The sequence below is a fragment of the Lepisma saccharinum genome, chromosome 16, assembly GCF_977018435.1.
Source record: "Lepisma saccharinum chromosome 16, izLepSacc3.1, whole genome shotgun sequence".
In the NCBI taxonomy this organism is placed as follows: Eukaryota; Metazoa; Arthropoda; class Insecta; order Zygentoma; family Lepismatidae; genus Lepisma; species Lepisma saccharinum.
In genome coordinates this window covers 20,209,361-20,353,138 of record NC_139244.1, presented here as the reverse complement: position 1 = coordinate 20,353,138, position 143,778 = coordinate 20,209,361, and the positions used below count along the sequence as shown (strand labels likewise).

The following is a 143,778-nucleotide window of genomic DNA, read 5'->3' as shown; positions in this document are numbered from 1 at the left end:
GTGGTCTCCGTATCATCATCATCATCTTATTTTTTTTTCATATATTTTCGCAAATTGTTATTACAGTTTGCAACACGAATATTATTAATTCGATTGTTGCACATCAAACTTACTAAATTAAATTTACATTGGTTGAGTGTTTATATGTGAGCTAGCGAGAACAGTTCAAGTCTGTCCTCTTGTTCAAGAAGCCTTCCAATGGTATAGATTTCTGGTCTGATAAACGCATTAAATGTATAGATGTATTACTCGATTCAGTAAAAAATGACAAAGAAATACAATGTTGGTAATAAATTTGGTACATACATGGATGGCATCCAGGCCCGTAGCCAGGCAGGGGCCAGGGGGGCTGAGCCCCCCTGCCAGGGCCACCAGTCCCTTTGACATTAGGTAAAACTATTTGTATTTTAATTTGTTTGAGGTGAAGAGTGTAAATGTAAACAGCAAATATTATTTTGTTCAGAACTTTGTTCGTTCATCTTGTTTATGAGCCGAAGTCTAAGCAGTGGCAAGTGTTTACAAGATTATCTAGACTTTAGAATGTTCTTTCATATGGGGCCTTCTTTATCTGTACATTCTCTGCGCCTGTTGCAGCTTCTCTTATGACAGAAATCTGTGACTTTGACGTCATCATCCACATTACTTCTACATCTGCCTCAAATGTCAACAGATCCAAAGTTTTGGGAACGTAGAAGTTTTTTATTGCTTCGGCCGGGGTACGGTAGTGCCTATGATTGAAGAGAATATTGTACATTTTAACTTGTATAAATATCTGTATGATCAAAAATACTATGAAGTGTGTAGTAAGGAATGATGTCAATAGCAGTCATTAGCGCTTCAAGAGATGTTTTAGAAGATACAGAAGAAAAAAAACTGCAGTATTTGTATGATATTTCTAAATCTTATATTTTAAATTAACTTAATGACCCCCGACACACATAATTTATCTTCATTTAATACTGTTAAACTTTTGAAATATGACTTGGTTTACAAAGCCCCCCCCCCCTGATAACCCATGAGCCCCTTCTGGAGATCAGTTCTAGCTACGGGCCTGATGGCATCAGAAGGGATGAGTAGGCAGAAAGGGTGCGATATTTTCTGATATAATACAGGGGCGGCTCAAGTTAAAATTTTCACCCGGGTAAGGTGGGGTTTTGCCCCCTCCCATCTTACTACCCTGGTCCTCCTACTTTCCATCTTCATCCAATAAAAAACAGACCATGTTATATATTTACGGATGTGTGTTTATTTAACACCTACATAATCACATGAAAATAACCGTAATTTCTTACCTTAAATTGCTACGTGATTTTGCGATATACTTAAGTCATTCAGCAGTAACTTCAATTATTTCTTGTCAGCAATAAATCCAACTCTTCTTTTTTTTAACAAATAGGCACGCATCCGGTGGAGGCACATAATGGTTCGGATCCCACTTTAAACTTAAATGGACTTCAAAATAAGCTCATGCTAACAAACAAATAGCCACGCTTATGCAATCAGAAGTAAGCTTTTGGCACTACTCGATGTGGACGCTCCGGTTTGGCGCCCCCTGAAAACCTCCTTGTTTCAAAGTGCTTCTGTTAGAAAACTAATGCAGCTGCTTGGGTCGATAAAAAAATGACAACTTTCAGTGTTACCACATTTGAATTGATTTTTCCTAATGAATATAGTAATATTGTAGGTACTTACATGTTTTTTTTTAAAAAATACTGTAGATCCAAAAGTTTTTCAGTAAAATCACACTGAAATAGAAGAATTGTAGAGGGACACGCTATAAAATACATTCAAATTTTCTACTCTAAACCTTTATCTTCCTACCAAATATGAAAAATAAAGAAAGTTAAATGCATATTGTTCTTGTTGTGTTTTAGATACTTTTCTTAGTACTTGCTAAATTAGTAACACAGTTACTTCATAAGTGACCATATGCTACCTCGTAGTTAATTTATAATGGTGAATTAATATTATTACATATATTTTAGCATCTTACTGGGAAACAACCAGCCCTCTATCCAATAAAAGTATTCTCTCAGTATCGTACATGGGAATTTCTTGAAAGGGGTGGCCAAGGTAGTGGGAAAATGTACTTCTATTTAGTATAGTTGACTCTAACGAAGTAATATAACACCATAAATATAACAGGAAACGTTACTGATTATCGTGGAGCAGATTTGTCTAGAATGAAGATTGTAACAAGATAAAAAACTGGATAACATTTATGTCTTAAGTAAAGATTGTGACAGAAGAATTTGAGGAAAATCTATATCTAGAATAAATATGACAAAATATTGGGAAAAAAATATTTGACACTTGTGTCTGCACCTGCTCTTTGATTCGTTGGTGTCGTATTATGATAAATTTACAAGTCAATTTCAAATTGTATAATTCATTACGTCATTGGAGCAAAACGGTTGGTCGTTATGAAAGCATGTGCTGATAACACAATTTAATTATTTCATTCTTTGTCCCCGTAGATTTATTTTATTAAGGGATTAAGGAGGATTTGTACAGAAAAAAGGTTGGTGTGTTGGTTTATTGTTAAGGATAACGCTTTTACCTCATTGTGCCTGTTGGGTAGACAGTATTGTTGTAGAGCAGTGATAGCTTCTAAATAAGATATTCAACCTCTTTTTAACATCCTCAAAAGTATAATTGGGTGTCTGTCATCTGCATAAAAATGTGAAGTAAATAATTGTATGGCTTGCTGTAAATATGCAGTATAAAGCAAGCCCGTACCCAGGGGGGGCAAGGGGGCCATGTCCTCCCTCGAGCCATGGAATATTTTGATGCAAACCTACAAAAATAACATTAATACTTTTCAAGATATTGCAAGAATTTAGATTTTCTTCTTGCATAAATGAATGGGTTGTCTCTGGAGAGAGGCAGACTCCAGAAGTCTTCAGTCTACTATATTTAGTAATTTTAGTTTTATAACCATTTATGCGAAGCTACTAAATGTTCCAATTTGGTCGGGACAGTTCGCCATATTTACTCCCTGTTTTGACCCTATCAAAATTTTCCGAGGGTAAAGAGTTTATGTTATAACAACAAAGATAAGCAATTAGTTTGGACTTCAAACATATTTACTAAGAATAACATCATAAACACATACAAAGAAGGAATAACAAAGAATTATGTCAGCCTGTGTGTGAATTTTGGATGCATCTCTTGTTCTCTCTCTCTCTTTAGGGCTGGTAACAGCATGGGGAAAAAAACGTATTTCTACAGTCATAAGATAAGATTTTAAAATTATATCAAATTGGACTAGTAAGAAATGGAGCCGTAGCTGCGAAGATGGTTGTCATTGTCACCCTAGGCCCCTGGAACATAGTTATTAGACCGACCTGTCATTTCTGCTACATTTCTCACCTCCTTTCGTCTGGAATAAAACATAGCACTTGCATGTTAATTTATTAGGAAACTAATGTCTTCTTAAAGTTTCTCATTTTTGTCCCTCCACCTAGTTATCTTTAATTTGCAATCGAATTTGAACAATAACACACACTGCTTCAGTGAATGTCCTTTTATGTATTAGCCACATTTCTTGAATGCTAAATTTAATTTTCATCGGATTCAACGGAAAAAAGTAAGTACATAAAATTTCCAAAATGTCTAAGTATGCCAGCTACATCTAGGAAGGAGGGGGGGGATGCAAATTCGGTGCAGGGGGTGCGAAAATCATTCTCATCCTGGGCGCTGACATCTCTAGCTACAACTCTGATAAGGAAATGTTTCCTTTCGAGAGACCATTATAAAAACATAACACAATAAAAGTTTGAAAATTTATTTATCATTTTTAATAAAAGCAATAATTAAATAATATCTAACACCTATTAAAAACATTTCACCTATCTTCTAATTTCTTGACATTTTTAACCAGTCGTTAAAGTAATTAATTTGCTAGTTTATAAATGTAGCAATTAATTTGTTTATATATGTTTATAAATATACATATATACATAAATAAATAAATAATGATATTAAATAATTATTTAATAACTGACACATATTTATATACATACATATTATATATGTATATATATAACCAAAGTTACGGGCTTGGCCTCCCCCCCTTTCAAAAAATCTTGGGTACGGGCCTGGTATAAAGGGTAAACAGAAAGGAGCTAATATCGATCCTTGTGGCACTCCTGCTTTTAGCATTATAGGCTGAGATAACGAGATGGTGATTTATGTAAAAACACATATGATCGAAACCAGTTTAATGTTGAAGCAGAAAACTTGTAATATTTAAGATTAGCTAATAATAAATCATGTGGCATCGTGTCAAAAGCCTAACTGAGATCCAGAAGTACTAAAATTGTGACATAGAATATCATCCACTACTTTAGCAAGCGCAGTGGCTGTGCTGTGGTTCTCACGGAATACAGATTGCAGCGGGGACAATAAATTATTTGTGTTAATATATGTCACTGTCTGTGAATGCACTATTTTTTCGACAACTTCAGATAGTACTGATAGGCCTAAAGTCATTGTAAAGTGGTAGAATTTCTTTCCAGATTTCAGGAAAGACGCCACTGGAAAGAGAGAAATTCTATTTGAAATTCTATGTGCGAGCCGTTGGCTGTACGCACTGCATGTTGATTCACATTGGTTATTCTTTTGACAAATGTTTGAAATTATGAAACAAAAACAAACATATACAAGAGAGAAATTAATGACATGCGTTAGCGGTACATATGGGAAAAGCAAGTTTGAGCTTTTTAGTACGATATCATCTGCTCCGAAGCTATTTGATCGTATGCTGTAATATGAACTTGAACTGTTCATAGAGAACGTGTCGTTGAGATTAGTTCATTCTTAACGGTTCGTCTGCATTATTCTTTCCCTTTTGCAACAAACGTGCCCTCCCCCCTTTCCACTCTCATGCCATCGCCTAGACAGCCAAGAGAATGCAAAGATCCTCGCCCGTCTAGTATGGGGGGATTACTCCCGTCACTAGGTTTGAATGGGGGAGACGGACAAAATAGGAGCTACCAGTCAACGGAGTCAATATTGACCCAAGACTTTCGCTCTCCCTCGTTGCCGGGAGATGGCGCTCTCTCCTCCTGGGGGTTGTGGTGGGTGGCAAGCAGGAATGGACGCTCAAGTGGTCGGCGATGAGATTCCAACCCCTTTCCCCCCTCTTCATTCTCCCAGGGAGAGGAGGGGAGGGGGTCTCATTTACATAACAAGAGCTAATTGCTACGAATGGTTCGCAGCGGCCACCTTGGAAATGATTGACTGAGATGTTCTTGGTTGGTGTCAGCCCAATTTCAATATTTATCGCTAGAGGGCGAGTCGCATGCAATGCCAAAAAATACAACAGCATTTTCGATACATTTGGCTCGAACTGTTCTTTAAAACAGAAAAGAAACAAGCAAAGTTTAAAAGGCATCTAGAAAAATAACACAAAGCATGTCAAAAACGTTATTCATTGAAGGTCGTTAATTTTAGATCTCTCGAGAAAAAATTATTACCCTTAAGTTTTATATTAATTGATGAAGGGGTGCTACAGATTCGGTTATAGTTCCTCGAATTCTCCACACTATTATCTTGTTATTTTGAGGGGCAAGAAAAGTTAATTCAAGGATTTAGTTGGCTTTAGAAAGTGGGTGCTCAACCAAAGTGGCCACTCTAGGACCATGATAAAATTTAAGTATAATTCCCGGTTTTCAAGACAAACTTTCCAAAAATTCAAGGCTACAAGCAGATGTTCTCTCTATTCCAGCCTTAGGTATTACTGCCTCTCAACCCCCCAAATATATTAATAACATTATAGGATCTGTGTGATTCCAATTCTATACCAAATTCAAATAATTCAATTCAATTAAACGGTATATATACTGTGTGTGTGTGTGTGTGTGTGTATATATATATATATATACAGGGTGTCGCAAAACTCTTTCAACAACGCTTGGTAGCTGGTAGATATCATAAAAACAAGTAACTTTTCCCTATAAAATTTACCTCGAAAGCGCTTAGTTTCTGTGCTATAAGCGCTTAAAGTCTATCCTGTACGTATGCAACCCAACACAGCAAACTCTTGCTCTGACATAACTAGCAGAGGCGCGTGGCAGGGTTGCCACTAGCGTTCCTCGTTAAGAGAGACGACTTAAAAACAACAACTTGGGAGTCTTGCTTGAGCAAAATCCAAAACATTAATGATACTTGCGATGTTGTAAGAAGGATTCACAGTATTTATAAACTGACCAAAACAAATAATGGGCAGACTGAAATTCAAGATTACTCATTCTAAAATATCTCCATAATTGATTGATTGATTTGGTTTATTTTAATTCGCTTTTCTGCGACCTCTGGCTAATCGCGAAGATGAGGATGATATGATGAAATAACAAATGACATCAATGTCTAGACCAGGATTTAAACCCGAGACACCTGGCGCCGTAGCGAGCTGTGCTAACCACATCACAACGGAGTGTTTCGTATATCATGCAATATCAACAATTGCAAGGGACACGTGATATAGTGGAAATTCACGAACGAACAAATGTAAGCATGATGTGTTTGCTGCCTCGTTTCGAACACGCAGACTGTAATGTAATTACAATTTATTTATTAGAAATAAAGTGAACTAGCGCTATTGCAAATCGAGTTCGTTATAAAAAGCAGGCTGAAAAGAAACAAAAATCACCGGCAGATGAATATTCTTGAGCCATTTCGGTGACTGAGTACGTTTAGTGATCAACACATGATCCCTCTCTACCGAATGTTCCGGACACGAGTTTCGACCTGGACAAAAATGTCACTGAATCTTATGTCCTCGTATTTACTATTTGCCCGAAAGTGTAGGAAAATTACGTACAATGAGACTAATATAAATTCACACGAATTATTCCGGAAATTCATCTAGATGTCAGAATCTCGTTGTTTGCTACAAAACGTTGTTTCCAGGGTGAACTAAAAGTTGACATTTTGGTGCCTTCCGAAAATATTACTCTTAAATTTCAATGTTGATATCAAGTTGCTACAATGAATGATAAATATGTACAATTTATGACGTGTACTCAATGGTTTCCTTTTGATTATTATTTTTTTCATGATAAGAATGCTAAGCAAAGACACAAAATGAGAAAACTAATTCGCACACATGAAAAGAGTGTAAATTACGAGGATTTCTCTTGATGTACCAATATCAAACGCTATCGTGAAGTGCAGAACAAACTAGTACAGGCAGTAAGTATGCACCGAACTTAATGTAATTCCTTTCAGTGAAATATTAATTTCTTCCTACAACTTCTTTAATAGAGCATTCAAGATTAACCAGTTTGAGTGGAGAGAAAGAGAGAGAGAGAGAGAGAGGGGGGAGAGAAAGTTTTTAATTCGCATGTTCCTAGTATTGCAAATAATCCTTGTAATTTTCTTGATACCAATTTTTGAAACACATAATTTTTCTTACATGCATATCAGTTGTCGGTAAAATTTATAGGTTGCCACTGTTTTCTAAAATAAGCTAGGGGTCTTGGGTTCGAATCCCGGCTTGGGCATGTATGTTTGTGAGTGTATATTCATCAATTTAATCATATCATCATCACCATCTTCGTATATTAGCCAAAAGTGGCACAAACAGCTAAGTAAAATAAAGCAAATCAATCAAGCAATGAATCAATCAATCATTAAATTAAAAGAGCCTCGCAATTATTTCTTTATGAGACAAACACGATTAGCAATAACGCTATTACAGATAGGAATAATTTTCAAATAAATTGTAATAACCCGGGTTCGAGTCCTGGTCGAGCCTGCATTTTTCGCTGAAAATTTCTACATTTCAGTCTGCGTGTTCGAAACGAGGCAGCAAACACATCATGCTTACATTTGTTCGTTCGTGGATTTCCCCTATATCACGTGTCCCTTGCAATTGTTGATATTGCATGATATACGAAACACTCCGTGGTGATGTGGTTAGCACAGCTCGCTACGGCGCCAGGTGTCTCGGGTTTAAATCCTGGTCTAGACATTGATGTCATTTGTTATTTCATCATATCATCCTCATCTTCGCGATTAGCCAAAGGTCGCAGAAAAGCGAAATAAAATAAACCAAATCAATCAATCAATTATGGAGATATTTTAGAATGAGTAATCTTGAATTTCAGTCTGCCCATTATTTGTTTTGGTCAGTTTATAAATACTGTGAATCCTTCTTACAACATCGCAAGTATCATTAATGTTTTGGATTTTGCTCAAGCAAGACTCCCAAGTTGTTGTTTTTAAGTCGTCTCTCTTAACGAGGAACGCTAGTGGCAACCCTGCCACGCGCCCCTGCCACGCGCCTCTGCTAGTTATGTCAGAGCAAGAGTTTGCTGTGTTGGGTTGCATACGTACAGGATAGACTTTAAGCGCTTGTAGCACAGAAACTAAGCACTTTCGAGGTAAATTTTATAGGGAAAAGTTACTTGTTTTTATGATATCTACCAGCTCCCAAGCGTTGTTGAAAGAGTTTTGCGACACCCTGTATATATATATATATAAATAATTTAAGAGTGTTTAAGTAACGTTACATTTGCCATTTCACATATTCAGGCTCGAAATACCTCTACAAACACAAGTCGTTATTGTTACGGGATAACATGTTATACTAATCTACGAAAAAATTTAATAGGCTATACGAGGATTTCAAACTCAAATTTAACTAATCAACTTCAAGATTATCTTGTACTAATCTTCAGCCTGTGTAATGTATTGTTCTGCAAAGGACACTAATTGATTGAATTCGGTTTTATTTTCCACGCAGCTTCTTTTTCCTTTCCTTCCTCGATAAAAATAAATGCTCAACTGTGAAAGACTGGCCTCATGGGCATTTATAAATGTGTATAAATTCAATGCGATTTGTATTAATAAAAGTTACAATTTTCCACGTCTACGGAGAAAAATTCACGCAGAATGCACGCATAATTCCCGGTGAGTAGCCACCCTGACTAGAAGGAATATATATATATATATATATATATATATATATATATATATATATATATATATATATATAAATAATTAGCGTATGCTTTGCCACACTCCCCAACAAAGACTCATATTTAAGAGCAAAACTATAAAAATTGAGGGTAGAAAGTGTGATCCACTGTTTCACCCCCATTATCTTTTTTCACTTTATATTTGAATTTCTGTTAATTGCATAGGCAAATTGCATGGACATTTTACAATAAAGACTTTTTTTTTATCCTAAATCTTCATTAAGAAAATTAGGAAATTTCACATATTAAAGTCTTAAATTTTATAAAATAACTTTGTATATGCTATAAGTTTCATTCACACTTAACGGCATATAAGTAGATCTTAATTTTTTCGTTCCCATAAAACTTTTTTCTTTTTAGACAGCAGTGGTTTCGTTTCTTGGAGAATAGCTATTCAGCTTCCAACTTAAAAACTATGGTATAATTAGTGGATTCACTAAAGGACCTGTGCAGAACCTCATGTTCTGTGCATCATACTCGCGCGTGGAGGGAAGGTGCAGGGTGGTTCAGGCTTACTTATGACCCGATGGCGGGGAAGGTGCACGAAGGCTATTGGTCGAAGGTTCTTATCCTGTGTAAACTGCTTGTCCTCTACTCCTCAGTTCATCATGCATTCTCATCGTCGCGATTAATCTAGTGTGTCAGAAAAGGCAACGTATAATAACCAAAAATAGAAATGGGAACTAGTAGAAGGCACCGAAATAAAAAGTAAATGGTTCCGAAGAGACTAAATAAACTGAGAAAAGGTCCCTCAAGGTTGCACAGACAACACATCCCCTTTCACCGAAAGAAGAAGAAGACCTTTTTTCAGCAGGTCCAAGTCAAGCAATGACGCAGCAAGATTTACCCAACCGAGAAATCAAAACTGTGGACTGTAATGGATCCGTTGATCCTACATGTCATCACCCCTTTGCCCCGCTTACAATGCTGAGGCAGGGACAGCCACCAACTGATGAACCCACAAAAATGGAAGACCAAAGCAAACAAAAGACAATCACGTGTTGTACAAATCGTCAAGGATGGCAGGCAAGAATGCTACTGGGAGTCTATCACGACTGTATGTTTTCGTTCTGTATCGCATAATTCACGACAAAGAATTACACAGAGAAGTGCATGTTCATTATGTCAATGTCATGGTTACTATGACAGATGCTAAGGAGATGTCCAAAAGAAGATTCCTTGTTCGATGTTTTTGTGTGCCTGAAATGAAAACTATTTCTTCTTTCTACAAAGACATTAATCACGTTTCCTTACCACTCCTGGCGTGTTTTTCTTTCTATGCCCCCGCAATACCCTCGTTTGTTCATCTCCTTCTTCACATTCGTGTGGTGAACGGAAACACGTCACCGTCAATGTTGCCAGATTGCTAATTCATTTGTTTTATCTAATTTACGATTATCACTAAATCTTGTATTGAAGGTACAGTGCGTTGTATGAGTATTACCAATCACATTGTCCATCTGTATGTTTAAGATACTTGTTTTTATGCAATGAGATTTTCAAGAACTGAAACAAGAGGCCAAGCTGCTGACAACCATTACACCTACATACGTAAAAAGAAAAAAAAACATGCCTTTAAAGCAAGCAGGATGCAATCAGTGACGTGCGTCTACGCGTAAACAACGATAGTCTACATTCTACACGTAGACTATTTTATACACGCAGATGACGTAATCTATGTAAACAACATGGCGAAAGGTGATAAATCAGCAAAGGGCGCCGTGGAAGTAAAACAAAATTACACTGCGTATCAGTTGCTGATGTGTGAGGAGAACTTTTCATGCTCTTCCTTCCAAATTCAAACAATTTCTCACCTAGGAAGAAACCTAATATAGGAAATATTCTAGTGTTTTATGGGGAAAAGACCACTCTTGCCTCACGACTGCCATCTGTTGTTGTTTTTTGCATACTATTTATCTTCTTCCATAGTTGATAATAGAAGATAAGAGAAATTTTGTTGTAAATATGATTCTTTTCATTTCGTTAGGAACCAATATAGTTGAAAATGTAACTTTCCTTTCATGAAACCTTTAAAAATGCACTTTAGATTATCTACGTAGTTAATGTAAACTACAACCCAATGTAATGTACGCGTAGACTACGTGTAGACAACGCATGTAGACGTAAACTTATAGTTTACTTCACATCACTGGATGCAATAGAAGAAAATAATGAAATTCCATGAACAATTTGCCGAACAATACTTGTGCATCCCACTCTATATTAGACACATTAAACGAAGAAAACAAAACATCGGATTCAAAGTAGAAACAATAGAATTAAGGAATTAACTGTATGCGGAAAAAAGTCCAGACAAGTGCGTAAGTAAAGTCACCAGCAATAAAAATGGGACACCTAGATCCTGAAATACTGGCTACCTTGCAATGCGTTATGTGCGTTGCTTAACTTTACAGCGATAGAAGAACTTCCTCGTGAAAAGTTGCTACTGAAGTCTGCTTATCGCCGTAAAATTTGTCAACACACATAATGCATTCAGGATTTAGGTGTCCCATTTTTATTGCCGGCGAGTGTACATTCGACACACATAATAACGTACCAGTTTATTTCTTTATACAGCATATTTTAGTTTCCAAATGATGAAATTCAAGTAACATTACTTGATTGTGTTGAAATTGTATTTTGTATTCTTTCGTGCATCTGGTGTTCCAATTATCGAAGCTGGCGTCCGCAATGCCATATCCTCTGCGGAAGCACATTGTGGTTGGGATCCCACTTTAAACTGTAGGCCAAGTCCCGATTAGCCTATCTGTGTATAAAGAGTACTTAAAAATATATCACAACACATTCCAAATTGGGTTTACAGAACGGGAAAATGAGTGCATGAATATCACGCTGTATAAATTATATTGATAAATTAAAATAAAGTACATGAACGTGGCGTTTGCTTGGTAATACTTATACATCCCATTGTACGTGCAATGGCAAGGCATTTTCCCACAATGCTTTCCTTGCCCGCGTAACACGCTGCTGGCCCTAGAACTTTCTCATAGATCTCTGTTTACTTTCACGATTGGCCACGGAAGAATCACATTGTCACCAACCTCCAAAAAAACAAGCTGCCAACTTGTACATGTGTGTGTGTGAGCCGAGAAGAGGAAAGGATTTCCTATTTTCACAGGTGTGCTTCTGTCCAGGGACATTCCACCCACCTACACGACGTCAACTTCAATTCTCCTCTCGCCAACAGGTCTTTGACAGCCCCTTGCTGCAAAGTAATGCTGTTGTGGGGTGTTCAGCTTCATTGGGGCTCCGCAGGAGGTCTCTGCTGATCCGATCACGCAGTTGACACAAGCGCTTTGCTGGCTAAAACGCCTGAATTCATTTTCTTTTATGCTCATCAGTTTAAGCCAGGCGATTAGCCTGTGAGAAGTGGAGGGCTCTTGTCACTGTTGCCAGCTTCTCAGCCAGGAAAATACTAGTAATCGCACCTAGATTCCACGCTTTAACTTTCCTGTGTTAAACGCATAATATCTACTGATGGGTAAAGGGGAAGGTGGAGGAGGAGATCCTCCCTTTTTTTGGAGTCTAAAGTAAATTAACCATCTCTTACAACACATCTAAGATTAACAGTATTTAATTCTGCGAATTAAAGGACCATAGTTATATTGATTGAATTAAAATTTTTAGGTGCGTCAGCACTTAGATTATTTACGCCGTCACATTATACGGATCAAGTCCCTTGCCATAGCTAAAATCAACACGTGTCTGTGAGGACTAAAATATCCTTACCTAGGTTAAAAACTGAGGCTGTAAAGGGGCACTTACCACATATAAGGACAAAACAAAGGACAGCACGTAGCCCTACAGATTATACTGGCGGTGGATCCAGACGCCAGAACCTCGTTGGCCTGCAAGATTCCAGCTACTGGGGTGTACTAAGTGGAAGTGAGGTTGACTGTTGGGAGCCTTCTGTGAACAATAACTTGCTTGTCGTCTATTTAAAGAAATATTTGGTTGAGAACAACTCAGGCACGTATCCAGAGGGGGGGCTTAGGGGGCTCGAGCCCCCCCGAAAGTTTTTGGTTTACATTAGATAAAATGAGTTTTTTGGTTTCTTGTGGTGTGAAATAAAAAAAATGTGACAATAATTTAAGGAGAGAAATAATTATCGAGGCAAGACGGAGAATGTTCTGTAACCCTGTTATTGATAATAGCACGTATCCAAGATGGGGCACAGGGGGCTCTTCATCTCCCCAGGAAATTTTTCAGTTTACGTTAGATAAAATTAGGTTATTGGCTACTTGAATAATGTGAAAATAATGTAAGGAGAGAAATAATTATCGAGGCAAGACGGAGCATGTTTTATACCCCTGTTATTGTTAACAACACGTATCCAAGATGGGGATGATGTGGCTCGAGCCCCCCCTCAGGAAATTTTTCAATTTACACTAGATAAAATTAGATTTTTGGCGTCTTGAATAATGTGAAGATAATAAATTTATAAATCTGAGAGAAATAATTATCGAGACAAAACGGAGAGTGTTATATAACCTTATTATTGTCAATAGCACATATCTAAGGTGGGAATCAGGAGGCTCGAGCCCCCCTTCAAGAATTTCCAGCATAAGAAAATTCATAAAATCACTTATGAAGCTGAGGGAAGGGAGGCAAAGAGTATAATAGACTACATAATTTACGCAAGAGCACTTCGATATGCCTTTATGGATGTAAAGGTAATTCGAGGTGCTGAATTGAGTACTGACCACAGACTGCTAATAGCTATAACAAGATTTAAGAGGAATAATAGAGAAAGAGATAGGAAGTTTGAAAAGATACAAGTAAAGCAGCTGGCAAAGGAAGAGAAGAGAAAACAGTATAAGGAACTAGTAGAAGAAAAATTGAGTGAATTGGAAATAAGAGGAATGGAAATTGACAGTATGTGGGAAAAATTTAAGGAAGTGATACTGTATGCAGCAATTGAAGTATGTGGCAAAGTTAGGGTGAATACAAAAAGGAAAAGAACTAATTGGTGGACGGATGAAGTAAAGAGGAAAGTGAAAGAGAAAAAGAAAGCATGGAAGAATTACCTAGAATTAAGATCAGTGGAACATAGGTTAATATATGTGCAAAAAAGAAATGAGAGTAAATTGGCTGTAGAGCAGGCAAAGCGAAAATCATGGGAGAAGTTTGGAAATGATATTGAATAAAGTTTTGTAGAACATAGAAAGCAGTTCTGGAATATGGTCAAAAGTCTGAAAGGAAAATGGGGAAAAGCAGCAAGAGCTATAAGAAATAAGGAAAATGGACTAGTCATAGGAAGGGAGAATGTGATGGAGGAATGGAGAAAATACTATGAAGAAAAGTTCAAGGATAGGACAAATGAGCAAGAACAAGATGAGGAGCAGGAACAGGAAGAGGATGAGAGAATAAGAAACAGAGAAGAGGAGGAGCATGTAGAAGAAGATATGATGATAACAGAGAATGAAGTGAGAGAAGTAATTAAACGGATACGAATTGGGAAAGCAGCAGGATGGGATGGAACAGCACCAGACATGGACGTCCGCAGGATTTTTTCCAGGGAGGGGCAAGGAAGGTATTTTTTTTCCAGGGGGGGCAAACAAGTCACATTTTCCCCCAAAAGAGTGTTGTTCCCTAAAAAAACATTGCTTAAATTTGAATTTATGGTGTTCATGCAATAATTAACACACATTATTGTGGCTAAAATGAAATTTTATGTGTGAAATACATAATTTTTGGTTGACTTTCATTTTCCAGGGGGGGGGGCACGGCCCCCCCTTGCCCCCCCTTCCGGACGCCCATGGTACCAGAACTTATAAAATATGGAGGACCAAGAATGGCTGAAATACTACTGAATATATTAAGGGAAGTATGGAGAACTAAGACTATACCAGAAGAGTGGAAAAGGAACATAATTGTGCCAGTACACAAGAAAGGGAGTAATAAGGAATGTGATAATTATAGAGCAATATGTCTATCATCAGTGGTATATAAGATGTATACGAATATATTGGAAAGGTAGGCTGAGAAAAATCATAGAGGGAAAACTTGAAGAGGAACAAGCTAGATTTAGACCTGGGAGACAGACTCAAGATCACATTTTTATATTAAGAACAATGATGGGGAAAATGCTGGATAAAAATAAAAGAATATACTTAGCATTTCTAGACTTGAAAGCGGCATTTGACTCGGTACCTAGAAAATATCTATGGGAGGCATTAGAAAGTAAGGAAGTACCTAAGGAACTTATTAAAGCAATAAGAAGTGTATATAAGGATGTAAAAGGAATAGTAAGAATAGAGGGAAACGAGTCTAAGGAATTTCAAATAGAAAAAGGAATTAAGCAGGGAGATAGTCTCAGTCCTTTACTTTTCATTAATGTAATGGATGAAATAACTAAAATTTGCAAAAGAAGAACCCCAAGAGTACAAATAGGATATTGGAATATGAGAGTAGTACAACTGCAAGTACTGCTATATGCTGATGATATAGTCTTAATTGCTAGCAGTGAAGAGAATTTACAGAGGAGCGTAATAGAATGGGGAGAAGAACTTGCGAGAAAAGGGATGAAGATTAATATTAAGAAAAGTAAAGTTATGCAGGTGGCAAAAGGAGAAAAAGATCATGAAATAGCAATTAGATATGGAAACGAGAACTTGGAAGAAGTAGATGAATATGAATATTTAGGAACCATCATAACAAGTGATGGTAGGTGTGATGAAGAAATCCTAAATAGGAAAAGAAAAGCAAATACAGTATATTATCAGTTCAGTAAAACAATAATGGGAAAGAAAGAAGTGGCAGTAAAGACAAAAATGCAGCTATACAAATCAGTATTGGTCCCTACATTAACATATGGAATGGAAAGTTTACCACTTCAAGATAAACATCTGAGTAAAATTCAGGCTAGTGAAATGAAATACCTGAGAAGAGCTGTTAATAAGACTAGGAGAGAGAAAGTGAGGAATGAAAGAATAAGAAGAGAAGTGGAACAGGAGTCGCTAGAGAAAATAATTGAAAAGAGACAGCTAAAGTGGTGGGGACATGTATTCAGAATGAATGAAGACAAAAAGGTAAAGCAAATTCTAGAAGTAAAGGTGCAAGGTAGGAGAGGTAAAGGAAGACCAAGGATAATGTTTGAAGACAGAATGGAAAAGATTGGAAGAGAAAGGAATAAGACAATAAATATGATGAAGAGAATGATGAGAAACAGACAGGAATGGAGGAGATGGATCGAGGCAACCAACCCTACGCTATGATGGCAGAAGGGGACTAGAGGAAGTAAGTAAGTATTGTCAATAGCACGTATCTAAGGTGGGAATCAGGTGGCTCGAGCCCCCCTTCAGAATTTTTTTCTGTTCACACTAGATGAAATTAGGATTTTGGCTTCTTGAATAATCTGATGATAATTTGGGGGAAATAATTATCAAGACAAGACGGAGAATGTTCTATAACCCTGTTATTGTTAATAACACGTATCCAAGGTGGGTTTGAGGTGGCTCGAGCACCCCCCGGAAATGTTTTATTTTACACTAGATAAAATTAGGTTTTTGGCTTTTTGAATAATGTGACGATGATTTAAGGAGATAGGCAATTATCGAGGCAAGACGGAGAATGTTCTATAAGCCTGTTGTTGATAATATTGCATGTAAACTTTTCTTGCGCTTTCGGTGTTGTCGCAGCGCACTTGAGCACTATGTAGAGATTTGTCAGCATTTGGAAGCTGCACAACAAAGGTAGCGCCACACGTAGGGCGATTCGTTGTAATTTCTAATCTCTGGAAGGCGGGAGAGGGTACATTCTTGAATGAGAGAAGGAGTCAACTACTGGCGATATTAACGAATCGTTTTATCTGCGGAACTTTCTAGAATATAATGAGGATATAAATACGCGGATTCAATTTTTCGGTTGATCTGTACAAAGAATCGGTTAATGAGATTTCAGAGGTAAGTGTGACAATTCATACAGTCGATTGGTGATCAGATCAGTCAGCATCCTCTGATTGCTTTATAAGATATAGTGATTCGAAAATGACGACAGAATTAAGCTGCATGGATCAGCTGAAAATCAAAGTTTTGAGTGATGATTTAGTTTTGACAGAATTAAATTTCGTATATGCAGTCCGAGAATTTCATGGTATAAAAAAATACTTTTCTTTAAGCCTACTGGGTTCGAAACACATTCAAACACTTATCTACCATAAAGAGACAGCCGAAAATTTTATGAATGTCGAGAAAAGAAAGCAGGAAGATGTTGCATATGTAGACATTTTAGGCAGAAATTGCAGGCTCTACCAGGACCCAAATAAGGGCTCTACCAACTGAGCCAGAGTCACCTAGCCATTCTTGACTTCAACCGATTTTTCGTTAAAATGTCTACATAGTACATGTCCTGCGTATATCAAATCGTAAGGTGTTGCCTGTATAGAGAACAAGCACAGAAAATATAGGAGAGAGAAGAAAACTGAGGAGTATTCCCACCGGTTGAGGAGATTTTTTTTCTGTGGTCAACAAGAGCTACTACTTCGAGGTGACAATGACAGTGGCCTAATAAGGGAGATTTCACACCGTGTCGCCTGAAGATTAGGTTTGTGCTGCCTTTTGTGTTGCTACGGTGTGAAACATTGCTGTTGATTGGCCCATTCCAATCGACATGTATCGCGTGTGCCTTCGGTCTGAAACCTTCCTAAGTCTTGAAAATCCAAGTCACAAGGATGAAAAACTAGGGCCTTGTTAAGGTTAGGTGTGAAGGCAGGCAGACGACAGCACCCTAAAGGATCATATCCAAACTTGCAGGAAGAAACGCATCTTACTTCAATCTCCAATACGGAATGATAAAAACTTCTGGTGAGTTGATTTTAAAAAATGTGTCCGAGATAAAGAGAGGTGTGCCCAGGATTTTTGGAAGGGAGAGGGGTTACGCATACTATTTTTAGTGGTCATTTTTCCCTGTTTTTGACGTTCCTCTTTTTTTCTAAAAAAAAAAGGAATACTGGGTCAAATGGGGTTATAACCTCACCAACCCTCCCTTGGGCACGTCACTGGAGCTAAATGAGTAAGCATTTGATCATACTGGGAGACGAAACATTAGATGTGTTGGGAACGGAAGGGTTTTCACTGTGCATTAATTGTTTCGTGATCCACCTGTATTCGAGAAGACTTCCTGTGTTTCGTGCCGATATATGACAAGACAGGGAAGGTGTGACAGGCATTTTTGAATACTTGTGAGTGCTAAGGCCTGAATCTGAACAATTTGGTGGGTTTCTTCTTTTATAAGAGCTGCAAACATGGGAGGACAAGACACGTTAGTGGTGTTCAGGCTCGAATCAGAGAGAAATATTCGAGAGCTCTCTGCGTCCAGTTCGCAGCCCACAATTTGAATCTCGCGTTGTCGAGTGAATTGGCCACCCCGTGCATGTGTAACAGCTTCGTAAAAACACTCAAAGACACCATAGATGTTTTGATTCCTGAGGGGAAGAAATGGACAAACACACCTACTGAGATGCTTCCGGCTAACGATGTTAATGCATGGAAATAGAGGAATCGAGTGGTAAAAAATGTTCCGATTTCACGTTCTGATTAAAATGACAGCCTTACAGTGGCTACGATTTAAGGGATAGTTGCTCACCATTTTTTTGCCTCAACATTATGGCCTCTTAATGTTAAGCCTTGTCTACCAAGAGAAAGTAAACTTTCCTTGCAACGTCCTCCGCACCCCCCCCCCCCCCCGTTTTGGAACCCAATTGCCACCACTGGTCTTGAACTTACAATTGTGAGGTTCGTACTATACCCCTTAAAAAAATGGCGTTGAGCCCCCCCCGAAAGGAATTCCTGGATACGTGCCTGGAACAACTATTTTCTTGGTTATTCCAAACAAACTTTTCTCTGCGTGTAGGATTGACCTATTCGCTAAAAGATGGCAGCACAGGCAGTGATGTGCGTCTACGCGTAAAGAACGATAGTCTACATTCTACACATAGACTATTTTATACACGTAGATTACGTAATCTATGTAAACAACATGGCGAAAGGCGAACTTAGCAAAGGGCGCCGTGGAATTAAAAGAAAATTATACTGCGTATCAGTTGCTGATGTGTGAGAAGAACTTTTCATACTCTTTCTTCCAAATTCGAACAATTTCTCACCTAGGAAGAAACCTAATATAGGAAATATTCTAGTGTTTTATGGGGGAAATACCACTTTTGCCTCACGACAGCCATCTGTTGTTGTTTTTTTGCATATTATTTATCTTCTTCCATAGTTGATAATAGAAGAGAAGAGAAATTTTGTTGCAAATAGGGTTCTTTTCATTTCGTTAGGAACCAATATAGTTGAAAATGTCACTTTCCTTTCATGAAACCATTGAAAATTAATTTTAATGCACTTTAGATTGTCTACGTAGTCTATGTAAACTACAACCCAATGTAATCTACGCGTAGATTACGTGTAGATAACGCATGCAGTGGCGTGCGGTGCTAAATCAGGCAGAGGAACAGGTGACATGCACTTGCCCCCTCCCCTCCCATACCTATCGTAATATAATACAGTAGACCAAGTAAAATTCAACCCTTGTTGAAATGAACCAAATAAACATACGAAACATATGCTAAAAAATTTCAGAAGTCACATACATGAAGCACGTTAAAATTATGAAAATACCAATGTTAAAGCAAATATGATATAATGTAAAGAAAACATTAAAAACAAAATTGTTGATGCGCAACATAGGAAACATTAATAAAAGCAATTTATGAGTGATCAGAGAAAAAATGTTTTGTCGAAACCGGTTTCATCTCTCTATTTGTAGATTAAGTTGACATTTTTTTTTATAGTTGAGCATTGTAATTCAAACGTCCTCAATGCAATAATGGCAATCAGATGACCGAGTTTTTTTATGACGTCCACTCATGGGCGTCCAGAAGGGGGGCAAGGGGGGCCGTGTCCCCCCCGGAAAATGAAAGTCAACCAAAAATTATATATTTGTCACATATAATTTCATTTCAGCCACAATAATATGTGTTAATTATTGCATGAATATGATAAAATTCAAATTTAAGCAATGTTTTTTTGAGGGTACAACACTATTATTGGGGAAAAGGTACCTTGCTTGCCCCCCCTGAAAAAAAAATGCCTTCCTTTGCTTTCCCTGGAAAAAATCCTGCGGACGTCCATGCGTCCACTAGATTTGTAGAAATTGTGACAAAACCCGAACTGTTCCAAACTCCCTTCTCGGGAACAAACAAGGACAACAATAATTTGCCACTGGAAGAGTATACAGTTACAGAGTTGTAGTAACTTGTTTGAAAATGCCTTGTGTACTATTTAGTTTTAGTTTTTAATTCGGTTAGGATAGGTGTTGGTTTGCTGTATTTTCTGTAAAGTTCAATGAACTAAAATCTTTCGTCTTCAGCCGGTCGATCAAACAACACTCGCAACATTCGCTTTGTCCTGCCGCTGCGTGCGTCTTGGGGCTGGTGGGCTGGTGGAACAGGTGGATGCGAGCTGTTCCCTCGGAAGCTATTTCGCAGCGTTTAGCCAAGGCATTTAGCAGACTCTTAGACTGTAGAAGATTTTTCCAGTTCGTTATGAATGACAGACGCAATTTTGCAATGAGATTAGGAAACTATAGACTTACTACACTCAAAACTATCACTACGACGCAAATAAACTTTAGCACATAGCAAAAACTCGAAGGAAAACGAATTCGCTATGTCTCTCGTAGGGAACAGCTAGAGAGTTCAGCTTCCGCGGCACCATGAGGATCGTTTATCTTCGCGCGTGGTCGGAGATACTCGGCAACAGACAGCAAAGGGTGGGACGACGAGGGTAGGTGAAATAACCAAACGTCCAGTCACGGTGAAAGTTTTTCTTCGGCGTGTGATTTCGGAAGAAAGAAGTGTTCTTATTATGTAATTATAGATAATTTAAATAGCTAAAAAGGGCGATAAGTAGAAGGGAACAGCCTGTTCCCTCTGTTCCATGGAGGGACCGCCACTGAACGCATGTAGACGTAAACTTATAGTCTACGGCACATCACTGAGCACAGGTCATTTCCATCGCGACGTTGTTTCGTCTACTGTATGCGAAAGAAAAGAGGAGGGGGAGACTGGGAGAAAAAAAGAGGAATGATGAACTTAAGCAGAAAGGAGAGAAAAAGAAATTCTTCAGATTTTTATGAGCTGCTGATGGAGATATGGCGGAATGGTCTTTAGAATATGTGTGGGACCTAACTGTAGGACTCTTGTTTAACGCTCTACCGACTCCCTTGTACAGAATTCGTTCTTCCCTGTTGCTGAACGAAGGACGAAAGAAGAAGGGGGAGAACGACTAGGAATATTTCACAAGCGAACGATTTGCCTTGTGAATGAACAGGCGGGTTGCTTTTGTGTGCAAGGGGCTCCTAAAGATTCTCATGTCCCACGCAAGTTGACGCATGGTTGCGACCAAACAGTAGCAATATTCAGACTTGCACGCCACAGAGAGCCCCGTCATTAGAGAAAACCAATGTTCCGATATTGTCTCCCTCCCGGGACTTTTCGGCTATTATGCTCAGTAACCGGGAAAGCAAAACAAAATTTTGTCCGATCACGCCAAATTAAGCACGTCCCTGCCTGTTATTGCTGATAACTCAATCTTCAGGCTTCCGACTTTGTATCGAAGTTTTTCTCATCCATTGGGGGTTTCATTATCTGCAGTTGAATGAAAAACAAGAAGCTTTCTCCTCCATTCATAGATGTCTCTGCTTACAAAACTGAGGTCTACAAATTACGGAAGTCCTGTTCGTGTGTTCTATCGGTGGATTGTCAGAATATAATGGAGGTATAATGGAATATAATAGCAGAGAAGCAAAATAGTGTACAATAAATTGTAGATAGCAGTTAAATAGGTACTACTAGCAATAATTTTGCTACTTAATAATAGCTCTCTCGGATTAAAGTAACTTCCGTGAATAAGTCGGCGCAACTTCAGTAACTCCTTCTATCAACAGTTTGTTTTTTTGTGCGGCGGCAAAGTACATGTATCATTAGGATGTGGCACGACGAAACGAGTGTCGCAATATGCAAATAATGAACACTTAAACAAGAACAATATCTAGGTAAGGACCAATGGCGCCCGCAGGATTTTTTCTCAGGGGGGCATGGTCATAGAAACTTTTATTATTATTATTACCATTGTTACTACTTTTATTGTTACTAGTATTTGTTATTGTTACTACTATCTACTACTACTACTTATGTTTTTTAAAAAATTATATACTTTTGTAATTTCCATATTCTGTATATATATATATATATATATATATATATTCAATTTGCATCTGTATAATGACAAAAAGCTGTTTTTAATAGTTAATCAGTGTAAAATAGACTGTAAGCTTACTTCAATAATAATAGTAATAGGAATAACTGCATGTAAGTCACAGAAAACAACATTTCTTGCTATAAAATACCGCTACAATTTCACTATTTGAATTACATTAACTCTTTCCAGAAATCTCACGGGGGGCAAATGTCCCACCTGGCTCCTCCCTGCGGGCGCCCTTGGTCAGGATGTTTACCATAACCTATGGAAAAGCGAACGTGGACGCTACTAGCGCCACCAAACGGTTGGAAGACAACTTTAAGTCACAAAAACTTAGACAAGTAACAGGCTTTTGCGTTTAGTCAGCGGCGATACGAAACTTCGAAAAAGTTATTTACTTTGTGTTTTATATTTTCGTTAATTTACTTCGCATTTTCTTCAACTTTTGGCTAATGGTGACGATGAGGATGAGTGATGATTAAATGACATTGATGAAGCGACACTCACAAGGAACTCTCAGACTAGAATGCGAACCAGGTAACTTCGGTACTGAGTTCGAAATTCAACCACTTATAACACGTTCGGCCGCCGAACCGGTAGAAAGTGATTTACTAAATTCCATCAAATTACATTGCAGAGTGTATTTGTATTGAATGTTGTGTTTATACTGTAAAATATTGATTTATTTTTTTCATATTGCTCATTTTAAACATCGGGCAATAGTTTTCATTTCATGTTATGCATAATTAGTACATGTCAGTATTTTCAATTATCTGAAACCAGAAACTGTAAATCAGAAGAAAGCAATTGACATCAGGAAATGGACATTTGTGTTGTGTACTCGATTTCGTACATTGAGTTGTCTGGCATTTTATTTATATCTACATAGTGCAACACTAGCGCATGGATTTCGTATTCGTTTCGTGGATAAATTCACCTTCTGTCGTCTTTACGTTATCAGGAATAAAACAATCCATCTACCCAACCTCTATATTTCAATATCCTTGCAACTTCAGTATAGCACAGCCGTCATTGGAGCCAATAGAATTTCTCAGAAGCCAAATGTGTTTGTTAACATTAACTTAAGACAGAGATTAAATACCAGTTGGGTAATGGTTTTCTGACACCGAAAGCATATTTTCTATCATAGATATTTAGACAACAGAGAAAGCAAAGCACACGACGAAATCACGTGAATGATTGTTACGGACTGCTAATTTAATAATAACTAATTAACTCAATTAACTCAACTGAACTGAGCTTAGCAACGCAACATCGAAGAATCTCTCGCCTCACCTGCTGGGCGAATTAAACATTACATGAATTATAATACGGTCAGGATAAGTGCCTAACAGTCGGAGTTACCAAGAATAAACCTAGGAGGATTTGATTTTAAATACCTGAAATGACGTTACATAATACTACGGTGTTTCTGAATATACATATATATTAAAGCACAGATAAATACACATTACATCTTGCCCTCTTTCACTCGATCTCACATTCATTCTCTCATTCTATGGCATATTGCGACAATATGACAAATACAAAGGTTAGATTATTTACTACTTTGACCATACTCTTGCTATGTCTTGGCTACATTGCCTTTTACGATTTATCGTTTAGGATTTTAAGTATACAGTGAATAATTGTTCCTTGTGCGAACCCCTTCTATCTTTTCTGAAGGTATAAATATATTCAATGAACTATTGTTTGCTGTTAACATAAACTCTCATCTTTAAATTGATTATTCCGCCGGAATACCGATGCCTAGGGATGCCATAGCACTGATTTAAGTTAAGCAATGATTTGATTCACGCAGATTCGCGGTAGATAGTCGTCATCTTTCTCACACACGCACATGGTTGGATCTTACCTTCGCTGCATTCCCTCTGACCTGGGTTGGGTGAAAGTGGTCCTCCAGTTCTGGAAGGCCTCCACACTCCCGTGTTGCACTTCACGGTTATCCTGGTTGGCGAAAGTGGATCAGTCGGCATCTCCATCTGGCATCATCGGATCCTGGCTTCACTCGTTCACTTCGCAGGGACGTCCAGGACGGTACACGTACACTGTCGACTCCATACGACAACTTGCACAATAATAGGTCAGTTCTTCGCGGTCACTCGTAAGTACAGATACGCGACTTGGGCGATGAGACGAACATACGCGATGAGCCATTCGCGGTTTCACATCGATATCAAATGTTATTAACTTTTACTACTTAGGACGTTGTTTCGGACGATTGACACGGGTGGACGTGTCTGGCGTTATTCTCACATAACCACACGTATGTGCACGGATGCGTTGACGGCGAGGGGGAGAAGGACCCCCTGGTTCTATTCTGCTCTACTCCATGGCTCTGAAACACTCACTCGAGGAAAACAAATCCAGACCTCGGGTCCGCTTGCAACTCGCAGCTCGGTCGCGCGTAGCTCACACTCCGGTGGCGATTGTAGGCAAAACTGTGCAAAACTGTCACTCGCTATTCCAAATCATCCCTTTCATTCCAGATTTGAACGTAGTGACGCTGCACCCTCTATGATCAGGTGCTTGTTTATTGTTTCTGGTGCTTTGACCGTTGTCCTCCTATCCTGGTCAATGCTCACTCCGGTCCTTAACCTCTGGTATCAGCCCCTCGCGCAGAGATTAGGTTAAATCTTCCTCTATTGTATTCAGTCACGGAAAGCAAGGGCAACTCAGTAGGGTAGCGTCTCCCTTTCAATTCAACGATGAATCTTTAATAATTCATAACTCCCGTATTTCTGTTCTGATTAGGCTCAAATCTTGGAATCAGTACTTTGATGATGTGTTCTTCCGCTGGTTGAAATCTCATCCAATTCGGTCCATTGGTTTAGAAGTTGCATTTTTCTTGTTATTCCCATAAGAATGCATGTAAATCCGAATTCGGGCGAAAAACGGTGGTTGAGCAAGCTAGTGCTGGCTAAGACAGTTCGCTAGACACCTGTATTCGCGACGGATATTAATATTACCAATTGCAATTAATTCCTACTAACGGGCAATTAGATTAATTACTTGTCACTCAATATTTGACCGTTATAACAACAGAGAAAGCAAAGCACACGACGAAATCACGTGAATGATGAAGAACAAAATAACTACAGATATAAATTTTCAAATATGTAAATATCATCGATATTGGTTTTCCAAAATGAGATGTACATTATTTCTATTCGAAAAAAAAGTCTTTATTGGCACAGGCCAAAGTGAGCTACTTGTCGACTTTGAATATTTATTTACGAATTCACGTGCATCCGAAATAAAATGTGAAATATTTGTTTTCGCTTCATCCAGACGAGACCAGGCTCTCTCGTATCGTCTCGTTCTCGAGCTGTAAATGTCTGACTCTTTCTCGTATCAAGTTCGAAAACGTAAAGGTAAAGTTCCCCATGCATATAGCACGTTGCCATGAAGACACATTTAGAGGATATGGGTGTAGGGCCCCACATTTTCTCGATCTTGGCCATTTTGGAAGTGATGTGATCAGCACCATGCTCCGGCCACCTTTACTCACCAGGTACCCATTGAGTTGAGGCTGGGTGAGCCCCAGAGCCGCTTTATGCTGCAGGGACTAGGCCGAAAAGATTCGGACCTTACATCACTCACCCCGGGAAACGAACCAAGGTCTCCCGCATGGCAGTCAAACGCCATGCCTACTAGACCAGCGCGCAATATATGCATAGCTATAGTCATCGTGCAAACTTTCACAACTTAGAGGTCAATAATGAGAAACCACTTTTGCTAATAAAGTTGGTCCGTTTGACACGTTGCGAAGCTACGAAAAAGAGACTTTATCCTGAATAAATATGCAACTACGCAGCACATGCCCAAAATTGTCACTAATGAATTGACTGTACATGTAGTACAATCAAATTACAGTAGTATGTGGCTTAACTTCAAATAATGCCTAAATATTCCAATCAAGCCCAGGTCGAGTCTGGGCCAGATATACAACTGATGCAAAAGATTAATACTAAACAGCTCTGGAATTGAAAGAAAGGTATCCATAAGCGGAGGACAATCTCTAGTTTTGTCCCCTGAATGGTTGATTGATTGATTGATTTAGTTTATTTTACTTCGCGTTTTGTCCCTCTTGGCTAATTTGCGAAGTTGGGGATGAGTGATGAAATTAATGGACATTCACAAACAACCAAGCCCGAGCGGGATTCGAACCCGGGACCCTTGGCGCAGCGCGATGTGCTAACCACTCGGCCACAGGGTCCGGCTGTCCCCTGAATGGCTATAAGGGTGATATCTGAAGGCACCCAATGTCAACATCGCTTCAACCTCTCGAGCTACATTTTGTGCAGGTTTATCAAGCTGTGTGGCTTGTCTTTTGTCGTCCATATGTGTTTGTGGTTGTCTCTTGATCCATTTCATCTTATCATCATTCATCCCCATCGTCGCGATTGGTCAAAAGTGGAAGAAAACCGACGTAAAATAAACAAAATGCAAACAAATGAAACCGTTTCTTTGAAACACATACAACGAAGAAAGAAGTACCTACGAAAATAGCAATGTTACCTTTAGCACTGATTGAACCTTTATCAATTTTACCTAAACATCATTCATGTTCAGAGTCGCGATTAACCAAAAGAGGCAGAAAAGAAAATATGGAAAAAACAAACACAAAAAAATACAATTGTGGCCATTGTAAAACAAGTCATCTTACACTTCCGTAACCCGACAATAGCGTGTGAAGCGTCTTGCTTAATTTTAATACGAACCACATCCGCTCGAGGCGCTATTATCGACAATTTGTTCACTCTGCGAATAGCCTGTGCACGGCTCGCCGCACAGCACAGACTACTAATACGGCTACAATGACCCCCCCCCCGCCGCGTGGCAGATTGGGGAAGTGAGAGAGAATGGAGGGTCGTTTCGGGGAAGGGGGAGTGTAGTAGAACCACATACCAGTCTCAGCTCGCAAAATCCTGATGATCTGACGCCTAATTGGAATGTTGGAACGGTTTTCAATGAAGTGCTTCAATTGACCGCCAGAGGGCTGGGAGCTATAAAAGCAGTTTGCAAAGGCATAATTGATTTATTGGCCGTCTTTGTTCGTCCTGCGTCAACTTATTTACCGCTCCCGTTCGCCGTCGGGCGTTCTGCTAACGAGACTTCTATATTAATGCAAATTATAGTTGATCGTGACGTGATAGGAAAAGGATGTGTTTTTGGTGCGGGTATGAGCATTTAACCGCCATGAGCGATGGCTGGCTGCATTATGTCCTTCGAGATACTACGGGCTACGGGGGCTCGCACCAGCTTCCGTGACGTCACAGCCGAACGTTGCAGAGTGGTTTGCACTACGACGCAAAGGGTCCCGGGTTCGAATCTACGCCTGGGCATAGGCCTATGCGCTCATTATGAATGTCCTTCATCAATTTCGTCATATTATCACTCAACTACATCGTCAAAAGTGGAAAAAAAGGCGACTTGAGGACACGAGGAACGGTTTCCATGTCCATCCAGACGCGAGGACCCCCACAGACCTCTGGGCGAGCTGCAGAAAGAGAGGTCTGTACGACTGCGCTGGATGGTCGTAGGAGGAAGACTAAACTTAGCATTACGCTTATGGGAGTATTATTTTACGGGCTCTCTTGGGATGGCGTAGAAAAACACGTGAATGGAAAGAGGACATGTTGAAGATTTTGTTTGTGGTGGAAAAAGTCGAAACTTCCATTTGATTAGCCGTAACTTGAAATTGAAGTTGTTTGTCCATAAGGAATACATGGTATTCTGAAAATACTCATTCATCATATTTTTACATATCCTATCCAGCTTATTAATCAACTTTTAGAAAACAGCTTCCACTTGCAATTGGGGAGAAATCCACAGTTTCTTGTACTATGTTTTGTTTTTCCCAGTAGCAGTGCCAATTGAAATAAATGCATACCTGCTGCGAAACTTAAAATAACATAATTCAATCCATCAATCAATCAACCGTGACGTCACAGGAATGGTCTGGTAAAATTTATTTACATTTAACACTGCGCATTCAAAAGCGTAATATCTCGGTTTCTGACTGAATTCATTCAGAATATATATACCGGGTGTCCCATAAGTCTGGAACCATAGGAGAAGAACAAAACAAGTTAATGTCAGGAACTTCTTATTGTACAAAGCAGTTCAAGAATGTGTTCAAAGTCCCATTGGCTCCTCCTTATTCAGTGCCATGGTTTACCTGTAACAGAAATAAGGGTAATATGAACGGAGTAACGACATTTCCGACACCGTCATTTGCGACACTAAGGCATAAATTGGTTTTCTCCCGTCATAAGCGACACTGCTTGGATTTTCCCCTACGATTTCTAATTTGTTTACCAGAATTAGCGACATTTGCGTACGTGCAGCAGCAATAGCGTCTCTGAAAAAGTATTTCCCGAGGCTCAGATCAGTGGTTGTAATTATCACTTTAACCAATGTTTGTGCCGAAAGGTGCAGGAGTTGGGACTGACAAACGATTACAAAACAGAACCAGACGTGCGGCTGAGTATAAGAATGTGTTCAGCTCTGGCTTACCTCCCTGTGGCTGACGTCGACGATGGATGGCTGTGTGTGATGGAAGATGCGCCAAACCACGACATATTGAGAAAAAAATGGATTATTTCGTTGAACAGTGGATGGAAAACGATGTTTTCGACATTTCCATGTGGAACTGCTCCCAACAGCGGCACAGGACTAACAATGCAGTTGAGGGATGGAACCATACAGTTAATGTAGTGACGGAAGAGTCAAGTCCTAACGTGTACCAAATTAGTGAAGACTTTAAGATTAGAAGCTGTGTACAACGACTACTTATGTGAAAGGAGGGCCTTTAATATTAAAGGGAAACGTAGACGACGTCAGTACAATACATTAGATGAGAGAATACAAAGAGCGTTTGCAGACTATGAAATGCATAGAGATCTTAAGCACTTTTTGAGGAGAATGGCGTACGTTCAGAAATTAGAATGAAAATAGTAAAATGTTGGTTCAACTACAAGAGAAACGACACATTCTACATTTCTACATTGACAAGGGATTGCAGTCTGCTCCTATACTGACAAGGGATCTAAAAAAATCCGTCATTGACAAAGGATAAATACTTCCAGCTTTTAAACACCCAGCTTCCATGATGCCAGTGTGAAGGAAAACTAATAAAGGTTTTCAAAAACACACCAGCTTCCATGATGCTGAAGTCCTAAACCTGGATAAAATGTGACAGGAAGCTATTTATACTTCGTGTCGCAGATGACGGTGTCGCAACTGTCATGGAATATATTTTCCATACAGTGTCGCATATGACGGCAGAAATGCTAGTGTCGCATACGACGGTGTCGCAAAAGTCGTAGATTCAAACTGAACAATAGCTACCAATGGTTCCAGACTTATGGGACACCCGGTATTATTTGTATAATCAACGCTTGAATTGCAAAATGGTAGATGAAGAGGGGGAGGTGATTGGTCGAGCCTTGAGGTTAACTGGGGGGATGCTCCTATGGCTTAACATGGTGACAGTGAGACAGTTGGTGGGATGCTTTGTGAAATTTTTGCTAGTCGGGATTTTCCATCCTCCCCCCCCCCCCCCCCCGCTTCGAGCTTTGATTATAATATGTACATTATAACATTATAAAATACGTTAAAATGTTAAATCAAAGCTTTGCCAGTCTGCATAATATACCTTTATTTTTTAAATTATCAAGTGAAAAAAGAGATATAGATAAAATTTTACTGTACGTACGTTTGAACTTTGCACTAAATTCGTTAAAAAAAATCTTAGCGTACGTACGTACATATTTGTTTATTTAGTTAATATACAGGTCCGAGTTCCACATGCAAGATAACTCCTTCATGCAAGGAATTCTCTTTCAAACTAGTAGCTCAGTCGAATAGATGTATTTTCCCACAAGCAGTCTTTTGACATCACCAGACATTTTATTGTCGCAGTTTGGGACCCTGGCCTCGGACAAGCTCAAACGCAGCGGAATATGAACACAGGGCATTAGGAGTTGGAATAGAGACTTGATCTATGTGTGACCATAGATCTGTCTGATTCTCGGTCTCGTCTATATACGAGGGGTGTCCCATAAATAGTGATAGGGTTTCCATACTTCGATCTGAAAATAATTTGGGGATTTGAAATAGCAATTCTTTGTAAGTGTATATGCAAAGCGGTGTCCAGTTCTAACCATAATATTCGTCTGTGCAGGAGCTAAAAGTGTGCTAAGTGCGGAACGTCAGAAAAATGAAGAGAGAAGAGATACGAGCAGTGAATAAGTATCTGTTTAAAAAGAGATTGACTCCCAAGGAAATCCATGAGGATATGGTGACAACATTAGGAGAGGATGCTCCATCCTCTGCCACAGTGAAGAGATGGGTAGGCATCAAAACAGTGGAAATACCCCAGCTCCCCCACCCCAAAGAAGGCAAAGTCCGGTGTCTCTGCTCGGAAAGTGATGACGACAGTCTTCTGGGACTCTAAGGGTGTTTTGTTGGTTGATCATCTCCGAAAGGGAAACACCATGACCGGAGAGCATTATGCTTCCGTGGTGAGGCAATTATGGGTGTTTTGAAGACTAAGCGACGGGGAAAGCTCTCTAAAGAGATGATTCTGCATCAGAACAATGCATGTGTTCACACATCGCTTGTTGCGATGGCAACCATCTGTGATTGTGGGTTCGAATTGCTGGAACATCCCCCTTATTCACCCAATCTTGCTCCATCAGACTTTCATCTCTTCCCTAACCTGAAAAAAAGATTTGGGCGGTGTGCATTATCAGTGTGATGATGACGTCATCGGTGTTGTGGGTAACTATTTTGCAAGCTTTGAGGAAAGCTTTTATGAGACCGGGATAAAAGGACTGCAGAAGCGTTAGCAGAAGTGTGGACCTGCCGGGAGACTACGTAGAAAAATAGGTTGCTGATGGGGTCCCATCCTATTCCCTTCTAGGTTAGGCTCGCTACTTATGGGACACCCCTCGTATTTGTGAACACTCGTCTCGAGTCTCGAAATTATAGTATCGTGGCGTCGAAATGAGGCGTCAAATAGAAAAACTTTATTACTCCATATCCTATATGTTTCATATACGGTAAATACAGGCAAATATGTCAAAATTAATTAAGTTTTATATTTGACGCCTCCTTTCGACGCTACGAACCTTCGAATGCAACCACGTGGCACAGGTTAATAATGGGCTCATTTTGCAATTATTTTATAAAAAATCAGTAAGATATCTGTTTTGCAAGTCTATGAACAAGTCGCATAATAAAGTCTATACTCTGTCCAGGGAATCTCTGGAGGAAGCGAACGAAAACAAGTCCTCTGCGCAAGTACCGACTCGAGAGGGTACCCCCAATGAACGCGTTAGAGGGGAAGTGAGTGCATGGTGGGAAAAACTCGGTTGCAGTTTCCAGCCGCTTGTAGCAGCGCGCGCTGCTTTACTCCGCCCACTCACTACCTCCCCATTCTCTACCGTTATGCTCCGCAGATTCCCGACACAGAATGTGGTGAATGTTTTCAATATCTATCGTACAAAGTCTCGAATGAAACCGAGAGTCTCGGCAAGTAAAGTCCGGCGAAGTTTAATAATAATTGGAGCGGGACCACTTTTATGACAAGCACCCTTTACTACGAAGGAACTTGTAGTCAAACAGCCAACCCTGTTTGTACAATAAGTGGAAACCTTAGAATTTCTCCCCTAATCAGCCAGCAGGGAAACAGGATCAGGATAACAGTCCTTAAGACTGTATATCATGGAAAGGCCTTTTCCGAATTCGCCTTCCTTCTGCCGATAGAGCGCGCACAGCGTTTACACCACCAGATGTTTTGTCCAGGCCCGCTTTGCGAGGCCCTCAAGAACACGCCTCCTCCGGTACACGGGCAGTTAGTGATTGACAGGTCGTAAAACCCTTGGCATTTCTTTCCTCAGACATGTCCTAGGTTTTGCTGTTCGGGTCTTCATTGCCAAAAGCTGATCTTACCATTTCGTGTCAAAATTCCAGACGATAATATAGAGTCCTGCAGCAACAATATGTGGCTTGTAACATACGTAATTGTGGAAGCTTCTCTTCAACGAATAAAGAGTCCTATTAGTCTACTATTTGACCTCCGGGGCGAGGTAGTTAGCACAGCGCACTACGACAGCAGGGGTCCCGGGTTCGAATCCCGAGTAAGACATGGATGTTTATGTTCTGAATGTGAATGTTAAAAAATATGGAACTGAGTAAATACTGATATATGAGAAAGCAGAGAAAATATGACATCGGACTGCCACGTAGTAAACCCAGGTTCGATTCTCAGTGTGAATGATTTCAAGCAGAAAATTTTCCAACATTATCCTTGCATAAAACCAACTCTGTGAATGTATTTGATCTATTTTTATAAAACTTTCACTGATACACAATATATGCACTAATTTAATCAAACTTGCATATTTTAATTAATATTAGGTCTAAAGCAAAATATGGCCATTTAATACCATGTGGTCCAAAAAGATAATAATTGAGAAAATGGTCAACTTTTTCTATTTATATAGCCTATATTTTTGTTGTTGTAACCCCTATGCAAGGGTAGTATTTTCCTTTACATGACTTCGTTTAAAAATTGCGGCCCTGTTTGACTTATGATTTGCGGCATTTTTAACCTTTGTAGACAGTTGCGGTAATTATGATAACTCATCTAAGAAAAATGATAGCTTGGGTAAAAAACATTGTTTTCAGTACATTTCAAGCTACATTGTATGTTTCGCGTATTTTTTCAACATATTGATTTTGACCAAAATTCAAAGTTTAAGATATTTTTGTTAGGGAAGTTATGTAATATCAGAGTATTTCGGCTGAATTACTGTTATAGCTCTTTGATCGTTTCTTGATTCTCTCTTTCAAAATTTTGAGCCCAGATGTCTCCGATCGGGGAGCTAAAGAAATTTATATTTACAGCGTAAAGATTACTCTACGACAGGTACCTGTGAAACAAAAAATTCCAGATTGATATTTCATGGATAACAAACCTACAACAGGGGAGGGATTGGTCAAAAACAGGCATTTTACATTATTATTTACAAAGAAATGTTTGCTTTTTAATAATCATGTAATTAGAATTATTGTGTTTATTAATTACATCATGCGAATGGCGTAATAAGTCCGTTAGTAGTGTTACGAATTAAATTTTCCTTCTTCTTTATCCCATTAGTTACGAAGAACTTCTTCCCGGCTCGAAAAATGTCACAAGGTCTTTCAAACTAAAAAATAGACTGCTTTATGCCAAATTTAAGTCAGATTACGTGTCAGTAAGCAGTTTTTTACCTGTTTAGACTGCTACTTCAACTGCGACATTTGTCCGAACGGGAAGTTTATCGATTCTGACCTATGTTAACTTATTCTTTATAGAATTACAACAAAATTGGTTGCTTTGTTATTTTATTGTAATTTTGAAAAATCCAATTACATATAAAAAGATGTTTTGTTACTATAATTAACTACTTGTATTTGAAAGAAATTGGTAAAGCACCCACCTGCATTATGCAATGTGATTTGAAGGCATATTGGTGGGTGGGTGGTGGTCGCTCTTTACATATTCACAGTCTCGCTTATTTATAGAGGCGATGCAAATCATCTCTATGCTCCCACGTAGTTATATAGTAGAGTCATTGTACGTAGATGCACCTCATGCAGTGGGAGAGGCCACTTTCCTCACCCTCTTCTCCGGGAATCGAACGGCAGTCAAGCTCTCCTATCGATGGTCTTTATCCTCCCAAAACTAATTTCCGAAATAAATTATGACCGATTTTGAATCAGGTGCATCACAAACAACATTGGAGATATTGAAATGGTTGAATCGGTAGAGAAAACCCGATTTGCAGGTTGTAAACTTATATTGGCTCCCGAGCGTTCGTGTATATAAATACAACCCCTCCCCCCCCATTTTTTATAATTCTCTAGGCATTGAATTAATAATGGAGGTTAGTATATTGAATCTTTCACCCGAAATTCATTATAAAATTTTAAAATGAATTCTTAATGATTTATGGATTTAGTGTTTTAAGTCCACTTTATGCACAGTAAGGCTAATCGGGACTGAGCCAGGCATGGAACCCGAGATCCCTTGATTACAAGGCGACGACGTTACCACTGCGCCATCGAGGATGCTCAGTTTTTAATGGGGAAGTAATTCAAATTATTAATATTACAAAAGCCTCCCCGCTATTTATTCCATCCTGTTTAATGATTACGAAAGATTGTTGTTTAAATTTAGCATGTAGAAAGGTTCGAACAGGTGTACCAGCCAGATTAAATCGGCGTTATCTTCCAACGTTTAGAGCATATACATAGCAACAACATCTCCTACCTGAAGACGAGATACGATGGAAGCTAACGTCGATTGACGTCGCCAGGAAAGCTACAACTCTTATGTATGTGGGTGGAAATACAAACGAGTTGGATGAGATAATTGAGGAAATTAATGAATGATAAGTCTGATGAGATGGAGGCCAAAAAAAATATATACATAAGAAGATAAAGTGCCTACTGGCAAGAGCTAAATATAATAAGATATTAGATGGAAAATACAAAAATTGATTTAGTAATAATTAGAGATTATTGTAAGCGTAAAAAATTAATGAGTGAAAAATATGTTTTGATATGTTTAATAAGTTATGATTAGGGTGCGGATTTATAGGCAATTTTTTCTATCTATCTATCAATCAATCAATCATATGTTTTGTCACTGCTGTTTACCTACTAATTATTCATACTGTGCTTCAAAAGCTGCTTACTTTTAGGGATATTTGATATCGAAGCAACACGCGACAAGCGACACGTGTCTCTTGGTAACTGGCTCTCAGTAATAAATGCTACCAACCATTCAGCTTGTGTTGTCTGTTGCTTGTGTGTCCCTCGGACTGAGTTCTTTTTCATACCGTGCATCGTGTCGCCCTGGCCTGTTGTTCGCTCATGCACAGTGAATATTTTGCTTTAGACGGTGTGAAATATGTGTCGCTTGAGGATTTCACCAATTGAACGCAGGCTTGTGTGACATGTTATTCTACAGCTGTGTGAGACGTTGCTGTTGATTGGATTGTTCTCTAGAGGTATGTGTCGCTTGTCACTTCGGTCTGCAGCTACATTGAGAAACGTTGCTGTTGACTGGCTCGTTCCCAAGCGACACGGAACATTCACATCAAGCAACAAGAGCCTATACAGTTTAAAGCAAAACATGCACGAACAACAAACTGAGTCGACATGATAACACGATATTGAGAGAAAGTCCCAGTCCGAGCGACATGCGACACGAGTAGCTTCTTTCAGTCATGAACAAACAAGCTATGAAGATGTAATTGAATTCATTGTCACTCGCCCTCTTAGGGAGAACTCACACCGAAGCGACAAGCAACATATGTCGCTTGGGAACGAGCCAATCAGCAGCAACGTTTCACACCGTAGCGGCATGACAGGCCGCACATGCCTACGCTCGATTGGTGAAATTCTCAAGCGACACGTGTCGCCGGTCACTTGTCGTTCCGGTGTGTTTTCTCCCTCCATCACGATTAATGTATTCACATAATATCCAAAGTAAAATATTAATGAAACTAGAATTTAAAAAAATGCAAGATGTAGGTTCCATTATTATAACATAACATTACATATAGTATAATTGAATGTGCAGTGAATTATATTTAAAATTTAAAAATCTACCTTCAGCATAGTTGTCTTACCTCTTTATGAAATACATCGGTGTTCTCTAAATGTGAATGTATTACCCAAGCGTGTTCTTTGTATAGACACAAATTGTATTTTTAAAATGCGTTGAAGTTAATGTGACTATAATTGAAATTATATTCAGAGATCGAGACGAGAACGAGAGAGTGTTTACATAACTTGGGACAAGAACAAGATTTAGAGTTTGAAAGAGTACCCGACTGTCTCACTTCCTTTCGCTGTAATTTCTGTAGGGCCTCCCAAGGCACGTATCTAGAAATACACCGAACCAATTGTGTCAGGAATAATAATAATAATATGATGTTTAAGTTAAAATTATATTATTATCACATAAATAGGTAAAAAGATCGGATAACAGCAAGTATTCATTATCTAGCTTACCTGTAGTTAAGATCGGCATAATTTGCATAAAAAACAAGTGCCCTGGCAAAGAAATTCATTTCAAATTGATGAAGAATTGAATATTTATTGAATAAAAGAGAATGTTAGATCCGGTTAGCGAAAAGTAAAGTTCCTGATTAATATTTTATGCATATTGTTATAAATAGTAGCGTGCAAGCATAAATCTTTGGTAATTGGGACTGTCCTTCTAAGCACCCTACTTCCAATCTTTCTTCCAATAAGTTCAAAGAGTGGGCCTCCTCGATGGCGCAGTGGTATCGTCGTTGCCTTGTAATCAAGGAATCCCGGGTTGGATACCCGGTGGATGCAAGTAGTGGTTCGAATCTCACTTTAAGCTGTAAGTCCAGTCCCGATTAGCCTTTCTGTGCAAAAAGTGGACTTAGAAACAACAAATCAATCAATAAGTTCAAAGGAAATTGTAACCATCAATTATGTAATAAATGCTACACAAATATATTTTCATTATTTAATTTTTTCACTTGGTAAGTCTTTCTTGGGGGAGGGGTCCGGACCCCTCCTCAAATAAGTCTTTGAGTTTCCTCGATGAAATTAGTAGTAATTATCTCGCCTTGTATTCAAGGGGTCTCAGGTTCGATCCCCGGTAGAACTACACAGTGGTATGGATCCCACTGTATCCTGTAGCCCCAGTCCCGATTACCCTATTTGAGCATGTAATTGACTTAAAACAAATTTAATTTTGCTATAATTTATGTAAGATTCAATTGGGACAGTCTCTGTATTAATGTATTTATTCTTTTGGAAAATAGAAATAAGACAAATGAAACACAATGAAAAAAACAGCCGGGTGAAGGAAATCAACTTTGGATTTTCCGAAATGGTCGGAGCACGGTCAAAAGCTGCCCCCAAGGGAAAAGACAATGCCAAGGGTAGAAGAAGAAGAAATCCAAGCCACGCCCACAGTAGTAAAACCTGGTCAGAGTCATCTATCGGCAGACGGCTGAACTTGTAGGACTTGAACATAACCCCGCCAGCCGATGGCCAGCCCCGCTATGGCTCGAATAAAGCCATTCTCAAAGGTGTTTGAAAATGCATATCAATGTTTGCAATGGCGTATTGTCACAATGGGCCTCTCAATTTGAAAAATAAAAAAATCAGTTTACTCAGGAAGGATGCAAGAAAGGCTTGCAAGGTTAAATTTTTACAGTAACTTAGAATCGGGCTCTATACGCCGATCAAAAAACTGAGATATTTGACAGCTAATATCTATTAAAATATGGAAGTGATAAAAAAATTTCGATAATCACTGTTAAGATTCATCCTTTCTGATCAATTCACCACAAAGCTCATTCAAATGCCTCAAATAGTTTTCGAGTAAAAGTGTTCTGAATGAAGGTCTGTTTTTCCGCTGCCCATGATATGGCCTCTTAAGCCTCGACTGGGCCGGCGCGAAGGCAGCTTTTTTCGAATTTTCCTCTGTTATCGAAAATCCGCTATGAATTCCAAAATCCGAAAAATTACATCTGTTTAGAATTCCTTCTGGAACATTAACGTGAATTTTCGTGTGGCTTGCTTACGATATTGTCTAGATATTCTCAATAGTTTAATAGACTTACGTAATCACGAATCCGTTGAAAATATCTAGGCAACAGCGAGAGCTAACCACTCGAAAATTCACGTTAATGTTCCAGAAGGAATTCTAAACAGATGTAATTTTTCGGATTTTGGAATTCATAGCGGATTTTCGATAACAGAGAAAATTCGAAAAAAGCTGCCTTCGCGACGGCCAAAGGCCCATTCGAGCCTGAAAAGTTTGGGCAGAATTATTCGCTAAATAACTGTTATTGTTGGAAATTACAATAATTACTATTTATTAACTTTATCTTCAACAAAGTTAACAAGGTACCAATAACTTGTACGCTTTATCAAACCTGAAAATTTGGGTGGGCGAGCTCCCCCTTGCCCCGCCAAGTTATGCCTATGGGTTCAGGTATAGACGGGGACGGTATAACGTGAGCTTTCCTATCTGCACAGCAGATGTCAGTGTAGCCCATACACAGTCAAGTGAACCCACTGATACCAAAGAGGTCAACTGCTAAAATCGCCCCTTCCCCCTAACTCCGCTCACAAAAACACAGCAAATCACACACGAAGACACGCATTGCCATCCTTAAAGCCTGGAAACAACAGGTAGCCTGTTCGATCAACAGAAGATGGAAAAGACTACAAACAAAACCAGTCCTTCAGAGAGCGGCCCACTCCACTGTTTGGTCAGACAAGAATGAGCTTTCTCTCCAAATATGACGGCATGGGTAGGAAACACGGGTGCATGATGCAACTTCGACCACAAGGCTTCTTAGTACATTTTTAAACAACAGATGGCAGTGAAGTGACAGTCTATTTCAGAGTGCTCAGAAATACAACAACATTTTTTTAATACTTCGGTGTCATAAAGTTATGTGGTGATTTTTTTCTGCTATTTGCAGCCATATGACATGAGCTTATAGATCTAACTACTGAGGTGTGATTTATATTGATATTAGAGATGACGTGACATTTTTTTTACTAGGTTTCATAATAACCCATTCTTCACTGATTTCATTACATTTTGCCTGTATAAAGCATTCGTAATTCGTAGCTGGTTTTCTTACAGTCTTCGTGTCTAAATGTGTCAGTTTGAACATCAATTTTAATTAACCAATATTTATATTTGTGAACCAAGCCTAGACTTAATCGAACTATTACACTTTACGATTATGCCATAATTTATTTATAAATATTTGAAGGGTACATATTAATCAATGTATAAAGTTCAAATTAAAATGTATTTTCGAGTAAAATTGTAGGGATCAGGACATCAATTTAAAAAAAAAAGGAATTTATTCATACCGCGGTTTCACGTTTCATGAAGGTTGAGACTACTGGTTTAGAACACATGGATACTTACTTATATACTCAGTAGCGGTGATTAGGTGCCAGAACTTACTTGGGGGGGGATGACAGTTTACTTTCTCTTGGTTTACAAGGCTTAGCATTAAGAGGCAATAGTGCGGGGGTAAAAAGTGGGGAGGGTCAACTCCCCCCTCATGCCCCTCTTAATCGCTGCCATTACTTGTACTTCATGAGAATAGGAGCTATATTAGCAGCAGCTTTAGCATTAGTAGGACCTATATAGTAGGAATGGCCACAAAATTCGGATTTCTAATTATCTTATATTGGTTTCGGATGCAACGGATAATCCGGATAGTCTAATCATAGTATCCGAATATCCGGATAGTACAGATTTGATTAAGTATTTGTAGAATATCCGTACATTGAAATATGAACATGACTAATAAAATAATATGTGGATAACCCGTAAAATGGACAAACATAAAACTGTCCGGATAATGTACACATCGGATATCCGGACACTTCAGATAATCTGGACATCGGATATCCAAATAATCAGAATATCCGGATATAGTACAGCTCCCAGGATGGAAAATAGTTTTAAGTTTACATGTCCGTATGTACTGTGCACTGTCTAACCATAGGGGCGATTCCTCCATGTAGGAAGTGAGGAACTTCCTACAGTTCATTTTTGCTTATTTCCAGTTCTCTACTTTTTCGGAGTTTAATACGTGAACCCTTCTTGCAGTTGCCGATTGTCTTGTTATAAAATTATGAGCGCAATGTACGTACAATTGCCTATGTTAGCTACTGTCAAGAGTTGACTGCACTCGGTCGCTCCAGTAGAAGTCCAAAGACGATGGACATGGTCTTTTCTGACGCTCGCTGAGGAACCTCGGCTGTTATCCTACAAACAGATGGGTGGGGGTGGAAGGGGCAGTGCAAGGGAAAGGTTACGAAAATCGGCGAGGATCGAGGAACCAGCAAGACTTTCCTCAATCAGCGATGCCAACCCCAACAAAATGTTACTAAACCAAGCACAATTTGATCTTTGTCGCCACTTAGCACAGTTTCTAACATAATCTGCAAACGCCAATCCCTGGGAGAGGGAAATCCAATTCAAAGGAATATGTTTTCAGGAAATAAAAAATAAAATTATGTTCAAATCTTATTTCTACTTCACCAGCGGACATGTTTCAAACGAAAGAGAGTATGCCGATCCATCGGAAAGCTTTTTTAAAACCATGCCACGATCCATCCACCGTCTCTTCTTCATCCTGCCCGATTTAGTTCGTCAGGAGATTTTATGGTACGAAATCGGTAGAAAGTTGGGGGTAAACAATTTTCTCAAACCTTTTTCAGTTCGATGCTGAATCCATGTCGTTTGTTGCACCATTTTAAACAATTTTGGCGGAAAATTTACACTATTACATAACTGTTAAAAATTAATAACGCAAGTTCAAAACTCTAGAAAAGCAGATGCAGAATTGCAATTATCCAAAAGAAATGAATAATTAATAATAAATCCTGGCATAATTTAGAAGCATTTAGCATAATTTCTAAGTTTAAGCAACACTTTTTATTATCGTCAATCCACACGAAAGGGAAATATAAATTCTTGCAAAATATGAAATATCGTCAATGTTATTTTCGTTGATTTTTATAGGTTCACATTTAAATTTTTCGTAGTTCAAAGTGAGGAAGGAGCAAGGGCCCCTTGCCGCACCTTGAGCATGGGCCTGCAGCTAACATTCTAAATGCAATGGGTAGTACGTACAAGCAAAATTCAACCCATTTTTCAAACCTTCCTCGGTTTACCATAACTTCTTCCTACACTCCGAAAAAGCCACGAGTCGTCACTGTTTATTGTAAATAATGACTTCTATTTTTGCATGTTTAGACTGAAATTGTATACATACATTCTATTATGTCTCATATACATAGACTTTATACCAATAAAGTACTGTTATCGACAACTAAATCGCATAGACAATTATTTAGTCTCGCTATACTGGTTCCATCGGCTTGTGGCGGCTGCTGTATCTGAACGTATAAGTGGTGTACAGTGGAAACTGTCCAAGCTATTAGGGTAGTGAAGGATGTTGACAGCACTAGCCTCCTTAACCTCTGCTGGCCACGGGCATTCCTGCAGAGAAAATAAGTTTACACGTGCCTTTGACTGCCACTCCAAATGCGTCTTTGTTTGCACTGTTGTCGATGGCCATCTCACGAGAGTGGGCAGTCAAGTCTTTTTTCAAAAGCTAATTAAGTAGTTTGTAAACTAACCTGTAGCGCTCTTTCGTTCCATTCGTCCCTATTTGCATGAATTTTTGTATGCTTCCCTTAAATCACCTGATGTGTCTTGGATATAAGAATCATCTATACTTCCTTCCCACTTTCAATCGGAATTCTTCGGCTCTTTTCGTTAATTTTCGGGAATAATCGGTATTTCCTTGCAGGCTGTTCGCAAGACTATTTCTTATTGTTTTCGTAATTTTCAGACATTCTGTAATCTTATCTACTGGACAGCGGAATTAAATGTCTAACATCTCGAACAAACACGAGCGGTGACGAATTTACCCGAAGAGCTCTGCTTGAAAACATATATCAGGTATATATCTACACTGCGAAATCGAAGGTCATGAGATCTTACTTCCGAAGTAGCATTAGTAGTTTCAAGCCACGTTGAGTTTTTATCTATTTCTTATTCATTTTTTGCTAAATTTCTGAAATAAAAGACAAGTTTCACTAACGTGGTAAGCATAATGTATAGATACGTTCAATAACAGATTCAGTCGAGAGATCGAATCTCCGTAGTCAATCTTGGCCTTGTTTATTAAGTTTAGGAGTCATTGTCGTAATGTCATGAAGTTCTTGATGTTATTTCTTTTTTGGATACATTCAATGTAGCAAATAAGAAATCTAATCAGTGCAAATTAAAACTAGATCTCTATCAAAATTTAAACTGCGCACAGAAAAGATAATGAACCATAGGCCTATTTATTTTCTGCACGAAAAAGTGCCTCAATTGATACAACCGTATGTAATTATTAAGTCTTTCTTATTAATTTGTTGCTAAATTTCTTAAATAAAAAGACGAGTTTCTCGAGTATTAAGTTGAAAATTAATAATATTTGATAAGTTATGAAATATTTTATGCCTTTTAACATTTCGATGACAATGGGAAAGATGATTGTAAAGTACAAATAAATTGTTAATATGTTCTGGCAAATGTGATGGCGTTATACAAAACCCGCTGTTGTTTCCAGTGACAGAGCTTTCCCGACAGCTTAGTGGTAGCACCATATTCTTATAATCAGAGACTCCCGTGTTCAATACCCGTTGGAGGAACATAATGGTTCGGATTCCACTTTAAACTGTAGGTCCAGTCCCGATTAGCTTATATGTGCACAAAGTGAACTTGCAGCAAAAACTCAAACTTTCCGATGTGAGCATTCCTTACCGCTTTGGCACCACCCGAACGAAATTAATGTAAAAAAAAGTAAAGAAGAAGAAGAAAAAAGACCACGTGATTTCTGAGTAGTAGTACGTGTTAGTTCTCGTGTTGATATTGTAGCTTTGCTCTCAAAGTTCCAGGTTCGAGTCCCTGGCTAGGTGTTTCTTTGGGAGCGTTCCTTCATCATTTTTTTTCTAATTGTTCATTAGATTCGCCACAAGTGGCAGAAAAGTTATGCTAAATGACTTTTTTTCATCTCGCACATACTGGAGATGATGTGATAAGCGCCACGCTCCAGAACTCATTGAATATGTTCCCGAGTTCAGTTTCCACTAGAGACCATCCGGATATCGAACCCGGGTCTCCCGCATGGCCTTGACTCATATCGCAATCGCAATACCACTCAGAACTACAACTTCAGTCCTAAATTAGCCTCCGTGCATGCAAGACTTGAACACAAACTTTGGTAATACCGGAAGATCTTGATAACAGGTTTCCTATTACCACCACTGACCCACTGTAGCGGGAATGTTTATAGGTGGATATGGAGGAGCCTTATATCCACTTCAGGGCTCTTTGTCGAAGAGCTCTTGGAGGATAAAGACTTGTCTTGAAGAGCTGTCTACGTTTATCTAAACTGTTGTGTGTGGCTCGGAACACCCACAATGGTCCTGCAAGTGTTATTATCGTAGGAGTGCTCCTGAAGGAATCAAAGGGAACAGCAATAATCGTGGAGAGGTGCTCCCGGTTCTGTTCCCGCCGGAGCACCCCCCCCCCCCTCTTTTGGTCCTTTTCGCAATTAACCCATCGCAGTTGCTTACTCCCCCCTTCGCTTCTTGATCGTGGAGAACATATCATGTTGGGAACGAGGAGCATGTAGAGTGCAATGGAGGAGGTTTGGGCGGTGGCACGGCCGCCAACGTTGAGGGCTTTTGGTGAGAAATGGGCGCTGGGTCCTTAGAAGGGGAGGCATCGTCTGTCGCAGTTGGTAGCAGTGGGTGAAGTTTGAATAAGCGTTGAAAATCTCGGATTTTGGGCCTTAGACCAAATAGAATTGGGCTCCTGGACTGGAGATTAGAGACAGTATGGTCCAGTTTCAGCGTTCGCAGCGTCGGGCAAACTCTTGGATGGATGCAGAGGCACCAGGGGACCGATCGCTAAGGTCGAGAGTTGCTTGGTCCGCTGACGACAACAGGCGTGGCCTCGAGGAGCGTCATGGAGACGCTGCCGCCACTCGCATTGGCCGCCACTTCTCCAGCCCCGCCTCCCTCTATCTCCAAGTGATTTATTACCCCACAATTTGGTCTGAGAAGAGGGCCGAAGTGGTACTCAGACAGATTCTCAGTGTCTCGTTCTTGGGGGTACTTTTCCTGCGAAGCAGACACCGAAAAGAAGAACGCCTTTTTTTTTTAGAAAAAAAAAGTGAGAGTGCGATCAAGGAAGAGAGAATCTGTACCGAAAACTGGAGGAAAAATAACGGTGGGGGTGAGAGAGAGAGAGAGAGAGGAGGACCTTGTAGGACTTTCCTGAAGATTGTCGGCAGTAGCGGTGCGGCAAAAGGACAGTGCTTTGGAACCTTTCGACGGCGCCTCCAGAAGAGGGCATTCCGCGGGTGACCGCGACGAACGTTAACGCTTATCGACGCATGTGCGGTGGACCGTTGTGAAGGCAAAGCGTCCGTCAACCTGGCGCTACCGACATCGAACCCGGCCGGGTATCCACTGCTGACCACAGGAGTCGCTGGTTTTGCGGTTGCCAACCTGAGTTCGTCCAGCAGTCAAGAGGAGGTAGCGCTCTCCCGCGCCGACCTCCACATTCTCCCCGAACTGAATGGTGACCTGGCTATGTCATTGAGCCCCAAACACACGACGCCCTTTTCAGTGTCAGATATACTGAGCCCCATCGAGGAATCTTACCGGAAGTCAGCCAGTTTAGAGGCGGCCCTCGCAGCCCCGCCGTCCCCCTATCGTACGAGCCAGCAGCAAGGTGCAGCCATGAGCGTTCCGGTGAGCAACCCTTACACCCACATGCACGTGCCCCAGTTGTCGCACCACGGAGCGGCGTTCCCTTCTCAATATTGCAACGGATCCGACATTTCGGCCCACTATGGTGACGTGAGGAACAGTGCAGCGGCAGGATGGTACGGTGCAACTGCAAACGACCCAAGATTTGCAAGTAAGTCTATTTTTTATTACAATTCCTATATTTCTCGCCTCATCCCTTGATAGTACGGAAATCTCGCATTTTCATTGTCCCAAATATTATTTCACATAAAAAAAAATCCAGAAAATGCATACATATAGTTATAAAACAGTCTTTGGAAGTAACAGCCACGTTGACCATCAGCTAGTTACTTTTAAGATTACTATTCTACACGTTTTCGCAGATTTATATCATATCCTGGCATTGCCTGACAAAATAAGCAAGCTCTTGATAATAACTAACATTATGCTGAGAATTTTTTCGCGAAAATCGACACCGCATTTTCCTCTAAAAAAAAAAGAAAGACAGGAAAAAAAAGTATGAATTTTCAAACGATCATCCTGCCACGGCTATTTGGTTCGACAGCAATCAACAAAATTATTGTTTGTTAAAACAAAAAGTACTCATCTTAATTTGAAAGCATCCAAGGTTACATTGAATTTTAAAATCTCTCCATTTTTTATAGCTATTAAAAAATATATTAGATTATTTATAATTAGATGAAAGTTGTTACTATTTTAACGTCATCGATTTACGTCATATCAAGAATAACCTCCCTGTAACTAAGTTACTTTCTCAAATTAGTAAAACCCAGTTAACTTTTTGGATGAAGCAACTATGTTACACTGTTATAAAAACATAAGACACACAAGAAATTCCCAAACATTTTTTTTTATCTTCTATAGCATTATCTCAAGACTTGCCAGTAGAAACAGAATTGTCATGTCAAACGCTCTTTATAGCACTAGTTCTTATTAAGCGTTGAATGCAGAATAGATCAACACTGCTCAGTTGTGATCCAGTTCGTCTTTCAGTTTTAAATCATTTTAAATGCCTTTGTGGCGTGTGGTATGGGATCATGTTACAGCGACATGTATTCGGATATCTTCTACAGGTCTTTTCGAAAATTTCTGCCTATTGCGTCGAATGTTGATAGGTTGCTGTACGAAGCAAACCAGTCCAAGTTCAGAAACTTCATGAAGTTTCGATGTTCATGTAGAAATCCCACCGCAAACATATTTCGCGCGTTTTTATGAAATAAAATATCAGAGTTAGCATAGACAAAAATATTATGTCTAAGATATTAGTAAGATCTTGCCAAATATTTTTCAAATTTTACTCCATTTTTTAAAGATTAGGACATAAATAAACGCCTTAGCGGAGCAGAAAACATTCAAAGCCTATTTTCATTTCAGTAATGAAAATAAATAACATAAAGATACTCAAAATCAGCCTATCTGTTCGTGACATTCGGCAAAGCGTATACACAAAGCACAACCAAAAACAACGTGTTTGGAGAAATCAACTTTCCGAAAAATATTGCTACTGTTCAGTCTATTTCTTTCAAATAAAAATAGGACCCAAAATCGAGCCAATTGACACACGCACACACACACACACAAAACTGCAGCACACCTTTTCTCAAAACTCCACTGACACGTTAAAGTGCATAAAAAGTTAGTGCTGCTCTATATCAGAATAAGTTCATGCCAGGAAAAATGATAAACAGAGACTAATGAAAAATATGCATCTTCAGTCGTTTGGTTGCAGCGTAAATGCATCGATTGTTATAGAAATAAGTTACATATTTAAATGCATCAATATATTGATTGTTTCGATGCATTTTCAATTCTGCACCAAACTGCCCGTTGTAAACAATTATTACAAAATACTACTGTCCCAGCATCTAACCATGTTATACGTGTTTAAAGAATAAACTGCAACATTTTTTTACTAACATCAAATTCCGCTGACAAAATATCTAACCAATTCTTTCCAGTATTCGCAACAGTTTGTTTCAAACAATTCTGCACACAGATATAAAATTAGACAAAAAGATTATTCCTTCCAGGAAAAAAAAACATCCCATAGGAGAATATTCCCCTTCCTTTTAACAAAATAGCATTCAGAAATTTCTTCTTCATAATATATTTTTTGAAGTGTTCTGATCTGTACAATAGAAGACACTTCAAATTATGATATTGCTGTAAAAATGACAACAGTTTGTATCATTTAAGGTATATATTTTTTTAAAAAAACGCAGATCATAATTATTATAAAAATATACAGTTTATGGCTTCCCATTCTTTTATCTAATATTTGGACATGTCAATAGAACTATTATCATCTCAAAATTAATTAATAATAATAATAAAATAACTATAAAACTACATATATTCTCAGAGAAGACCAATTTTCCTTCCCAGGTTGGGAATGGAATTTAGAAATATGTAGTCAAAAGAAAAAAAACAGAGAACGAGAAAGGGGTGGGGGCGGGGGGGTTATTTCCTGGCCCACCTTTCCGAAATGCGCTTCCCGGATTTGATTATGAGTAAGGATAGGATTACTTGTTTTACACATGGAACTGTTCCATTTAGCTTGCACAAAAAGAAATTGTATCTAAAACTATTTAAATAGAAATATATTAAAAACGAACTAAAAATAATAATGATGATAATAATGATCATGGTAACATTAACAGATATACATAACAATAGCAACCATGGGTGTAAGGAAGTAACGTTATTTCACCAACACACATACATAAAGTTTGTTTTAAGTCCACTTAATGTAGAGAGGCTAATCGGGACTGGACCTATGGCCCAAAGTGGGATCAGAAACACACTGTGCCCAGGCCCGGATTAAGACGAAATTGGGTCTGATGCTTGAAATCTTCGGTGAACAATAAACACAACGACGTTATAGTTACGTCACAGCGCAAAGAATAATAGTAACTGTATAATAAGTAACGATGTGTCTAGGCGTCCGAAATTGGGGCTCCAAATTTCATTCTAAGATTTATTTTCAGGTTAATATAGCAAAAAGAAAACGGTTCAGCTTTCGGAAAATCCTCGCCTGTTTTCATCTGGGCCTATTTCAGGAATGGGCCTAATGCTGCAGCATCAATAGCACCCACCTTAATCCGGCACTGACTGTGTCTCCATCGAGTACCCCTTGATTATACCAATTGACACAGTTAAACTTGGTGTATTTGTTTCTTCGAAATGATCGTTGTTTGCGAAGATGAGGATGAGGATGAGGGACACTCACCAAGAACACCCATGTCCAAGTCGGGATTCGAGCCAGGAACAGCTGCTGTTACGCGCTGCGATAACCACTCCGTCACAGATATCGGCTAGAAATGACCGGTCGGTTCTTTTTAATTTATACATCTTTAGTTTATCACACGGAACAGGGGCTGAGAAAATTACCCCTTCATGCATTTCTCTGAGTATTTCGATGCGCCAAAATGCATCAGTATAGTTTAAAGTGTTAATGGAGTTGTGTCAATTGGCACATTGTAGGTTCTGTGTGTACTACTCTAAGCAGCATAACATGAAATCAAGTTTTTCAAATATTAACTTCAAAATAGCAGAATAATTATTTCACTATTATTATTACAAAATTTTGAACCACTCGACGGTTTAGTCAGATAATATTAAATTAGCTATCAGAGCCATACATGGTAAATAAAAGTGTACATTTTTCGGGATCGAAAGCGGTATTAAAATGACATTTCGGTGTTAACATGGTGAATATAACCCTTATTTAAAAACTATACATATTGCACAAAATAAAATTTTCCCTCCTAATAGCGCATTTATGTACTTGTGAGAGTATTAAGTTTATTCCTGTTCATTTTAACATTTACAGCAAAATTAATCAATGTTTCCGTGATATGCATAATTCACATGATAAATCAGACTTACGAAAGTGTCGTGTCGGTAAATAAACTATACATTTCGTGTTTAAGAGTTTATTTCACATTTTGCAGTTCATTTCGCATCATTTCATGACAAAACATGTTACGAAAACACCCCCCCCAAAAAACCTTGAAAAATTAACATTACTGTGAATTACTTCACATTTCATTTTTCTGTCAAAAACGAAATATGGATGCCTCTATAATTATCATGCACACAATGATCACCAATAATAGTTTTTGTATATTTTTTTTACTTTGCGTCCAATTTGACCCTAGGTTAATCACGACTAATATAATGGATGATACGTTAATGGAATAGATTGAAAAAAAAATAAACGACATCATCCGAATTCAGGACTTCGTGTACGATATCACTCGGCATGGAATATTCTGTCTGTTTCTCAATAAGTAATTACTTTCGGTAACAACAACAATAATACTTTTCCTTGTGGTATAACAACTTTGCTTTGAGACTTTTCATTGAGTTTAGCGCACCATCGCCGCTGTTTCAACCGTAAAAAAATAGATCATGCCCATTTTTAAAATCTTAAAGTCCCTTACTTAGTTAACATCATTAATGTAATTTTAATGATTTCGTTCTTAAAATATATTTCTGGTGCACGCAACTCATTTTATAATGATCATCTATATTTATGCGTAATGTATTCAAATTTAAATTTAAAAAACGTTTGCAATCCTCCAAATTTTGTCACCTGGGAGAGCTCTTGGCCGATGCCAACGAAGCAGTTTGTGAAATTTCCTTTTCTTTCGAGAAACGGCTCTGATATTGCAAAATCTGAAAAATTGCATGTGTTTAGAATTTCTTCCAGAGCATTCACATGAATATTTTTGTGGTTTGATTTCCCTGTTATCTAGATATTCGCAATAGTTTAATGGGCTTAAGGCGGCGCAGGGATTAAGCCTGAATTTTCCATCGGAAAGGAGGGGGGGGGGGGTTTGCAAGTTCGCAAATGTACGAGGATGTAAGAGTAAGCTAAAGTTTCTATAAATGCGGTTTCTTTCGGAAAGTTTAGGGTTTGTTAATGTAATACGAGAGGGGATAGGGTTGTGTGAAAAATCACTGGGTAACCACGAAATGATCGCGAATATCTAGACAACAGCGCAAGAAAATCACACGAAGTGTTACGTGAATGCTCTAGAAGGAATTGTAAGCAGGTCTAGGCTAATTTTTCAGATTTTGAAGTATAATTGTGTTTTTTTTTTAAAGGAAAGTAAATTTGGAAAACGGGTTCCCTGGAGTCGGCCGCAAGTCAAGACGAGCCTTAACAAGAAAACTGTTAAATTTTAACGGAAGCACAGTGTAAATTTTACAACATTGTAGTCCTGAATTCAATACTGTTTTCAAGTAGCTTCATGATGCTGGGCCAATATTTTGGAGCTCTCACTGTGGAAAGAACTTGGGACCACACTTACCACAGGCGATAGCGCGAACTTCGTAAACAAGGCAGAAGCGTTGAGTGATCGACTCCATAATGGCACCACCTAAGTTTCCGAGTCTTGTCTTGTGATTGTCCCTTCATCAATTTCCTCCTTAGTACCGTTCTTCCTTATCGTCGCGATTAGCCTAAAGAGGCAGGAAAGTAACGGAAGATAAGAAAATTACTAACAATAATTATAATAATATGATCCGATTATTGTGCCTTGAATTAGAGTCTAACGATATCTGCGTCACATCGAAGTGGTCTCACTTTCAGCCGTTGGGAGAATTGACGTTTGAAAAATATTATTTTAAAATTAGAATTCATAGTTAAAAAATATTACATTGCCTTACAACACCTTTACATTTGGCTCTAGTTGTGATTGTGTTACTGTAGCGTATTTCAGCCGTGTAATTTAACGGCCAATGCTAATTTCATATTTCAGCATGTTAACGTATACCGGCGTACATTCCGTGAAAATCAACTTGAAAATAAACGAGGCGGTTGCAATTATGGCATATTCTAAAATTAATTAAAATGCTTACGAATTTGCAAAATCACCGTAAAAATAATGAAAATATCTCCATAACCTGATGATAATTTTTCTATTTTTAATGTTAATGCTTTCTCAATAAAATGCATTCAAGCGATGACAAGACCAACTTCAGTGCTCACCATTTTAAAAAAATAAATTCCATTCAAATTCCAGTCTTGCATGATTTTCTTCACCACAGAATATAAAGTGAAAGGTTCTAAAACAATTAAGGGGGAAACCCGCCGAAACAAACACTGAAGATGGAGTTTGTTTACTGAAAATAGAATTTTTTTTTTAATAATAAGTACTACAGCTTAAGGAAAACTGACTTGGGTATAATTATTTGGGAAAGTAACTCATTTGAAATGCCGTACAGGGGTGGATCCGAAATACCTACTAATACACAGAGAAGAAAGTTTGACTGGAATAACAAAAAGCAAGTTTCTGAAAACCTAACATTACTTTAAATATCCAACAAGCAAATCATTGTTTACCAGGATGAAATGCTTTCTAGAAATCGTGCCCAATTGTTTAGAGTTACCAAAAAATGTGGTCAAAATTACCAAATTTAGTTAAGCTTACTATTTTTTTTTCTCTGGTTACCAAACTCAACCAAACGTGTCTTGCTAATTCAAAGAAATATTTTCTTTTCTGTGCAATAACTAAAAACAAGAGAGCAATATACTGTATGCGGTTTGTCGTATAATATGAAGTATATTTATTTCCACCGACCCCGCATGAAGGTAAAGATTTAATTGGGATTATATAGTTATGTATAATGACAGTGTTTGCGAAAATGAATGCAAGTTACTATTAATAACAATAATAGGAATAACAATAAAATGGGGGACCTAACTTTTCATCAGCTGGAGCTAACAACCTTATTCTTATTCAATAAATATTCCATTTATACGTCTTCTGACATTACTTTTCTTGGTTAAGACAGCTACAATCTACAATGAATACTTGCTGTTATATCTCTTATTCTTTTATCTATTTATATTACTTATATAATTATTATTAATTGACTTATTGTAAACAATAATGATTATTATTAACAGGCGTATTAATCTCATTACCCTATTATTTCTAATCGTTATTATTATTAGATTGCATCTGGGATATTTGGTCGGACCCCTCACGAAATTATATCTAGATATGTGACTGTTCAGTTGCTATTACTGTGATGACTTTTAACTGCTGTTTTGTATTGCAAATACTACAGTACTAACTTGAGCCTTGCACTAACACAAGCGTATTTATAACGGTGTTAATCTAAGAGTACCATTACTCCTAATGAGTGGGCAAAATTAATATTTGCTAAGACTCGAAAGAATGAACCGTTATCAACGATTGCCCGTATCCTCCTCATACGACACCTATGAGTAGTGTTTCAAATCTATTTTTTAAAATAATTCTATTATAAACTATTGTAGAAATATTCTTGCAATTAGCAATTACCAAACTCATATGCAAACTTCTCGCAATGAACAATATAAACGGTATTTGCAGAACTATTCTTGTTTCCCCAACTGTTATATATATATATATATATATATAGCACATCGCGCGCTACGACGCCAGGTGTTCCGGCTTCGAATCCCGGCCTTGGCATGGATGTTTGATAGTGTCCATTCCTAAATTTCATCATATCATCACTCATTCCCATCTTCGCAAATTACCCAAAAGTGGCAGAAGAAGCTATGTAAAATAAGGCAAATCACTACCACTACCACTTGAACTCTCAAAGTAGGATACGAACCCTTTGGAATGTGCCTTCATCAGGAATTGAATCCGGAAATTCTTGATCACAATGCGATACATATAAACACTACGATATCGAAGAAGCACATACACAGTACTGTATGAATGATTCCTTTTTATTTTCTTGTCTGGTACCGCCAACTAGAAGCTAGCTCAAAGGTACACGCTTGTATCTATTAATATAATGTTTATTTTGTACCGTTATGCAATGTACTTCATTGGAATCGAACCCTGGACATCTTGATTACAAGGCAACGTCAACTACTGCCGTTGGAAGGTAACAAGTTACCAATATTTCACTGGTCGAATGCGTTGTCGAACCACGGTCTTATCACCGCAGCCCAATCCATTTTATCGAATCCATCATTATTATCACGATTAGACAAAAATTGAAGAAAAGCAACGTAAAGCAAGAAAAATACAAATGCAGATATTTTAACAACTTCTCTTTGAGAACCCGATCAATGGCGTACTAACGCTGTCTCCTCAAATAGATCTAAATGGGATTTATTGACTATTTCTTTTTTTATGAAACAATGCCGGCTGCACAGCGCGCTACGACGGCAATGGTCCCGGATTCGAATCCCGACCTGGACAAGGGAGCTATTTGTGAGTGTACCTTTGTCATATCATTGTCTTCACGATTTGCCAAAAGAGGCAGAAAAGCGACGTAAAATAAACCAAATCGATTAAAGCTATTCATATACGTAATTCAGCAAGTAGGATAAATTTAATTTAATCAATGTCCATGGACTACTATACTTCCGTTTGCAAAAATATCGACAGGGATCAGTCCAAAGATTTGTTTTAAGTCCACCTGATGCTTCGAGAGGACCCACAGTTTAAAGAAACCGAACCGTTGTGCAATGTCTTGAGCTGTGCACCCTTGATGACAAGGCGATTATACTACACTACCGGGACACATATACTTATTCGGATATTACTTTAAGCTGTAGGTCCAGTGCCAAAAAAAAACCTATCTGAACTAATATTGAATTATATTAATTCTCAACTTTTATTCCCATAGCTGAGGGACAAGTTTCTGTGTTTTGAATCCAAAGTTTGTGTGTGTGTGTGTGTGTGTGTGTGTACAGTCACAGACGCTTATGGATTGCAACATTCACATTAACTTTTAATGGAATCATTACAACATAAAACTGCCCGTGATTATACAGTGGACTCTAAAAGCTAACTTTTCAGTTTAACTTAACATTATACAGGTTTCTGTTAATTGACAATGGATCATTAACAAACACTATGTGACTTATTAAATATATATTTTTTTTGTAATTTACTTATTTTCATTGCAAAGTTTACTAAAATAATATTTACGAAGTATATTATTTGAGAGAATATGTAGCCAGTGGCGGCGATTGAGAGGTAAAGAGGTAGTTGATATTCCACTTCCTGATACTTTTGCCCCACACTAAGGCCTCTTAATGCTAAGCCTTGTCTATCAAGAGAAAATAAACCTTCCTTGCCCCCAGTTTTAGCACCCTATCGCACCTATGTGTATAATTTACTCAGCGTCTCGAACACGGGTCTGCTATTTTGAAATGTAATAGCTACATTTTGACTACAAAGATGCCTTCTGAAAATAAAAGGCTGTTGTTGATTTTTTATTTATTTATTTCTTAATAGCAACAATCGATACAATTATTTACATGTTCATTCACTGTTCATTCATCACAGGGGTATTTCAGTGTTACATGTGTGGCATTTTACACACAAAATGCAATGTTCTAGAATGGAAAGTGAAGGAGATTGAATTTAGTTTTCCAAAATCATTTTATTTTTCTTCAAAATTTGTTTTTATGATGAATCACAAATGTGATTAAGTCACTTGAAAGTAAGTGTTGCTCGTAATGACATTTCAATGAATAATAATATACTATAACGACAAATAACAACAGAGAGAATAATTAACTGAAGTTACTAAGATCGAGCATCTATGTTTTTAAATACACAACTGTATGTAGATACTCTCACACTCAAAGAAGCAGAGACAGCTCAGTCTCTGTTCTACATTCAGGACAGACGCATGAAGAACGGTTTGATCGCTTTCCTGTCGACCCTGATAGGCTATAACGACTGTGACGTCATGTGATTAGTGGTTAACACAGGCCTGTCGCAACCGACAAAGTTCTGAGACAAAACGCAGTCGTCGGATGGAACGCGTGTTTCGTGGTGCGAGTGAAGTAAATGGATATCGAGTTTCAAATTATAAATATTCTTTTCTAATGTTCTGTTCTTCTGCACAATTTTTATTTGTAAACGGAGAACATGTCACGCAGTATTGACATCCGTTATAACTGGTCAAGACTAAGAAGTCAAATGTTTCGCATTTTCTTCCAGCGGGGGCTGGTGGCTCTGAATTAGGTGAAGGGTATTAGGAAAACGATGGGCTAATAAAGAAAATTAGTTACACATATTAGGGCTTTTGCCCCATTTGTACCCTATTTATACAGCAATGTTCTAAATATCACGGTGACGTATTTAACAATTAAATATTATTAAGTTCCACACATCTAAAAGAGAATTTAAAATGCATACATATAAAATTAAGACTAGGTTTTACAGTCAAACTGCAATTGAATTGCAAAATTAAAAAGCATATTTACAGTGCAAAGGACTATAATTTATAATCATTATCTACCTTTTGCAAGATAAAATACTTTTTTAAAAAAAAAATGGTTGCGTCCCTCTTTTTTTGGTAAATAAACAGACAGACTGTTAAACTCTAACGAGAGAATACTGTAAATTTCACTGTAGCAGAGTATACTAGACAAACAGTAAAAAATTGATTGATGAAATTACGGTCCAAGGCAGTCACATTTCGTTACCACCTAACTACCGTCAAAATGACCATCGCCGTGCTTTAAAGTATTACAGGCAATTACATAATTAAAATTAATTAATGAAATTTAATGATTCAATTTTTTTTTAAATATATTTATCGTGTACGCAACAGTCGCCTTGTGTATGGCACCGGTGGCCACCCACCATCGTGAGGAAATAAGGTCCCCAACCTCTAATAAATTGTCACTTAGAGTTCTGCATAAATTCTATTGGGTTCCGTAACAGGACCGGAACCCTTTCTCTCGCACAATTTAAATTCGGTACAAGTTGCGTATTGTTGCATTTCAATACGGAAATTGTACCGTATTTAAATTGATCCGGAGAGAGAGTCCTGAACCGCATTTAAATTGATCCTCTACATCAATCATATGCCCTCACAACATGTTGCAATAAGCTATATGTATTATGCAAGGGCGTATATAGGTCACGTGAAGGGGGGTCAACTTTTGGTATGATCAGGGTATCAAAATCCAATCTGCCACCACACGGAAGGCCATAATTTTATTAAATTTTGTCTATCTACGAATTTCTACTTTTCTTACATGAAATGAACATTAAAGTATTTTTTAGAAATGTATTTCCACCTCCACTTTCAATAAGAATTACAATTCTGGAATTAATATATTCCTCCTTGATACAAAATGAAAAATGACATCATTGGTGTTGATTTTAATGTTTCTATGCACAGTCGCCGGCAATAAATATGGGACACCTAGTAAATAAATAAATAAATCTGAAAAAAAAATAAGGAATCACTTAGGTAAGAGTTTAGTGATATACTGTAGTGAAACAGTTCAAGTGTAGTGAAAGTAATGGAAAGCAAAGACGGTGTTTGTGTCCCAAGCAGTGTGTATGAGGAAGTAGACTCAGAAGAGGAGTGGTGTAGGAAAATTGCACTAACACTTTTCATTCCTGTGTGGTATGCACAGCTGTAAAGGCTCATACTTGAAAATAAATTCCATTCTATTCTATTCTACCGACAGTGGCGTATGCTGAGTCTAAGACCTGGACTAGCTCAGTATGACACGTGGTCCGAGGGGAGAGGACTAGGCTTATTCTTCACATCTTCAAGGAAGCCACATTGCCATCCCAACGGTAATGAAGTTGCAAACTTATAAAAATTCGGGTTGCCAACTTATAAAAATTCAGGTTGCCGAATTATAACAATGCAAGTTGCTAACTTATAAACATTTAGGTTGCCAACTTATAAAAATTCAGGTTACCAACTTATAAAAATTCAGGTTGCCAACTTATAAAAATTCAGGTTGCCAACTCCTAAGAATTCAGGTTGACGAATTATAACAATGCAAGTTGCCGACTTATAAACATTTAGGTTGCCAACTCCTAAGAATTCAGGTTGCCAACTCCTAAGAATTCAGGTTACCAACTCCTAAGAATTCAGGTTACCAACTCCTAAGAATTCAGGTTGCCAACTTCAGAATCGTCATTATCTTATTTTTGAAATCAGGTTAATTCACAGTACCTAATCGATTTTTCTTCAGTATTTTACTTTCTAGGCTTCAGGCTTCGCAGATAGCCTAGTTAGCCTGGAATATACGCTCCTGTCTACTGAAAGACTAGCAAGACGTTGTGTGTGTTGCCTAACTCTACGGGGCTGGTAGAAGTTGCCATTGAAAATTTTCTATTAAAATGTTCTTACTGCTGTGGAGTTAGGCATGTATGTATTATGAATGTATATATGTATGTATGTATGTATGTATGTATAAAACTCAGCAGTAATAATAATAATAACATCATCAGCATATATGAAATATAACTTCCGCCATAATTTAATTTCTAAATTAATCTTTAATGTACGGATTCAACATCCGTATCTGTCTGCACCCTTAAACAAGGAGGACACCACCATCTCCCGAATGTTATACATTAGTGACGGATCTCTTGGAAGCAGGAGTGGTCTTCAAGATGCACCGGTCCGTAGGAAACAGTTAACAGAGTACTTCGGACTTGAGCATCATTTCAGATGCTGGTATTATTATTGTTCTTGTTCTCTTAAAATATGAAATTATAGTAACCATATACTGAAGTGACTCGCTCTGGTTGCTTTTAAGTACTGAATTCCGTTTGAAAGACTTAAATGGCAAATACACACACTCTTACCTCATTTGCATATGAGTTGAGAAGATATTGTCTTACAGGATATGGGGGAAAAGTTATGCCAATGAGAGATTTGTGCAATTATTATAAAAAATACAAATATTTTACTGTCAGACTCTTCAACTACTTTTGCAAAACGTTAAATTACATTTTATAATTTCCATATTTTGGTAGTTTTTTATTACTGCTTTTGTAAGTTTTCAAAATGCATGATTGTTTTTTCTTCATGAAATCATGAAGTTAGACAGCTGAAATGTATCAGATGTTATATCATAGGTTAAAGGGTAGGCTAATTAAGAAGTTAGAACTTACACCTCTCTCACTGGTTTTGATCTAGACTGTCATAATTTAACATAAAATTTGCAAATTTCTTTCATTAAAATGTAATATCCTGCTTATTAACTTGCAAAAATGGGAGGCAATCGTTTCTTAAATTTAATTTTGAATATTTTATTATCCATAAAGATGAATCATGATCATAAATTACAGTTGCGTGGATCATAAATATATTTTAGAAACGGAATCATTAAATTTATATTGATTAGGGTAGATATGTAATGGCTATATACTTTAAAAACAGTCATGTTGATTTTCTTGCGATAAGTGGATATCAGCGGAAATTAACGATTATAGACCAGCAAAAGCTGAACCCTGCCGAGCAATAAAGTCAATTCACAATGTATTATGCTAATAAAATCTTCTCCGTTAATGTAACCTAATTAATAAAACTTAAGATTTGATATTAATTACATTATTTTATTGCACATCAGAAGATTGTAATCAGTTCGTTTAATTTACGTGAACTGGCATTTTTAAAGTAATTCTGCAAGTCATGAAATATGAAGTTCATGTAATATTAGGCGTACCATATCACTAATTTTATTTATTGAGTGTTTATGACTGTTGTACATTTTTGTATATTACTGCTACTTCAGTATTCGTGCAGCTACAGTTGTATCTTTTGAGTGATAGAATCACGTTCGAGTCCGAGTTCCAGTCCAGTTACTATTAATATTTAATCATCATCATTCATCCTCAGCGTCGCGATTAGTCTGAAGTGACCGAAAATCAACGCAAAATAGCGTAAATATAATAGGATTGCAATTGCTTACGTTTCAAAACCATGATGTATGATTTTTCTTATTTTTAAAAAGTATTAAATCCGCAGGAAAGAAAAATAAGTTTGGAATCCATTCCTGAAAAGGTCTATATCGGTACTTACAGTGTGCAATTAAATACATCAATAACCATTATAAGTGGAAGAATGCTGTTGTGTTCTGCAAAGCTCAGAAACAGTTGACTTTCTATTTGTCCCATGTGTGCAAGGATCGCATAATTTCTACGAAACATTTCATAGCACCGATTTGTGATAGTAATTTAATTGTAGTTTTGAAAAATACTGTTTATTGTGATGCACTTTATAACAGAATAGTTTAGATACAAAGAATGCAGAGGTCGATCTGAGATTAAATCTGTCTTCAAATTCATGAATATGATGGCCCTGAGCTGCTTTGCCGATATTTACGAAGCTTGTAATGCTTGTAGGATCCCAAATACAACCTGTAATTTAATAGCGTGTAAAATATACCGTAATGTGGAAATGAAAATAGAATACCAGCTTCATATCTTGTTGTTCTAAGCATGCATTCTCTATCGAAATATGCACCCTTTATGTCAATTACGATTATACAATCATCATCAGAATTCTAACATGAATGATATTCTTTGTACATTAACTGGTTTCATCCATTTTAATGAAAACGTAATCCAACATTAACGGAAACGTGGTCTCCACTTAACGTTTCACGAAACAGCATATATCCACTGCGTGGATATATTTAATAATACAACCCTGACGCCATCTTTATGACGTCAGTGACATACTTTTGGGAAAGTTGTGTTGCCTTTTCTTCCATCTTTTATCGTGGTCGAATTGCTAATAGCTAAAGAAACGAACCTTAAAAAATTCCCGAGTTTTACTTTTTCTGTGGGATTTACTCACTTCTTTAGTGCCTGTAACCAAAGAATTTGTCAAAACACCTGTGTAAAATGGGTTAACAATATGTGCTTGTTATTGCAGTCAGTAAACCGAAGCTTTCAAAGAACTAGAGCGAGACTTCATAATGTATGTAGAAAGTGTTCACTTTGCTCCGTTACCTTCTAATACAGCGTGCAATAATAGCATGTGAGGGGGGAGGGGGTATGGTGGAAGCTGTACCCCGTCTTTGATCTAAATTTTCAAAACTGTTGTATACGTGGGAAAATGAAACACGTGCTTCCTTTTGTCACTCATCCTAGTCAACCCCAGTCTTGGAAACAAGAGCATGATTTAATCAGAACTGTAGGGAACATGAATCGGTAATGTACATCACGTGGTACATTCCTAGAAAGAGAAAGGGAAATTTTACCTTGAAAATATATTTTAATAATCTCACCGTAATTAATAATGTCGAGAATTGTTCGTTTCCATGTATATTTCTTTGTTCCGTGAGAAGCAATGTAGGGTATAATTTTCAACAGCTTAAGCAAATGGTAAGCAACAACACTATATTTTGGTGAACAAACCTATTCATTTTCCTCACTGGTTTTCCTCGTGTGACGAAATTTGAAGTTTAAGTAACTGGATAATTATTATACTACTCACATCTGAAGATACTGTGGATCTAATAGCCTGGAAGAAGTTGGATTTTAGAGGAATAGTAAGTTGTTTTGTTTAATGATTGAAAAAGCAACAATTTTTGGGATAAAAATATGCAAACTTGCCAATAGATCTCAATACCAGACTCGAAGATGGCTATCTGTTCATCCATGGTTGTATTTAAAGGGGGGGGATTCAACGGGTCCAACCCCCCCCCTTTTGGTTCAGTAAAATTACCAGATTAGCTATTCCATCCGCTTGTTCATAAAAAAAATTTCGGACATATTTTACTCTCCTAAATTACAGACGTATGGGAAGGATATAACGAAATTCCACACACTAGATGAGACTGCAGATCAAATTACTGCAATTTCCTGAGAGTTTCGGAATTTCTGCGATAAGAAACTGCATTCGGACTGTCAAATCAGTCATATTTTTTTCCCCCTCGAGTCTTAAAGAAATTTGGTTTTTAAAAACGCAGTGCAAGGAAACCAGGGAAACATCGTAACATTCTCAAGTTGTTTGACATAAAAATGGACAGAAAAGTATCAATACTAATTAATAATAATAATAAATAAATACTAAGTAGCGTGACTTGTGGAATTGTATTCATTATTGCAGAAACTTGACCCAGTTTCTTCAATGTGTAACCTGTGGGGAGTTTAAAATATCTCCACTTCTTCTAACCAAATTGTTATCATGCAGTGCAACATTATTTTGCGCACCTCAAAAGGTGGACTGTTCAGTACTGTGAGCATGTCAGTATTCTAATAGAGATATTTAAAAGAAAAACTAAGAGAGGGTTCTGAGAACTTTAATGAAATTTATTCCAAAGCAGAGAAAGTACAATGAGACTATGATTAAGAAATATAGAGACCTAGAACACCCAGATGTCAAATAGGAGGAACAATGCACCAGCTGAGAGCACAAAAGAATATTACAAAGTAAACCATTATCGTCCATTTTTAAACCATTTAGAATTCAACTCACGTTTCTCTGAACACGGTCAACACATTGCAAAATTGCAACAACGTATTCCAAAAATCTGAACTGGCTATCCTCATTCATTGGAACGGTGTGTTAAAATGTTGGATGGCCTGAATAGATAGATAGATTGGATTTTGATAGCCTGATCATACCTAGGCCTGCTATACGTTCCGGATTTTCCGGGACAATCAATCCCGGAATGATATAATTTGTCCTCGTGTCCCGAATAGTTTCTTCAGGATGCACAAATGTCCCGGAATTGGATGGGAAAGAAGAAATGATTAAGACTATACTTTCCTCAAGTTTATTTATATTTAAATGCGTAATATTCAAATGCTCATTTTACTAAACAATCTAACTCTGCATCGAACCGCTCCCTTTCGATAATACAAGAGTTATCGAGTTACAAGAATATATTTGACTTCAGATAGCGCCGCCGTCTGCTAGCAGTACTGAATTTCATGTTGCCAATCTCTTTCATTGCATATAGTAAGCTGTTTACTGTAAACAGTCGGTGCTTGGGTGCCCGCACTGTCCAGTCAGAAGTTCTCATAAAATTTAGACATTGTGAGATAGCAGCTTAGTTCAGCTTAGTTCATCACCGATGTAAAATGCCAAAGTGAAACCATGAAGGCGTATAGGGGGTGTGGGGGTAACGCCCCACACTTTCTTGATCCGGTCGTGAGTAGGGGTGATGTGATCAGCATCACGCCCCTGACCGCCCTTACCCCCAAGGGTTTCCCCCCAGGTACCCATGTTATTCGACGCTGAGTAGGCGCCGGGGCCGCTTCCACCGTTAGAAAAGTTCCCGGATTTGAACCGGCCGGGGATCGAACCCGGGACCTTTAGCATGGTAGTCAGACGCGTTACCGACTGAGCCACCGCGGCCACCTATTGATTATTGAGGTAACTTTTCAAACCTTTAACAACAAATTAGTAAAAATAATAAGTATTAATAAGAATATTAGAATAAAGCACGAAAAGTAAATGAATAATGTGAACTAACGATGCAATTAAGCTCATAAATGCAAGGAAAATGCATTCCATGTCTCGTGATACATCCCTCGTTTTCTCTTGGCACATTAAAATGCATCGGATTAGGAGTTTCGGACAACGATGAATGAATTGATGCATTTACTTATTGTGTGTGCAGGGTGTAAATTAACGGAATGAATGAATGAATTAAATTTAAATATTGGTTGCATGATATGAATATTCATCATTGTGAGTAAAGGTTTACTAAATTTTAGTAATTTTGACTGACATAGAATCTGTTACTTGTAAACAAAAGGGAGTGATTTTGTCGAAAATGATGCTAGTGAGTTTGTTTGAGTTTTATTTTAAGTCCACTTTATGCACAAATAGATTAATCGCGACTAGACATTCAGTTTAAGCTGAATCCTAATCTCTATGTTACAAAGCGAGGAGGGCGTTATAACTACGGGTAGGCTGGAAGATATTGGGTGCTGCTAAACAATTGTTTGTATGTCATCTGTTTTAAACATATGTTTGGTAACCATATTTTCTTTTGTTATTATTAAAACAGACTTATTTCTGTGCTACGGAAAGTGGCACAAGATATGAAGTGTGTGTGAACATAAGAAAAATAGATGGATGCACAATAAACAGAACAGAAACAATAAAGTTTTAATATAATATGCCAAATTTCCAAAAGCGATTATACTGATCCCAATAAAATTATATCGTTCCATGTAACAAAGAATATAATTCAAATCCTGTCCAAATGGAAAATGGTATGAGATATCTAATGTCACATCTCAGAATTCATGTAAATTTAAATAAAAATCGTACAGTTTTCCTTTCTTTTCCTTTTTGAATAAACCAAAACGCATTGTGATGAATGTTAATGATATTTTAATTGTAACCCGAAATAGCGACGAGACTGGTTATTTTGAACATAATAATTAAACGGTGAATTCACTGTTTTTGCCAACAACGATAGCAAGATTATTGATGGCACACTCACTTTGATATAATATACATGCGTTTACCGCGTAAGCGCGTACCTACAATGTCGCCGTACAAGGAGAATTATATCTTACTATGAATTTTGTTCACAACGCTGTACGTATGTAGGCTACGTATATGTGTGTAAACATACATACAGTTATTTATATAGTTAATAATTGGCTCAGGTAATATTCGCCCTTCCATTTTGCTACACAGGAAAAAGAAGTTTGTGTGGAATACAAAAAAAAAGAAATAGTTTCTTCTAACCAAATACAAGCAAACAAGCAGATGATTGTTCACCAAAATCTTGTATCAAAAAATTTGGTCAAAATTACCAAATTGTAAAGGATATCAACCTTTTTTTGTTTAGGATTACCAAAAAAACATAACCAAACGTGCTTGTTGATTCAAACAAATCAGTTTTCTCTGTCTAATAGTAATAATATCAGCAGTAATTGCAATGATACCATACTGCTGATGATAAAAACAATATGCTCATAAGAGAGCCAATATATTAGGCGAACGCACATGTATGGGTGTATAAAATGATTACCCTCACTTGTGGACTTAAAACATTGTTTCCCTCATAGCATTATGAACCGGAACCTCCTAAGTTAAATCTGCAATGAAATGTAGTGTTCGAACTAATTGGTGTCACCATTCATTTTTCTTTGAATTTTCCTATTGCGTAGCATTTTGCTTTTTCTGTCTTTGCTTTCTAATCGCATAATTTAAGGATGATCAGATGAAAATGAAAGTATTCTCACAAAGTAACGCTCATACCCATTACTCGAACCAATACATTCTGTAGGGAGATCGTAATTCGACACCTTCAAAGATAAGCGCCTTCCCTAATTAAATACGCTACTGACTCCATTTATAATAAATGCTAACATTCTAGTTTACAAAGAATAAATGCTAACACTATTTTATTTTTAGCAGCAATTGACACGAATGAACAGCTGATATATTGAACACATGCAACATTCAAGAAAGAATACACTGTATTATACAGTGGCGTGCCCAGGGTTTTCGAAAGGGAGGGGTTATGTACACTTTTTCTGGTAGTCATCCCTCATTTCGCCATTTTTCCTACCTTTGATGTTCTTGTTTTTAGAAATACTGGGCCAAAGGCGGGGGGAGGTTATATCCCCACCAACACCCCCTTGGGCACGCCACTATACCATTAAGGTTTGTTTGCATTTTGTTCAGAAAAACGTGCCTGGGCACCACAAAAATGTAAAAATTACCATTAAAATAATGAAAATAATATGCGTAATAATTTCGTTTCATTTGAGATACTCCTCCCTCTCTTTCTCCTTATCTCTCCACAACAATGTGACATTTTTTACGATAATATTCAGTAATCAGACAGTAAAGAAAATCAAACGATCACTATAAATCGCACAGATATCCTTCACAAATCGGTCCGCCTCACTTGTCCCCTTACCGAGCACAGCCTCAATTGCTAATGCGATCTTTTCAGCTCACAAGGCTTATATGTTTATTTACATTTATTCAAAACATGAATAGCTATTTTAAGAACAATTGAAACTGAAACTGTACCCACAGTTTAATAACGGCAGATAGTAATTATGATATATTTTTTTTATTGAGTAACGTGGACAAAAATTTGTTTTGATGATTTATCTCACAGTGGACCTCTGAAGTTCCAACTAAATAATAATACAATCTGAAAACTGACATTTTGAATAATTTTAGCCACTGCCAGTGGTATTGTGATTGTCGACATTATTGTAACAGGTCGTTTTAATAACATAGTATTTAAATGACAGTAGATTTAACAAAGGTTTCCATTGAACTACAGATATTTTGCGGGGGCAAAAGTAGCATAAAGTGTGTGTGGTGGGGGAGCAACTATCCCCCACATACCCGTAATCACCGCCACTGTATATAGGCCCTAACTATCGTCACATTGATAGGAAAACCTGTGCTAAAGTGATAAATATACTCAGAGACTATATTGTTAATGATTTGGTGTTCTAAGTCAACTTTATGCACAGTAAGGCTAATCGGGACTGAACCTACAGTTTGAAGTGAGATCCGAACCACTGTGCCAAGTGCCTCCACTGGGTATCGAACCCGGGGCCCCTTGATTACATCAGAGACTATATAATGATAAAATTTCATCTCCATGAACCTATTAATTGCTGTAAGAAAGAAACATGAAGTTACGATAACATTGACCAGATAGGGAATTTAAACCCCTTAAGGCAACCCCAAAGAAATTAGTCTGATTCCTGAAATAGGCCCAGATGAAAACAGACGAGAATTTTCCGAAAGCTGAACAGTTTTCTTTTGCTATATTAACCTGAAAATAAATCTTAGAATTAAATTTGGAGCCCCAATTTCGCGTTACTTATTATACAGTTACTATTATTCTTTGTGCTGTGACGTAACTATAATGTCGTTGTGTTTATTGTTCACCGAAGATTACAAGCATCAGGTCTAATTTCGTCTTAATCCGGCCCTGCGCACGCCTATGGTTACACGTATGGTTGTATCACTATGTTTCCCGCTAGTTTAGTGTTTTGTGTGTATGAAAAGCTGCACAACTGCACGTTATGTACGGAATGGATGCTATTTCATTAGCTTTATGGAATTTCACAAGCGCAGCGCTAGCGTCGCCTGTAAAGAAGGAGAAAGGGCAAGAAAAAAACCTCGCCCGCGTCGCTTCGATCCAACCACCAGAGGGCAGGCGTTGTGTTTCCAACATTCCGAGGTCACCTTTTCCCAACACTCTTTTGCGTCACACACCATTTGCAACGTTTGCCTGCTTCTTCTTTGATCCGTGACGTTATTTCCCTCCGCAGCGCAGGCATTCCAGCCCACTTCGGCTTTGTTGCTGGACATTCCAGTGCATGCCAACTCTGGACGGGATCTCCAGGAACGAAAAGAAGGAGTCTAAAAAAAAATCGAAGGTGCCTCGCTTTCGGGTATAAGATTACGCAGATGAAAAACCAAACAGAAGGCAGGCAGAGACTGAAAGACAGGAGGGGGCTATTTCTCATTCTTCTTCACTGTTTACTGAATTCTTAGGTATGGAAGCTCGTGGCTGAGAGGGTAGGGTGAGTGGGGAAACCAAAGCGGTGTCTCTGGCAGAGGTGCAAGTAGGCTACGGTTGGTGGAATGTGATACCGTGGGCCGCACGACAGTTTGTCGAAGCAAGTCGTCAGTAAATGCGTTCTACACTCAAACTGCAGCCTCAAACACCTCCCACTCTGGGACGGCGTCAGAAGAGGGGGACCTGGGGGAACGCACCCGGATGCAAAGAGCACCCCAACGCTTTAGGAGGGCCCCGCACCAGATAAAATAATTGTTTGTAAACGGTTTATTGTGCTCGTGCTTACAATTACGCTACTAATCTGATTGTTTCGACATACTTAAAATATCCAAATTTACTGATATCATATTCTAAAAAAGTACTACATAAAAATCGTCCAAATCAATTAAAAATAATTTATATGCACAATCATAAAGTGAAAATATTATTTCATATGAAACAATGTAAATTCACTACACGGTCAAAATTCAATAAAAATAGTAAACAAAAGGGAATTACGATAGAGAATTTTATTGCATATTATTAAAAATTACCACTTGGTGGAAAAATAATATTTATAGTTTGATATTGAACACAACCAGTTTTGTAATTAAATTTAATGAACACGTTGCACCAATAGCGCGTCGGAAATGAAAGGAAACAATAACATAGAAACTTTTATCAGCCTCCCATAATTCTTGTAAGTAAAAAATAATTTTTCATTCGTCAGAAATTTGAATAATTTAAAAACAAATGGCCCAGTTAGATGTATAATGAATAAAATTATCATTTACCTATTACGATGCACTTTATAATGCTCATTCACAACACTGTCATGTGCCACATTGATCGTTCTCACATCATCCTGAAGGTAAGCTTTTACAATACCGGACCATTCCCTGATTTCGTTCATATATTTCGTATACTCAATGATTTTGGGCTCCTAATCACGAATCTGAAGTTAATATTTGGCGGTCACGTTTAGAATTTCGAAAAAAAAAGGAGGTCCGTGATCACAACCGACAATGCACGATTGCTCATTATTTACCGGAAGATTTTGTTTCTAATACTGAAAAAAAAGAAATGTAATTTATATCCCACTTCTTATACTCACAAAATACGTAGTCCCGATGAAGTATCCGAGGTTAACATATGGGGTAACGTGTTGAAATTGTTATTTGACGTGTAGAAGTTGTAAAATAAGCTTTTCAATTACCGCGATCGTTCTCCGTATACAATCATGGAAACTTCACGGAAGAATGGCGAAAGTTAGTAATCTGTGTGGTGTGAGGAAGATGGCGACTTTGAAGGTAGGAAATAAAGTTCTTTCTTTCGTAAGTTTCTCTTAGTAAATTTTAGTTGGATACATATGAATAATACAGGCCATTCGTTCATATTTCGCATATTCAATATTTTAGGACACTTGATCACGATTTTGTAGTTAAAATTTGTCCCTCCAGTGCTACGAAACTGAGATTTTTTACTGTGCCCCCACACACCATTCACGCATAGCACCACACACCATTCACAAACCATTCACGGTAAGGTTAGGTTAGGTTCGGTTTGGTTAGGCAAACAAAGTTACAATTTGGGGTCGTAATTTCGTTCTTTCAGTATTGGAAACACGTAAATAATGAGCAATCGTGCATTGTCGGTTGCTATCACGGACCCCCTTTTTTTTCGAATTTCTGCACGTGACCCCCCAAATATTAACTGCAGATTCGTGATCAGGAGCCCAAAATCATTAAGTATGCGAAATATAAACGAAATCGGGGAATGGTCCGGTATTGTAAAATTGCTCATGGCTATTAATAGTATATACTTCGCCCCCACATCATCTCGACAGACATCGTTTCACAATTACATAATATAGAAGAACTACATCCACGCATTAGTCTGACATTTGAACAATAACCTCAGATACAATCTCAGCAGCGAAGACTTGTATCGAGTTCCATTGTTTCCATATTGTAGTTAATATCCTTATATTGTTTCTGAAGTCAAGCTCCTATCCTTATCGTGTTTTAGTGTTATAAGTGTGAAGTCAGCCAGTCACAGCTTTTAGTGCCTTTCGAGCGCCCTATATTCTCTTTAAATGCTGTGTTAGGTATTTCTCCTCTTTAGCTATTTAAAATCCCATTTTTCTCTTTTTAATGTCTTTTAAAGTGCCTATTGACCTGTCTGTTCTAGTTGCTTATGGATCCGTCCTTAGATACTGGGCAAGTTGGCGAACATATACAACAAAGATTTATGAAATTGAAATTTTCGACGTTTCTTCCTCTTTCCCGAAAGAAAAAAAAACGCATGAGTTGCTGGCCCGCAATGGGATACATTATTGAATATTGGAGACAAAGAAAAATGCATATGGCTTCGGAGGGAAGCTGGGGAGGGGGAGGGGGGCCAGAGATGGAACGTGATTCCAGCCCCCAGTCTGGATCTTGCCCGGATCGAATCTTTCTCGAGAGTTGTGGATAAACAAGAACTCACTCTCTGCCTGGACGGACAGTTGTTAATTCTTTTTTTCTTTCTCGAGTGTGGGGGATGGCGGGGGGGGGAGGACAACTGGTACCCCTGCATATATGGATGAACCATGCAGAGAAGGGAATAATAGAGGAAGTGGGTTCCGGGAACCCTTGTTATTCCCCTCTTATACCCCCGGTCCGTCCAACAACACACACCGCGCGTCTCTCATCGACAAACCGAGGAAAAAGTTCAGTTCCTCGCTTCTACGGGTAGCGCACCGCATCTGCAGGCTCTAACAAAACCTAACAAATTTGCAGAGCTTTTCAAATCGTCTGCTTCCAACCCCCCAACCCCCCAACCCTCCCCGCATCAGCAGTTCGGCAAAGAGAAAAATATAATATATTCTCTTTTGTCGTCCTAAATGCAAGATCCAATTGCAAAACAGATATTGTTTTCACTTTGTTGTGGGGGAAAAATTCCTGGAATTTCAAATGCCAAGTGGGTGTTAAAAACTTTCGTATTTCTCGTATTTCTTCCGTAACAATGACACTTTCTGGACGAAAGCTACTTGATACAAAAGGGATGGGAGGGGAAAAAATAACGAATGATAACGAAAACAGGTAAAATTTGCGCCACACACACAATAGTTTTATGATATCGAAAGGCAATATTTAAAAAAAATATCGACATCGATATACAACCGATGTCGATCTTCGATAGTAAAGAGTCAGCACAGCCCTCCTTTTGATAGGATGAAGGCCTACCAAACGACTTTCTATTGGACGAAGTCCATCAGAACCGCACTACTGTTATCTGACAGACGCAGCAAACACAGAGTACATAAATATTTGTTTATTAATTAATGATACAGTGATTCGGTAAATGTTTAATAGTTTTAAACTGAAACCAGTTCGATCTTTTGGAATATTCTTCTGTGGGCGTGAAACTTAATCAGTAGAAACACAGACAAATATTACCTTTGTCTGTGGTAGAAACAACCAAGAGAACCAGGGGGTGGAGTGGAACCAAGGGGCAGAACAGAGCTCCCCGCTCTCTCATTAATTTCTCATAATCTAGCGAGTCTCTAGAGCTATGTCAACAAACTATCGTTATAGCGAGGTGTTGGAATAATTCGCGCCATGTTGAGCGAACGATTTCGTGGTTATGACATTCTTGCGAAATTTGTGAATTTTGTTGCAGACTTCTACACGTCTCAACTGCCAACTATTTAACATGTTTTACCTATGTTAATTCCAAGTAATTTGTACTGCAGTGTAACGTCTGTATTGTTGCATATTTCACCAGCAAATCCCGCCATTACCAACCTCGCGGAATGGGCCGGGGCATGAAGGAAAGGACAGGAACATAAATAAATTCTGGTCACCTATTAAGAGAGGATGAAACACAAGCTGTCAAGTCAGCCCACGACTTACACGCCGGAGGTAATAGCGATGATGAAGAAACACTCTTAGTTAGTGAATTTTGCACCGAATAGAACTTATTTTTGGAAGCTACAAGGTTTTATACCTACCACAAATTATATCTATGTAATTGCTGAAAAATTATGTACTACTTTGCATTTGACCATTTTTCAGTTTTTCTTTCCTTTTTCTAATGTTTCTTTCTGTACAAATTTTATTTTATACGAATAAATGTTCAAAGGAGCCAACTCCGCTTGTAATGGACTCCTGAGGATTCAGATGGAGTGGTTCACTAGATCCGAAGCTGATCAAAACCGAAAAACTCGAATTCACTTAAAATATTTTCACATTGTTTCGTAACTTTGAATTAGTGTTGGGCGATACGATTGAAAAAATATCTTCCAGGCGATATAAACTAGACGATATATCGTCACGATATTTTGGCGATATACATCGTGGAGACGATGTATCACCGATATCACGATACGAAAAAAATATCTTACCGTATCGTCCGTGATGATATTTTCTTGACGATATATCGCGATATTCAATTTCCAATATCGTTCATCCCTACTTACAATGCATGAAAAATGCGTTTACTATGTAATTTTATCAACCAATAAGACATTTCTGAGAACCTACATTTTTCGGTGTTATCGTGATCATGAAAATGAAGGGTTTTACATAGAGGGTGCACGATGTAACATCTGGGTTTCCTCAATTGCATTTCCTGGCATTGCTTGAAAACAAGATTTAGTCATAGTCAACAAAAGTTAGTCATTTGCGTCATTCAGCAGCTCAAAATATATGAATAACGACTACATTGCCTGTAAATTTCACTGCAAAGTGGTGTAATTTGGCAAAAATTTCGGTGAGCTCATGTTTCGACAAGATTCGCAAGGGTCTGATTTCATTGTCCTCCAGATTTTTAAAAAGGTGACGTCGGTTTCGCCCATGTTCAAAACACAATCAGGACTATCTTCCCAAATGTGGCACACTATATTTCTGCCATCTCATCCGCAGTACAAGGGGTGTATCTGTATAAACACTGAATTGTATACACTTGAGATAAACATCTCGAAGCGGTAGCTAATCCACTTCCGCATCAGTTGATGTAAGCTTAGGCATACACTTTTATTGTGTGCTCTTCTTCCTTCCATTCTGACCCTCTCTGCAGATACAAATCGCACGGGCCTGTCGCTTTCAAACGACACACCTGGCTAAAGAGCTTTGTGTAAATGCGGAGCCAATTAAATAGATCCAAACATTACCCAGGCTTTATCAACGCAAGATTAACTCTAAGATACACATCTTTGTTTTTTTATGGAACAGAGATTCATGTATTGAATGGACAAATGCTTCTTTTTTAGTCAAGCTCTTTTACAATGGTACCATTATCATAATTTTCGAGAATTGTAACCTCACAAACTATTTACAATTTTTGTACATGAGCAGTGTTGCCTACCATACGTTTATTTTCCCAGAAATAGGGATTTCTCCTCGCTAAAAGTCTAATGAGAGATGTTTAATCCATAATAGAACATTGAACTGCAATTAAAATGAGATGTACTGTGCAATTATTCAATTTAATTGTTTTATAGTTTTATATTAAGTTGTGTTATAATTAGAAATAATAAAAATTCCGCACTCAAAATCCCTAGAATAAAACCCCGCTAGAAAAGCATTCCACTCCACATGAGGCAAAGTTTTAAGTATGCACAAGTAATATTATAGTTAAAGGCATTTTATTAATTAAGCCTCCTAAATACTGAATATCTCGAACATCCCCAACAATATGCAACAATTGGTTGGTTGATTTGGTGTTTTAAGTCCACTTTATGCACAGTAAGGCTAATCGGGACTGGACCTACAGTTTAAAGTGGGATCCGAACCACTTGTACCTCCACCGGGTATTGAACCTGGGACCCTTTGATTACAAGGCGACGACAATTGTTGCATATGCCAACATATGGGCAATATGCATAATAGCACATAAAAATAATAATGACTTAAATATCGCATAAGTTAATAAATAAAAACACGCTAAAACTCATCAATTCTATTTTTTAAATGTTATTGTTTTGTGTTAAATTACCATTATGATGCATTGCATTGCTCACACGCAGTAGCAGTAGATAAGCAGTAACATGAGATAAAATGTTTTGTAATTGGTGTTTTAAGCGGGAAAACAAAACGTTTCACTAAGCATTCAGAGAAAATACTTTCTTTAAAATAACCAATAACCCTGGTTTGCATTGTTGCAAGACCAACGCGTCGGGCCTTACAGCCAATGGGGTTATGTTGTATGCTGTCCATTCATTAGTTCCATCTTATTCATCCTTATGATCGCGAAGTTGAATAAAATTGACCTAAAAAAGAACTCAATCAATCATACAGTCAATTGAAAACACTAAAATTTTACATGTTGCTATCTGCTTTTATATAGCTGAATTGTTTGAAGTAAATACCTCAGAGCAGCGGTTCTCAAAGTAGGGTGCTGCGAAATGTTCCAATATTTTTCTTTTTACTGAAATGACACTTAGTTGTTAGTCTAAACATGGTTTAGAATCGGACCATCGCCATGTGCTTATTTAGTACTTTTTACACACAAAATGTTTTTGAATTTGAAATATGTGTTCATTTTTTAACTTAAGGCAACCGCACTAACTGAGCGTTGCAAGTGTTTGATTGGCCTACATTCTGACTGGGGGCGGGGGCAGAAAAATCTTCAAATACTGAGGGTTCCGTGAAACGAAAAAAGTTTGGGAACGCCTGCCTTACAGTCTAACAAGCATCATTTAGCATAGCTCAGGTTATGGTTTGATTTGATTTGGTGTTATAAGTCCCCTTTATGCACAGTAAGGCTAATCGGGAATGGACCTACAGTTTGAAGTGGTATCCGAACCACTATGTGCCTCAATCGGGTAACGAACCCGGGACCCCTTGATTACAAGGCGATGACGCTACCACTTCGTCATCGGGGAGGCATAGCTCAGGATATAAATCCTGCTTTTTACATAGGTTTGGCAACCGTTATATCATGATGTGTATTTCAAATCTCCCCCAAGGAGATCATGCTTCAAATAATCTGCCCCATAAAGCCCTCCAGAAGAAGAAGCTCTGGTTCCGCCACTGTCGAACCGATTTTCGGTGGAGCAATGGGGGGGGGGTATGCAGAAATCGAAGATTATAACCATGTTCTCTCCCCCTCCCCTATTGCATCTCAATAGAAACACTTCCCCCCCCCCCCAACCGGCGACTCCCCTTCCACCAACGTCGCGAATAAGAACTCTTCAAAGCTTCTGAGTCAGTAGATAAATACAACGGAATCAATGCAATAGATTTTTTTTTCAGCTGATTCTTCTCTCCCCTCCCTTCTTTTTCTTTCTGCTTTTTCTCCATTCACAAAATTGAAGTGTCATCATTTTTTATCCCCGCGTTTGATATTCACTTCACTGTGCCTCCTGCCCCCACGCGGCCCGGATATTAATAGTGACATGCGCACCGGGACAAATAACTACTTCCCGAAAGCCCATTCTGTGCCGAGTATACTTACGTCACTCTGTACGGCACGAAATTATGAACGTGGTGTGTACGTGGAGGACATTTTACCAGTCGCCTAAAACGTACGTGTGATTCGAGGGAGCGAGAAAAAATAAACTCTTGTGAAAATTAAATTTCCTGTCGTGCCAGCTGCACGTTTCAACATGGCCACTTAATTTCTGTTTGTATTTTTGGATGATCTTTTTTATTATTTATACCTGTTTTAGAGCCGCGGTGATTCAGTCGGTAGGGTGTCGGGCTGCAACGCGGGAGACCCGGTTTCGGTGGTCGATTTCAGATGGGAAGTTTTTCAGCCTGCATGAAGCAGCTCTGGGGTTCACCCAGCATATACTGCAGTGGCGTATGCTGGTTCAAAATCTGGACTATCTCACAATACCGTAGCGTTCGAATGGACAAAAAGGATGCGGGGGTGGCTTCTCGCTTGGGAGATTTTGAAACAATTCCCCTATCGACCTTAAATTCCTCTGTTTTCCATGCACTTACTCAACTGTTGCAATACCTTGTCTCTTTCCATTCAATCTGGCAACAAACTATGATAGCTGGACACACTATTTGGCTCCAAAATTTCTTGCTCGTTGGAAAATTCCATCCTGCGAACAACACTGCTTTCGAAGAAAAGTGAAGGCTTGCCCTTGGTATGAAAGCATGCTAAACGACCAGAATGGGGGGGGGGGTCTTATGGTACTTCGCATTTCTTGAAGTCCGGACACGTTGCCAACTTAAGAAGCACCATCGTCTTGTCGAAATGAACAATTTTATATGCATTTCCTAATTGATTTATCTTCTATATTGTAGTCTCTGGGCTTCGGGATTCGCAGATAGCTTAGAATATACGCATCTGACTAAATGGGTACTTGGGGACAATCAAGGAGGATAAAGGAGACCCAGATCGTGAATATTTGGGGCCCCTACCTCCACCCCCCTCCAAAATTTTCCTTCACCGCTTGTGCAATATGTAGGGAATAGCATTGCCTCTTTTTACCTTCACATACCTTTTCAGTTACCCGTGCGTCCATTTCGATCTTCAGCCGAGAGATCGGGAGAAGCGTGGCGGGCGGCGCTGACGGAGATGCCGACATTTGCGGCCTGTAATGCCCGCTTATTTTTATGGACATATGCAGACATTTATATAAATATTGCAAAACGAGCACTAACCTGTGTTATAAGAGTACGGTTTTAATTTTAGTAGCTTAGTGGCTGTATGTGCCGATGATTTTGACACGCCCACCTCTTATGAAACACGGCGTTTTGCTTCGGTTAGAATCCGTCGTTTTTGCGTATGTGTTTTAAAATTTAACGATCCAGTTTCTCGTAATTTAAGGACAAGATGTCTAACCGTATCTCTGTGTGGAGTTGAAACGCCTGGGAATTTCTGTACAAATTGCCTACACACGTCTCGACACAAGTCTGATTTCACGTACGTGTTATACATAAAAAAATCTTTGTTCTAACGTGAACCTTGCGGCTGGCATTCCAATCGTCTCACTGACACAACACACATACACACTGCAATAACACAAACAAGTAAAGGCAAGTAACCAAGAATAACACTCTTGCGCACAGTAGGAAATTAACACGCTCTTGGTTTACATTGCTCGCCTATATATTCACAACTCTGTCTTCATCTAGTCGCGAAGGAACAAAAAACTCGAGCTCGGAGATTTCGGATTGCAAGGAAGCTCACGAAAACCATTCACTTTTAACGGTTTCGTTTGCAGCGTAATCTTGATACATTGTTGCACATTCGAAACCTCCAAACGATTCCCATGGCCACAAAACTCTTTCAAGGATATAAACTTAAGCAGGACGTTACTGGTCAAAACTATGATTAAAATGCTTTATTATCTGTGGCTCTTAACATCGTTTCTATAGCGTATTTATTTGTGATAAGAGCAGAACTTGGATGAATTACAGAACTTTTGCGTGTTATAACACAGGTTAGTGCTCGTTTTGCAATATTTATATAAATGTCTGCATATGTCTATAAAAATAAGCGGGCATTACAGGCCGCAAATGTCGGCATCTCCGTCAGCGCCGCCCGCCACGCTTCTCCCGATCTCTCGGCTGAAGATCGAAATGGACGCACGGTACTTGCGGAAATAGTCTTTGGACTGAATTATGGACCATAGATCAGTGATTAATTCACTTATTTCCGAACATCTGCAAAAGCCACCAAATTAGCCAGTTTTCATTCGATTCTCTACACTCATCTGGCACTTGTATCAAATCGAAACATACGGTCAACTCACGAAGACACATCTCAGAAGAATGAAATTCGATGTTTCAGTAAACCTTCGGCAGCTGATTGATGTCTGACATACGGGGAACTCGAAACACAAGGTCGGAAAGGTCCTCATAGATCTTAATTTTCATGACAACCTCCTAAATTTATCACACATGCTTAATTTATAGTCCTTTGGCGTTACACTTATCATTATCCATGCGCGTGCATTCCAGCACAACAAGGCCAGCGGTGTTGGCCCACAGTATTTCAATTCAAAATACTTTATTATTTATTTTTTCTTTAATTATATTCTACCACAAAGGAGTAGCCTTACTATATAGTCCTCCCGTTTTCGAGATGGCACCTTAGCACCATCTTGTGGCAGTTTTATCTGTGTATTTCTCCCAACACTCCGAACACAGGAGAAGCAAGAAATGAAAACGGGTCTCTGTGACCTTGAACCATCCAATAACAGGCCAGTTTCTATGCACTATATCTTTACCCCCAATCAGTGTTGCAAACTACGTGTAGAAATGTCTTGTACCAATATCATTGCCAGCATTAAGGCCGATCAACGAATCATTTATAGAAAAATAGCTATATTTAATAAAAAGCTTTGGAGCACAGTAAAGACGCAAAACCATCATTTTTTAAAGAATTATATGAGCGTGATCGTTTGAAAGGATATTTGTACCAAGAAATGACATGAGTTTGCAAAGACAGACTACTTTTCACCTCAAATAGCCACTTATTAAAGACCGTCTCGAAGGGTTTCCGTCTAGTGTTCTTTTGGCGGTGTTAATTACGATGGTCAATTAACCAAGGCTGTCCTAATTACCATCGTACACATTATGGATACGATACCTCTGTCCCATATAGGCTAAATAGAATTCATAAATATAATTTCGTTAAGCGATAAGAAGTACACCGTTGTAAAACAACAAAAGAATAAGTGAAATAATAATATAGCTACATCTTAACAAGGTGGCGTAAGGGGAAGCCATTTCAGAAGGTTCTCAAGTGTCAAACCTCTTTTCCACGTCGTATATCCCGAACTGAGTTTTGCAGACTAACGAGGTCCTGGCGACTGGATCCACAGCCAGTATGGTCCACTGTGAACTTGTGTTTATGATTGTCTTTTCATCAATTCATCTTATCACGGGTCATCCTTATCTTCGCGATTAGCCAAAAGTGACACAATGGAGAAGTAAAATGAATCAGTCACTCATTTTGCATACACTGTGATGAACACCATAGAAATATTTATCAAAAAATTATATTTGTGAGACAACGCTAGGATCGGACTCTCTTCAACTCTGCTTGCTATGGAAGGGAGACTTTTGCGTCACTATATGCGTTGCACTGATTACGAAGATAATTTTTCAAAATATTGTGTGTGCATTGTTTAAATTGTGTTAATTGAATTAATAGAAACCTCTTGATTAATGAAAATTTCTTCCATTGAAATGCCAATCGTTTGAAAAGAGTTTCATAGAGGAAAGCATGCAATCTTCACCTGAAGAATCTCTGAACTATCCTTAGCCTATTACTTACAAAACTGGATAACTTGTTGAAGTAGAATTTTCAAATTGACATTTATTACTACTAGTAGACCTGTGTAACGTATCCTGAAATAAACCTTTGTGCTGAATATTCTCTAAAATCTGAATCAGCTACTGACTATTGCGCAAAGTTTAACACATAAAGCATAAGTTATTGTATTATGCGTGTTCAAAATCAACCATATATATAATTGGTATGAAACATCGGAAAGGAACTAAAGTGTAAATCAAAAAGCCTGAGACCTTCTGTAAACAAACGGTCTCACCGATTCAATGTATCACTCCGCGTCAGCTGATTCATGACCGCAATCATCTGCTGTTACTCTCATAGTTCGCTGCACCTATTCATTTTATATAAGAGCCTCTGAATGTGAGAACCCGCTCTCAAAACATCAGACGAATATGCAGCCGCATACATTGTTACTCTCCCGGTCATTCTCTCTTTCATAACCCTTAAAACTGCAGACACTGACACACCACTGCACTGGGATACGAACTTAACCACTTCATTTACTGGTTTCTCAGGATACCACTGACAGAACGTTACATAAATATTGAGTAGAATCTGTTTCTCACCCCTTTTCAAAGGCAGTCCTTGCTGGTGTTTTGAAAACAAGCTCGGAGAACGCGGAGACTTTCCCGCACGCATAGAACTCGGCATGTTATTTTTCTAAGGACAAGCAAGGTTATTAGAAGTAACAAGTCAGGCAATATTACTAAGTTGCACTACTTTCTTGCTGTTCACATGATTATTTTTAGATTTAACCAATGTTATAAAATATCATTATGTACACAAATATCTAAGCTCATTGAAAGTTACAATGCATATTACTACAAAATGTTCACACTTAAGTACCTTGCCTTGCCATGTCACCAAGTTATTTTACGAAGTGCACTATATTTCGCGGAACAAAAATCGTTATTAGGATGCTTGTCAAAGTTTCCAATCGCAATAAATTTACGAACTTTTTATCTTGTTTTGATCATCATCATCATCAATATATTTATTGGACTTACAGCAATGCATATGGCTGTTTATGGCCATTATATATTTTATTTACATAAGATACAATTTACATAATATCTACAAACAAATTTCAAATACACACCTATCTATATCATCCTTAGAAATATATATTACCATGTTATATCATTTTGTCTAAAAAAATGCAAGTAAAATATATTCAATTCGCATGCAAGAAAGAAGCCAAATTTATGGGAAATGATTACTGGTGCAAAGAGTTAACCATAAAGGTGAAGCAATAAGTAAAAAAAGAAAGAGCATTGGGTTTAAAGTGAGACGTCATTTGCGGCAGCGTATCCCATACTACAAATTGGCCGTTGTTTTACCTTACGTAATGAATCCTGTAACAACGCTGGATTTTCGTGTGGATTATTTTACTTCTATGAGTTTGCAATGCTTTCTGCATACAGGTGGTTTTGTTTACAGAAGGTGTCAGGGTTTGTGATTTGAACTTTATAGTCAATTCTCACTTTTAAGCAGACCACTTCGGCTTTTCTCGGAATTTTTGGACGTGGCTTCTCCTCCGAGAGAATAGGCCAACACGTTTTTCAAGGTCAAGCAGTTCCCTTCATGATTGGTCGACCATTATGGCGTCAATATCACGAGAATTACCGGAAATGTCCGAAGAAGTCCGCTTACAAACTCGTCCAATGTATGGAAGCGTTCGACACCATCTCTAGACCCCGTGGCTCGTTTCGTCTTCGTCCACTTGAAGAATTCTTCCTGCCCCGTCGATTATGAAGCTGCGAGCAAACGTATTACTCATTGAATAATTCAAGTCCCTTTCTTCGAGAGTTCTCCCCCTTGGTTCTTCATGTTTATTCATGGCTTTATATGAACTGAGGGCAAACCTCTTTCGGTACACAGACCCTCTCTCTCTCTCTCTCTCTCTCTATCTATCTCTGACTGGTTAAATCCTTTCCGTCTGCGAAATCTGGCTGCGAACAAACATTCGCGACACGATGTGCGAACTTCAAGTGGTCGAACATTCAGGAAACGGGGCTCGGAACATTCTAGTATCTGTTTGATGAAAGAGAAGGGTTAAATTCCATCCCACCCCTCTCCCCTCTCTCTCTTCTGGGCTGAGTTGCAGACAGCCAAACGTTGCTGTGCAAACAACAAAAGATTATTTCGTGCCACCCACGTCGGTCGACACGAAGGCTGACTTATTAATGGCGATGGGAGCACGCCAAACTGAGCTTTAATGAGTCCGTCGCTTTGCTCCCCCACTCCCGCCAGCATTACGCTTGGTTGCCTCCACCAATTGGTGAACACACACACACTATTCCCCCATCATACAATTGCAAGAACAGATCTTCATTTTTTTGAGGAAAATGTTCTATATTGACAGAACACCAGCTTAATATTAACTCCAGACATAATCCATTTTTTTGTTGTTCCATTTATTTTAATGGTAGCTTTGTTGACTTGAACATTATGTGATGCTTAATCAGTAAAGTAGCGCAGTTATAAAGGTACTACTATGTTTGTTCCAACTTGTCACTTTTCCCGCGCTAGCGATCGCTCTACTACAGTGCCAATCAGAAACGAGAAAAATGACGTCAGCTATACAGCGAATGGAAAGCAGAGAAACAGAGCTTACGCACGCAGTGTTGCCACTTCTTACTTTATTCCTTGCTTTTTTTATGTCAGTCAACAAGTTCATTTTCCGCAATTATTCTTGTAGTGGTTAGTGTGCTGTACGTACATTTGTGCATTCCCGTGCAGCTTATTCGCGGCTTCTTTTCCCCCAATAGAGGTTGTTGTCAGTAAGGACGCGTGGTTTCTGCTAGAAAGGCCAACGTTCGGCGAGCGCGGGAACAGTGACAGCTTATGTTAAACGCTGTTTAGTGCGTCACCTGTGTGCCAAACTATAAGGTGATGGAATCAGCAAGTTCTCATATATTATTTTTAAATAAACAGAACCGGAACAATGAAGTAATACAATGGGAGCTCTGATGCTCCTAAGGAATTGAGTAATATGTAACCTGCTCCATTTCCCAATTGTTTCGTCTCGCTTAAGTCCGTATATCTATCTTAACATTTATTTTTTAAAAAATCTTAAATTTATGTTCCTCTCTTAGTGTAAGGAACCACGTTTCAGATCTACATAAAACTACAGGCATAATTACTTTCTTGCATATTTTTCTTTCTTTATACCATAGCTAACAGTAACAGCAGGTGAATTTTCCGATTACAGATATTGCACTAATAAATAACTTGGCCCTGTTCTAACATATTTTTAATTTCATTTAGTTTATTTTACGTCGCTTTTCTGTCACTTTTGGCTAATCGCGAAGAAGAGGAAGAGTGATGATGTAATGAAATTGAAGAAGGGACACTCACAAAGAACACCCATCCCAGACCAGGACCCCTGACGTCGTAGCGCGCCGTGCTAACCACTACACCACCGAGGTCGGCTATTACGTACAGCAGTAGCGTATACTGAGTCCAAGATCTGGGCTATTTCACTATGTCACGTGGTCCAAGACTATGAATAGAAATCAGGTTGCCAACTCCTAAGAAATCAGGTTGCCAACTCATAAGAAATCAGGTTGCCAACTCATAAGAAATCAGGTTGCCAACTCCAGATTCATCATCATCTCACCGATATCAATAATAATATTTACAATTTCTGATCGATTTTTCTCCTGAATTTTATTCACTAGGCTTCAGGCTTCGCAGATAGCCTAGAATATACGCTCCTGACGTACAGTTGAAAAGTGACAGAAGCGGAAGAGAGAAAGTGCTCATCTTGTTGTTTTTATTGTTTTGTTTTATTTTGGTCGAACTACAGGAATTGACACCATTGAGCAATAATTGAATGAATATAACATGGCTAAATCAAACATGAATTATTAAACATTTTATCTGATTAAAAAAAATTAATTAGGGGAACACATATTAGCTTTTCATTACGAAAGACAACACAGTATCCGACCGAAAGACATTCCTCCTACGTGAAGTGTTGTCACGAACCACTTTCCTACCTTAAGTGCTTTCTAAATATTCTCCTAAAAAAAAAAAAATCCGGAAAGAAATTTCGTCAGCTTGTGCAACGAGGACTTCTTGAGACGCAACCGTTTCAGCAACGAATAGCTGGATGTCTTTCACCAACAATCTCTTTGGAGGACGGTTGCTCCGTTTCCAGTAACCTTACAGACATTTTTTCCAAGATGCCATTTCCTACACAAAAAAGGACACCGCTGCGCTTGCTGGTTTCCATTTTTTTTAATCCCTAAACTTGCTTTTCCCTTAAATTCGTTAAATAGTCCAAGGTGGATGTTGTTTTCAAAGAAGCAGGCAGGCATTTCCTTAAGATCGTCAGTAATCGTGACTCGAAAACAATATTTGGAAAGTTGCTTTTCGAACAGTTATATCGTCCAAAGCAGGGTACGAAATCATTTAAGACTGGTGGGGGGGGAGAAAGATCTTAATCTACAAACCCCCTCCCCACAAACATACATATAAATTATACGATATACATATTTATAATGTTATTAAAGATAAAAATAAATTACTAAATTAAAAATATATTATTATCAATTACCCAAAAATAAATAAATTTGTTACTTTTAAAAATATCAGATATTATAAAGTAGCAAACTACATCCTTTACTAACTGGTTAAAGATGTCCATAAATTACGAAATAGTTAAAATTGTTTTCATTATGTATAAATTTTCTTTAGTTTTGGTTTATATTAATATAAATCAATTAGATTTCATATTTATTATTGTTTTGCATTCTTATTTTACTTTTTTGTGCGTATTGATATAGATTTGTTAATGATCTCTTGAGAGAGAAGAAGCATTGAACACTCACAACTACACTAATTTGTGTATGTATTCGATATTATTGTTAGTACATTATATTTGAAATTAAAAGTAATTGTTTATATTTTGTTTGTTGTAACAAAACTCTTCAACCCCGGAATTATTTGGTGTTTTTTTAGGCTAAGATTGTTGGTGGGGGGAATCCCCCCCTTCCCCCATGATTTCGCACCCTGGTTTAAAGAGTAACTCAGTTATACAGGGTAAGGCAAAAGTCAGGTTACTCAGGAAAACAAATACATGCATACACATGATTGATACGCAATGGTCACTGTTACAGTGCATGTCCAATATGTGCACCATCTGCTTCAATGCATGCTTCAATTCGACGTTCCATTTGCGTAAGACGCCTGCTAGTGTCTAGGGGAAAGGGGGGGGGTGATTTGGGTTGAATTCCGCGGCCGTCTATTGGTACAATGCACACTCAGAGAACTAAATGCATCATATCGATTGATGCACTAAAGTGTGTTTTGTGGCTTCTTCAAAGAATCAGATTCACATTTGATGCATTTGGGTGCATTTTTGTACGTATGTCGTGAATGAGACACCGAAGTGCATCATTTGTTTCAAGTGAGGATTTATTATAGTCGAGATGATGCACTTCAATGCATCAGTTGATGCGTTTTGATGCACCTTGATTCATTTCGATGCACCAGAATGCATTTTTTCGAAGATGCACTGAAACGTTTCGTCTGAGCTACATAAACTCTGTAGCTCAGACCAAACGTTTAAGTGCATCATCCAAAAAGATGCAGGAAGGTGCATCAAGGAATTTCAACTGATGCATTGAAGTGCAACTCGGTGTGCAATCACAGCGTAGAATGGTTATTTTGACAAAATCCTGTTTCCCTACTGGCTGGTTTGACTGCGAGTTCCTTCGCAGGTAAACGCGGCAACAGAGGGTCACTGCCATAAAGCTAAAGGCGGTCTCCGCGCCGGTTCCTGGCCCGGCGCACTTTTAGGATTATTGTTCGGATGGGTCTCTTTTTCGATCAACGAGAAGAAGAAATTGTGATGAAAATCAGCAGAGAAAAATTGTACCGACATAACTTTTAATGTACCTGCATGGGCGGAGTTGAGCTTTTGCTTTGAGGAGGCCAGACTCTGGGAGAAGCATATGATGTACCTGAGGGTTGTTGAATATCCCCTAGCTTATAAGGGGTCCGGAGACCTTCCCCAGGAAATTAAAAAACAACAACTTAAAAAAAAACTTAGTTCTAGGCCTTTTAGATTTGAAAATGTTAAATTTCCTCGCTTAAGTAAACAAATATTAATTACTATATTGGTTGTCAGTTTTAAAAGAAGCAAAACAGTACGATTATTGCAGTTTGCATTTCATTAAATTTTTATTGATACAATACTCGTATTACTTTAAAAAAGTTACGGTACAATAGTAAGCTTCAGAAATTTTAGAAAAATTAAATTGAAAAGTTATTTTACGTTTTTCTTTCTTCAAACTGTACACATCAATCAAATCGTCTAAGACCCTCTATTGCGGCGCAATTACCGCACATGCCATCATGCCAAACGTCAAGATTTGCGGTATGGCTTCATAACAAAAATGTAGTAACTGAACTTAATCATGTGTTATTTTTTAGTCTTTTCTTAAGTTTTGGGGGGCCAGGCCCCTCCTGGCCCCTCCAGAACTCCGCCTATGTGTGCCTGTCACTATAAGTTTGCAAACTACGAATACGATGAACGTATTTTCAATTGTAATTTTTTTTATGGTTCATAACGGTTTTCTAAAAAAGTTGCTTCCAACAATCCGTGCAAATTTGGTCAAAAATTGATTGTTGCACTGAGGAAGTGCTCCACCTCCCCAATCATTATTTGGTTCCAAACTGAATTTCAGTCTAAAAAATGCAAGCACAATTTTCGAGATGATCACTGCAGGGGTCACAAAGCTTTTTGGCAACATGTTAACAATCTAAAAGAAACGAGTTATCTGTATATGACTACCAATGTTTAGTTGCAGAGGATAGTTGAATATTGAAGGATATTATGCTTCTCAAGGTATCGACCAGGCTACGATATTTGTTTGTTTTAAGTCCAATGTATGAACAGATCGGGACTGGACCTACAGTTTAAAAAAACTAAATATGCTGACCAAGGCAGTAATTTATTTTATTAAAAACATAAACTAACGTAACGTTTCAACCTTCTAGCAAGGTCTTCTTCAGACTCTGTATCAAGTACAAAAGTAACCAGATACAACAAAAGGGCAATATATATACACAAACATTACTCCCTCCAGACTATTTAGAAAGTTGTTTGGAACTTTCTAGCAGATTACTTTCACTTCCCAACTTTACTTTCACCTAAAAGGCTAAACACAATTACTTCCATAGAATGTGGTTGGACTTTTTAATCTCACGCTCTTTTACCTTCATTTTTCTTCCTTCTCCTCTCCTCTTTTTCTCTTGTCCTTTCCACTCTTTCCAACATCTTCTTCCATTCTTTGTTTAACTTCAGTCCCCCATTCCAGTTCATAGTGTCTTCTTCACCTTTCTTCTCTATTTCCTTAGCTTCCTTCCATTTTCTAACTAGCATTCTCTTCTCCCTTCCAATCTGCTTAGCCTCATCCCACTCTATGTCATGTCCTGTTTCTCTCGTGTGTTTAAATATTGCATTTCTCTCTCTCTTAAGTCGTACATCATCCCTATGTTGTTTCAACCTGTCTTTCAGCCTTTTTTTCGTTTCTCCTATGTACACACTCTGACATTCTTTACATTTTACTTCGTAGATAATCCCTTCCTCTTCTTCTTCTCTGTTTTCCTTTTTCTTGTTAGCATTCCTCGCTATTCCTAAGATGCTTCTCCCTCCCTCCCTTCCATGAAAGAATGTGAAAAAGAAGGCAAAATAAATAGCCTATGGAAACAGCTGGAAAAGAATGGCTATGAGAAGCAGGATAGACTGGACATAAACAGAAAAAGTAAGAAAACGGGCAGGGGAGAATTGGAAGAGAAAGAAAAAGAGGAGAGAAGGTTTGGAATAAGGAGTATGGGGAAGACCACAGAAAAGATATGCAAAGTGCTTAGGAAAGCGGGAATTAAAACTTACAGGAAGGGAGGGAGAAGCATCTTAGGAATAGCGAGGAATGCTAACAAGAAAAAGGAAAACAGAGAAGAAGAAGAGGAAGGGATTATCTACGAAGTAAAATGTAAAGAATGTCAGAGTGTGTACATAGGAGAAACGAAAAAAAGGCTGAAAGACAGGTTGAAACAACATAGGGATGATGTACGACTTAAGAGAGAGAGAAATGCAATATTTAAACACACGAGAGAAACAGGACATGACATAGAGTGGGATGAGGCTAAGCAGATAGGAAGGGGGAAGAGAATGCTAGTTAGAAAATGGAAGGAAGCTAAGGAAATAGAGAAGAAAGGTGAAGAAGACACTATGAACTGGAATGGGGGACTGAAGTTAAACAAAGAATGGAAGAAGATGTTGGAAAGAGTGGAAAGGACAAGAGAAAAAGAGGAGAGGAGAAGGAAGAAAAATGAAGGTAAAAGAGCGTGAGATTAAAAAGTCCAACCACATTCTATGGAAGTAATTGTGTTTAGCCTTTTAGGTGAAAGTAAAGTTGGGAAGTGAAAATAATCTGCTAGAAAGTTCCAAACAACTTTCTAAATAGTCTGGAGGGAGTAATGTTTGTGTATATATATTGCCCTTTTGTTGTATCTGGTTACTTTTGTACTTGATACAGAGTCTGAAGAAGACCTTGCTAGAAGGTTGAAACGTTACGTTAGTTTATGTTTTTAATAAAATAAATTACTGCCTTGGTCAGCATATTTAGTTTTTCATAATCATGGAAACAAGGCTTAATGGTGTTATAACTACAGTTTAAAGCAGTGTTTCTCAACCGGCGGGTCACATACCGGAGCCCGGTATCGGGTTGTAACACCAATAACACCGGGCCGCGAAAGGTTCTTCTGAAATTTGTCACTTCATTAGATCCAGTGGTTGACAACCAATATAAACAGAGTTTTATATTTATCAACAAGCCTATTGATTAATATTTCATTTCAAGGGTTATTAATTAACGTGTAAAGTTGTTGTTTTTAATGATATTCAGGAGTAAAATTTCAACATCAACTTTTAAAAAAAGGAAATTATCGGGCCGCGGTCTCACGAAGTCTGAGAAGCACTGGTTTTAAGGAGACCTGGTCCACTATGTGCTTCCACAGGCTATCGAACCCGGGACCTGTTGATTACAGATGCCCATGAAGGAAAAATGTTCAGCTCTTGAGAGAAGTAAGCAAATTTTTGAAGGTGCTGTTAATAATCGTGACGTTATCATGTTCCCTCCTACCTGTATCCATTAGAAAATGAGTTTTCAGAATAAAGATAATCCCATAAGACAGATAATCCCAGGGCATCGCGGCACACACTTTGGGAACCATATCCATAGGAGGAAAGCTGAAAGGAGAAAGTAATTGGTTACGAGTTGGGTGAAAGTCTTCTGCCCACCGACGTAGCTGCAAAAAAAAAAAAGATGAGTTGTTCTCTGTACGGCGGGTTCGAAGAGCGCTGCCGCATCGCGTGGAAAGGGGCTTACGGGACGGGGGGAAAAGTGCGGGGGGATGAATGAAAGAAAAATTGCTCGGTGGGGATCGTTCAGGATTTGATTGGTGAGAAAACCAGTTACGACACAGCCACGCTCAAGCGCCTTCCTCATTGGTCCCGATCTACAAAAGCCGCAGAAAGCTCCAAGCATTGTTGGACGTCGAGAACCGGGAAATCAATTCATCGCACCCTGCAGCTCTGTGAAAAAAAAAACACCCCCTTCCCACCCCCACAATAAAAAAGGCAGGGTTCTTTTGTGTACATATCCCCTTCCAGGCTTGGGGTTGTAGGCTCTGGTTAGGAAGTTTCAGCAGCTTAAATTCGCATGTCGAACATTCTGCGGGGGAATAATTCCAAGGTTATAGCAACAAAAAGGTGACGCAGGGCGGAATATAGTTCACTATATCAGCAAGTTCACGGGTTCATCAACATGGCGCTCCTTCGCTGATAGAAGTTCACGTAAAATGTATAATATTCTACCGTTAAAATTTAACGGTCTGTCAGTTAATTTACAAAAATGGACCGCAACCGTTTTAAAATTTAAATTTAAATTTTTTGTCATGCCTCAAACATAAGCATAATAATGATTATAAATCGCAGCTGAGAGAGCATCTTAAATATGGGTTCGAGACACTTGCACGAATCCTGCCCCAGATCAATCGACCTTGGCTGAATCGCTATTTGGGTTGTGATACTTGCACGGAAAGTAAGACGGCGCGGAGGGGGGGGGGGGATTTCTGGGATTTTCTGGTTCCAGTGGAAACAAACCATCGTCTTTCTTTTTCGTTTAATTTTTGTTCAAATAGAAACAATTCATTTGTATGTACATTATTTACAAACTTACATTTTCCAGGCGATTACTCCAATAAGCAATTGCTTTAAGACATTTTTTCACACTTCCGTTCTCTTCAAGTTTCCTCAAGGCGTCACTTATAATCTTATTAGTCCTAATCGCAGATTTCTTTCTTCTTTTGCCGTCCTGATTGAGAGTTATCCTATCGTAAGTGTGGCCATGGTATTCAGCGTCTTCTCGGGGTCTGTTCACTAACTTCCCAGATCAGCATGGATGCAGAAGAGTTGTCCGAACTCCGAACTGCTTACTGGAACTTTTGAATGTTCCATCAACAAAAAAATACGCTGGCAAACACAAGTACTCTGTCCTGAGGCCCACGTTGGTCATCGTGAAGAAGAAAATTGGGCAGGTTCTAACATGCCTTTAAAGGGACTCTATAGAAAAAGGCGAGTAGCCGGAGCAGAAGCGGGGCCGCGGTAGCGGTAGGGGAAAGTAGGTCAATTAGGGGCGGAGCCCGGAATCGGGGGTCAATGTTTATGATTTTTTTTAGCCCTGAAAAAGCGACTGTTATATATCCATCGGTACGGGGTGCGGGTGGCTGCTACGAAACTGACAGTCACTAAATTCACCTCCGTGCAAATGTAACTACGGGCAAGTGTAACAAACTCCATAAATATATTTAAAAAAACTGGAAATGCTGTTAATACTTTAAAATCTGTCGTGGTCATTTTTATGGTGTACCATAGCTGGATGACAGTGGGTATTGACGGTCTTAAACAATCATTACCCTTACCAACTTTTTACAGTGTAATAATATATCCATTCAAATACTTTAACTCACTAATACACTTACTTCAATTCAAAACATCACATAGGTAAATTATCAGCAACTTGCTGTTAAATTATTATATTCATATGCATGGCTTTTTTTCCTGGCGGTACGCTGTACCGGCACCTTTTTAGAGATGAATAACAACGTTGTGTTGGTGACTGCATAAACGTACGATCATTTCAGATGCCCGCAGAAAATTTCCTGAGGGAGGGGATGTCAACATCGAAAACTGGACTCTCAGTTTATATGTATTGACATGGCGTTTACATGTAATCATAAGAAAGATGTGTTTTAACCCTCTACTGGTATCATACGTCTGTGAGACGCCTCGTTTCATTTTCGCACCCATCCCTCTCTTCCCTGACGTGGTATTTCTATCTCCCTCTCTGTACCTTCGAGTTTGATTGTTGTCTACGTGTAGTGAAAATCTCTCGCCTGTATTTTTTTATCTGACCGTGAATTTTATCGTGGCAAAGTTGTTTATCCGTCTCAGAGACGTATGATACCAGTTACGGAACTTTTCCTAGTAAACCTTGCGTTCCCATTTTTATGTTTGCTGTTATAGAGGAAAAGGTCTAAATATGGGCCCCCCCTATTTACGTTGTCATTTTCGGAGGAAAAAAATTAATATATCAAGCACCTGCCTTTAAAATGCATATCTATGAAATATATACTTAAATGTAATAGCATGCTAAAGTATAGAAGGTCTCCATTTTTTCTTTAAAAAAGCAATTCCCAAAAAATTGTAAAATGATGTATTTCAAAATTTTGGTCTAAATATGGGCTACTAATGACAATATCACAAAAAGCATTTAAAATTTTAAAAAAACAGTCATTTATCGCTAAAACATTATAAAATTCATATATATGAATAATCAGTTGTTTTCAAAATCACGCGGAATGGGAAAAATCGAAGTTAAGAAAAACATCCAAATATTTGTTGAAAGTGTGATCTCAACCTTAGACCTCATGTCATAGCCCATATTTAGACCATCACGCTATTTTTATTCTTCAATTTATTTTCGCTCTCTGTGGTACATATTTCACAAACAAATCATGGCATTATAAAAGCCCACATTTGTTTTATGTACCACTAATATCATAACCTATACAAAGCAGATGAGAATTCAGAAAACGCTGAGTAAAAACATACATGCAAAAGTTTTCGGAGGTCGCAAATTCTATAACAGCGTCCAAGGCCGAAAGTAACCACCATTTTCTCTTGCGAATTGGCGCCGCAACCTTTGTCCTTGACAGATAACCAGTTCCAATAGCCTCTGCCAGGCTGCAGCACCTGGGAGCGCAGATAACTCCAAAACCCATATTTAAAACTTCGCCCATATTTAGACCACCTCTACTATTTTGGGTAAATACCTATGACATATCATGGCTCACGATGTTCCCGACTTCATTGATATTAGAAAAACAGGCACTTTTTGTGATCCAAAACTTAAAAGGAGAAAAAAATATCCTTGCCAGAAAAGTAGCAGGCCAATCTGCCTGAAATGCGCAAGGAAAATCTGTCAGGATTGCTTTATGAAAATAAGTGATTAAAGAAAATGATTATTAATATTACTTCCTAATAGGAATAGGCCTAACTGTGCGCTCCAAAAAACATAAGCATTTGATCTCCAAAATGTTAGTTCATAAATTCATATTCTTTCGAAATTTTCATTTTTATTTTAAATTGTGTATGTTATGAAAATTAATAATAAAAATAAAACTTAAAAATATACTCCCTCTGTCCCATAATTATTGTCCGGTACACCTTTGTTTGTTGTCTCATAATAATTGCCTGATATTCAAACTGACATTGGTGTATACAGAAGAAGAACATACAACTTTACTACTCAAGGATCAGTACAAATTGTGCTTTCCATCTGCCTCTTCGTCTGTCATTTCTGTACCACCATTTTGGCATACCGGACTATAATTATAATAAACAGGTTTATATATTTTTTTAAAAAAATGCTGCATTTTATATGAGTTGTCTTCGAAATTGCATTATATATTTCTTCTTCGCATTTATTTTGAATTGGTTTTTCTTTCAAGTACCTACTTCAAAATATACGTAAGAAGGATATGAAACAAATAAATTTCTTAAAATCAACTAAAAAAAAGTTTTACATAATGAAATATATTAGGTGTCTGTCAGACACCATGATACCAGTTACGTTACATTATGAGATGATACCAGTTAAGGGTTAAAGGTGTTAGAAAAAAAGAAATGAAAGAAGTGGTGGAGAATGCGCGAAAGGAAGAGAATTAAAGAGCCAGCCGGCCAGACAGAGAGAGAGAGAAAGGGAACAAAGAAGCAAGGCAACACATACCCGCACAGTGAGAGATAGAGAGAAGGAGAAACGAAAGAGAGAGAGAGAGAGAGAGGGAAAGAGAAAGATATAGATAAACGAGAGAGAAAGAAGGAAAATATATATTTACAAGAAATCCGACAAAAAGAGAGAAAGAAGATCTAGAAAAAACGATTCCTGCGAATGCCCATGATGAACATGAAGTAGGTATACCGAAAGAAAAAAAAGCACTGCTTATATGGAATTATCGAATATTATCAGTCTCGCACGTATGCCACGAGCCGGAAGATAGCGTTTCAAGAAAATTTTTATGGCGATCTCTTTAAAATATTCAACTCTTCTGTTTTAAGATTGATGAATAAAATAAATACACACGCACTCACTATTCATGTTTGTGTATTTTGTTTATTTCTGTTCTTGGAGAGTTTTGGTGAAGCATACGTCTTCTGACAACAATTAAATCAAATTAACTTTTAACTTTGAAGTTACTGGCAATATCAAGTCCAATTAATTTCTGCTTCAGAGGTTACTGACAATAGTAAAGAAACGTTATGAGCCTTTGTTTTATATGCTGCAGTACAGAATGTAAAATGTATAAGTTAACACAAATATGGATAATGTTTTTAATTCCAGTAACATGAACCCCTTAGGGTGCACTTTTGGTGCAGGAAATGCACCAAAGGATACTTTCATCAGTTGCTCTTCTCTACGAGGCCATACAAATGCAATAATTTGAAGTCAGACGCGATCACTTCAAAGAAACGAAAAATTGCATCTTTAAGGGGAAGAGGGACAATTTCCCCTATGTCCTTCTCTCTGACGTAGCTGGGAGCACTGTTGCCAACTTAGCTATTTTGGGGTCAGATCTGGCTCTTTCGTGCACTAGTTTGGCTGTGTACTGTGGCACCCGCCCCCTTCCATGATGCCCTGGCCCACATAGACCAACTTTTGCTATGCGTATACATTTTGCACGTGACTTGATATTATTATGTTGGCTGCGTCGTTCCACCCCCTCTTACCTGTCCAGATACTTTTATATAGCGCCTTGACTGAGGTGAAGATGACAATATTGTTATCCGGTAATCCCTCATTTTCGATTCATACAACCATCGATGAATTATTGAGATGGGTGATGCCGTCACATATAGACGGTGAAAACTAAGAATAGATTGTCATTCACTTTAAAGTTACAGGTAATAGCAGCGCCCCCCACCCCCTTGATAACTAAAATTAATAAGGGAGGCACTTTATCCAGCCTTCGTAAATATAGCTACTTGAAAGTCAACTTTAGCTCAATTTAAGGTGAAATTTAGCTCTTTTATGCGCAACACGTTTGGCAACACTGCCAGGATGGCCGTACGAGGCAAGGAGAAAAGCATTACGCATGTGGGAGATTTATTTTATTCGTTTTCTTGGTGATATCAAACTTCCGATGGCGGAAAGAAACATATGATCGGGTAGAGGATCCATTAAAGATGATATTTGCGCTAGAAAGAGTCGAAATTCCCATTTGTTTAGACGTAACTTGAATTTGAAGTTGTCTCTCCATCATATTTTTCAAACCCGGTATCTAGCTTAATAATCAACTTTAAAAACAGCTTCCACTTGCAACATGGGGAGAGATTCATACTTTCAAATTATGCGTGAATTTTCTTTAGTAGCAGTGCCCATTCCGACGATATTTAAATAAATGCATGCCTGGTGCGAAATTGTCACCCCTCACCTTAAGTGTGTCAATTGATGCACAAAAAATGCATCAACCTTGATTTGATGCATTTCGTGTGTGTGATTACATATAATATTTGATATTTAAGTTAGTAGTTAATATATCCTTGGTAGCTCAAATTTATAGAAGAAGTACTTAGTACTTATGCGGAACTTTATAGGGTGGTCAATCTAGGACCATGATAAAATTCAAGTATGAATTCCCGGTTTTCAAGGAAAACTTCAAAATCTCAAGGGTACAAGTAGCTGTTTTCTCTATTTCAACCTTACGTATCTGCCTCTCACCACCCACACACATTATATACACAAATATGTTAAGTGTAAAGAGTCTGTGTGATTCCAATCTATGCAAAAATTCTAATTTAATTTAATTCAACTCTATATATATTTAAACTATTTAATTTAAGGTGCCGAAGTTTACGTTTGCCATTTCACATTCTCAGACTCGAAATACATCTACAAACACAAGTCATAAGTGTTAAGGGATACACTCAGTGCCCTTTGGCCCAGTATTCCTAAAAACATGAACGTCAAAGGTAGGAGAAGCTGGCAAGATGAGGGCTGACTACCAGAAAAAGTATACGTAAGCCCTTCCTTTCTAAAATCCTGGGCATGCCACTGGATATACTAATTTACGAAAAATTGTTAATTGTATAAGAATTTCAAACTCAAATTTACCTAATCAACTTCAAGATATCTTATTTTGCAATAATCTTCCGTCTGCCAGATAGATTGTTCTGCAAAGGACTCTAAGAAAGTAAACGGAGTGAGATAATTCCGTTTTATTTTCTCTCCTCGATAAAAATAAAAGCTTGTCTGTGCTCTGACCCTCAGGGCATTTATAAATATGCGTAAATTCAATGGAATTTGGATTAATAAAAGTTGTGATACGGTTTTTCGGGTTGCTGGCAATGTAAAAATACATCCCATTTCTACTTTTAAAGATGCTTACTAGATAAGTGTGTCCTTTATTGTTTTGAATTTTCTATCATCTATCAACGGTCTATATTTTCTTCGAACTACACAGTCCGTCCAGTAGGAAAGGTTACTGATTTTTTTGCAACGGAACCACCAGTGCCATCTATGGAGAAGTATATGTACTACGTAGCGACACATTTCGACTTTCTTCCGGCAAAGTTGCAAAACACTACCGTCAATGGTCGACGGATACGGATCTTGTGACTGACAGTACCTGCTGAACGTCAGTCGGAAACGGAGCAATGTGCCAACATTAAATTCTGTTTCAAATTGGGTAAAAGTGCAACAGAGACGTTTCAAATTATGCAAACTGTTTATGGTAGTGAGGCATTGAGTCGTAAGAACGTGTTTAAGTGGTATGCAAGATTTCGTGATGGTCCAGGGTCCAGGCTCTCCAAAACCAAAGAAAGCGCGCATGCAGAAGAGCCGAATCAAAACCCTGCTCACGGTGTTCTTCCATTCCAAAGGCATCATCCACAAGGAATTCACTCCAGACGGTCACACTGTGAACGCTGAGTATTACGTGGATATTTTGCATCGTCTATTGGCCAGGATTCGTAGAGTTCGGCCTGAATATCGGGAACAGGGCTCATGGTCTCTGTTGCACGACAATGCACCCGTCCACGAGAGCAGGTTGGTACGCCAGTTTTTGGCCAAAAAAAGGGATAGTGGAGCTCAATCACCATGGGGGTGCCAGATTTAGCTCCATGCGACTTCTGGCTATTTCCAAAACTGAAATTGGCGTTGAAAGGAAGGCGTTTCGACACCATTCCAGACATCCAAAAGGCTTCGACCGCGATTTTGGAGGCAATTCTAAAACAGGAGTACCAAGACTGCTTCACAAAGTTCTACAACCGCTTCAGTGCATGCACTCACAAGGTGTCTATTTTGAATAAACGTTAAAAATGTGTGTATTTAAAGGCTAATCAACAGCGATAGTGACTTTCATACTTGTAATAATCTCAGAAATGCCTTCATGATTAATTCTTAAGAACACCCCCTCCCCCAAATCTCCTCCCTCTTGCTTTCTCCTAAAAGGGACACGAGAGGAAAAGATCTCTCCAGATTTCTTTCGAGTTTGTTTCTGGGAAATACTTGACGCCTTAAAGATATAGAGATGTGCCGATCATTCAATGGGGGGATGAGATGGGGGACTAGGGGGAGCGCCCTCTTTTTTCCTCATTTGGCCTTAGAGTGAGAGCAAACACTCTTAAAACTTGGAAAATGGATGTGAGCACCTTCTCGGTTTCGGGAGCATTTACTCAAGCAGCGTGTAGCGGGGGGAGAATTTTAATGTTCCATAAGACTCTTACTTGAGGATTTGTTCTGCGTCCCCACACCCCCAAATCCCCGCGACTCTTCCCCCCTTCCAAAAAACGCTCCAAATCTTTCCGACCGAACGTGTCAATAACAAAAGAGTGGAAGATATCCCTCCCACAGGCCTTTTCTTATTATTTTTATTTTTCGGAAACTAATTCTGTTCTATCTTGATCAACCCTTAGAGGTGTTCGAGAATACACTTGTGTGAACAAGAGTTTCATAGACATCTTAGTATTCCGGCATCAGTTTGTTTTATTTTTTATGCACCGTATGAATACGCAGACGATACAATTCAACCTACATGATTGAATAGCGACAATCTCATTTCTATACCTTCCTGTAATATAATTTTCATTCTTATTAATGTGTACCTACTATACTACTGCATGTGAGTCACGTGACCACTTTCGCTCGCTCGAGTTTCCCACGCTCGAACATACTACACACAGAACCCAAAACGTGTCAATTGACACATGTATTTTGATTTCAATAACACGTTAACGTGCGTAAACTGCAAATGATGCAGTTTTTAGTGTCAAAATATACATAGAAACGTATAAAAGGGTATTTTTATCAGATGAAGTTCCATGTGATGCACTAGAATGCATCAATTTGGAAGATCAGACAAAATAATTTCGAAGGTAACAAAATAACATCTGTGTCAATTGATGCATTAAAAGTGAAAGTTTGTTATCTTCGAAATGATCTTGTTTGATCTTCCAAATTGATGCATTAGTGCATCATATGGAACTTCATCTGATAAAAATACCCTTTTTTGCACTTCTATGTATATTTTGACACATTAAAAGGTGCATCATTTGTAGTTTATGCACGTTAACGTGTTATTGAAAACAAAATATATGTGTCAATTGACACGTTTTGGGTTCTGTGTGTACGCTTGTCTTGCTCGCGCGTTTACGTAGAATATAATTTTTAATGTGGCAATAATCGTTCTGGCAGTTTCAGCCCACAATCATCTATTTCATTTTCACATATCACTGTATTGCTGAGATAGGTTATAGTGAAGCCGCAGTTGCAGCAGGCGCGGGGACCGCCTTTATGGCAGTGACCCTCTGTTGCCGCGTTTACCTATAAGAAGGAACTTGCGGTCAAACAACCAATTAGGCCTACCGCTTGGGCAAGAAGCGGCAACCTTAAAGTCCCTCCTCCCGGAAGCAGGCAGCAGGGAAAAAGGATTTTGTCAAAATAACCGCTCTGCGCTATGAATGGACACCGGTTGATACGGCGGCTCCACTGTAAACTATATTTTTACATGGTGATAATGCGTCTTTCACCTCACGATCCATACGCACTACCACAGACAAATTACGATTATACGACTAGGCTTCGAGCGTATACCGCTCGTTTTGCCTGTTCGAGCGTTATTCGCTCAAATTCGTTATTACCTCAAATCAATGGGTACGTTGATTGTTGTTGATTTAGTTTATTTTACTTCGCGTTTTGTGCCTCTTGGCTAATTTGCGAAGATGGGGATGAGTGATGAAATGATGAAATTGATGAATGGACATTCACAAACAACCAAGCCCGACCGGGATTCGAACCCGGGACCCTTGGCGTCACAGCGCGATGTGCTAACCACTCGGCCACAGGGTCGGGCCAATGGGTACGTGGGGGGCACTCTTGGGGGGTGGGTAATGGCGGCTGGAGAGTGGTGCCGATCACATCACGTCCAAAATGGCCGAGATCGAGAATGTGTGGGGCCCTTACCTCCTTTACCGATGAAAATCAGCACTTACGATATTGGCCAGAGGAAAGTAAATGATTCCATTAAATGCAGTGGTTGTCAACTCAGCTGATTTAAACCAAATGTTATATTTGTCAACAAGTCTAAATATAATTGAACTAATACTATGATTATACCATAAGTTATTTATTAATATTAAATTTCAAGGTATAAACGTATAAAGTTAAAAAATCAGAAAGAAATTTACGAGTGAAATTGTTGAAAGGCATTGACTTTTAAGAAATGAATTTACCGGCCACAGGCTCATGAAGAATGAGAGTCACTGGTATGCAGACTACTGAAGTGTGCGCGTATAGAATGAATTTTTATTGTGTCGTTAATTTGTATATTGTTCATGCTGTTATTAGCAGTAATTTCTTTCAATATAGAAATTTAGAGATTGAAATGGAAATGTTTATTCATAGCTGTTAGGTATCCAAAGCAAGAGTATTGTTATTTAATGATTATTCTGGTAACATAAATTGGTGGCAATTACTTGATGGTCGTTGCAGAAGTTAATCAACAGGGAACTGATTTATATGTAAATACATATCTGCATACAATGCAAAATTCAATGTTATTGTGTATTTCTTTGCGAATCGTGGTATGTAAGCTCCAAAAATGCTGTTTTCATTATCCATATTTTTACATAGATTGGCTTTTAGCACGTATTTTACATATTTTAATTATTTCTACACATCGGGTGATCCGTTTGAGATGTCAGAAAAGTAAATCGTTGTGTACAATAGGTTAATGTACGTATCTCTGAGCAGTTTTTGTAATATGTGCAGAAAGGATGTAAGTTTTGAGTGAGTGCAGGCTTACAGACTTCAGCCGCGTGGCGCTAGCGTTCATGGTAGAAAAGATAGTGGTCACGCCACAACAGCGCACAATGTATTGTATATAGATGTGAAATTTTCGAGTGTTATATGCACACTAGTACAGCCACATGGCTGAAGGCTGTAAACCTGCACTCACTCAAAACTTACATCCTTTCTGCATATATTGTCCTCCCCGATGGCGCAGTGGTAGCGTCGTCGCCTTGTAATCACGGGGTCCTGGGTTCGATACCCGGTGGAGGCACATAGTGGTTCGGATCCCACTTTAAACAGGTCCAGTCTCAATTAGCCTTACTGTGCATAAGGCGGACTTAAAACACCAACTCAATCAATCAATTAATCAATTTCTGCATATATTTCAACAAACTGCTCAGAGATACGTACATTAACCTATTGTACACAACGGTTTAGTTTTCTGACATCTCAAACGGATAACCCGGTATAATGTCCATATTTTCAAATATTTTCCGGCATATTTTCCATTTTCATGTTAATATTAGATTTTCTTTCTTGTGATAAATAACAGGTTTCCAATTCATCTGTATTTTGTTCGTTTTGTACTCTGTTTATTTCAAATCTTGACAATAGACAATTGATTTGTCATTGTAACATTCTTGTCAACAACAGAACGCTTCCCATATGACCTATGACGACATGGACACCACGTGCCCATCACGGAACACGAAGAATGCTCAAGCTTTCGCATGTATTCCACTGCATATTTCAAATATGCTCCTATTGCTTCATATGATATTGAATGCAGTTTCAGTCAATATAGCTAAATTTGGAAATCCATTTTTTGTGTTTGGATTTTGCATTACAGTTAATGACATGTAAGGGTAATATATTTTATTCACCTAGGTGTACAGTGTGTTTAATGAAAATTGCCACTTTTGACGATTGTAAGTCCATATTTAATTCCTGTATATTTACACATCTTTCACTTTTTAAATACATACAAATCTGTTCCCTGCTAATGAAACGCTCGTTTTTTTTTCTCCACAGTTTCCCGGCTGATGGGGTCCTCGGCGACCGCCGGCATGAACATGAATATGTCCAACATGGGAGGACTCAGCACATGCAGCGTTACGGACGCGAAGCCGATGCAGTTCCCGCTCACGCAACGCAGGAAGCGACGGGTGCTCTTCACGCAGGCGCAGGTGAGTGCACGCACGGAAACAACGCTCTGCTCAGCAGCGACGCGCATGTACGGCTGCGAGCCAACTCGCGTTTGTGACTGGCCGTGCGGGAATCGAGCAGAGAAACTCGTGTAACACGTGGTTTGTTCTTTCATTGTAAAACAATATTATTTTAGTAACATCTCTGGCTGTTGTGCATTTGCAGCTTCGAAACGAGTAATAACTCCTGAAGCTACCAATCAAAAACCGAGCCGCTGACGTCATCTCAACACAGCACCTATCGCAAACCGTCTTGTTCACACACTACACAGTTCGTAGGCTCGCTAGCTAAACTATAGCTCCATCACCTGGAGATTATCCGAAAATAATCTTTCTCTACGGTCAAAAGGGATTATTTTGCAAGTGTATAGTACTATCCACTACTTTTTTGAATGTACAGTGTTGCCAGGTCTAGAATATTAGACTTAATGTTGGATGCACATAGATATAGGCGTGTACAAATTGTCCACCACTATAGGGATGGTATGGTGCCGAGACCGAGAACGAGATAAACCTCTGAAAAATCCCGACGAGGTGATTGACACTTTGTTATGCAATTTGAAAACCCACACAAATTTTCTACTATTTCACCTATTCATACATATTCACGAATAACTACATTTTGTTTATTGTTATTGCAAAGTTAATCTATTGGAGGAGAAGGTCTAAATATGGGCGAAGGTTTAAATATGGGTTTTGGAGTTATCAGCGCTCCCGGGTGCTGCAGCCTGGCAATGGGAACTGGTTATCTGTCAAGAACAAAGTTGCGGCGCCAATTCACAAGAGAAAGTGGTGGTTAGTTTCGGCCTTGGACGCTGTTATAGAATTGCGACCTCCGAAAACCTTTTGCAGGTATGTTTTATCTCAGCGTTTTATGAATTCTCATCTGCTTTGTATAGGTTATGATATTAGCGGTACATAAAACAAATGTGGGCTTTTATAATGCCATGACTTGTTTGTGAAACACGTACCACAGAGAGCGAAAATAAATTGAAGAAGAAAAATAGCGTGGTGGTCTAAATATGGGCTATGACATGAGTTCTAATGCTGAGATCACATTTTCAACAAATATTTGGATGTTTTTCTTAATTTCGATTTTTCCCATTCCGCATGATTTTCAAAACAACAGATTATTCATAAATACGAATTTTATAATGTTTTAGCGATATATGACTGTTTACTGCTATTATATTTAAGTATATATTTCATAGATATGCATTTTAAAGGCAGGTGCTTGATATATTGATTTTTTTCCTCCGAAAATGACAAAATTAAAAGGGGGGCCCATATTTAGACCTTTTCCTCTATCGGCAATGTGAACTTGTTCAGCCTACTTGCGTAGCTTTAGGATAAATTGTTTTTCCTAATTGATATTATGAGGTGGTGCATTATCTTGCAGGTGTACGAACTCGAAAGGCGGTTCAAACAGCAAAAGTACCTGTCGGCCCCCGAACGAGAACATCTAGCCAGCCTCATACATCTCACGCCAACTCAGGTAAGTTCTCTATTTAATGCATTTTATTCTTTTCTTCACACGAATACGTAGAATACTATGCATAATTAGTAGTAAAATATCAAAGCATGTCCCAGCTTTAATAAAATATAATTTTAATGTAATTTCCAAAGAATAATACATTATGCGGAGATCCTCGAAGTGGAATCTGAACTCTGGACCATGTTTTATGCATCGGTCTTTAAAGTACGTACAGGGTCAGTCAAAAGTCCCTGACAACCCCTTATAAAATGAAAGGGGGTGTAGATTGCAACAATTTGTCATGGTAGTAATATGTTAAGCCTAGGGGGAAACTTTTTGGTGCATGTCATGACAACGTCTGCCATCTTGGTGACCGCCATCTTGGATCCAACTTCATTTCTTGAAATGGGAAGTGGGGCATGTGGGGTATGTTTTTGGGCTAGAATTTCACCAGAAATTCAGTGGTGAAGTCAGATTTATGAAAACTACTCTCCTTTATAAGGGGTGGTCAGGGACTTTTGACTCACCCTGTAGTTACATTACCTGTAACTCACCAACTTACTCACAAGAACAAAGCCTGATTTCTTATAAATGAAGAAGAGCGATTGTTCCAGAAAACCGGTAGCGGAAAATGATACAAACACGTGTGTTGGGGTGTAGCACATGTATGTATATTTCTTATCTGTTCAGTCTGTGCCAGGAGTCTGTGGAGCAAGGCCGCGCATAAGGGCAGGAAGGGGAGAAAGCGAGTGGGCAGCTCCGTAGATGCAATCCCTTTCCTTTTCACGCGTTCGTTGGTCGACATTTCTCGAGTGACTACTTGCGCAGTGGACTTGTAGGAGTAACGGTTTACGTTTGGAACGGAAGTAAAATAACTTTTAACGCGCCATTTTTTAAAATAACTTTCCCAGCTTTGGGATGAGCAATGAAGGTGTCATTGTGTTGCTCCATCATCTATTTCATCAATTCGTAATTCATACTTCATTGCAACTGTCATTAAGCGATTTAACTTCTTTATTTTTTTATCAGGACATACATACATTGCTGAATCTAAGGAAATGCAAAAATATTTGCACTCTTTCTTAATGGAGAGGTAAATGCACATTATTATAAACAAATAGTTGTATTTTTGCTATTTAGATTCGCTTTTCTGCCACTTTTGGCTAATCGCGGCGATAAGGATTAGTGATAAAATTGATGAAGGGACACTCACGAAGAACACCCACGACCACGCCGGGATTTGAACCCGGAAGATTCGGCGGCGAGATCTAATGTTGACCACTTAACGCTCGACCACCAAACTGGAAATAATTGCCATTTCAACATTATATAATAATAAAATAATCCAAACATTCATTTCCTCTCATACACACACATTTGTTGTCAACTGCAGAAAATTGAACTTTTAAAAAAAATTGGAACCGATATTAAAGTTACTTAACATTTGTATAAATTACACACACACACACACACACACACACACACACACACACACACACACTCACACTCACTTCTGGGTTGTAACCACTAGAAAGTAAATGGAGTCGTTACAACCCAGAAGTGTTCGTGACACACATACATATGCAAGAACTTTTGAAGACAGTTCATCAGCTCCACATCTTGTGCAAGGACTGAATATGAAAATGACAAGACGAGAAGCTGTGAATTTTTTTTTATGAAATTTATTACTATATTAGTCAGAATAGGAAATATTTAAAACATTAAATATTTCTTGAAAATAAAGTTGTGTGTTTTGCCATTGCATTTGCAGTACGAGCCGACACTTGCGTCTTGAACACATTAACAATGACTCATTTTGCTTCAAGCCCACACTATCATGCTCTGTGCCGTCCATCGGGATTTAACCCGAGACCCTTGATTACAAGATGACAACGTTATACCAGTAAACCAGCGTGGACACTCAAAAATTCATATTTGCATTACAATTTTAAATTGCATCTATGGGGTGGGGATATCCCTGGCAGAAGTGAGGGAGGCTCTTTTGGGGGAGGATCTTCACGGAACAACATTCCTACGTTACTTTGTACCCTGGGGGAGATTATCCTAGATGGATAGAAAAAAAACCTGCAGAATACAAATAAGCGATATGCCGAATTAGTGCAAAAGTAAACTCTCTATTCCGCAATAAAAGACAAAAAAAAATATCCTGAAATTTATAAGACCAAATTCATTTCGCGATTATTCTTCCGCTTCGAAATAACGGGGGTGATTTTCACCGATCGAAATTTTCACCTTTTTCAGGGATGATATTTATTCTCTCCTCACGAACCATTTGTAATCGCCTATTTCTCAAATGTAAACTTGTTCACAAAATAACAGAATTTTCCTGCTTTCAAACGTCATAACGCAACCGAAAGATTGTAAAAAATGACAGAATTTGCCCATCTTATAATATCAAGAAGTACAGTACTTAACAATGTTTTGTTATATTTGGCTAAAAGGGAGTAAAATGTATGAATTTAATGGAAGACTTCTCGTTTTACACACTTAACGATTGCACGAACTGTTTTCGGACGTTCACATAAAAAACTCGAGTAAATATTCAATGAACTTACATATTCGTTCCATAAAAACAGTTAACCTAGCTACTTGCATAATAATGGATGAAAATTAAATTGTAATAGAGCCAGCGAATACTGTGGTAAAAGATCAGTGTGAGAAAATAAACGATTTATTAACGAAGTTAAACTTAGTGTTGACGGACAGTTATAGATTTTAACGATCAACAATCAAGTTATTAATTCAAGGCCTCGGGTGTAAAACATGTTGATATTTTGGTCATATTTATGTTCAATACAAGAGAAAAGGTTATTAGAAGCTATTCGGTAGATATAATTGACATGGCAATTACACTCGACAATTGAAGGATGGCTCCTTTTACTTTGTAACTCAATAATGATCAAAATGTCACTTACCATGTTTTGCTCCCGAGCCCTTCAATTATCTTAATGTTTTCCTGAATTATAATAATAATAATGTGCAATTATCTACCCACAAAAGATTGAAAATTTCCTGTGATTCCTTCCTCCCAAAACAAAAAAGTATAATTTGCCCACTGCATAAAAGTGTAACTTTCGCGTCCCTCCGCAAGGTGTCACTGCAAACGAAAAACAGATATGGCTGCTCAGCATGCGGCTGGAAACGTGTTTACCATTTTCCAACGCGGAGTCTTTTCTTGTTTACTGTAGCGTTGCATTCCGCTCGTCCCTGATTGGTCTGCTTCTCATGCCAAGCCTTACGTAAGGGATAACATTAGCTGTGACGTCATCCCGTAGGTGGAGCGCTACAGTAACTTCCTCTTCGGCCTTCGCTGGGGAGATTTCAGGCTTGGCAGATGTCGCCAGCGTAGCTCGGCCGCTTTCAACTGTCTACTTGGTAATCAATCAAATGGGGGAGGGAATGGTCGGTTGGGGAGTAGCATAATGACGGCAGGAAAGGCGTTACAATTTCAGTTAACAGTGTTAGAGCTTCACCAAGATCTTTTCACGAACTGTAACGCAATGAGACATATTTTTGAGGATTCTGTTCAATTAAAAAAGTAATAATTTATTCGTCCAGGCAAAACTCTTCATCAAGGACGAAATAATTGCGGATGTATCAAGTTCGCGGTTGTTCTGTTCGTTCTTAATTATTTTGACAGCTCTTTCATTCTTGCCTGTTGCTATCGCAATTAAGTTTTGCTGTAGCTCGCTCTTATTCTTATAGCATTTATTACAATTTTGCCTGTTCTATTGTGTATCGAGAGGCACATTCCTGATTATTTCATTTCTAGGTTGATGGAGTGTTTTCTTTAATATTCTGTTTCGCAGTGGAATACTATTTATGATTACACACACACACACACACACACACACACACACATACACACACAGCGCCCATTTCATGTGAGCCTCTTTCTTAAATAGCCACAGCTATTTCGTTTTGGTAAAAGCATCGCTGATGACGTAGAGGTAGGTTTACGATGTGCCTTGTAATCAAGAGGTCCCGTTTTCGATTCCTCATGGTTCGGATCCCACATTAAACTATAGGTGCAGTCCCGATCAACCTTTTACATTCTGGTACTTAAAGTTACCTCTCCTCATTCTTAACAATAATTTAGTTACAATTGCATTAATTCGAAAGCGAATCGATGTGATTGCAAGAACTTTTCAGTACGGATCTAGTAAGTACTGCTCTGTTTCTTTATTGACTGAGAGAATAACAAATATCAATAGGCCCCTATTGTTAAACTATAATTAGTATTATCGCTTGAAGAACAACATATAGTAGACGTGCGAAATCAATAAGTTCGAACATAATTAAGATGATAATTGAATAACATCTCAAACACAACACCACGCGTAGAAACTATAAACTCGTGTATTTTAATATTTATGTTGGTGAATAATTATTATTTGCAAAGTCGCAAATTTTTAAAATGTATTTAGCTCTTGCCTTCTATTTTATTAATATTTTTATTAAATGAGATATACCCTAACTCTTCCAGAATATATTTCTGTACCGCCGGACCCTGACGTCATGTAGGTATATCTGGCCGTAAGAATTTCTCCTGAAATTTGTCATTTTTATGCCGCAGTGTATTTATTAATATTTACTTTCGAAGGTGCATATTAAGTAAAGCTTAAAGTAAAAAGTTTAGAAAGGTATATTTACGAGTAAAATCGTTGGGTTCGGAGCATCGCGTTTTAAAAAAAGAATTTACCTGGTCGCGGTTTCGCTAAGGTTGAGAACCACAGCTGTAGCCTACAGTACATAATATTCATTAGGCTACAAGTCATGTGTTTGGAAATTAGTAATGGGATTATAGTTACTATGGCGAAAGCCATCATGCAAAACTGAAACTTGAATCGATTTTTTTTAATATGATTCTTTGATCACAATATTCTGCAACCGTTTATTTTCATTATTCACTTGAGTTTGTTTTTAAGCGCACTTTATGCACAGAAAGACTAGTCGATACTAGACCTACAGTTTAAATTGGGATCCGAACCACTATGTGCTCCACTGGGTATCGAAACCGGGACTCCTTGTTTACAAAGCGAAGACGTTACCACTGCGCTATCGGACATGCCCTTTAAATTTGAATATTTATCATGCATAAAATAGATAATAATTATACATTTCTGTTGCGTGCATCACAAGTATATTTTAAAAAATCTGAATCACTTAAATTTCATTAATTAGGTTAACAATGTAATAGGTGCTAACTTTAAAAACGGTCATGATATTTTTTTATGATAGCTACAGTTGGATGACGGTGTAAATTGATTGTTTTGGACTGTCAGTTTGTCAGTCAACTTTTTGCAGAGTATAGTAATCTTTACTTGCAATGTACCGTATTACATCCAAAGACTGCTGGCTGAATGATCGTGTATTATGGTGATCACGTGACAACACTGATAAGGGTGGGATCAAGTTCGAAAGCCAGTTTTAACACTGTACACGCTCATAGTAACAATAACTGCGGTCCGATTCCACTTTTTAAACATCCTTTTGTGTTTCCCGAGATGTACCAACGTTTATATCTCTTCAGAGGTTCACAACATGGAACCTTTCTTCGGCATCATAACAAAAAAAACTAAAGCTTTGTATCAAGTTATCAAGAGGCACCATATTGTCCGGAATTTCCACTACAAGTGGAAAGTGTGGTATGGGGCTTTCCCCTTTTATAACAAGTCTCAAACAAAATACCTCTGTGCGATACTCTCTCTCTCTCTCTCTCTCTCTCTCTCTCTCTCTCTCTCTCTCTCTCTCTCTCTCTCTCTCTCTCTCTCTCTCTCTCTCTCTCTCTCTGCGTGTAGCATTACATTCGTGCAGTTTAAGGTTAACTTGCGGAGTTTCTGCAACCCCAGAAGAGGGAGGGGTGGGGGCCTAACACTCGCATTCCACTGAAGTGCTCAGTTTCGCTTTGATGGCGGTACACCCGTTCCGCGCTTACTTCTATTAAGAGGAGTCCTCCAAAAATGTATATTTTAAAGTGCATCCAATAGCTTTCATGACTCTGCAGCAAACCAACCAAGGAGTAAAACTAATGTCCAAGTTTTAAGTTAGTAACAAACACTTGTAAGGGTGGAACAATTGAAAATAATATTCGTACTGTTCAATATCAAGAATTCGATTCACTAAATTTGGAAGCACAGGAAAGTTTATCAGTGCATTTAGACACACACACACATATAAATACAACCTAAACCAAACTCCGTGGTGAAAGATCCCTTTGGGAGGCGGGTCTGGTGCGAGGCACACCCAGCTTGCACCAAATGCCAAAACTAAATGCTAAGACCTCTAAACCTGGCACTTCTAACCTAAAAATTCCTGACCTATAATTCCTTGAGAGCCAAGGGCTACAAAGCGGCTCTTCGTTAGGTGACGAGTGGTCAGCGTATCGAGTCCCATCGCCGCTGTTTTCTGGCTTTCAAGTCGGAACCCCCTACTTCTGTTCAAGCAGCTACCCAATTATCCTCACGATGCTGGGTCAACACCTATTTTTTCTTTTTTAGCTCGCACCGGGAATCGAATCTGGGACTGCTCGCGCCAAATAAATTGACAATCAGGGGAAAGGGTGTAGGGCAGTACAACAAATATCAGTTTGCGAATTAGCTTCTTGCTTTGGGGCGGGGGGGGGGGGATACCCACTCAGTGACATATTTGTGATTTCATTTCTGGGGATAGCTTTTTAGTTAGCCGGTTAGTATACTATAGGCTACTTACTTAGTATAGCATACTTACAGTTCTAAATGCCTCGGAACAGTGGTTCTCGAACTTTTTTTCAATGTACCCTTTAGTCGTAACTAAACGTCTAAAGTACCCCCACCCCACCATAGGTTTTCTCCGAATAGTGGGTTTTGGGTATTTTTTTTCTTCTCCCTGATTGATAGGGCGTTTTTGATATGTTGGAGGTGTATTACTGTCAAGCACAATTTTGGAGTTTTTATTGTAAACCCTCAGAGATTCTAGTGAGAAGGACGTGCCTGCATACCCTGGCACAGTTTCTTGATGTCTGGTTGTGCAATTGAAATTTTAAAGCGGAGATTCGGCTCCAAATTTAGTTTATTTCCGTACTTGTTATTTAGGTACACCATGGATGAAAAAATACTCTCACACAAGTATGTAGTGGAGAAAGGGATGAAAAGCTTTATTGCGCGGTAAGCGATATGAGTGAAATCGTCCACTCTCTGTAACCAAAAGCTTCCTTCTCCTTCGTTGACAAGAAGTCTGGTAATCTGGAATCCTCCACTGCAGAAAAAGGTCTCGTATCCAGAATTCACTGACTAAAGTCTCAGAAAAGTATATTTGCCAAAGTCTTTAATCAAACATAGGCAATGTTCCTTTATATCGCTGACTACAGACTCATGAAGTTGGAAGTTCATTTTCATGCACGAAACTTTCCAAGAGTGGAAAGAATGGCAGTTGTCCATTCACAATTTCTTTCGTTGCAAATTGAAGTTTCTTCTTTAAAGCTTTTATTTTGTCATGGCGTTGTGTGTTTAAGTGCTGAAGGATATCAGCCAAGAAAGCTAGCCTCCTGCACAGCCACTGTTCATCTGAAAATCTATCTCTAAACTCACACTTGCTGTCACACAGGAAGACAATTTCTTTTGCTATACGCCACCTTACCTCAGAGTAGTGTTGCCCACGAGACGAGACTTTGGCCTGTCTGGTCTCGTGGGAATGCTGTGAAATGCTGTCTCGTCTCGAAAATATTCGTTTGTCAAAGGGACACATGATCAATCTCGTCTCGTCTCGAATTTTTAAAAGCCTGTCCCGTCTCGTCCCGTGGGCAACACTACCTCAGAGTAGGATAATATGTTTATGCTCGATTTTCTTGACATAAGATTGCAAATTAACTTTCCTCACTGTTTTGTTAATACAGTTTTCATATAATTTGGACATTTTCTGTCAACTAGAGCCTCCCTGTGGAGACTACAGTGGACAATTTGTGCCTGTGGAGCAACCTTCTTGATGTGGGAGAAAACATCAGTATGCTTTCCTGCAGTGGCGGCGATTAGGCCCCCCCCCACTTTTTGCAACTTTTGCTCCCGCACCATGCTAAATCTTATCTACCAAGGGAAAGTAAACTGTCCTTGCCCCCCCTAATTTTGGCACCTCCCCTACAATCCTAGATTTGGCACCTTGCTTACCCCAGTTTGGGAACCCAATCGCCGCCACTGCTTTCCTGTCATAGATCTTGCACCGTCAGAGCAAAATCTAATGCACTTATTCCAGTCTACACCATGCTGTATTAAAAACCTTCCGAGCTGATCGCGTACCCCCTTCAATTGATTGATTGAGTTGGTGTTTTAAGTCCACTTTATGCACAGTAAGGCTAATTGGGACTGGACCTACAGTTTAATGATTACAAGGCGACGACGCTGCAGCTGCGTCATCGGGAAGGCTCACATATCCCTTTCAAGTAGTTAACGTACCACTGGGGGTACGAGTGCCACAGTTTGAGAACCACTGACCTAGGACATTAAATCTTATGATAGCACACGTAATTTAGAAAAAAAACTAGTATCTTTACATCCTAAGAGAACCCAAACTCATACACAAGAAAGAACTATTGAACTAGTAGAGGAGAAGATCTAAATATGGGCGAAGGTTTAAATATGGGTTTTGGAGTTATCAGCGATAATGGGTGCTGCGGCCTGGCAGAAGCTATTGGAACTTGTTATCTGTCAAGGACAAAGGTTGCGGCGCCAATTCGCAAGAGAAAGTGGTGGTTAGTTTCGGCCTTGGACGCCGTTATAGAATTGCGACCTCCGAAAACTTTTTGCATGTATGTTTTAACTCAACGTTTTCTGAATTCTCATCTGCTTTGTATTGGTTATGATATTAGCGGCACATAAAACAAATGTGGGCTTTTATAATGTTTTATCGATAAATGACTGTTCTTTTAATTTTAATTGCTTCTTGTGATATTGCCACTAGTAGCTTTTTTTTTTTTTTTTTTTTTTGCCGTTCAATTCAGTGACGGTGTGCGGCGAGAAATATGAACTATCTCCACCGAATAAAGCTGACGAAATCAATCCTACTTGCCATGGCGGCAGTTTTTTGTAAACTGGGTGCTTTTTGTAATATATCTGCAGCCGACGACAATATAAACAAATAAACAATGGCCTATTTAAAATAGAACTTCAGACACGAAGTATGGATGCAAACCATATTCCTGCGTTACTTCCATGGTTAAGAAATGTTATATAAAATGTTTTCAATTCAATCTTCTTTGGGGGGGATAAAAACATTCCTGGTAAGGATTTAAAAAAATATCTTCTGCTGGAGATAAAATTTGGGGGGGGCAAATCCCAGGCATCCCCCCGTTAATTCGCACAAAATCAGAGAATAATAGAACACCGGTCACAGGTTACAAAACTATCACCAATATCCAGTTTGGTATTTAAGAAATTTCCAGTTGAGGGAAATTCTACTGACTGTCTAGGGACAGCATGAGATGATGACTTTATGCCATATAACATTTCCCCCCATGAATAAAATTTATCAAGCAGGGGGGGGGGGGACACAGGTAACCCATAGGCGGGAAATCCCCCTGATCCCCCTACAAATACCACCCTGCAAATATCTAGACAAAAACAAACTACACGAATATCCACGTGGCTGCTCTACAAGGAATTCTCAACAAACGTAATTATTGGAAATTTGGGATTTTCTATTTTCGAAAACGAAAATTCTTTATCCTGGCGCTGCAGGATAAAGACTCGGCCTAAGAACGCGGATTGCCTCTTCCATTGATTTAACCCTTGTTCTAACTGTCGCTCAATTTGTAACATTTAAGTTTCAGATGGTGTGACGAAAGTTATTATTACTAGGGAGCGGAAGTTGATGACCTAAAAAATATAGTTATATGACCTAGAATGTCCTAAAAAAATGGGGAAAAATGACGTAAAGAATGCAAAAAATGACCATTAAATTTGTTAGTTTCTGGTTAAAAATTTAAATGAAAAGGAAATTAAAAAGAAAAAAAATCACCAAATGATACCACATTCACATTCAATTAACATATGCAACGATGATTTCCAATGGAAACAACCGAATAATTTTAAAACAATTTTATGAAAAAGTCATAGATGAATGAATGAATTGATGTAAAATGCGTTAATTTCCCACATCCTTGCCTGGTGATGTAGTGTGGTGTGTTTCTGTGGGACTGTAAAAAAAAAAAAATCCTTCGATATATATATAAGCCTATGTTCACCTTGGTGAAAAGACTCAAGAATATTACCAAAATGAAAGAAGTGACAAAATATGACGAAACAATACACCGAATATTACGAAAAATTACGGGAAAATGCCGAAAATCGGGAAAAATGACCCAAAACCTGAAAATTGGCAAAAAATGCAAGAAAAATGCACTTTAAAATTATATTTTTTGGGTTCTAGACGTAGTGTAATATTGTGTATATTTAATGGGCATCGTGTCCGAGATGTCAGAAAAAAGATGACATTTCATCAACGTCCGCTCCCTAATTATTACCATAAAGTGAAAAACCATGTTTCCATATTCAGCATACAAAATTCCATGTATGAAACTTAATATGAAACGTCACTTGCAAAGAAATCGTTAATAAAGGATTCCATTTTTTTTTTTTTTTTTGTCGAGTGTCAAACAAAACTTCTTGACCAATAAAGTAAAATAACACAACTCCAGCAATGCATAGCTACAATATTTTTCAAAATTATCGACGTAACCACTATCGGATCATAAATTATAGATACTAGAATTTGGACTCCAATTAAAAATTAGCCGGTAGACCTACATAGAAACGAGTTACAGCAAAATTTAGCTTATTCAATTCTGCGTTAATCTATGCTAACAAAATTTTGTTTCGAGTAGGCGTTATATATTTTTTTTAACGCCGTGAGAACAAAAAAGGGCGGTGTTTTGGTGTTTTGCAAAATATCGCTCTCTTTGAAGTTCTGTAAATCAAAAACTGGTTGTCTGATCGTTATGAAATTTTATTAGGGTGCAGGCAGAAAGATTTGAAACACAATTATTAATTTTCAGGATTTCCAAATTTGTCAAAAAACCGTTCTTCTCAATTTTGCGAAACAACTTTCTCTTAGTATTGGATAGTCCTACAAATACAATATTGGTCTTGTTTTGAAGCTCTTTGCATGTTTTTTTAAAATGCATTATCATTGTCAATTCACATTGATAAACCGATTATATACAGATTTTTATTCAGCGGAGTAAAGCTGTACGCGAAACGTGGCAACACTGCACACAGCCATGTCCGTTGAACCGTGGAAACTGCAGGCTGGTGCTGCGATTCAATGTTTGCGGTGTTGCCACGTTCAGCGACGACAAAAAAATATAGCGCATACTAGATTTTTTTTTTGTTAAACTAGATTAACGCAGAATTGAATAAGCTAAATTTTGATGTAACTTGTTTTTATGTAGATTTACCGGCTAATTTTTAATTAGAGTCCAATCTCGAGTATCTATAATTTTTAATCCGACAGTAGGGCCATGTATACAAGGTGATCAAGAGGTTTAGTACAGTGGGATCCATGAGTATTACCGTGCAAATTGTCCATCACCATGTTCGTGCACTTTATTTTACCCAATAAGAGCTTCAAGAATTAAAAGAAAACTCAAAAGAGGCTGTTGACAACTTCTGCTCCAGCATACATAAAAATACATTGCTTAAAAACACACAGGATGTAAGAGATAAAATAATGAAAATGGTCATGGATAATTTGCAATGTAATACTAGTGGATCCCACTGTACTACTGGAGCTCGTAGAGAGGTCGAAATATAACAATTTTACAATACGAACCGGTGGCCTGAAAAGTTATTCCAAGTCAGTACAAGCCTGAGAATGTCACGAACCATATAAGGGACAACATACTAGTTATTATTGTAATATTAAGTAAAAAATAAATATGATTGAACTAAAGAAAATATTACCTAAATAAAGTTTTGGTAAATTTCTAAAACATATGAAGCTAGTAGCTTGTTGTCATATGGAGAATTGGATTTATGTTTAATAAACACAAAATTGTTTTCAATTAATATAAGCAGGCAATTTTCTGTTTATTTTTTTTAAAAAAAAATCATGAGTTGGATACCGGTAGCACAAATTTCGGTAGAAAAAAGTATAGATCTAGAAGGGTACGAATTATTTGAGGGGAAAAAATATAAAATGAATTGCAAGATTAACAGCACTAAAAATAAAATACTAACTTCGTTGTACAACGAGTTATTTCGATTACTAAGTATGGGTAAATGTAATAACAAACTCAATAACGAAAATTCAGAAGAGTCATAGATATAGAACTTTTGTGCATATCCCCCCCAAGATTAAAATTAGCAACCGGAGGAGGGGATATAGTAACAAGAAGGGAAAATTATTTGTGAGTAAATGAATGAGCCATCTTCCACTATATTGAAAAGATATCAAGTTATTGTTAATAATAATAATACTAATTGCTTATTTTAAGTACTGAGTACGGTACAAAACTGAACACAGTTTAAAAAAAATATAAAATTACACGGATAAAATATGTAAGATGTAGAATAATATAGTGAGAGCAACATATTTACATCTAAAGTTGTAGTTTTCAACAATAATAATAATAGTAATATTATTAGTATATTATATTAGTAGTAATAGTAATATCCATTTATGTTTCCTTTAAGAAGGTGTGCATTCTTGTAAAATATATGTGTTTCCTGTTTACATTTGAAACCAACAATAATTGTAATTCTTGATTCGAGTTCTAGTTCCTGCTAGGTCATGGATATTTTATAGTGTTTGTTTTCCATCATCATTCATCCTAAAGATTTAGAGAAGTGACGTATAAAATCAGCACAATACAATTACAAAACTTCCCAAGCCTAAGTTTATTCGAACCCTCCTGTGGGTACGATTTGCTATTAATTTAAACAATATCGTCTTCATGCATGAATCTTTGACGTGGAAAATCGCACAACAGTGGCAGAAAAACGAAACACGGTTGACTAGAGTTTCGCGCGAGGCAAAATCTTGATAACCGAAACAGAACAGTAGCATGTGAAGCAACGAGATAATATCAACGAATAAAAACTTATTTGCGAGTTCACTTTTTTTTCCCACGTCCAAAGACCGAACCATAAAAGGCGGATAAAGGAACAGACTTTAGGGGGTGTATTGTGAGAGAATTCTCTGGCGGAAGACAAAGAAACTGACTTGTCCAGGTCAGCGAACTTCTTCCTTTTCAATATTCAGGCAGAGAGGGGGGGCTTAGCCGTGCCTAACTGAGTGTGCTAAGTAGGGGCGTTTGTGAAGGAACAGAGGAAGCGATTTGATAATCTCGAAGCAGGCAAAGACGCGAAGGAAAGAGGAATGTAGTCCACCCCGGGAGGTGTCGAAATCTCCACAAACACAATTTACCACAATCCCACAGTAAATCCCCAAAGCCTGTTAAAAGTGTTGTAAGTTGTCACATGAACGGAGGGTGGAAATCGGATTTTTTCCTCGTGAATTCCCAAGAAAGGTACATCCAGGAGTGCCGTGCTCTGTGAGGTATTGTAAACAGGCGTGGGAAGTCAGCTTTACCTTCGCTGTTCGCTCTGACCCGCTGCAATGTGGCAATCTCAATGTGGTAATTTTCTTTTTTAAGAAGACAGGAGCTGGGTTTGACTTTGACTGATCCATTAGTCTTCATATAAGATACTTTTATATGTAGACATACACTAAAAACTTGTTTATCTGAAACGATTTTTAATTAAAAACGAATGTGACGTAAAATTTTCAAACCACAGTACAATTACCCATTCTTTCTCTTGAGTACTACGAACTATTCGATTGTTTGAGTTTGCACAGAAAGATTAATCGGGAGTGGGCATACAATTTAAAGTGCGATCCGAACCACTATGTGCATCTACCGGGTATCGAATCTTGGACCTCTTGATTACAAGTCGAACTCTTCATATCGATGGGTCTTCTCGGGGTTAAACACACGGTAACTACAAAAAAACTTTACCATTTATTCTCCTTTCTACCCAAGTACTTGGTTCATTCTCACACATAGCCTATAATAAAGCTATACGGCTATACAATTATTAAAATTATCAAATTCTTCTCTGACCTCAACTCAACAAAGTTTTATTGGACTTTTTTTTATATAAAATATTTATTGGTTGTGGACAAAATCCATGCACCAGTTAACAATTTATCAATTGGTATTATATACATGTATGCACATAATATTTACTCAATTATTCCTTTCATAATAAATGGTTACCAAATTTCATTACACTTTTAAAGAATTATAGGTACTACTTTACTATACCAGAGACACCTATCAATGATTTATTTCGCAATTTTTTACATTGCTAACGTACTATTCTGCATTGTGGAACATTTATTTAGGTGAAATAATCAATTTATAACGAAAATAATGTATATTTCTTACATTAACGAGTACTTACTGTTGTTCCTTATTTCCCACAAACCATCCACGGGTAGCCCCAAAAACCATTGACATTAGTCCAAAAATTCACTATAGCCCCACGAATCATCACGGGGACGAGGTATGCCTACGAGGTTAGGTTAGGCCTGTTAGGTTAGGTTCCATTAGCACTCCTTTCGTTCAATTTAGCATATACGGACATACGAGAGCGTATTGTGCTCTCGTGCAGAAAGCAAATGGCGGTAGCAGCAATAGAGCGTCGGAAATAGATTTTCGAAGAAAACCACATGCATTCGCATTAAAATGGATCAAAATTACATTCCCGAACATCAACAACGCTACAGAAAATGATTTGCGTAAGTACTTTCTCCTGTAAATTTGAAGAAATCCGTCTCTGGTATAGTAAAGTGTTACCGAATTATATTCGACTTATTAAGATATTTTGTAAGAATATTGATTATCGAGGATGAAGGAGAAGTCAGTAAACAAGGCAGTGTCAGTGGCGCTTGATGTCTACTCCTGTAAAATTCCTGTAAAAATGGTTCTCTGTAAGTTTCATGAAGTTTGCATTGAAATATAATGTGGTTCGGAGTTGCAGTATATTCATTGCACAAACAAACTGGTGAAGTCACTAAATTCTTCTTGTAAAGGTGAGCTGCGGCGGCAGTGTGATTTAACCTGCAGCGCATTATAGTTGTGAGAGAACTTCGGGAGAGTTGAATCTGTTTAAACCAACATTCCTTTGGAATTCTTTCTTGTATAGAATAGTAGGCCTTACCGCATTGAGAGCCAGTATTTGTCCACTACCTTTGCCAGTCAGTAAATAGTAGCTATTTATAAATTGAGCCTCTAAACAACAAATAGTTACCAAGATTCATACTTTCAGGTAAGCCTGTCTCCACATCAAATACATTGATTGGACAGTTATCAAAATACCGCTGAACAAACCTAAAACCTTAGTAATAAAATTTGAGGAAAATTTCCTACGTGTATCAAGATAAGCTATGTTTTCAACAATAAACTATTCTTTCTTTGCAGGTGAAAATATGGTTCCAGAACCACAGGTACAAATGCAAACGACAAGCCAAAGAGAAGGCCATGGCGGAACAGAACGCACAGAACCAGGTTAGTGGTGTCGTTAACTTAATAGTTGATATGACTTAACCATCTCTCACACAGGGTGTCGCCTTACAACACAGCACGTAGAGAATATAAGACAAACAACTTTTTTATATAATGTTTTGCACTTTGATTCCTCGAAAAACGGCATTTCCTGTACACACAGAAAACTAAATGCATGTTATCGATTGATGCACCAGAATGCATCGATTGATGCACTAAAGTATGTTTTATGGCTTCTTCAAAGAATCAGATTCACATTTGATGCATTTGGGTGCATTTTTCTATGTCGTAAAAGAAACACCAAAGTGCATCATTTGATTCAAGTGAGGATTTCTTTCAGTCGAGATGCACTTCAATGCATCAGTTGATATTCCTTGATGCACCTTTCTGCATAATCAAAAAGATGCATTCTAATGCATCAAAATGCATCAACTGATGCATTGAAGTGCATCTCGACTGAAAGAAATCCTCACTTGAATCAAATGATGCACTTTGGTGTTTCTTTTACGACATAGAAAAATGCACCCAAATGCATCAAATGTGAATCTGATTCTTTGAAGAAGCCATGAAACACACTTCAGTGCATCGACCCATGCATTCTCGTGCATCTATAGATATGATGCATTTAGTTTTCTGTGTGTATGTATGGAACCACGTGGAACAGATTCGCTGTTGCCACTGACCTTGTACTTTGGCAGGAGATAACATACTAAAAACGATGGTATGATGTGCAAACAGTATAATGCCAGCAGAAACCTCACCAGTGTGAAGATGAACCCTCCCTCTGAAATCAGACATACGCCTATATAGCCATCCATCCATTAATTGTTGCATAGGCCAGAAGTATTCGCACCCTACGGGTTGAGTCTTCCCTTGGGTGTTTACCAACATAGTCTGTCCACACCGTACTAATTTTTTTGTCGTTTTCTCACAACAACAAAATGTCACAAGCAATACTGAATCTGTGCAGCGTTGTTGCATACACACGGATAAATTACATTTTTAGAGAGCTCATAGCGTTGAAACAAAGCCTAAATGAGCGAAACATGATTGAAAGAACAGTTGTTTATTTTGATATCCTACACATGCTGGGAAAATGTGTCGCTGTTCTATGTGTATGCGCTTTACGTACACGAAAATTCAAAGCACAGGTGCGCAGTTTACGTTTACCATTTCACATACTCAGACTCTTAATGCATCTATAAACACAAGTCGCAAATGCTGCTAGATATACTAATCTACGAAAAATTGTTAATTTTATAAGAATTTCCAACTCAAATTTAGCTAATCAACTTCAAGGTATTTTATCTTGCAATAATATTCCGTCTGTCAGATTGTTCTGCAAAAGGACGCTAAGAAAGTAACCAGAGAATTCTGCTTTATTTTCCACGCAACTTTCTTCTCCTTCATGGATAAAAATAAAAGCTTAACTGTTGAAAACTTGCACCAGTGCATTTATAAATATGTATAAATTCAATGGAATTTGGATTAATAAAAGTTGCAATTTTTCACGGAGAAAAATTCATGCATAATTCCCGGAATTCCTTGTGAGCCACCCTGTTCCATGTCCATTGTTCTTCCTGAGATGCAGTGTATGCAGTGGCGGCGATTGGGTTCCAAAACCAGGGGTGGCGAAGACAGTATATTTTCCTTTGTAGATAAGATTTAGCATAGTGTGGGGGCAAAAGTGGGGAGGGCAACTGCCCCCCTTGCCCCCTCCCCGCCCCTAATCCCCGCCACGGAGTGTATGGTACACACACACCAAAGCTTATAATCACATTCTTGTTAGTGACTCTGCAAAGATGAAAACAACAATTGCGCCCCCTCCCGCAATATTCAGAAACATGCTCGGCCAGCAATCTCCCTTTTAACCTCCAACTAACCGTAAATCAGGAAGGAACAGGTTAATCGAAATTTCCGCCCCCTAATATTTCGGTCAATCAATCACGAACAATACCTCTCGACTGAGTCTTACTGGCATGGATCAAGCATTGCTTGTAATTCCCGCTAATTGCTCCCGGTTTAGTCTGCAACCCCGATTAGTCGTTATGGCAACTGAGCAAGACCATAGTAATAGGATTACTATAGCAGATAGCAGGAATTGCAGGGTCAACCCTGCACCGCACGTTGTCTTCCGAAAGATTGGTTTTGTCCGCTGTGGAAGATGCTGGAACAATGGGACGGATTTGATAATTTCTTGTTTACTATGTTGGATTTGAAAATTGTTTTCCGATGACTGATCTATTGTTTTCGAGAGAAAACATCTCTCACGTTTCGATTCTTCATCATCAAGTGGCACGGTTGCAGCGTGAGACCAAAAGGCATACTTTTCTTTTGGAACTAACCATCATGTTCGATAAATCTCTTGATTTGGCTAATGATCCATTCCTTATGATTCCTCGCAACCTACATAAAGAAAAAGAAGTTTCTTTGAAATAACCAAATATTTGTTTAAACAGAAACAAATGATTGGTCACCGGAACCAAATTATTTTATTTGACGTGCACATTTAGTTTGAGCTACCAAAAAAAATATCAAACTCAGCAAATGTAGTGAAGGCTACCAAATCGTTTGTTTCACACTTCCAGGAAGCTAAATCAAACATGCTTTGTTTATTCAAAGAAATGTGTAACCACGCTTAATGCAAACACCATAATTTTAAAATTTATATTATTCATTTGTAAAGCGTAAATGTGGAAAGGCACTATTATATTCACGATTGACTGCAGCAGAGACACCTGTTTCTTTTAAGTGTCCTTTCATCAATTCCAACATATCCCATGGTTGCGATTAACACAATAGTGGCAGAAAACTGACTTCAAATAAGAAAAACACAAATAGTACAAGTAGATGAGGCATATTAATGGCCTTACATTGCCAAAACATGTTCTGCAGCGCAACTGGCGTCAAGAATTTACTATGATTTTCTATTTTACAAAACAGATTGTTCTATAAGCCTTCTGTACCATATAAGACCTGGACTAGCTCACTATGACACCTGGTCCTACGATATGGAGAAGGGGAGGGGGGAAAACTAGACTCATTCTTGACGTCTTCAAGGAAGCCACGTTGCTATCCCAACGGTAGTCACGTTTCAAACTTATAAAAATTCAGGTCGCCAACTCCTAAGAATTCAGGTTGCCAACTCCTAAGAATCCAGGTTGCCAACTCCTAAGAATCCAGGTTGCAAACTCTTAAGAACCCAGGTTGCCAACTCTTAAGAATCCAGGTTGCCAACTCTTAAGAATCCAGGTTGCCAACTTCTAAGAATCCAGGTTGCCAACTCTTAAGAATCCAGGTTGCCAACTCCTAAGAATTCAGGTTGCCAACTCCTAAGAATTCAGGTTGCCAACTCCTAAGAATTTAGGTTGCCAACTTCAGATTCGCCATTATCTTATTTTTTTAAATCAGGTTAATTCAGAGTATCTAATAGATTTTTCTTCAGTATTTTACTTTCTAGGCTTTAGGCTTCGCAGGTAGCCTAGCTAGCCTGGAATATACGCTCCTGCTAGTCGCCTAGTCGAATGTGGCCAAAGCTGAACTAGAAATCCTAGAGTAGGAATTGCTGACTTGAGTATACCCTGCATACGGACACAAACATTTTGTCAAATCTGTAATAAATCGAGGGGAAGTCAGTCACAAACTGATTTGGGATTCTAAAAATAGTCATGAGTAGTTTCTAAAGGTGGCATTAGGTGGCAGCACAATCCAGTATGATGATATTAAGTTAGCAGTCGCTAGATAGCAGACGCATGCATGGGCAGCTCAGTTTTAAAATGGTGACCGTACTCTAGGAGTGTACGTTAGAAGATCAGCGTGTTGTTGTACGTTTTTTTGTGGGCAAAGGGACTTCTTGCAAAGGATATTCACAAGGAAATGTTTCCTGTTTATGGCGAGAAGTGTTTGTCGCGTAAAGCTGTGCACAACTGCTCGCAAGGACGGTCAAACGTTGTTGACGAAGACCAACCTGGTCGTCTTGTTCAGGTTGGGACAGGCGCAGCAGTGCGGCAGGTAGGAGAAGATGATTCGAGTTGACAGAAGAGAATTAATTAATTATGGTAGCTTATTCTTGAACATCCGCCTTACATCCCCGACCTAGCCCCAAGCCACTTTCACCTGTTCCGGCCGCTAAAAAAAATCACCTTGGCGGTAAATGTTTTGCGGATGATGAAGAAAAACGTGAGTTAAGACTATGGCTGACAGAGTAGGCCAAATACATTTTTATGCAGCAGGTTTTGTGTGACTGATAAAGCGATGTATCAATATTTGTGGAAATAAAGTTGAAAAATAAAAACGGTTTTCAAGTCAGTATCACACTTAGTAGTTTTTTAATGAACGTTTCTGGTTTACTTACCGACTTACCCTAGTATTAACAGAAGAATTTTGGCTCTCAAATAAAGTTATCCAATCTTATGGTGGCAATTTTCTACCAAGAGAATGGCCTGTATTCTGAAGTAGGAAAAAGTACTTCAACCTTCCATCAAAACTTAACAAAAATAAATTACAATGCCAACATATCCTACGAAATAACATGAATAACAACTTCCCACTTCAATTTCCGTGTCTCGTTCGCTGCCGCTTTCTTCTGAGAGTTCTGCATTAAGCAGAGTAAGTTCTGGAGTACTCGTAAGCAGACAAATTAGATGTATGGAAAACAGTCTGAAGAGAAATCAAAATCGTCTTTGGTCTCATATATATTAAATGATTTCCTTCCCTGTTCCTTTGTAATTCCTATGTATTTGAGTTGAAGAAAAGAGGAATATTACCCGTCCTCTGGAACAACAAATTGGTTTCTTTCATCTGCTCTCTTTTCTGAAATTCTGCCGCCTTGATCGGAGATGAGAAGGTGGAAGGAAATATTTACATCATAGTTGCCAACTCAGGTAGTTTAGCACTATATATAGTGCTTGCTACTGATTCAAGGCATGCTGACGTCATAATAAGAATATAACGTAAAATGTATGCAACAAGGGGGGAATGTTCTTTTGCTGTGTATACACTCTCCGATAGTGTAGTGGCTAAAGCTCTCGCCTTTTAATGAAAGAGTCATTTTAGTTTACTAATGTGAATCATCAATTAAACATTAACAAAGGTCCATGTCCAAAACTTGGATCTAAGAAGTTACAAAACAAACAAAAATAAAAAAGAAAGAAGGAGAGACTATCCGTAGCGCCACAACGGTCAGAAACAGAAGTTCCAGAGAATATAGGCCTAGTAATGGGTCATAACGAGACCTACATGCATGGTAGCAATTAATTTCGGAAGTTGAGTTTTTATTTCAGAAATATCGTGAATTCATTAGGTATATCTCTTAAACAGTCATTTTATGTAGGAGCACGACCGAAGATGTTCTGTAAAGCTTATTAACATGCATATTTAACCTGATCGCTAATAACTAATTTGTAAAGTACCTGCTGTAGACAGGGAAGCACAGAATTCAACTCAGAAATGTGAATTTATGTAACCTTTCCTTCCTCATGCTAATGTTTATAATAATGATATCAAGCCAGTTGCCATTTAGGAACTTATACAGGGTGTCATTTTAATGGCGCCCACGAACCACAGATTCATATAGAGGACATCAAAACAAACAACATTTCCCAGTAACATTTTTCTAGTTGGTGCGTCGATTCGACGCTACAGCCGTTCAAAAAAGACCGTTTTGCCGCCTGGATGCTGGCAACCCAACACAACATTTGATCGTACCTGTGACCTCATATCCTGAGGCGAAACAGCGCACGGCAGGGTTGCAAGGAACACACAAATTTTGTGAAAAATGACAAACTACCAACCACATTATTAGCTGTGAAACGAAGCGAGAAACGCGTCCAGCAGACCGAACACCATAGCCTACCAGCCATAAGATCAGCTGTCATCTCAGGGGAAGGAGGAAGTGAACCAACGATATGAGAAATGGTAAAAAACGTATTCAAAATGAAATGTCAATGTCGGATTTTGTCTCAGTCAACATCTAAAATATCAACAACAATACTTTTTTTGGACTTACAGCTTACACGTGGCTGTTTACGCCCAACTACATGTCAAATATTTGCAAATCTCGTTGCAAGGTTGATATCTACAGGTTTATGTCCAGATGCCATGCGGTACTTTTGTGCTGATAACGGAAGTATCCGAGGTTCACTTTGTTACATTACGGCTAAAACAAGTACAACCACAGTAACAATCTAATGATGAATCAGTACCGAATATACTGCCCTGTTCACATTTGCAAACTATTACATGTGTATCCGGTGCATAGATAAACACATAGTCGTCTTAGAGCTTGTATTACTACTACTTATATCCCTGTATTTTCAATCATTTTTGACACTTGCCTCATAATGCTCTAAATATACATTATATTATCTGTTGCTTACCTTTGGAATTTTGAGTTATTTCATTTCTATTTTGTCATCTGTTCAGTGTGTCACAGACAAATAGTATCAGAAGAACGAAGTGGATAGACTAAATTGTAGATGCCAACTTGGTAACTAGATTTGCAAATATTTGACATGTAAGCTGAGACAAAATTCGATATGAGCACTTCCACTTGAATTCTATTTCCTTTCTACCATTTTTCGTATCGTTTGTTTACTTCCTGTTAGGTTACAGAACGTGTTTTCTCGTTTTGTGTTACGGTACATAATGTGGCTGATTGTAGCTATGTCATTTTTCACAGATTATGTGTGTTCCTGGCAACCCTGGAACGCATCGCTTCACGACGGGATATGACGTCACAAATGCAATCAAATGTTGTGTGTGGTTGCCAGCATTCAGGCGGCAAAACGGGCTTTTTTGAACGACTGTAGCGCCGAAACGACGCACCAACGAGGAAAATGTTACTGAGAAAAGTTGTTTGTTTTGATGTCCTCTATACGTTTCCGTGGTCCGTGGGCGCCATTAAAATGACACCCTGTATATTCATTTTTATGTTATTATTGCTAAGCAAATTACTTGCACGACAGCAGACATAGATGAATCTAGTGATTTTTCTCTACTGCAATTTAGCAATACTTTGATCTCAGGTGCTGGCAACAGTGCTCCATGTCGAGGAACGTCGCCTGAACGTTGCTCAGCAACACGAATCAAGTCTCTCAGCGAGCAGGAATTTTAATATCAAAATCTTCCTATTTTTCTCCCCTTGTTCTTTCTTCCAGTAGCACGATTGGAGAGTCCAGGCTCGTAATACCCATAATTAATGCTGGAAAGAAAGGATTTTTTTGTTCCTATAAAACAGGGAAATACAACAAGGATCTCTCTCGCTTTCTCCCACCCAAGAGTGTTGTTGATATTAAAAAGAAAGGGGAGAGGGTGCCCGGTTTCAAGTGTCTCTTCAACGAAGAAGAGCAATGATTCATGCATACACGCACACAGAACGGACTTCGACGAGAGATTGGTTTTCGGTTCGCATTAATTTTATACGTGATGTCCTCACAAAGTTAACAAAGCCCTTCCGTTAGGTCACTGCCAGTTAGCTGGTTCTGTGATCGAATCCAGATATGTTTGACGTTAAAGGTTACAAGTAAACAACGGTAGTTATTCTATGATCACATTTTGACAATTTGGTGTCGGTTTGCTGTTACGTTTAACAAGCGTTGTTGCTGGTCTGGGTAACTCGCCTTAGTTGTGCAAGAGTGTTCTCGTAAGCACGGGTGGAACTGAGCGAGCAGCGTTCCTAGCGTTCTAAATGGAGCGGAATGGAAAGGCCGAGAGAATAAGCGAGTCAGGAGTTTTTGAGGTACAGTGTGTAAAGGCGATCACGATGCACGGTGCGCTCAGCCTTCACAAGTGCACAAGAGATGCCCATGCCTGTATTAGATCCAGAGGACTGCCACGATTTGTGAGGGCCATTCCATTGTCACGGGTGGGACGCACAAATTACATATTTGACATTAAGGGGAAGAGTAACAATTACGCACCAGTTGTGCATTTATTTCGATATCGTCGGAATGGGCACTACTACTAAAAAAAAACTTCACTATACAAGAGAGTATGAATTTCTCTCCACGTTGCAAGTGGAAGCAGTTCTTTTAGGTGATTATTAAGCTAGACACGATGTTTGAAAAATATGATCAATAAGTATTTACAGAATCCTATGTATTCCTTATGGGAAATCAACTTCAAGTTACGGCTAATCAAATGGGAGTTGCGACATTTCCTACGATTAAGTCATAGTTCAACGTGTCATTTTTCCGTCCATGTACTATACTACGTCATTGGATGTTTGATATTTCCGAGAGAACGAATAAAATAATGATCCCATAATCGTAATGCATTTCGCCTTGCCTCCTACGGCCATCCTGGCAGTGTTGCCAAACCTGATGTGCATAAAAGAGCTAAATCGCACCTTAAACTTAGCTAAAGTTGACTTTGAAGGAGCTAGATTAACGAAGGCTGCATAAGTGCCTCCTAGGGTAATTTTAGGTACCAGAGGGGTGCTGCTAATACCTTTAACTTTAAAGTGATGACAATTTATTCTTAGTTGTCACCGTCTAGATTTGGTGGCATCACCCATCTCAATAATCTACCAATGATTGCATGAAATTGGAAATAAAGGAATCCCGGATAACAATATTATGTCATCTTCACGTCAGCTACGGCGCTATAAAAAGCAGCTGAGGAGGTAAGAAGGGGTGGAGTCACGCAGCCAATATAATAATATCACATCACGTGCAAAATATATACTCATGGCAAAAACTGGTCTTTGTAGGCCGAAGCCAGTGATGGCATCATAGTGGGGCAGGAGGCGGGTGCACAGTTCACAGGCAAACGAGTGCACGAAAGAGCCAGATCTGGCTCCAAAAGAGAGAAGCTGGCAACAGTGCTCGGAAGCTGCCGCAGAGAAGACGACCTAGGGGAAATTGTCCCTCTACCCCTTAAAGTAACAATTCTACTAACAGTTAAGCAATATTTATATTACAGTTCCTGTGCAATGATTTATGAAACGAACACTGTTGATTGAACATAACTACCATATAATACTTGTACTTTCCCAGATTTATAGCTATAGATGAGCATTTTTTTTGTCACGGGTGAAACAGATACAACACTACCTCTTTACTTAATAGCTTATTTTAATTTCTATGAATTTTCAAACGATGCAAAATAAATTATTTAAGACAGGCAGTAATTGAGCTTTGAATATTCTAGTTGAGTTGAAGATAAAATGTAACAGTTAAAGAAGAAACTAATTATTTTTTGGTGTCACGGGTGGGGCACGATACAAAAAAAAGCTAATATACAATTAAGTAAACACGCACACAATGTAAAATACCTTTAAGTAATGGTAATACTTGATTTCCTATCCAAATCACAATTTTAGATTGTCGATTTACAAGATAGAATAAAATTATAGCATTGCATTTAATTTTAAAAATAGAGATTCAAGAGCACTTTGTCATGGTACGTCTCATAATCATTACCACTAAGGTCATTTTAAAAACATGATTTAACGGTAACTTACATTACACCAAAAGTGACATCGTGGCAATACCTAGCAATACAGTAATTGTATATGCTGTAAGCACAGCATGAAATAATATAGAAATGTAGATACTAACATTGCAAGTTCATACGTTTGCTTACATTAAAAGGAAACTGTTAGTCATTTAAGGTAAGTGGCATTAGTCTCTTAGGTTATATGTTAGACAATGTGGTATAAGAACCCAACTCTTACTATTGTTGCTTGAAAAATATATACAATACTATTTATATCTGCAAAGAGGCTAGAGTGGTAAGGTTAGATACTTCCTCAGTCTCAGTAGTATATGAACAAACTCAAAGCATAAACCTACACAGAGGAATTATCGGAAAGTAGTTTTCGCAACCAAATATTGTTGAAATTGGCGACAAACAAATGATTGCTCATCCAGAATCAAATTATTTTAATAATCGTGCACATTTCCTAAGTTACCAAACACTTAGTCAAAATTTAGTGAAGGCTACAAAATTTTTCGTTTAAGGTTACCGAAAGTATTAACCAAACGTGCATTGTTAATTCAAATAAATCAGTCTTTTTCTGTGTGATATGATATATCGTCTCTGTTCGCTTTTAAGGAAGTATCCATACCGTTAAGTAAGACCACTGGCGTTCGGAGAGGGGGGAGGGCTGATCGGGCTACAGCCCCCTCAGGAATTTTGAGAAAACCAACATTTTCAAATAAATGTAGACCTCCCTTAAAAAATGATCTCTTATTGCCAATTTTTAAGAGTGGAAAGTTCTAGAAATACGTAATATCTTATTGTGTATGTCACCCCCCCCCCTAGAAAGCAGCTACGTGCTATCCATCTGGACAATTCCAGCTCCTTCCGACAAAAAATCCTATGCGTAATTATATGCGTAAGACCACATAAACTAACAAAAATATGTTATTAATTTATCAAAAATACTCTGTACCAAGTACTTCTTTAGAGTCTGAAGAAGACCTTGCTAGAAGGTTGAAACGTTACGTTTAGTTTATGTTTTATAATAAAATAAATTTCTGCCTTGGTCATCATATTGAGTTGTTCATATCATGAAAACAAGGTTTAATGGTGTTTTAATTTATAAATACTACATTTTCAACAATACTCAACAAAGGAATTATACGCGAAACTCTTCCCAATTAATTTTCACCCTAATGTTAGATTAATATTTTCACCCCTCATCATATTGCTGGAGCAACAAGCGAAGGACGCAGTGCACAAAATTCAGCGAACCTTGAAGGCAAATCGTTTAGTCAAATTGCGCGGATGGCGTCAGATTTCGCCTCAAATGACTCGGAATAACCGTTCCCTCCGAAAACCGCCGAAGCCACGCCCGCGGCACCCGGAAAATGACATTGTTATTTCCCGCTTGGGCATTGTTAGCCTGCTAATTGCATCAGGCACCGCTCATTTTTTTTATTGGGGGTGGGACGAGGGTACGTAGATCTCCGCTTATCCGTCGGCAAATATGTGATCGGATTATCGCACTGGCTTGCCCCCATTGTGTTGACAGATTTCCGACGCGGATTGCAAACAGCCGGGGGGAAGCGGGTTCATTTTAATGCAGTCATGCGCCCTGCTTGTGGATGTTGGTTGGATGGGGGAGAGGCAGGAAAGGGGGGAGGGGGTTGATAGACGTCACCGCTTCATGATTGCCACATCCCGGCGAGATTGCATACGGTTGCAGAATTTCATATCTCACTGTGTGCAGAACACACCCTAAAAGGGGAAGGGTCAACAGGGACCCTTGCCCCTAACGCGTCAGAGCTCCCTGTTACACATACAAATTTATTGCTTATTAATTGTCATATCCTCTTCATACTAGACTAAGCCCCGCGACAAGTTAAGTTTGCAGCAACTTTTCACCCATGTAGACCCAAACGTGCGCGCAGAATATAGTTCCGCTGCAATACTGCCGATTTTCTCACTGTCTGTGATATGAACAGCTCGGCGGTCGAGGCAAGACTCGCACGGGAGATGCTGAGCGCCGTTCTCGCGCGGTTTAGTACATAAAACCTGCAGCAAACTTAACCGGTCGCGGGTATAAGACAAGATAAATTAAGATCCTCACCCCAGATTTCTTAATTTCATCGGTACATTTCTAGTGAGCTACCTGTTACGCAATGTTAAGAGAAATAAATAAAAAAAATAATAAAAAATTTGTAAACTACAAACCAGCAATGAGTTGCATACAATAAAAAAAATAATAATATAATGCCTTTTATTGCAGTGACATGTTTCGTCCTCTCGTACCGTTCTTACAACATACTACTAATACAACAGATCAAATAATAATAAAAATACCAATACAAAACCTCAACAAATACACGGCAAAATTTCAAAACTAAAAAATAATTTTAAAAAATATATTTATCTGGATTGTAGCTTATTCCGAGTGCCAAATAACTAGACTGTTCCCCGATATCCGTTGTTTAAACTATTTCATTTGCTATATAACGGTTACCTGCACCTTCCAAGTATGGTTTTAATTGATAATACCTAATCCTTATACTTCGTAGCAACATTAAAATCTTAATATGGGATTAATTTTATATGCACAAATATACTTGAACACCTATTACATCAAGTATATTATGCACATTTAATTTAAAACACGATCCCATCAAGTCACAGTAGGTATATTCACTATTTTGTGTCCTTGTCTAATCTTGGCCCTGTAGATATTTGCCCATTTCTGCTATCCTGATAATATTGTTAATTGAAATGGTACGAAATTGCAGTGCACATAAAATACGTTTTGGCAAATATTCACCACAAACTTGAGTGTTTTTTTTTTTTCAAAATGGAGTACAAAGTGCCTAATCTGGTATGTGCAGTTTGTGCTAAAGTGTCACTTTCCATTTCGGTGTGCAGTTCCAAATACGAGTAGGGAATTGTTTTAATATTGAAAATCGTTAACAGTGGTAGAGTAAGATTGTTTCCGTAACATCTCTGGCTGTTCTGCACTTGCAGCTTGGAAGCGAGTCATAACTCCCGAAGCAACCAATGAACAAAGGAGCTGATGACGTCATCTCAATGCAGCACCTACTCTAACCCTCTTGCTCACGCGCTAAACTGTTGGTAGGCTCGCTGACTCAATGCGTGCGGTCAGCAAGAGATGTTCGGAAAGCAATGTGACTATACTGGTATTTCAAATGGAATTCTGTTTCTATACTTACAGGCGCAGAGTTCGCCGAGACGCGTCGCGGTGCCAGTGCTAGTAAAGGACGGCAAACCTTGCTCCGGATCCAGCAACGACGCCTCTACGTCATCAACAGCGAGGTCAGCGTCGAGTCTCGGCGCCAGTCCAGTCAGCGGACAGTCGCCGCCTGTGAACCCTTGCTCCCAGAGCCCCAGTGCAGCGTCTCTGGCCTCGAGCCTAGCGCAGCACCACAGCCATCAGCAGCAGCAACAGCAGGCGTGCAGCTTGACCCCCAACAGCACCACCAGCCTGCTGACCAACATGGCGTACCAACGACAATCTCTCACCCCTAGTTTAGGGATGAACACGCCCCCAGTGTCCGCGCAACATCAACAGCAAGCAAACATGTGCGCATCCTATCTACCTTTGCAGAGCAGAGCCTGGTAAGAGACTTCAAGCGGGATGACGTGTAACGTGAAGTGCGGTGTGATGAACGTGTAACTGACAAGTGAACATCGGTTGGTAAAACAAGAACCGAAAGAGCAGAACGGACAGTTAGTTCTCGCTGCTGAAACATTAACGGACGTTTTATCAGCGCCAAATAGTGAATGACTACAATATAGAATTTGCACTAAAAGATACACAAACAAGATACTTAAGATAATCACACGGCCCATTAGGAAAGTGTCCACGTTTAGTGAAATGTACTAGTGATTTGTTTCAGTGTTCTTGACTATAGACTCCCTTCCCATTGCCCCTCCATCTGAAGAAGCATTGTAGGCTAGTTTGAATACGACGGTACAAAGAAACGAAACGACTAAGCGGTGTTTTAGTGGTACTATATTTATTATTGCTATTATCATTATTTGTTTGTTTGATTGTTTGTTGAAAAATGACACTGCCCTCACGTCTAACTGTGGCATTTCATACTTAAAGAAATAAATATATAAATATATATATATATATATAAGCACCTCAACTCATAGTTTCTTTGTTTGAATCACAAAACAGACAGTGGCATTAGTGCAACTTGAAGGTAAGTTAGAAGCAAGATTGACATTGATTCTTGGCATATGAACAAGCGTGGAGTACAGTGGGATCCATGAGTATTACCGTGCAAATTGTTCATGAGTATTTTCATTATTTTTTCACTTACATCCTGTAATACTCATGGATCCCACTGTACAAGCAAGACTCATACCTGCACCGACAGACATTCCACGGGTGCCGCTGGAATGTTATTACTCTTCTGGCTTACTTTACCGTTTTTAATGTAGCAGTGCATACGAATATTTTTTTCACCTTCCCCCCTCCCCCGGCATAATACTGGTTTTGCACAGTCAAGAAGAATCCAACAAATTGGGATATATTTAGTAAATAATATCACGACAAAGTGAAACAGTAATTTGCATTGGTGAATGTTACAAAAATTTGACAAGTCCATGCTCCCAACCTCCAGTTTTCTGCTACACTCGCACAACAATTCATGTCACCTCTCTCCCCTGTCCTTGCAAACTAGATGAAATAAAATAATAATAATAATAATGAATAGGTAAATATTGTATATGATAATTTCTTGATTCTTTAAATCCTAAAAACATATCACCTTCCTCAGAATTCGTTGTTCCTCTGCCATCCGTACTAAATTTTCACTTTTCATCTACTGTTTTCAATATATTAGACTGGAGCTTTTTACAAGGAACGTCAAGAAAATAAGTTCTGATTAGTAGGACCTTGATTTTTCAAAAATTCGATAACACCGAAAAAATGTTAGCTGCATCAATGGAGTGTTCTTGAATTTGCAGTGACATCTTCTGAACACATTTTTCACCCATTAGCGAAATAATGCGAATTTGGCTAAAAATGCTAATTGTGTGGCATTCCTCGTGAATTTGAATAATTTTGAGTCTAAAAAACAAGAATGGTAAATTTTCGCTGTACCATATTTATGCATGTTTTCCAACATTTTACCCAAGAGAAAACTATAGTGCACTTTGTATTATACATGGAATAATTCCGACAGTTATGACAGGAGATCGAGTCTGCATCTGCCGTCACACAGGAGTCATATCATAGGTATTTGTTAGCGCGAGAAGCATTTTGCGTTACAGAGAGAAGTGACGCCATATTGGTTAAGATTGATCGATCACCTTCCATCATACGGTATTTGTCGAGCCAGAAATAATGGAAATAACTTCCTCAAAAATCGATTCCAACATATCTAACTCTCAAGAATATGGATTGGCCATGTGATTTGCAATTTAAAATAAGAGTTTAAAAGCACAATGGAAGTTTTTTTATATATATATATTTGGCAGGAAAATGTGCTATAATGAAAAAGGGAATTTCGGGAAAAGTAACACTGAGAATTAAAGAAAAAGATAACACCAATTTGGGAGCCATAACATCGGTATCTGCGTCGCGCGAGAAATGGAAAATAAACCCCTCAAAATTAATTTCCAATGTATCAAACTCTCGCGAACAGGCGTAGGTCATGTGACATACAGTTTAATGCACTAGTTTCAAAACGCCACGAGGGTGTAATGTTGCGTATATTTGCCAGAAAATGCGCTAACATTAAAACGAGAAATTTGGCGAAAATAATATTGAATAGTAAGAAAAAAATAAAACCGACTTGAAAAAAGAAAAGCTGAAAAATCAAGGTCCTTACCGATTAGCCATAAATAAAACAAGAACATCAGTAGTAATTGACATTTAGTGCTTCAGCGACTCCTAACTTTTTCGACATACCGTAGCTCAGGCATTTGTTGAAGCGTTGAACTACATTTTGTATGACCATGTCGCATGTGTCTGACACTAAAGACTGGAACCGCCTGTACCGCAGCGTACCTGTCAAATCATTGGCTTCCCAGAAACCGCTTTAGCTGAAGAAAGAGATGAAAGTCGGTATGCAAGATCAGGTTTGTATAGGGTGTGGTAGCTTATTCCCGGACGCTAAATACAAACTGATATTATTATTGACAACATAAAATATTGTTAGAAAACAGCCTCAAAATGTGCGAGCAAGCGTAGCTTAAAATGTTGGTAAATTTCGACATTATAATGTTCACCATATAAACATACCTGGAAGATGTTCTAAGGAGAAATTGTCACAGCACTCATACGGTCGGATTTGCAACATACCATGTCTCATGTACACGCTTGAAACGAGTGACGTTGCAAATGAAGCTCCTCCCATTCACTGATCTTTGTTCTGCGCATGCTCAGAAGGCCATGGCACATCCTACTGCGCATCTTTTACAAAGGTTGTCTTGCATAGGTACTGAAGAGGCTCATCGACAAAGTAGTCGACAAAATACGATGGACGTTTTAGCTGTGGGATAGTTCTAGCACTTATCCTTCATAAATCCCTACGGAAAAATAATCCGACGAGGATACGTATAAAAGATTCTTAAACGTCTTATTTGCCAGGGTCACGTACCTAACTTTGGAAATGAATGGCAGGTGAATTTTCACATGTAACTTGATTTCAATGACAACACATTTGGGGGGGGCTGCAATAATAATTACTGGTCGATCACGGAAGACACACCATGCCTGAAAACTTGCCTTCTTGGACCTCGCTTCTGTCTAACCTACTCGCATCTTCATTTTCCCTGGGGGAAAAAAATCCGCTAATGAGTACGTTAGGCATTTGAACCGTATCGTTTTTGCCACGTAAGTATCGAAAGGCGGCGCTTGAATTTCACGTTACAGTCTATCTAACCCCCTGATAAGGCATAAAATCAAGTTTTCAGACATCGCTTGCAGAATTCTCCAGTCGATAGCTTTATACAATAATATCAGTGGCGTAGCATGGACATTTCTGGTGGGAACGCCAAGTCCGAAGGAAGGGTCGGCCCTTTCTTGCTTAATCATTTACTTATGGTATTAGTCGCCACAGGTATTGTTTATTTGCCTGAAGTCAGCTGGATTTTCAATAAAACATCATCATTGCATGTTTTAGCTAGAAAATTAGATGCCTCACTATGCCACAAATGTTTTGAACTCTGGTGTTTTATACCTTTTTTTATACCTTTCTGCATGACGCAAGTCATTAAAAACCTACCTGAATCACAAGCGCCTCTGCACAACAGTAGACGTCATTGTTGTGGGCGATCCAACTACTGATTGATTTGGTTTATTTTACTTCGCTTTTCTACCACTTTTGGTTAATCGCGAATATGAATATGTGATAATGTTGATGAAGGGATACTGACAAAGAACACCCGTGCTCACGCCGGGATTCGAACCAGGGACCTCTGTCGTCTTGGCGCACTCTCCAAAGCACTCTGACACGGAGGTGGGTGGATGATCCAAATATCGTACGCTCTACTGACGTAACAGTGCCGATTGGTAATTCAGACCACTGTTTATTACATCTTGAGAATGCTGATAAACATTTTAAAATAATTTTGTCCAGAGACCATTCGATGTTAAGAGTTTTCAAATGAATGCTAAACATTTCCATTGACACAATATTAAGCAGTTAGATAATAACGAAAAAATAATAATAAAAAAATAATAGTTTTGCGGGTTAAGTGGTAGAGCAGCCACAGGCTGAATTTCTACCACGAGGACTTCACCAACTTATTTGACAAAAACTGTGTTGATCTTTTAGTTTCTAATGCACATCGCTGTTCGTGGGATAAATTATACAATGCAGTGGCCATTAAGAAGCGGTGTATTTGAGATTGGTAAAGTTACGTCAGTCAATATTGCGTATTGTAGCATCACATAGCACGAGTTGCATGAGCGCGAAGAACCAGGTAGGAATTCTATCGCTGTCGTCTGCTTGAGAAGGCAGGACGGGTCACATGAACCAATCACGGTAGACCGACCTCTGCTGCTACGTACGCTGGCGTATGAGAGAGCATTTACGTGCGTGCTGTAGACATCGGAGCCTTCCCTCCAGAAAGACAGCAAGGAATATAGTCTTTTACGCCGAACCTGCTCGGCGTCCGGCCAGGAAAGACATTGAAAAAAGATGCTAGAACGAGTGTTGAGAGTGGAGCGTTGAAAGCGGATTGCGAAAAATAGCTATTATAATGCCATGAAGGTCAAACATATATGAAATTAGTCAAGTTTTACTTTATATTCACAGCATTTACGGATTTTTGAAATTTTAAATCTGGGAAAGCCGGGCGTACGGGCGTAATATAACGCTACGCCACTGAATAATATGCTTACAAAAGGTGAACAATAAAGGTGTTGTAAACATGAAAATGGTCCGTACTACCTTCAGTTTGATAATAAGCAGGACTCGGCAGTCAAATGTCCTTAAAAAGTGCCCAAATGTTGATAATTTCTTACTCATATAGCTTATCGAAAAGCAATGTTGAATCCGACCAAGAGGCATACCCAAGAACGTGAACAAAAAAGTGAAACAATTTATTACGTGGGAATTTTTGTTGCATGATGATTTAGTGTTTCTTCATAGATTTGGTACTTATATAAAAATATATATATATACATATATATTTCTTCATGGACGATCTCATTTCATGAACTTAATATAAACGAGGGCAGATCGGAAAGTAACGCACAATATTTTTTTTGCGCAAAAAGTTTAATATGTAACAAAAACCAAACAAATCACAAATGAACTGACATGTTTGACCTACTTTTCTACATAGTCACCAAGTTTCTCAACACATTTCTCCCAGCGTGGTACCAGTTTCAATATGCCCTGTTCGTAGAAGTCCGTTTGGTTGGAGTATAGCCATCTGCGGACTGCTGATTTCACTTCCGCATCTGTCGCAAAGTGTTGGCCGGTCAGGAATTTCTTCATGGGACCAAACAGATGAAAGTCCGACGGTTCCAGGTCCGGACTGTATGGTGGATGCTGGAGCACCTCCCACCCAAATTCGGCGAGTTTCTCACGAACAGGAGCAGCAACATGGGGACGGGCATTGTCATGAAGAAGTTTGACACCATCAGCATGAATGTTGCGGCGTTTGTCACAAAGGGCACGACGCAACTTAACCAAAGTTTTAATGTAGGCTGCATCATTCACAGTGGTCCCGTGTTCAGCAAAGTCCACCAATAACACACCAAACATGTCCCAGAACACTGTCACAAGCACTTTCCTAGCAGATTGAGTCACTTTGAATTTTTTTCGTACTGGGGAACCAGCATGTTTCCACTCCATAGAGGCCTGCTTGGTTTCGGGCGTGTAGTGGTACACCCACGACTCATCACCAGTGACGATTCCTTTCAGAAAGTCATGCCCTTCTGCGGCGTAACGCGTTACGTGATCCATGCTTGTCATCATTCGCTGGCCCTTGTGGTGGTCTGTCAGGTTCTTAGGCACCCAGCGAGCACTAACTTTAAGGAATTTCAACGTGTCATGAACAATGTCGTACACCACACCATAGGAAATGTTGAACGTATGCGATAAGGTTCGCAGGTGCACACGCCGGTCATTCACAATTGCTGCTTCAATGGCGCAGATCTTCTGCGGAGTTGAAGCTGTTACCGGCCGCCCGGAGCGTGGCGAATCACTAAGGTTTACACGGCCCTCTTGAAAGAATGCACACCACCCGGAGACACAGCTACGGTCCAGACAGTCGTCCCCATACACGCCACGCATGTCACTGTGAATTTCACTCGGTGTATGCCCTTTGCTCGACAAAAATCGAACCACACTTCGCTGCTCTTCACACGTGGACGACAGTAACATGCGCGCCATGTTTGTTTCGTATAGTTCAGGCTTCTCTCGCTGGGCTGCACAGGAAAAAAAATACCCTCTGTGGTGCAAACTTCAAACTCTCTCGTCGTGCAATTTCAGCATTCCAGCTGCAATATACCTGGGGAGAAAAAAAATATTGTGTGTTACTTTCTGACCTACCCTCGTATTTTGTATTTTTGTATTTGTCACTGTGTTACTTCGGTACCATCCAAGCCTAATAGGAACGATGGAGATGAATAATGAAAATGATAGATGGAACTGCGTTCATTACTCGGGATATGAATCACAGTTTCATAGAACTATGCTATCCAATACACCAAGAAGATCGGAGGACTAACACAATCCCTCTTTCTTTGAAAAAATATTATTAATCTTACCCTTGAGAGTCACTTAGTATCGTCCACTCATGATTATACATACAGGGTTCTGCCCAGTGGCGAACCAAGGCAAGGTTGGTGTGGATCTTAACCTACCTTCCCTTTGGTCCAGAATTTATTTTAAAAATGCAAAGAAAGATGACAAAAATAGCAACCCTTGTATATACACATTTTCATACCTCTTTCAAAAAGTGCAGTATTTGTCCGGTTCTTGCGTTTTTCACTATTTCCCTATCGATAAAATGAATACAAAATGTTTACCAAACTCACTTTGTATACGGCGAGTGGCGTGCCAACGATTTTCGAAAGGTGTGGGGCGTTATGTCTAATTTTTTAGTAGTCTGTCCTATATATTTGCAATATTTTCCAGCATTTAAAGTAATTTCTTTTAGAAATGCTGAGCCAAAGGGGAGGTTATAACGCCCACCACTCCTAATGGGCTCGCCACTGTATACGACCATGCAAAATGATGTATGGTACTCTAGCAAAAGATAGGAGTTCTAGAAGTGAGTAGATACAGGAAGACCATTGCCATGTCTTCACCATCTTACATCGAGCATGACTTATTCACACAATGACTCCCATTTTCTCCGTGCAGAAAAGAATTATAATATTTCACACTCTCCTGATTTCGCATCTGAGCAAACGAAACTCGATACCCATGGATCTGGGCGTCCTCTGGGGAATGTATTCGCCACTCCAGAGGAATTCCACGCAGGTGTTCAAGAATGGTAATGGAAACACATGCACATGGCTGCCGCAGAAGATGGAATTTCCTCGTTGGTGAAACACAAAACCAATGGTTCTTTCGGACACTCACTCCATAGCCTTCTCCTCAACTGTTTTCTTTCCTCACTTGAGTAAAAATCGCTGGCCAATCCTCTCCAGTGTGAGAAATTGAAACAACTACACGTATTTTTTTAGTCAGTAAAGTCCCACGAGGCTATTGGAGATGCTGAAGGGTAAGCTAGGCTCTCCCGTATTTTCCGGGATTTCCCGTTTTAGAGCTTCATTTTTATTATTCTCCCGGCTCCCTTATTGACATTTTATTTCTCCCGTACTTTTCATTAACAACAAAGATGGCGAAATTCCAACTCATTCCAAGTTCGGCTGAAAGATCTTGCACTTTCAACCTTTGGCCAGCGGAAGTGACGTAATATCTTGCAGTAGTTGATTGATGCTTAGTTCTGCAGCAGCAGTGAACAAATACATATGGGTTGGGACTAAGAAACATGCAAATTTGTAAATTTTTATTCTCCATTTTGATCTGCATATTATGTAAAATGTAAAATAATTATTTTGTTTATTATTATCCACTCCATAAACATTTTCTGGAGTGAACTCGCTCAGCTAAAAATGCACAAAATTTGTCGTGACCAAATCTCGTAAATTCAATGCCGAAAGTTGGAAATCTCCCTTAAATTCATGGCCGAAAGACCCTATCTAGAGCCCACCAAATAGGCCACATGAGAAACTTTCAGAATCATTTAGTAGATCAAGAAGGAATAAAATGCGAGAAGAAGAAATGAAAATTAATAAAGAAACAGTGCAAGGAAGAAAGAGAGAAGACAGAAAGAAAAAAAGAAAGAGAATAACAGAGTTAGTAAGAAAGAGGGAAAGAAGCATAGACAGTAACCGAGTAGTAAGGGAGAAAGAATGAAAACTCCAAAGAGAGAAACAAGAGGTAGAAATACAGAATAGAAACACAAAGGAAAGTAAATAGGAAACATATTTTAAAGGAAAAGAGGGAGTAAGAAGAAAAGTGAACGAGAAAGAAACAAGCGTTATAAAGAGGAACGAAAAGATAAATTATAAACACAGGAAGGAAATAAGTGAAAAGGCAACGAAAGAGAGAGAGAAAGAGGGAGGGAGACGACACATACAATTGCCTGTTTATGCCTTGCTACCATAGGCGCCGACTCCATGGGGCTTGGGGGTGTTCGAGCACCCCCCCCAATGTTATCGATGTGGGAGCAGAGCCCCCCCCCAATAATTTTGCTTAAGAGAATCTAATGTATTATTTTGCTTCTCTTGTAAAGTTTACTCTGAATTGTGCCACATGAACTTAACATTAAATACACATTTGAAATGTTCTAGACCATCAACTTTGGAGGGCTGAGACCGCTAAACCATCAACTTTGGAGGGGGGAGCTATGACCAGAGACAGCAAAACACATGACTGATTACTATATACTAAATATATAATTACGAGTATTGTTAACATTTTTACTAAAAAGAGTTTCAAAGTAAGATGTGCATGAACTAGGAGAGTGGATGGGACGTTCGGGCTACAAATGGCTCTCACATGACATTCAGAACGAGATCATTGATATATTAGGGAGATCTGTTTTGCGCTCCGTCGGGAATATTTTGCTATTATGGTTGACGAAACTTGTGACATATCCATCCGTGAACAATCGACATTTTGCATTCGAACTGTTAATGAAAATTTTAATATTTTTGATGAATTCATGGGCTTTTACGAGATTCCGAACACTGAGGCCAAAACTTAAAAAAGGGAGAGAGTGAGTCATTCATTAATTTATTTCAGTGACAGAGCCCCACCCCCAATAATTTTGACAAGTCGGCGCCCCTGCTTGATACTAAAATGAGTAGAAACTATAGTTTCACAAAGACGCATGCGTAAATACTGATTGAACTAATGGTGTTTGAAAGCAAGAAGAATCGGCACTTGTTCCATCAACAAGTTTACAAGTTCTATAAGTTCTATACTTTTATTGGGAGGATAAGATCATCCCTGACAGGAATGTAAATAATCCTTTACGGCCAGGGATACTTGGATCTAGTGGCAGAAAAATCCTGCACACTGTGATAAAACAAATGTTTACAACGATATAATGAAGATGTTAATTTAGACTGGCACCCTTGAAAATATACTTAAAATTAATATATTTCAGTGTTGGTAACAATAAAAAACTTAATAGAACACACATATTTTACAATTGCCAAAATTAACTGAGTACATACCGCATAGCTAAAATAAGAGGAGGAAATAGGTAAATTGTACCAGTGGGTCGATGAGTATTACCGTGCAAATTGTCCACGACTATTTTCATTAATTTTTCTCTTACATCCTGTGTGTTTTTAAGCGATGGATTTATAGGTATGATGATGCAGAAGTTGTCAACAGCTTGTTTTGTGTTTTCTTTTAATTATTAAAGCTCTTATTGGGTCAAATAAAGTGCACGAACATGGTGATGGACAATTTGCACGGTAATACTCATGGATCCCACTGTACAAGGAGACCATTTCAACATAACATAGCCTATTAAGAAAATCTTTAATGTGTAGTAAAATTTTTAATAGAGTTAGAAATACACACCTGCAAATTGTTATGGTCTAAAAATGTCGATTGAAATGGTAAATCAAGTTACGAGTTAGACGGGATTGTACAGTGGGACCCATGCGTATTACCGTGCAAATTGTCCATCACCATGTTCGTGCACTTTATTTCACCCAATAAGAGCTTCAAAAATTAAAATAAAACTGAGAACAAGCTGTTGACAACTTCTGCACCAGCATACATAAAAAAATCCATTGCTTAAAAACACACAGGATGTAAGAGAAAAATTAATGAAAATAGTAATGGACAATTTGCACGTAATTCTCATGGACCCCACTGTACTTCTGTTAATTGCACGGCAAAAGTTGAATAAAACCCCAACAAAATCAGAAAAAAAGGCATAAAAAGGAGCTTCATGTCACTTGACATACCAGCGCAAATTCTTCCGACAGTCGCCCAGTTTGTGGTACTTTGTCAACGTCTTCAGAGCATCTGGAGGACACAGGAGAAGACTCTTCCGTCATGGTCGGATGCTGCCTGGAGCTCCATCTTGAGGGATGATAAGATTTTTCAGTAACACCAGTTTCAGCCAACATGGCTGTAAGGTTTTTTCAACGATTCTTTCATCTTTTTCCGACTTTATCAAAGGTGGCCGCTGTTCCTGTTTCTCCAGAATAAGCCAAAGTCGTATCCTTTCATACATCTCATCTGCCTTGATATTTTTTGATAACAAAACTTTTTGACATTTTTTGCTAAGAACTGTACCTAAAAGAATAGTAGTGTATTCTATTCAAACACAAGTTAACCGTGCTGCCACATAGAACCAAAAATGTGACAATTGATACTTGTGGACTTCTGTAATGTATTACAAAGCGCCCGCAAGTTTTTCCTCGGGGGGGCAGAGTCATAGAAACTTTTATTATTATTATTTTTATTACTATTAGTAGTACTAGTGCTATTATTATTATTATTGCTTTTTGTTATAATTTTAATATTATTATTATTATAACAACTTCTTATGTTGTCTTTTTAATTGCACACATTTGTAATTTCCACATTCTGTATATCTATCTATATAAAACTTGCATAACTGTATATATCGATTCATGTCGGACAAAAAAACTGTTTTCTATAGTTAGAATCAGTGTTAAATAGAGTGTAAGCAACCCTATTTCAAATAATAACAACAGTGGCGACGATTGTGTTCCAAAACAGGGAGGGGGGGGACAAGGACAGTTTACTGTCCTTCAGTAGATAAGGTTTAGTATAGTGCGGGGGTAAAAGTGGCAAAGAGTGGGGGGGGCAACTGCCCTTCCCCACCACGTCCTTCCTAATTGCCGCCAATGAATAATATTAATATTAATAGTTGCTGTAACTTGTAAAATATCGCTACAATTTCACCACTGGAATTGCACTAACTACTTACAGAAATCTCAGGGGGGGGGCAAGTGCCCCCCTCTGGCCCGCCCCTGCAAGCGCCGGTTTTCAAGACGAACTTTCAAAAAATTCAATAGTACAAGCAGATGTTTTCCCTATTTCAACCTTACCTGCCGCCTCTCACACCCACACACACATACACACACAAATATATTAACAATATAAAAGGTCTGTGCGATTCCAATGTATCAAAAAAATCTAATTCAATTAAACGGTATATATATATATATATATATATATATATATATATATATATATATATATATATTTAAAAAAAATTCAGGGTGCGTAGTTTACATTTCCCATTTCACACACTCAGGCTCGAAATACATCTACACACACGTCAGAAACGCTAGAGGATAAACTAATATACAAAAAAATTGTTAATTTTATAATTTCAAACATAAAATTTACCTAATCAAGTTCAAGATATCTTATCTTGCAACAATTTAAACAATTTACCGTCTGTTAGACAGATTGTTCGTGGCCGCGGTGGCTCAGTCGGTAACGCGTCTGACTACCATGCTAAAGGTCCCGGGTTCGATCCCCGGCCGGTTCAAATCCGGGAACTTTTCTAACGGTGGAAGCGGCCCCGGCGCCCACCCAGCGTCGAATAACATGGGTACCTGGGGGAAACCCTGGGGGGTAAAGGCGGTCAGGGGCGTGATGCTGAACACATCACCCTCACTCACGACCGGATCAAGAAAGTGTGGGGCGTTAACACTTTTTTACCTTTTTAGACAGATTGTTCTGTCAAAGGACACAAACAGAGCACACGGATTGAGAGAATTCTGTTTTATTTCTCCACACAGTTTTCTTTATCTACTTCGATAAAAGTAAAAGGTAACTGTTCAAAACTTGCCTCAGAGTAAGTTTATAAATATGTATAAATTCAATGGGACTTGTATTAATGAAAGTTGCAATTTTTCAGGTCTACGGAGAAAAATTCACGCAGAATTCCCGGAGCCCACAAATAATGATTCTGGTGTATCGAAGTGCCCAGAGAAATTAATCAAAGGGTACTTTTTTATCAGTTTAATCTTTATTAGCTGCTGTTCTGTCTCGTGTAATGCACTAAAAATGCACCTAGGAAAATCCGGTGAGCAACGGTAATATTCTCTCACGAATGCTTTAACTCCTAGTGCGATTATATACTGTTACTCTCAAATATTTTTAAAAAAAAATACCCTTTCAAATTAAGCTGATCAGATTTTCAAAACAACAAAACGGATTTTTTAAATATTTTCCTGAAGAAAAAACAGGACCTACAGAACAGAAACATGTACACATCTTAATATAAAAATTGTGTAAAGAACTTACAAGATATGGTGACAGAGATTTAAAAAAAGGGATTTTCCCGGCTAATACGAGACCTTACCTCAAATATTCGTTCTGCTCTACAATTTACTATCTTACCAATCAACAGATAAAATATTTTGAGCGTTATGCCTAATTACGGAATGAGCGAAAATATCTTGCACTGTAAAAGGTTGACTTGAAAAAAGACTGCAAAGATCGTCAATTTCCGATGTCAACCAAGTACCGTAAAAATGGCAATTACAGTTTTGAAATTATTAACGCCTATTACCTAGTTAATAATTAATGTAACCTTAACTATTGAGCAGTTGCAGCGATTGGGTTCCAAACTGGGGGCGGGGGGTCAAGGTGCCAAAACTGGGATAGTGGCAATGACAGTTTATTTTCCCTAGGTACGTAAGGTTTTGCATAGTGTGGGCGTAAAACTGGCAAAAAGTGGGTTTGGGGCAACTGCCCCACTCGTACCCCCCCCCTCATCGCCGCCACTCCTATTGAGTTTTCAAAAGTATATGTTGCATGCCACTGTAATTTGTAATCATCATCTATATTTATACAAGATAAAATATTCAAATTTAAAATAAAAGACGGTTGCGCCCGTAAATTACCCGGCGAACTGTTAATTTAATTTAATTTTAACGGTAAAATATTGTAAATTTCACTGCAGCTTCTGATAGTGTAATATGCCACACCGTCTCTTATATATGAAGTAGTATATATTTAGAAATAGATCAAAAGTACCAGTACATAATCTGGATGTTTGAAATCGAATCCTAAAACACATGAAGACAAGATTCAAGTTGTACTAAGCAGAGCCGTAGCTAGGGAAGGGGGGCGAGGAGGGCTGAACCCATGGTGCCGAGGTAAAGGGAACGTCAAACTAGCAAAAAATGTGAAAAAAAGGGTTGTAGCAATCGTGAAAGTATGTTGAAATTATTAATATTGTCGATTTGCAAAGAAACAAACCTGAACATTTTCTTGCTTACTTGGGTCACAGTAAGCTCTTTTCTGTAAGTTACATTTGATGCGACAACCATAGCAACTTGAAGGCTTATGCTAACAGCAGCAAACCTGACCTGCCTAACCTACTCACGTATGATTCTAATAGCAGAAATAAGCATTGCAAATGGATTAGAGAGGTTAGGTTTTGTTAATTTTTGGTCAAATTCTATTCCCGCCCCGGACACTGAAATCTCTAGCTATGGCTCTTGCATAGGCGTAGCTACGGGGTGTGCTGCTTTATCAAAGATAATTAAAGACAGATATTTCAGTGAGAGAAAATAAGCGGCAGTTTGTAAGAAGTTGAAAATGTCATTACTTGGTACCAACGTGTGCATTATCGCTGATGAAACGAGTGTTTATAGTTTTTGGATTTTTTGATGTCATTGGAGAAAGAGGATATTTACTGCATTCTACTCTGTGCTACAGCGCCTTTCTTCTACATCTGTCACAAGCTGCACGTGTGAGAGAGCTTTCTCCAAGCTTTCCCAAGTTAAAACTAAATTAAGAGAAACTCAGAAGCAGGATAGATTGGAAGCCCTGCTCTTGCTATTTGTGGAACAGGAAAAAGCTTCGTCTATTGATATAAATGAAGTTATTGATGAGTTTAAGAACATTGTACCTATTGACAGACGTCTCTTGTTATAGATGACGTGTATTTTGATGTATTTGTTTGTAACATTTATGAACATTTTGTGTGTTTGTAATTTCTATGCAATTTGATTTTTTCTACTACATATATTCAGAAATTTTCAACACTGTCATTTAGTGAATTTATATTCCTTTACAAACATCAGTGCAGTTAAGGAGCCAAGTGATTGTGTTGTAAAATATGCTATTAAAAAGGTACAAGACCTCATTTTTTTTCTTTGTGCACACCCAAATATAAAGTTCTAGCTACGCCTATGGGCTCTTGTACAGTGGGATCCATGAGTATTGCCGTTCAAATTGTCAATTACTATTTTCATTAATTTTTCTCTTATATCCTATATATGCTTTTAAGCGATGGATTTTTATGTATGCCGGTGCAGAAGTTGTCAACAGCTTGTTTTGAGTTTTTTTTTATTCTTGAAGTTCTTATTTGTTCAAGTAAAGTGCACGAACATGGTGATGAACAATTTGCACGGTAATACCCATGGATCCCACTGTACTAAGCAATCAAAACTTAATCGTGCAATCTTCTGAATGTCAAACCCAATTACGTAACATCTGCAAAAATAATATGGATTCTTATTTCTTTATTTCACCTGTGGAGTCACAAAAACTTGCACTACGCACCAATGGTGTTCCCATGAAGGAATTCAACTGATCACAATGGATTGATCAGACGCAACGTGCCTCCCTCGCACCTGGCTGATGTCCTTGCTGTAACCAACGAACCTTAGAACAAGAAGTTTTTGCGGAAACGTTTGGCAACGCCATCTGCATTAGTGCTAACACCCGCGCGTGTATTTGCTCTCCTTGATCACACCTATTACCAAGAGGTTTGCCCAGCAAATACTGGGAACTGTGGCTTATAAATCGCAAACGGACTGTGAATGACAATGGACTTCCCACTTTGATGCCAAGGCACTGGAGCGTCAACTCTAGAGGATTGCTTGCGTAGCTTCTTTGATGGTTTCGCCCACCTGAGATTCAAGAAAATTGAATATATTGGTTCTGTT

General features: G+C 38.5%; 1 protein-coding gene across 1 annotated transcript; it reads left to right on the top strand.

Annotated features, from left to right (window-relative positions):
- The first annotated feature begins 44,539 nt into the window (after window positions 1–44,539).
- scro (scarecrow) lies at window positions 44,540–128,824 on the top strand. The gene is made up of 5 exons (XM_083137263.1): window positions 44,540–44,870; window positions 98,180–98,334; window positions 99,752–99,847; window positions 115,302–115,388; window positions 128,032–128,824. Exons 1-5 carry the CDS (start codon window positions 44,540–44,542, stop codon window positions 128,437–128,439), a joined length of 1,077 nt encoding a protein of 358 aa, XP_082993389.1. The 3' UTR covers window positions 128,440–128,824.
- The last annotated feature ends 14,954 nt before the right edge of the window (window positions 128,825–143,778 follow it).

Bases quoted from the DNA above. Each gene is read 5' to 3' on its own strand.
- scro (XM_083137263.1), top strand. From the start codon at position 44,540: ATGTCATTGAGCCCCAAACACACGACGCCCTTTTCAGTGTCAGATATA. The intron at 99,848-115,301 runs GTAAGTTCTCTA...CTTTCTTTGCAG, and splicing joins TACATCTCACGCCAACTCAG to GTGAAAATATGGTTCCAGAA. The intron at 115,389-128,031 runs GTTAGTGGTGTC...CTATACTTACAG, and splicing joins AACAGAACGCACAGAACCAG to GCGCAGAGTTCGCCGAGACG.